We start from the raw sequence: 144179 nt of genomic DNA, 5'->3' as shown, positions 1-144179 counted from the left end.
TTTGAGGAAGATTCCTGACATTAGCTTTGGACTTTCATGTGTACATACACACACATATCTGTGCCCACATACATGCAAACACATAATCAAATGCACATAAAGCACACACACATACACAGAAGAAAAAGAAAAGAATGCCCAAATTGCTGACGTTTTCAGTATTTCTATCAACACTTTAAACTAAGAACAGATACAGTTCACACATAAATAGGTATAATTTGTAATACATACGGTGCAATGTATAATATATGTATATGTGTACTGGAGGTTGAATGACCCTTATATATGCATACGTGCTAGGCAAGTGTCAGATTATCCTTGAAGAACAACTGAATTGTTCAAGACACTCAAGAGCACAAGATCACTGTTGTGTCTCCAGGAAGCACAAGGTCCTCAGCAGGCTGTCCAGAGAAATGTTAGAGGTTGGTAGCACCTGCCTCTGATATCAAGAGGATGACTGGATGACTCCCAGAGGAGTACAAGGCATCCGCTTTGCAGCGAGAAATCTCTGCTCACACTAGGATCCTCCACCCTAGACGGCTCTGGCCACCCCTTGTGATGGAAACACATGGCCACGCCCCTGGGCTTCAAGCCTCCAGGTTGCACAGGACTCATCTAGGCACAGAAGCAGCAAATGTCATGTGGAACTTTGCCTGAGGCCCCAATTCTCCTGGGTCTCATTTGCTGTCTTGACACAGGCACTGAAGAACTGAGTGCAAACTTTCCGATGTTTTCAAAGAGGATGCCCCGATAACTGAACTCCTGAGTGTGTTAGAAGACTGTGATTTGTCCCACTAAGGTTAAAGACGGGGGCATATGGAGGGGGGAAAGAATGCGCTGGAGAGGCCTAATTTTACTCTCAAGTCAGACTTCTGTGCAGTCACCATCGTAAGAGTGCAGAAGGATGCCACGCTCCATCACCACCTGCTTCCACATTAGTGTGTGAGTGTGTGACACGAGGTCTCAGCTGCAGCCCAGGTAGGGGTGGAACTCCCTATGTTGCCTGACTTTGCCACCTGAGAGCTGGGATTACAGGTGTTCCTCCACTGTCTTAGTTAGGGTTTCCATTGCTGTGAAGAGACACCATGACCACAGCAACTCTTATAAAGAAAACATTTAATTGGGATGGCTTGCTTACAGTTTCAGAGGTTCAGTTCATTATCATCACAATGGGGAGCATGGTGGTGTGCAAGCAGACATGGTGTTGGAGCTGAGAGTGCTGCACCTTGATATGCAAGGCCACAAGAAGTCGACAGACACACTGGGTGGTATCCTGAGTATAGGAAACCTCAAAGCCCGCCCCCACAGTGACACACTTCCTCCAACAAGGCCATACCCACTCGAACAAAGCCACACCTCCTAATAGTGCCACTCCCTATGAGATCATGGGGGGGCAATTACATTCAAGTTACCACACCCACTGTGCAAGTTACTCTTCCTTTCTTCTGGAAGGATACATTGTGACGGCAAAGGTATGGGTGAGAAGGGAGAATAGAGAATTAGGACCATTGCTGAGTAGGGTGATTTATGACTGACTGAGCACTCCAGAGGCAGAGGCAGGAGGATCTCAGCAAATCTGGGGACAACCTAGTCTACAAAGCAAGTTGCAGTCCAGCAAGGGCTACATAGTGAGATTCCCTCTCCCACAAAAAAGACTAGAATTAGGATCCTCAATACAATCAAATTCTCATACCCTTGTCCCCGGACATGCCATGGATATATCAACACACTGCTTTAAAAATTCTCCTGTTAAACATTCTCCAAAGGGGTAAACCAGACCCAGGAAGACACACATCACATGTTCTCACTCATATGTAGATCTTAGCATTGGATCTTTAGAATTGTTTGTTTAGATTGGAGTACCCTTAGAATCCAGGAAACTAGAAAGGGACCAGTGGTGGGAAGACAGAAGAGCAACCTTAGGGGATGGAGAGAGTAGAGCACAGGTTGTATGAAGGGGAATAATTGTGAGGGAGGTTTAGGCTAGGGGAGGGAGTGATGGGAGGATAGGGTTGAGGAGAGGTTTAGGGGAGGAATGGCAAACTAAGGATGCTGGAAAAAAAGTCATATGGAAATCTGCTATTTTAGAAACTCCATATATGTTCATATATGTATATTAATATGAAAGTTTAATTGGAGTTACCCTACACAGAGCACTCACCCTAGAAGCCATAGGCTGCCACATAAAAAGCCCAGTGCCAAGTGTGGGATACCTCCTATTGAATTGTGGTCAAAGATAACCCAGAGACACCCAAAACAATACAGGCTATTGCCATTGCTCTTGGTGCGAGCTGGATTTAAGGTACTATTGTTGAAGACTCCACACACCTTGGTCACAGGACATGGAGAAGTCAAGTTGGTAGCAACCAGGAAGTTTCCTCCCTGCTGGCTAACTCTCATAGTACTTGGAGGTGCCATGCATCAGGCTCCTGGGCTGGGTGGAGTGGAGCATCAAAAGTCATCAACAATCTTACCCAACTGTGAATCCTGTGAATTGAAATAATTACTAGTATAGCAAGATATGCACATGGTGAAATGGTGGCATGAATGTTTTGGGAATAACCAACCACTTTTTGGTTAAATTTAAGTTCTACTCCACAGGAGGAAACACATGCCTGGTACTGCAAATTTAACCAAGAACCCATGGTTAGGCTAACTAGCCTCAGAAGAGAACATACTACTGTTATTTGCTAAATGAACATTGTATTCAACTGCCATTTAAATTCACATTTCTCTACCCATAGATTAGTGCAGCTCTCAGACCTCATCAGAGGTCACCAGGTGTGATGGTTTGAATAAACATAGCCCCATAGGCCCATAGGGAATGGCACTATTAGGAGATATGGCCTTGCAGGAGGAGTTGCGGCCTTGCTGGAAGAGGTGTGTCTCAGTCACTGTCTGCAGATCCAGATGTAGAACTCTCAGCTACCTCTCCAGCACCATGTCTGCCTGCACACCACCATGCTTCCCGCCATGACAGTGATGAACTAAACCTCAGAACTATAAGCTAACCCCAATTAAGTGTTTTCTTTTATAAGAGTTGCCATGGTCATAGTGTATCTTCACAGCAATAAAACCCTTACTAAGACACTAGCCTTGGTGGCAAGTGCTTTTACCCACTCAGCCATCTTGCCAACACAAATGTGCAAGCATATTAATGAAATTTCCCATTTAATGTTTTCAGATTGTCTGTGTACTGGTAACTGAAGCTGTGGTTGGGGACTCCTATATCAATGTGTAGCTTTTCCTCTACTAATGTGACCATAACGTTAATGATCTTAATGATCAGTCGAGGTCACAAGGTCAGTGGGTTAAAAACCTTTGAAATATCTAGTTTCTCCTAGCTCCAGATTGTCTGGAAGGACAGTGACTTCCAGTCTGAATGTGCCATCCTGAATGCTTTACCCGAGCTCTTGCGACAGTCTTTTGAAGGCTGTGGTGTTGTCGCAGGTGGGTCTGGGTGAAGGAAGTGTGTCACGAAGGGTGGGCATTCAAGGGCCATCTCCATTTCTGATTCCTGCTTGCTTTCTCAGCCCGCTGGCTGGACACATTCGGGAGCTGCTATCCCAAGGTTCCACTCACCATGCTTTCCCCACCACGATGGGCTGAGGTCCTGAACCTCTGAGCCCAGATGGTTCTGTCCTCCTTCTGCTGTTTGGTCAGATATTCTGGTCACAGAGACTTATGGGAAACTAATACGGGGCTGGAGAGATGGCTGGGGGAGGCGCGGTGGGGGAGGCGCGGTGGGGGAGGCGCGGTGGGGGAGGCGCGGTGGGGGAGGCGCGGTGGGGGAGGCGCGGTGGGGGAGGCGCGGTGGGGGAGGCGCGGTGGGGGAGGCGCGGTGGGGGAGGCGCGGTGGGGGCACCTGCTGCCAAGTCTGACAACAGGAGTTCGGTCCCTGGGATCCACATGATAAAGGTAGAGCACCAACTCCTTCATGCTGTTCTCTGACTTCCACATGCACACACACACACACACACACACACACACACACACACACACACACAAATAAATGAATGAATGAATGAATGAATGAATGAATGAATGAATGAATAAATAAATAAATAAATAAATAAATAAATAAATAAATAAATAAAACTAAAAAATCAATACAGCCTGCTAGGATAGTCATAACAAAGTATCATGAAGTAATGAACAAAGGATTCTAGAAGGCAGAAGTCTGAGATCAGGGTGCTACATGACCTGACTTATAGATGGCCACATTCCTACTGTGTGCTTCCACGGCTTTTCCTCAATGTGTTCATATGAATAGAGAGCCCTAGCTCCCTCCTTAAGGTTAGTAACACTACCAGACGAAGACTCCTCTTTGGTGACCTCCTACTTTACCAGCTAAAAGCCCTGTCTCCAAATAGAATCACCAGCAATGCGGCTTTATTCAGCCTTAGAGTTTGAGGCCTCTGCAGTCCACAGCAAAGAGTAGGCAGGTCCTCTCTGGTCTCAGCATGGAGCTCCCTAGTCACCCACTGTAGAAGCTGTCATTCCTGAGGCAATGGCAAATGTAAGCTTTCTACACCACTGCTCCAGCTGTGTGGCTCCCTCGGTCACCAATTTCCTGTTGCTCTTGGGAGAATGCCCAGACTGTCACCGCAGAATCACCGCCTGCTCCACTCTTAAGCCTCTCACCTTGCCACCTGCTGAAGCAATCCTACTGTACTTTTTCTTTGGGGCCAAGGAATTCCCTTTCACCTTTAGGCTTGTGCCCCGTAACTTCCCAGAACGCTGATCCAGGCCCCAGCTCCCATCTCATGCCCTCTCCTCAGTGGGTGCTGGGTAGTGCCCTTTCTCATCTTGGAGGTCTCAGCTTAGAGGAAGTCTGGAATCTATAGCGTGACATGTTTGTGCACGTGCAAACTGTATCCCTAAGAGACACTGTGAACCGAAAACAGAAGCTAAGTTTAGGTGGAATCCCAAGCTCTTCCCTCTCCCAAGATCCTCCAAAAATAGCCTGGTGCTTAGGAAATCTGTCTTGCTCCTAACACAAACAAGCACAGACCCGAATCCAACAGAAAAAGGCTTTACTGCCTGGGAGAAAACCCATGGCTCATAGTGGATGACACGGGCGGATAAGGAAGTGTCTGAAATGATTGGCCTTCCTTTTAGAGTGTGTCTCCTTCCACACTCCTGAGCTCTGCGCCGAAAACAAGGAAGGAGACGAGGAGATTCCCTTTGAAATCAGGTGATCACCAAATCACCAAGGAAAAAAATGCAAAATGTTGCACCCTGTGTACCTCGTGATCAAGAAGGAGATTCGGATGAGCCAAGAACAGAGAAAAAATTATATTTCACACCGGCAGCCGATCATACTCAGTCTGATCCAGCAAAGTTGTGTATGTTGGGGGGGGGGGGGCTGTTGCTATGGGAGCCAGATGTGATTTAATAGTTTATTAAATTCAGCTTCCATGAACTGACCTTCTAAAGTTGAGTTGGAGTCATTCTTTGACTTTCAGGTGTTTAAAAGCTGCAGGAGGATTGCTTCTTTTAATTTTTTTTATTCACTTATTTACTTGTGTGTGTGTGTGCGCGTGTGCGCGCGCCAAAGTGGAAATCCAAAGACAACCAGTGGGAGTCATTTCTCACCTTCTACCTACCATATGGGTCCCAGGGGTCAAATTCCAGGAGTCTGGCTTGGTGGCAAGTACTTTACCTTCAGCGTCATCTTGCCAATGTGAGGATATTTTCTTCTGCTGCTTATGTTTATTTTTATTTAAAAGTCTTTTGTTTCTTTGAGGCAGTCTCACATAACCCAGGATGGTCCTGAAATAACCATATAGATGAGGATGGCCTTGAACGTCTTATCCTCCTGTCTCCCTCTGGGATTGTAGGTGGGCACCACTATGCTCAGTTTACCCAACGCTGTGGATTGAACCCAGGGCCTCATGCATACTAAGCACGCATTGTGCCAAGTGTGCTGCATCCTCAACTCCTAATGCTTCTATTCTCAAGAGAAAGAAATGAGCCTGGAATTTGGAGGATTTTGTTTTGTCCATAGTGTTGGCACACTGGCTAGAAGGAGGCTAGGACCACCAATGGCTTGCACGTGCCCTCTGAGTTCTGCATCAGTGTACGAAAGGGAGATCTTGCAAGCTGCAGCTACTGCCATGCTGCCTCCTGCTCTGCAGGGCCTCCTGGCTGTCCAGGACCTTGCAAGATAAACCAACGTGGCCTCAAACTCACAGAGCTCCTCTTTGCCTCTGGAACGCTGGGGTTCAACATGAGCACCACCACACCTGGCCTCACAACCTTCTGGTTCCCAGCCTGTTCTCCTTGCTGCCTGTTCTGTTTACAAAAACATTCATCACGGAGACGACTTCTCTGTAACCTTTCCAAGTTCTTCATATTCTCATTTGTTCAAGGTGGACAGTTCCCTGGTGAGACTCTGAGCAGACCTCTTGTCTCCTTAGCTGCCCAATGAGGTGTGTCACTGCTTCCTCCCTGCCTTCAGCCATCTCACATGGATGGGCAGATGCTACTTAGAGATTGTGTCTGTTTTTCTTTCCAGAAATGCCCTCCAGCAACAAGTGTGTGGAAACAGGAATAGTCAGCCACAATGCAGAAGCCAGAGCAATGGCCTCTAAAAGATCTGAGCTCAGATTTAGGATTTGTTTGGTCTGTTTACTGTTGCTAGGGACTCAGTAAGTGATGAAGAAAAAAGAGTTACTTTTGCCCATGGTTCTATGGTGACTTTCTTACTAGAAGAGGTCACAGGGTTTGATGTGGCGAGGGAGGGCATGCTGGGAACCTAGCCTCACTAGCGCCTCCCCAGGAAATCCTGCCAGCTCTAGCACTGGTAGGAAGGGTTGGTAATTCAAGGCTAACCTGGACTAGTGTGAGGAAAAAAACGAGGAAGAAGGAAGGGAGGGAGGGAGGGATGGAGGGAACCCATTGGCAATCATCTACTACTCACAGAATGAGTTGTACTCATGAGAAACAGACTTCTCTTTCTTCCTTCCTTTCTTTTTTCTTTTCTTTCTTTCCTCTATTTTTTTGAGAAAGGGTCTTACATAACCTATACTGTCCTTAAACTCACTATTTAGCCCAGGCTGGCCTTAAATTTGAGATCTTTCTTCCTCTGCCTCCCAGGTGCTGGGATCACAGGTGTGCACCACCATACTTAGCTTGAGGGCAGACACTTGATCACATCTTAAGGTCTCACCTGGTCCCATGTCTTAGTATTTAATCATACAGATGGAGTTTCAACTTAAGTATAGGAAGGGAAAAACCTGGGTGAGGTTTTTTTTTCTTTCTTTCTTTTCTTTTTTCTTTCTTTCTTTTTTTTTTTTTTTTTTTTTTTTTTTTTCCTGTAGCTGCTTTCTGGTTCCTAATACACTACCCAGATTCCTCTTCTTCTCCCAGTTACTGGAAATGTTATCAGTGGACAGTAGAATGCTTATCTGAAAAGCAGTCATCCCTCAGGGCTTTCCTTCCCTTTCTCCCTCTCTCCCTCCTTCCTTCCTTCCTTCCTTCCTTCCTTCCTTCCTCCCTCCCTCTCTCCTTCCCTCCTTCCTTCCTTCTTTCTCCCTTTCTCCTTCCTTCCTTCCTTCCTTCCTTCCTCCCTTCCTCCCTCTCTCCTTCCTTCTTTCCCACCACACAGACTACACCCAAGCCACCAGGCTGTGGGGACATCGGGATAGAGATCCAGTCCCTGATCTCTCGTTCATACTCCCTGATATTCCACTCACATCAAGACACCTCTGGAAGGCCACCCAGGCGGCTGGAGCCCCTGGAGGGACGACCTCAGTCCAGCTTCTGCTCAACCCCGTTCCTTCCTTCCTTCCTTCCTTCTCCAGCACTGGTCCCCAGGGCTCTCTCCAATAAGTCTGTACTTCAAAGACTATCTCAGAACCAGCTTCCCAGGATACAAATCTGCATCTCCCAGGGGAGGTACCTTCTCTATTTTTACAATTCATTTTCAGGATGAATTTTTTTTTCCATATTTAACCTTCTGCTTAAGACATTAGGAAAAAATCTCCCCCTCCAGTACCAACCATGCTGGTTCTGAGTTAGGGCCAGGAAACAATGAGAAAAGCTTTCCTACTACCCTGAAAGGTTACGCAGAAGACGTTTTCTGTCACTGGGTATGAACAAAGAACACGCTGTGGCCTCTGAGTTACTCACATACTGTGAGAAGACCATGGGAAAAGCTTACTAGACAGCAAAGCAGAGCAGAGGCAAGAAACAGTCAGGAAACTTGACCAACTGGCTCAAATTATCCTTGCCCAGCCCCCTCAGAAGCCAGCCTTGCTCGGCATTTCTGGACTTGTAAACCAATGGCTTCACTTCAGTCTCTCAGGCAAATTCAAATGTCCTAGTGAACTACACTGTCTGTGCCTCTCTCTAACAGACAGAAAATGCTGCGTGAAGCTGGCTGTGGTAGCACAGGACCGCAGTCCTAGCACTCCAGAGCTAAAGTCAGGGGGACTCTGAGTTCAAGACCAGCCTGAGCTGCATTGCAAGAACTGTTGTCATTAGCCAGGACGGGTGGAACGTGCCTTTTATTCCAGCAATGAGGAGACAGAGGCAGGAGGATCATGAATTTAAGGCCAGCTAGGGCTTCATAGAGAATTTGAGGCTAGCCTGGACTACATGAGACCCTGACTCAAAGAAAGAAAGCATGTTCTCAAATGTTACTTATTACTATGTTTCTCACATTTTTGTGGCTAATTTACACAAGTGAAGACTTTATTTCCTTTAACCATGGCCTCCTTAAAGGTACAAGAGTTCTTGTGCACCATAACTAGACCTTTGAAGTTTGGTCTAGAGCTGAAAACATCAAATAATTTCAAAGCTGCAGTTTTTTGTTTTGTTTTGTTTTGTTTTGTTTTTGTTTTTCGGGACAGGATTTCTCTGTGTAGCTTTATGCCTTTCCTGGATCTCGCTCTGTAGACCAGGCTGGCTTCGAACTCAAAGAGATCCACCTGCCTCTGCCTCCTGAGTGCTGGGATTAAAGGTGTGCACCACCACTGCTCAGCTTGTCTTGATTGTTAATTGATGCAGGTGAGCCCACTGTGAGCAGTAACAATCCCTGGGCAAGTGGTCCTGGACTACATCAGAAATCTAGTTAAGTCTGAGCCTGTGTGTAAGGTCAACAAGCAATGTTCCTCCATGGTTTCTGCTTCAAGGTCCTTCTTGAGTCCCTGCCTGATTTCCCTCAGTAGTGGACTGTGACCTGCAAGTATTGGCCAAATAAATCCTTTACCACCAGCTCCCCCACACCCTAAGTTGCTTTTGGTCAGAATTTTTTTTTTTTTTTTTTTTTGGTTTTTCGAGACAGGGTTTCTCTGTGTAGCTTTGTGCCTTTCCTGGAACTCACTTGGTAGCCCAGGCTGGCCTCGAACTCACAGAGATCCGCCTGGCTCTGCCTCCCGAGTGCTGGGATTAAAGGCGTGCGCCACCACCGCCCGGCTTTTTTTTTTTCCCCAGAATGTTTTATCACAGCAACAGAAAGGAAAACAACACCCTGCAGACAGTTACATACTAATAATCAAAGGTTCCTGTGTGCTGGGTACCATGGTAATGCTTTACTTACAGGGTGTGTGTGTGTGTATGTGTGTGTGTTTGTGTCAAGTGTGAACTCACTGGAGACCCCTAAGAAGTCTGTGTAGTTAGCACCATCATTATCACTATCGAATTACTGGAGAACCTGTCTGGTGAATTTCAAGAGTGCTGTGTAGCTCACGCAGAATTTGATAGCTCTTCATTTACTCTGAACTACCAGACACGTTGAATGCAGCTTTGAGTCACAAGATTCTTTGTTTCCAGAGAGCAGGAAACAGAATGTATACAGGATATGTGGTCTACACAGACACACAGACAGACAGACACACACACACACACACACACACACACTCACACACTGCATGGATTTGGGTTTCTCGAGGTCATCTAGAACAATCTGTGTCACGCCACTGGACGAGCCGCTTCAGCTGGGTCTCTTTTGTGCTGCTGAGGGCAGCTGTGGAGAAACAGCAGTTTGGTCACAGACCTCTCTCAAACTCCTGAGGGCTGAGAGTTACAAGCCGATCCAGGAAGGGCGAGGCGGATCACGGAAAGGAGACAATGCTGCTTATGTAAAAAGGTGAAATTTTATATTCTTCGGAAAAAGGCAACTTCGAAAATTACAGGGTGTGTTTGGAAAACATTTTACTTCCTCCTTTTATATTTAGATTCAGACTGTGCTGAAAGTTGTCTGGTGTTTTTGTGTAGGGGGAAGGGGATTTAGGACAGGGTCTCATGGAGCCAAGGCTGGACCAGATCCTTCTGTCATTTCCCCAGATCACAGGCAGCCACCACACCCAGTGTCTATGTGTATTTGCAGTTTGAAGGTTTTTGCTGAGCACACAGAGTCACAGGTGTAGCTATGGCTGGTCATGCCTGCCCACTTTGGGTTGCTGCTCCTAGGTCTCTCCAGCCTCTGGGCCCCTCCCCCACCGTGCCCTTCGCTCCTAGTACTCTCCTTTCCAGACGTGTTCCCTCCCCATAACCTTTCGTTACAGCCTCGTCGTCCCCTCTCGTGGCTCCCTTTTTTGGGGGGTGGGGGTCATATACTGTACCCACATTCACTCCCACATAAATACACATACACAAAAATTAGATGCTAGGATCCACATAGAATTTGAAGTGTTTGTCTTTCCGAGTCTAAATTACCGAGCTTAATATATCCAGACCCATACGTTTTCTTGCAAAATTCATTTTTTTTTCTTATGGCTGACTAAAGTTCTATTGTGTGTGTGCAGTCATGCTTAGATTAACTCTTTATGTACATCTAGGCTGATTGCATTTTCTGACCTCAAGTTAGCCCAGAGGGCTCTAATGACGTTAGCATGCTACTGGACAGAAACAGACACATAGACTAACAGGACATAATAGAGGGCCCCGAAAGAAACACAGTCAGCTCCAGACACCCAGTTTTTGAGGAAGGTCTTAAAGACATATACTAAAAATAAACCCCACTCTATCCAGCAAAGGAACTGGTAAAGCTGGACCCCTGCCTGCAGAAGACACGAACATGGTGTGGGAAGTACAGCCCTCGGAGATTTCTCCCCCCTCCGTTTGCAGGCTGTGTCCCCTCTGACGAGGGACAGAAATTTCTGTTTGTACAGAATCTTTGTTGTATAGAATCTCTTTAACTTCGTGTACCCCATCTGTCAATCTCTGGGGTTATTTCCCGAGCCATATCTTTTACCCTGCATGAAAGTAAATTCAGCTGGCTAAAGAGCTGTTCAGTGGTTAAGAGCATCCACTGCTTTTGCAGACGCAACACGCTTTTCTGGTTTAACAGTCACACACACACACACACACACACACACACACACACACACACACACCAAAAAAAAAAAAATCTTTCTTTAACAAGAAAAAAACATGGAGCAAAGACTTTAATCTGAAATCTGAGATGCTGAAACTATTACAGGAAAATGGGGGAAATTCTTCAAGATATAGGCAAGAACTTTCTGGAAAGAACTGTAAAATGCTGCTCCAGGTCAGGCAGCAGGACGTGCTGCTTAGGGAGAAATGGACCAGAACTCAAGACCAAGCTCTTTGGACAAGGGCTGGGGTTCAATCTATAACTTTGGAAAAGAGTTTAAAATTGTTACTCACACCCGTGTCTGTTTGTGGCTATGTACATGTGAGTGCCGGTGGAAGCCAAAGGTTTTGCACCCCCTGTAACTGAGCTGATGTTACGGGCAATTGTGATCGGTCTGACATGGATGCTGGGAACTGAACTTGGGTCCTCTGCAAGAGCAGTTCAGCTCCTAACTGCTGAGCCATCTCTCCAGCACCAGGCAGGGGTTTTGAGTTCACTCGGGAACAAACTCTGATGAAGAGCAATGAATTGGCAGGGTCTGGGTGCAGGACCACAAGACGGAAAACAAACCAACCTGAAAGAGGAGACCAGGAATAGCACTGTAAAACACAATTTTAAGACAGGGTCTCTCTGTGTAGGCTAGGCTAGCCTTAACCTGCCGTGTAGCTCAGACGGGCCTCAAACTCATCATCTTATGCCTCAGCTTCCACGTGCTGGGATTACAGATGTGGACCACTCCCACACCTGTGAGGGGAGTGGGGGAGGATCATAGGGTCTCATGTAGCCAAGCGTAGCTTGCTGTATAGCCAAGGATCACTTCTGATCCTCCTCTATCTCTTAAGTGTGGTGTCACAGATATTCACTGTTGTGCCCATCTCCTCCATGACTGTCTCCTCCTCTGTGTTGGTTTCTACTGAAGCTAATGAGCCAAGTGAAGCAAGAGGGAAGTGTTTTGACACTGTGGCCTTGTGAAGAGAATAGGGAAGTAGAACCTGTCCAAGTGTCACCACAGTAAAAGTTGAGAAGGACTAATGTCTGTCCTACTGATAAACAGTTGCTACTGACAACATCCCCATGGTTTCCTTCTGGTTTGGGATGATGTAACTGTCAGGTGTGCTGTAGAGGGGAAGCTCATTTCTTTCAGATTTGCTGCCTAAAACAGACACATGGAAGACTAGGGATGTAACTCAGTGGGTAGAGTGCTTGCCTAGCAAGCCTCGCCCTGGGTTTGATCGACGTCAACACATAAACCAGCCATGGTGATCCACACAAGTAAGCCCAGCACTCTGGAAGTGGAATCAAGGAGACCAGGTCATCCCTGGCTACACAGCCACTTTGAGGTCAGCCTGGGCTACATGAGACCCAATCTTAAAAAATAAAAAAAAAAAAGTGGTGATTGTTTTCTAAGTAAGTCATTTTAAAATGTAGGAAAATTCTTTTAAAGTAAAATCTTTTCTTTAAAAAAATTATTTTTTATGTGCATAAGTGTTTTACATATATATATATATATATATATATATATATATATATATATATATATATATATACCATATATGTGCTTGGTGCCCCTGGAGACCAGAACTAGAGTTAGAGACGCTTGTGAGCAGCCATGCAGGTGCTGGGAATCAAATCTGGATCCTCTGGAAGAACAGCCTGTGCTCTAACCACTGAGCCATCTCTCCAGCTCTGAAAGTAGGAAAATTCAAGTCTGTTCATCAACTCCAAAATAAAAGACTAGTCAATGATTTTTTTTTTTTTTTAAGAAAAATATACTAGCCGGGTGGTGGTGGCTCACGCCTTTAATCCCAGCACTCAGGAGGCAGAGGCAGGCGGATCTCTGTGAGTTCGAGGCCAGCCTGGTCTACAGAGCGAGATCCAGGACAGGCACCAAAACGACACAGAGAAACCCTGTCTCAAAAGACCAAAAAAAAAAAAAAAAAAAAGAAAAGAAAGAAAAAAGAAAATGTACCAGAGAAGCCTTTTAAGGAGCCCACACCCACACTCTCGGGTGTGTCTTGCTTTCTTCCTGAATGTCTTTCTCTTAACTCTCAGGCTTAAAATCTGTATTAATATCTTTTTAAATAATTCTAATTCTGTCAGAAAGGTGGGAAGAGGAAGTGGAGGAAGACAAAGGGAAGAATGTGTGAACAACAGCAGGGTCCTCTCCAGGTCCTTCTGGAACATGTACATTGTGTGTCTTGCTTTATTTTCCGAACAGTGGAAGAGCTTGGAGCAGGCCCATTCCCACAGGACACGGTTAAAGAAGGCTGGATTTTGGGATTGGCCAATCTGGCTGACTCACGGAGTGTGGCAAGCGTCCTGTCTCCACTGTTGAGTAACAAAAGGAGAGCTGTGTTTGTGTCTCATGGCTTTTTGTAACTTCCAGTTTACCAGATGCTTCGAGTTAGAGATGGGACTGATGTGATGTCTCACAGGGAAGTTCAGTGGGACAAAAGCCAGCAGGGTACCTCATGACTGTAACCCCGGCACTCAGGAGACAGAGGCAAGAGGGTGTCGTGAGCTTGTGGGCAGCCTGGGCTGCAGATGAAGATGAAGAGGAGGAACTGGGCAGGTAGAGGGTTAATGGGAAGCTCCTATCTCCTATAAAAATAATTCCTCTCACAAAGTAGAAAACAAAAAACAAAAACAGTCTTGAGGTGCAGTCTGCTGTATCTCTTAGTTCTTAGTCCTAAGTCTAAAAATCTCTTAGTTCAATAACCTGGCCTTTATGCTAAAATTAAAGTTTCTGACTAGGTGTAGGGGCACACACCTTTAATCCTAGCACTGGGCAGAAAGAAGCAGACAGATCTCTCTAAGTTTGAGCCTAGCCTGCTCTACATATTGAGTTCCAGGCCAGTCACGGCTACATAGTGAGACCCTGTCAAAAAAAAAAAAAAAAAAAAAAAAAAAGAAAAAAAGAAACAAGAAAGAAAGGAAGGAAGAAAAGAAAACTAATTAGTTAAGGTTTCTGGATTGGGGTTGGAGCTTGATGGAAGAGAATTTGCTGAGGCCCAGGGTTAGGTCTCAGTACCACAAGCTAATAACGGCAATAGTCCTAATGTTTCTTTTGCATTTTCCATTGAGTCCTGAATCAAAACTTCACAAAGATGGCAGGAAAAAAACATAAAAAGGATTTCAGCTCTACACTAAAGTCTCTTCCTTAGAGAAGTTAATGTAAACAGGGTTCATTTCCTCAAGGACGTGGGAGCCTGGGAACTTTGACCTTGTGGTATCTGGCGACTCATTTTTTTTCTTGATGCAAAAGTCAGTTTATTTATGTGAAAATGCTTTGCTGACACAGCTCCGTTCCTCAAAACATACAGTTCTTCCTAAGGAACTTTATATGACCACTCACCACTTTATGACTTTCTCATTTCCTAATTCTTTCCAGAACTACGGACCAAACCTGAGTCCTTGCACACAATAGGCACGCATTCTACCACTGAGTCATACCCCAAGCTCTTAAGATTATACTGACATATGTGAAATTGGGTGTTTCCTTGGAGGACAGTTCTCTGGGGGCTCCCCTGTGAAGTAGAGGTTTAGGATCAACAAAGTCAACAAAGGTGATTTGTGCTTTTCTGAATGCTGGAAGCAGGTGAGGCATACCCATGCAATTCAATTCTGCTGAAAACTTGGCTGTTGATCAACATTTATGCCAAGTGACTTCAAAAGCGTAATTATGCCAAGTGTGATGATGCATGCCTGTGATCCCAGCACTTGGGAGACTGAGGCAAGAGGATTTCAACTTTCAGGCCAGCCTGGAATGCAAGGAATATACACAAAACACAAAAACAAATAAACAGCATTATCATTGGACCTGTTTTTAGCTCAGTATATATTACAAAGGGTCTTGTCTTGAGAACTTGTACTCTGAATGGACTCTAAATGACTTCCCAGGCCCTAAATGAGATGCGGCACTGGTGTGGCTCTAGAACGCTGGATTTCCCGGAACTGTAATCATTTCTAAGTGCCTGAACCTAATCTGGAGTTTCATTCATGCACTCACATAGCATTTAAGTTGTGCTCAAGTCTTCCTCTCTTGTTCCTGTGTCCATCTCCTGGGACCCTGGTCTTAGAGAAGGACAAAAGGAGACTAATAACAGACTCTAGTGAGAAACACAGGAAACGAGCCTTACCGTGAGAACATTCTTCCAGGGTCTACATGCTCAGTGGAGTACAGCTGTGTCACCGAGGGCCCAGCCCACAGCAAAACAGGAACTGGGTTTCACTGAAAGGGTCTCAAGAGCATCCTCATTTTTATCGTCATGTGCCAATGTATCTTATCATCAGCATTTAGATTTGAGTATTGTGGATAGGCAGATACATGCAGCAGGATTTCCAGGTAGGAAAGAGGCTTGCCATTTTCCACTTTTTTTTTTTTTTTTTCCAGATCTAACATATTCCTTAAGACACACAATTTGCTCAGCTGTGGGAAAACTGAGCTAGCCTTAGGACTATGAGGTTTACTGTGGTGATGGAAAGAGAAGAGTCAAGTCACAAAGGAACAGAATGACTTATTTCAGATAGGATGGGCAGGGGAGGCCACTCCGAGGGAGTAATAAGCTAAGACCCAAAGGAAGAGAAAAAATTAGGGGAAGAATTTCTAGGAAGATGGAACAGCATATGCAAAGACCCTTTGGCTGGGCAGAATTAGTGTTGTGAGCCAAAGACAGGGACATGAAATGGGTTTGGGAAGGTGGCTAGAACTCCTGAAGCTGGAGAGATCGCTCTGTAGCTGAAAGCTCTTGCAGAAGACCCAAGATGATTTCCCAGCACCCACGTCAGGTGGCTTACAGTGCCTGCAGCTCCAGCTCCAGGGTTCCAATGCCTCTGGTCTCTGTGGGCACCAGCACTCATATACACAGACATATATGCATATACATAATTCTTAGAAATTAATTTTTTTTTAAATTTTCACTATGTAGCCCTGGCAGCCTGGAACTTTCTATGTTGATAAGGCTGGACTTGAACTCGGAGATCTGCCTGCCTTTGTTTCCTGAGTGCTGAGGACAAAACAAAGCTTTTTAAAAAAGAATCCCTTTTTGCAGCAACTTAAAGGGTTCTGCAAGTTTCTATCATCTATCTGTCTGACTATCTATCTATCTATCTACCTACCTACCTACCTACCTACCTACCTACCTATCTAATGTTTTTGGAGACAGTATCTTGAGGACTTCAGTCTCCCAAATGCTGGTATTATCGATATGTTCCATCATGTACATGTGTCAGTTTATTTTTAATTCTTTGTGCAGTAGGAATCCATTGAAATGTTTTGTGTAGACTCTAGTGTAAAATGGTTTTTATTTTCTCCTATAATCTAATTTTCTGTGATAAGAATAGGTTGACCAGAGCAGGAGATGGGCAGTGATAGAGGTGGCCATGTTTATGGTGGGCTTTGGAGAGAGGATAGACAGCATCTTGGATGTCTTGGATGCAGAGAGTGAGGGGGAAGACAATCCTAGGTAGGGCATCTAAATGACAGATGGTGCTGTTTCAACACAGGCAAAGCTTAGGGTGGAGAAACAGGTTTGGACGGCAAGGAACAAGGGCAGCAGGTAGCACGTCTGGATGGCTGTGGATTCCCTAAAGAAAACATCAGCAACACAGTTTGGATCTGGTTATCTCAAGCCGCAGGGAAAGATCAGGGCTAGAGACATAAATCTCAGCGTGTGGCAACTGATGCCCTCAAAGCTATTGAACCAGATAAGATCACACCGAAGAACGCAGATAGGACCCAAAGTGCTCGACACTCGGAGGCTGAATAGTGACGGTACACACATAGCCAAAGATGTGGCAAACAGTGAGAAAGGGACATTCCTGGTACCAGGAGAACATTTCCAGAAATAGTGGGTGGTCATCGACTGACTGGCATTGCCTAGATAAGAAAACTCGAAAACAGAAACATGCGTGGGGTTGGGCAACATAGACATCCTGGCTGCCTATGATGAAAGCAGATTAGGTGAGGTGACGGGGAAGAGCCAGCCAGAGGGAAGTGGAGACTGAATGGAGAGGGCACCCTTCCAAAAGCTCGGGCCCAGATGAAAGCAGTTTTAAGGCCTTTTGCTTCTCTGCACGTTGTGAAAGAACAAAGCTCTAAGGTTGTTGTCAGACGGCAACCTAGTGTGTTCCCTCCCTGTTTTGATCACAGAGTCCACTTGGCTTCAGTTTCCAATTAGGCCTCACTAGAAAATCATCTCCTTTCATCCCAGCACGAAGCCTGGCACGATTGTTCCACAAAGTTACCTCTTAATGACATTGGCACGCGTGAGCTTCCTGGCTGCGTCCTTATTGAGTGAGGAGAGCATTCTGGTGACCCCTGATTTCTTGCTAGAAGTTGAAAACACCTTTCTGTCATCAGAAAACCAATTAATATTTCAAGAGAAATATTCTTCTCCTTGTAGTTCAGCCAAGAAATAGAGAATGACTGAGCATGGACAGTCTGCTTCTGTTGTTCGTGCGGGAATAACAGAAAAAGGAGGAATCGTCCCCTCTGTTTTTACTTCTCTTCTGCAGCCATGCCAAGGACTGCTCACGGTTGAATTGTTTCACCCTGTTCCCAGATCCAGAAACTAAATCACACTTTTCTGACTGCTCTGGATCTAAGGCTGCATCCTTGCATCAGTCTCTCCCCTAAATGCTGTGTCTCCTTTGGACTAGTCACTCAACTGTCTCGTCCCTGTCATAACGGCAGCTGACCTAGGCGACTAATAGGAAATGGCGGAAATGGTAGAGAACGGCTCCCAAGACTAGGCCACAAAATCCACAGTGGCCTTGCATTTGCTTTTTGTGGATTTTGTGCTCTCGGGAAAGGCAACCACCACGTCAAAAGAACACTGGAACAATCTGTGGAGAGGTGACCAGAAAGAAGATAAAGCTTCCTCCCAGGGACCAAGATCCATCATGGAGATGAATCTTCCAACCCTAGCTGGGCTACAGATAGCTAGATGCCTGGTAGCCATCTTGAGTGCAGTCTCCTGAGAGATCTTAAGCCAGAGCCTAAACTGAGTAGCTCTTAAACTTGGTAGATACAGAGCGCTTCACTGAGACTGAATTGCTGGGAACAGTGTTACAGCCTCCCAGACAAGTTTGTATATGTTAATGAGGATTTTTTTTTTCAAACTCAGGTATGAAACAGGTACATTTTAGAAAATAGAAAAATAGATGTGAGGACTCCAAGGCATAGGCAATGAGCGTGCTTTGTTTGTTTGTTTGTTTTTGAGACAGATGTGATGTCAGATGTCCTTCTGTACACTGTATATATGTGCTGCTCTCATTGGTTGATAAATTCTGCTTTAGCCTATGGCAAGGCAGCAGGAAATCCAAACTGAATAGAGGGAGAAAGAAGGGAGGAGTCCATGTTAGAATTCCTAGCTACTCCCCCAGCTACATGACCGCATATGTGCTGTCCAGTAGCCAGGCAGGATGCTTAGTCATCCTAGGGCCTTAAGTCCTACATAATCTGTGTGCTTTGTGATCATGTAATCTTCAAGCATCGTGGTGACGTAATCTATGCACATGCATGGTGTAGCTACATAAGCCCATATGCGCATGTGCAGGGGGAACTTATAAAAGCGGGTTCCACTTATCCCTCCTCCTCTCTTCCTGTATAATCATTCCACAGGTCTATGCACACGCCTTCTGTTCCCTTCATTCAATAAACTCTTATAGTGGGTTTCATTGTACCTCATAGCTTTTCTCACACGTAAACAGAGCCGCTTAATGAATAATATTGCACTTCTGTGTAATAAATAACAGTCAAGGCAGAAGCCAGCAGCCACCCAATAAGCAAGATGCCAGCAGACCAGTAACACCACAGCAACATGGCAAAATATAGATTAATTGAAATGAGTGAATTTAAGTTGTAAGAGCTAGTTAGTAATAAGCCTGAGCCATTGGCCAAACATTTGTAATTAATATTAAGCCTCTGAGTGATTATTTTAACAGTGGCAGAGGGACCAGGGCAGGCAGAGAAAAGCTTATGGAACCCAAGCTGGCCTTGAACTCCTGATCTTTCTACCTCCATCTCCTAAATGCTAGGATTACATGTACTGGGTTTGAAGGGAAATCACTATTATGTACACACATGTGTTTTGAGATATAGGAAAGGCAGAAGATGCTGACATGTCCTTGAGTAAGTCCCAATGTTGCTTTAGAATCAAAACATCCCTTAGTTTGTATTTGTCAGAGCCTCTTTCCTCCCTAGATGTAAACAAACAAACAAACAAACAAACAAACAAACAAAAAACCCACTCTTTTATTGAACTAGATTACTGTGGCAAATTTAGAATAGCCACTCCAGCAGAAGCTAGTCCCCAAGTGAGATGTCTTTCTTTAGTGCGCCATGCTGTGAGGAAGCCCATGTAGAAAGAAAGGTGAAAATAGATTCCTGTTCTAGCCATTCCAGCTAAGAGGCCACGCATGAGCAAAGAAGCCATCATGAGCATGTAGTCCAGTCAGAATCAGCTCGGTGAGAAATCCTGAGTTCCCAGCTGAGCCTGGCCAGCCACAGCACTGGGGGGAGATAATGAAATGGTTGTTTGAAGCCACTACATTTCAGAGTTTGTTCTGCAGCAAAATTAATCCAAGAAATGAAAGAGGGAATTGATCAGAGGAACAGTAGGAATCCTTGTGAAGGCTACTGGGCTTCTGTGTGTGATGGAGCTGTTTGTCTGGCTGTGTGACTTTCTGTAGCTTTGTTTCCCAAGGCCAGGAACAGAGTAAGAGAACAGTAGAGCTTATGCATGATTTGTATTTTACCACAGGGCATGAAGAGACATCAAGCACCCAAGGAGTGATGAATAGGCATTTAATAAAGTTGGATTTATTTGTTTGCCTTTTAACTCATTTACTTGTAGTGTAGGAGTAGAATTCAGTGGTTCCTCCCTCCTCCCACATAAGGCAAGCATTCCACCACCATTAAGCTACATTAGACTGGATTTGATCTTAAAGGCAAACAAGAGTCCAGAATGGAGGCGGGGTTCCTAAAGACTTGCTTAAAACAACGTTACCTAACTAAATTCACTTGTCAAAGAACAGTAACCACAACTGGGACCAGCAGGGGCACGACCAACAAAAGCTAATGACTGGTCACCAGTGTTTCCTCCTCTTAACTCCCAACCACCTTGTTTTATCCATAGTTGTGTCCCTTCAATGTAATCACTGCTGCACTGAGTCCCAGTTTTGAGATGGTGGCATCCAACAGCACAGGGGCAACTGTGTTCTTGTGAACATCTTGTAGTTCTTTGCTTAGTGCTCCATGTGCACAACATTGTTCATTAAGTAGCGCTGTTTACCATGCTAGAAAAGCCAAGAGGCACAACAAAACCCACTATAAGAGTTTATTAGGGGAAGGATACAGAAGAGAATGTGCTTAGGCCTATGGAGATTGCACAGGGAGAAAGAGGAAGAGGGGGGAGGAGTCTGTGACCTGCTTTTTATGGATCCCCCCCATGCACATATGGGCTTACATAGCTACACCACGAATGTGCATAGATTACATGATCATGCAACATGCAGATTACGTAGGACATAAGGCCCTGGGATGACAAAGCCTCTTGACTACTGGACGGCACAGCAGTCATGTAGCTGCGGGAGTGGCCAGGAATTCCAACACTCCAGAAAAGCTTTTTATCAAAAATGTGTAGATGACTGACATTTAAGAAGAAATATTGGGAGCTGGAGAGATGGCTCAGCAGTTAGGAGCACTGGCTGTTCTTCCAGAGGTCATGAGTTCAATTCCCAGCAACCACATGGTGGCTCACAACCATCTATAATGAGATCTGGTTCCCTCTTCAGGCCTGCAGACATACATGCAGACAGAACACTGTATACATAATAAATAAATCTTAAAAAAAGAAGAAGAAGAAGAAGAAGAAGAAGAAGAAGAAGAAGAAGAAGAAGAAGAAGAAGAAGAAATTTCACCGGGCAGTGGTAGCGTACGTCTTTAATCCCAGCACTTGGGAGGCAGAGGGAGGAGGACCTCAGTGAGTTTGAGGCCAGCCTGGACTACAAAGTGACAGCCAGGGCTGTTACACAGAGAAATTCTGTCAAGAAATATCAATTGGTTTTATCATTAACTTTTTTTCTTGAGCACGAAACAATATTGTGTGTGATATTTTGTTTGTGCTGTAGCAAATAAAGCTTGCCTGGAGATCAGAGTGTGGACCTAGCCACTAGAGGCCAGGCAGTGGTGGCACACACCTTTAATCCCAGCACTTGGAATCTCATGCCTTTGATCTCAGCCCTTGGAAGGAGGAAACAGGAAGTAATATGATTGCGCAGAGAGAGGAACTGATAAGGCAGGGTGGAGATAGGAACTCAGCCCTTACAGTCTGAGGATTCCTAGAGGTTAAGAAGTCTTTCCAGTGGCTGGCTGCTCTGCTTCTCTGATCTTTCAGCTTTCATCCTGATATCTGACTCTAGGTTTTTATTATTAAGACCAATTAGAATTCACACTACAGTACTGGGCACTTTCAAAACAACCCACTATGACTTTTGTAGTTGTTTATTTTGTTTTGTGGTGTGTGTATGTGGTGGGGGAGTAGAACATAGAGCCTGACATGTGCTGGGCAGTGTTTTACCACTGAGCTACACCTCCAGGCCTGGTATTCTGTCACTTTGATGTGCCCTCTTGGTCAGATCAAACCCCCATCCTTGGGCTAGTTCTTGACTTGGTAAAGAGTTCCAATGTCATATAGCTTAATCTACGATCTCAAGTCATGATGAGAAAGTTTACTCTTCAGGTAAGTGGAGAAGCACAGGATGCTTTTCTTCAATGTAAGCTTCCAGCAAGGACCTGATGTTAGTTTTTTGGCTGCGTTGTGTTCTTACCCTGCAAGGAAATGCCACGAAACACGACAGAATCCGCTAACAAAGAGTTTTATTAAAGGTAAAGGGACAGAGAGTGAACAGGCCTGCGGGAAACACGTGTGTGGAGAAGAAGGAACCGGGAGCATGGCGCCTGATTTTAAAGGCTGGGCGTGGACAGATCAGCGTCACTACTACACGCAAGCGCGTAGATCACATGGCCACGTTGCGCGCTTACGTGGCTAGTGAAACGTCACGCATCTCGGTCACGCGAGATGCCCTGACCCGGAAATGGCTATCCTGACCTGGGCCTGGCTAGGCGGAAGTGTCCGCCAGGCATATGCGAACACGCCTGACCGTGGGGGCGTGTTGTAAATCTTTCACCTGAGGCTAACAAGGAGATGCACTTGTGAATGCATCTGAGTAACCCTGGGCTGGGCAGGTGGAGGGTCCTAACTAACAGCTAAGACTTAAGACATTTATTTTCAGAAAACAAGATGACACCAGGGGTGTCAGTATGGTCCCTTTAATTGCAGTCTCCATCCACTCACTATTTTGAAGCTGCTCTAATTGGAGAAATAAGCATGCGGTCCATGTCTCACATTAAGTAAAAGTCTCAATGTTTGCTGAAAATGGCAGACAGCAGAGTCACCACTCCCAAGCCACAGCAGCTGAGGCCATCCAGCTTCAAAGCAGCTGTGACTTCAGAGAGTGTGAAGAGTAAGTTTAACAGAATCTAAGATCTGCTTCTAGAATGTGTTGACTGGAGCAGGCAGATGCCCGCACAAGGGGTCCAGTAATCTTACCAAGTGTTTCCAGAACCCTCTGGACAGATATGGAACAGAGACAAAGAAAGGTAAACACCCAATTCTTTCTGCAGAAAGCCTGGAGCCACTGGGCTGGAACCGGTGGTGATTTTATTCTTGGAGAAGGAGAGAAACAAGGCCATTTTCACATTCTTTTAAAAGTACCAATTTCGAGCCCAGCATAATGGTGCATTCCTGCAATGTCAACACCCAGGAGGCTGACACAAGAGGATCACAGAAAATTTGAGCCCTGTGGCTTCTATGACCTGCCTGGGGAAGAATTCAGACTTTTGTGGCTTGTTTTCCTGGAGGTGGAAAGGAGAGACAAGAGGAGAGGGGAGGGCAGAAACCACCTTAAGCTTCTGAGGCTGCTTCTGAGACCTTCACCTCGGGGTATTGCTGTCTGAACTCCAACCCACAATAGCTGATTCATCCAAGGTCTCCACAGATGTAATGTGGGGAAAGGACAGTGAAATTGCAACCAAAGGCCAGACTCTGGTGTACATGCCTTCAATCCTAGCACTCAGGTGGCTGAGGCAGGGGGATTGAAAGTCAAAGACCAGCTTGGGCAAGACTCTCAACAGCTGACGTGTCTAAAGCAAGGAAACTCGAACCAAAGGTGCTGAATACAGTCTTGATGTTTGATGGTCACCTTTTGTGTAAATATTGTCCCAGAGATTGAAAATGACTTCATAACTGTAGAGGGTTCGAAGTAAGACAAGGTAAAGCTGTAGCGAACAAATTTAAAATCCTGGATTGCAGCCCAGTGAATCTGTGCAAGAGGCAAACCAGAGATCTTCTTTGTTGCCCAGGCTAACCTATAACTTGCTGTGTAGACCAGGGTGGTCTAGAACTCACTGAGATCTCCTTGCCCTTGCCTCCCAAATGCTGGATTAGAGGCGTTCACCACCACACCTGGCTCTGCTGAGAACATTCTCCAGCCAAAGAACTCCGTGGAATGGACGGTACCACAGATGCCGAAGATATCACTTGGAACTCATCAACGCTGTAGAATCACAAGTCCTTGGGACTATCAAGTCACAATCACATCAAACAGGACTTCCCAGCTGATGGCCCTGCAAACTACAATTTGAAGAGTATTTGGGTTGAAATGCCAACCCAAAAGGTGATGATAGTAGGGGATGGGACTTTGGGAAAGTTATTAGGTTACGAGGGAGGGGCCCTTGCACTGGGATTAGTGCCCTTATAATAGGAGACTCTTGACAACTATCTAGGAACAAGGAAGCAGCCCTCATCAGCCAGCAGTGCCTTGATCTTGAACTTTTTGCCTGCAGAACTATGAGGAGTAACTCTGTTGTTTGTGAGCCACCTGATCCATTGTATCTTATTATAGTCACCCCAATAGATAAGTATTAGAGTCTCCAAGGAACTAGAACTAGCTATAGAGAAACAGCTGTACTCAGAATTCTGAGGAATGCTCAGAACTGTAGAACCTGGGAGTTGAAGAAACAGCCCAGTCAGAGCTCCCCATTAGGAGGACTTAGTACAAACGTTCTTTGACTCTGGTCTCCAGGTTTTGGAGCTGGAAGCATAGCTCAATGGTACATTGCCTGCCTAATGTGTGAAAAGCCCCGGGTTCTGTTCCCAGTACCATTTTGGGGAGGGGAACCATGTTTTTCAGGAAGTATATTCCTGCCTTCAGCCTGCCCTGGAAGTCACCTGCACACAATTCTTTTATATGTTTATGGTTTCCTGTTTCTTCTGTCTGTCTGCAAGAATTTTTGGGTCACCGCCTTGACTGAGGCAAGCCAGCAGGTAGAATTTCTATGCCCCTGGAATCAGCCCTCTATCAATAAGAGCTGGAGTTGAAATAAATGCCCCAGCTTCTTTGCCTCCCAGCTTACTCTACATGGCTCCAGCTTGTATGCTCACGAGAGCCAGTTGCTTTTTCAGAAAATCTGATACTCTGTTGTGCAGCTTGTTCTGTCTCAGCATTCAGTGATGCCATGTTGGTGGCTGTGGGGACTATTTATACCAGGATGATTGGCACATGCAACACTTCAGATGCTTTAATGTTCTGGAGCCCATTCTTAAACATGTACCATCACACCACTGACTTACACACTTTCTTTTATTTATTATTATTTTTTGAAACAGGCTCTCACTGTGTAGTCCTGGCTATCCTGGAACTCACTCTGTGCATCAGGCTGTCCTCAAACTCAAAGAGATCTGTCTGTCTCTATCTCCCTAGTGCTGGGATTAAAAGTGTGCACACCACCATGCCCAGCTTCTTCCCAACCCCACCTCTACCCCTCCCCACACATGGTCTTTAGCCTAGGCTGGCCTAGAACTCATGTAGTTGAGGATGACTTTGAATGCTGGATCCTCCTGCTTCCATTCCCAAATGCAGACAGTGCAGGTGTGTATCACCACACTGGGTTTAAAAGCAACCTCTCCTGTAGCTGGAGTTTTCTCCAGTCCCACTCAGGCCCACAGCTGCTCAGCCTGACTCAGCCTGACTCAGCCTTCCTTCCTTTTCCCAGAATTCTCCTCTCTCTTTATCCCACCTATACTATACTTCCTGCCTGGCTACTGGCCAATCAGCATTTTATTTATCAATCAATCAGAGCAACACATTCACAGCATACAGAAAGACATCCCCAGCACTCTCCTCCACCACCACCCTTCTTCTCTTAAGACAGGGTCTTCCTTTATAGCCAGAATGACAGAAAATGCTGAGATGACAGGTGTGTGTTACCAAGTCTAGCTTTATTTTAAGTGTGAGCTCTCTCTTCCCTGGTGTGTGTGTGTGTGTGTGTGTGTGTGTGTGTGTGTGTGTGTGTACGTGTGCGCAAGGGAGGGGGACTGGGAATTGAACCTACAGCCTTGCACACACTAAGCTGGTGCTTAGTAGCTCTGTCACTGAGCTACATCCTCAACCCTGGTTTACTTTTTGTTTGTTTTTAGACAAGTTCTTACTAAGTTTTCTAAACTGGATTTAAATTTATTCTGTGGCCCAGGCTAGCCTTGAACTTACAGTTTTCCTGCCTCAGCTTCCTGAGTAGATAAAATTATAGGCCTACATTATCATCATGGGATTTCATCACAATTTTAATGGGCATTTTACACTTTTAAAAGTAGAGATAGCAAAATAAATAAAATATAAATAAATTGTGGAGACCCACAGAGGCTTCCTAGTGAGAACTTATTCAGGGTCAGAGAATCTGAGCCTGCTTTACCAAGCAGGGGTGTATAATGGGATGATTTGAACACAGGTGTGTTTACCAGGTGTTTGGAAGGGTCTACACATGGCTGTACAGTGTAATTTGATCTTGTAAGGGGGAGGTCTTTTGCATCTTCCCTGAGCATTTGTATAAAAAGCCCTTTTGAATAAATGCCTGAGGCTGCTGGGTATTGACCTAGGTCCTCCCGAAGCTATTCTGTGTCTTTGTCTTTTTTATAGTCTCCTTCTATCTTTCTACCTAATGTTTCCTAATTCCTCTCTCCTCCTTCAATAGGTGGGGGCAGGTCAGAGCTGAACTCCCACAGACTCCCACAATAAATAAAATAGAAAATAAAAGTGGAGATAGCAGAACATGGTAGCTGCTGTCAGTAATCCCAGCATTTAAAAGGCATGGAGAGGAGGATTGCTGTGAGTTGGAGGCTAGCCTGGGATATATAGTGAGTTCCAGACCAGACTAGGCTACAGAGTGAGACCTTGCCAAAAAAGCCGAGATAAATCAAGCATTGTGGCATAGTTCTGTAATTTCCCCATCTTTCAGGAGTCTAAAGCAGGAGGATCATGAGTCCAAGGGTAGCCTAGGTTACATAGTGGAACCCTGTCTCTCAAAGCAAATAAGGACCCCCTCAGAAATACAGAGATAAATGACATCTATCAAAGGATAGTTTCAATGCTGTATATTTGTCTTTATGATAGCAGTGGGATGACTCAGTGGTTAAAGGTGCTTGCCACAAACTCTGACAACCTGAGTTCAGATCCCCAAACCCACTCCTGAGAGTTGTCCTCTGACTTTTATATGTCCAGTATGGCATATGAATGTCCCTCCATCCCAACACACACACATAAATGACTCATTATACTTCTTCTGTATCCTAATTTTTCTCCTTGGCTGGTGAACTTGTCTATTGGTCTCACCACCTGTTTGAACACTGACTTCGGGGAGGTTATTTTTTTAGTCAAAGTCTATTAAGGTTTGACTCTGAAATGTCCCCTACAGGCCCATGTTGTGAAGGTTCAGGTCTCCAACAGAAGTTTTGAATACTGTAGCTTCTTAGGATGGAGACTGGGTGGTGACTGAGACTGAGACTTGGAAGGTTATGCCTACTTCTGGCCCTACTCTAGCTTCTTGTGCTTCCTGGACAGAGGACCAATCCTCTGCATCAGTCCACTGACAGATCCTCTGCTTCCGCTCTGCCATCCCCATCATAACAGACTGTATTCTCTGAAACCAGGAGTCAAGACAAAGCTCTCCTCCCTCCAGCTGTTTTTAGTCAGGTATTTTGATCATGGTGACTCATTAAGAAACCAATGCAAGGTTTATTTATTTATTGTAGGTTGTTGTTTGGCTCTTTTTTTCTCTTTTGGGTGGGGGAGGGGGGCCTGCCACACAGCTTCCAAATAAATCACACATGTAGGCTTATTCTTAATTATCAAGGCCTGGCCTTAGCTTGGCTTAGTTTCTTGCCAGCTTTCCTTAACTTATTCCGACTACCTTTTGCCTCTGGGCTTTTCCTGTTCTCTTACTTCTGTAAATCTTACTCTTACTCTGTGGCTCGCTGTGTAGCTAGATGGCTGACCCCTGGAGTCTTCCTTTTTCTCTGGCTCCTAGCTCTCCAATCCCTCTTTCCCGATTTCTCCTTCTATTTATTCTCTCTGCCTGCCAGCCCTGCCTATCCTTTCTCCTGCCTTGCTATTGGCCGTTCAGTTCTTTATTAGACCATCAGGTGTTTTAGACAGGCACAGTAACACAGCTTCACGGAGTTAAACAAATGCAACATAAACAAAAGTAACATACCTTAAAATAATATTCTACTACAAGGCCCAGTGGTTTTATAATATGGAAAGAGAATGTCACTCAGGTGAGCAGTAAAAGGAGAGGGAGGGAGTCACTGGCAGCAATGAAATGCAGACCACACTCTCCAGCTTTCAGGGGCTGCTCACTGTCTGCTCTCCACAACATGAATGTTCTCACTGTGTCTCCTTTTGACTCGTGATGGACTTGGCCTAGTTATTTACAACCTCCTCCCCGACTATTCAGCTTTTAGTGTGTAGTCTCTTATATACACTCTTAGTATCTCTTACAGGTTGAGTGATGTCCTGTTCAAGTCCCAACTCCCATACCTGTAAATGTGCCTTGACCTGGAAACAGGATCTTTGCAGATGTAATCAAGTTAAGGTTAGACCATTAAGAGTGGATCACAATTTAATATGGCTGCTATCTTTATAAAAAGGGAAAAAAGATAGACACACATTGGGGGATGACACCACAAAGACAGATACATAAGGAGAATGCTGCCAAATGACAGAGATCGAAGTGACACTTCTACAAATCAAAGAATGCCCCCAAATTGTTGACCTACACTGTCCGAAGCTACACCACAGGCCTAGAGAAGTTGTGTGCTTAGAGCGCTCGGAGGGAGTACCTGCGGCTTATACTGTGACTTGAACTTCTCAGCCTCTAGAATGCTGACAGAACTCATTTCTTTAATTTTAAACCACTGAGCAGTCAGTACTTGTGGAGATAAGCTGATTGGGGCCCTGTTGATCACATGGCTAATTATGTGATCAACCAGAAGCCAGAGCTTTTTTTTTTTTTTTTTTTTGCTTCAGATCTACAATGTCAGATGCTGTAGGCTGCAACCACTGGAGAATGCCAGTGGTGTGGTCAGAAGATGTGTGTGTTAGGGGAGTGGGTTGAAACATCACAAACACACACACAACAAAAAGAGGAAGTGGAGAGTTTTCAGGGGTTGAATGTCAACCACGGAAATAATGTTGGCTAATAATGCATTATTCTAATAAAATATCTTAATTTCTCTAAGTCAACCATTCTTACAAAACATGGTCCTGTAGAAGAAAGACTAGTACCTGGTTAATAAACAGCTACTACAAGGCATAAGCATGACAAACAAAATCGTGTTAAAAATCATCAGTCTGGGTCCTTTTGGGCAGCAATTGGCAGCATAGAGGTTTTGTTTTGTTGTTGTTTCAAAACTCACATCCACACCCACATATATTGTGTAAAGTATATTATGTTTCCCTAATCAGATTGAAACAGCTGTAAAATGAAAATCCTTTTCAGGGGCTGCTTTCCCATGCTTGGAATTACTGTGTATGAAAGCCGGGGAGAACAGGTCTCATGGCATGCAGAGCCAAGTTATGAATCAGTGCATCTCATAAAAGAAAAGAAAAATCTGAATTTTAGCCAGCGTAGCAAATCCATGGTCCCTCAGTCTAGGAAGTGTGGTGGCTGCGAAATATTGAACAACAGGCTCTTCAGGAAGAAGGGCCCTGATTGGTAGTATTTCCTGGTTCCCACCCCCCCATGGAGGCCAACTCTAAGATCCCAATCCAAGAAGGCTGAATTTGGGTCAGAGGAGAGGTATTCAGCCAGCCCCTAAGCTACCTCCAGCACACTATTGCTAAGGCGTCTTTTATAGTTGTATTTAACACCTGTAAAGAAATGTTAATTTCTGTTTTCCCTAGACCAGGTGCTTTATACAAGAACTCCTTCACACTCGACATTCTTTTTTTTTGATTCTACATTTGATAAGGCAGATTCTATCTTGATTTTCTAGATCAAAAAGAAACCTGAAAAGAACAAGGAATTTGTGTAAGGCCAGTCAGTCAGACAGAAGCCGCAAAGTATTTACCTCACTGGCCTTCATTCCTTTCAGAAACGCTAATGCCATCTCAAGGATGTTTGGGAGGACTAATAAGACCATGCCTGCAAGATGTCTCCTATGCATCTGTTCTCTATTTGAAAGACAAAAGAGCCACACATGAAATCCTAGCACTTGGGAGGAAGAGGCAAGAGGACAGCAAGTTCAGGCCAACCTGGGCTACAGAATGATCTTATTTCAAAAAGCCAGAAATTGAAAATTTAAAACATAAAGTAACATAAATGTTCTTAGAAAATACTAATCTACCAAGAAAAAAAAAATGGTTCTTAACTACTAATGATTTTGGTGCAGAATTCTTTTTTTTTTTTTTTTTTTTTTTTGGTTTTTCGAGACAGGATTTCCCTGTGTAGCTTTGCACCTTTCCTGGAACTTGCTTTGTAGACCAGGCTGGCCTTGAACTCACAGAGATCCACCTGGCTCTGCCTGCCGAGTGCTGGGATTAAAGGCATGCGCCACCCCCACCCGGCCAGAATTCTTTTGTTAAGTACTACAACTGGGGGACTATCTCAGTAAGTGAGGCGGGGAGGGGGGCAAAACAGCTTGACCACACAGCTGCCATGACAGGCTTAGAGGCCCAGACACAGCTTCTAGCAGGCAACACCTGGACCCAGGAAAAGCCATAAGCTGATCCCACCCAGTGGGGCCTGCATCTAAGAGGAAACACATGACATTCCAAACATTCCCCAGAATGACCCCTCCACCCCAGACAAATGTCAGCCAATCAGGGTCATAAACCCTGGAAATCCCCTCACCCCAACCTCTGATTAAAAAAACAAAAAACAAAAAAACACCCTGCCTGGGCTCCAGGCTCTCTGGTCTCACTGCTGAGAGTCTAAGATCTGAGCTTCAAAAGAAAGGGTCGGGGCTGGAGAGGTGGCTCAGCGGTTAAGAGCTCCCCTTGCTCTTACAGAAGGACCCAGATTCAATTCCCAGCACCCACATAGCAGCTCACAACTGTCTGTAACTCCAGTTCCAGGGGAACTGACACCCTCGCACAGACATACATACATGCAGGGAAAACACCAATGCACATAAAACAAAAATAAATAAATTATTTAGCCGGGCAGTGGTGATGGACATCTTTAATCCCAGCACTCGGGAGGCAGGAGGCAGAGGCAGGCGGATCTCTGTGAGTTCGAGGCCAGCCTGGGCTACAGAGTGAGTTCCAGGAAAGGCACAGAGTTACACAGAGAAACCTTGTCTCAAAAAAACAAAACCAAAATCACCTACCATTTTTGAACAATCAGACTGCAACCCACAGAACCAGGGAGGCTACATAGCAGGGGGGACCCTAGGATGACTGTGGCTTATAATAAGTTTTGGTTTTACTCAATCACTGGGCAAACTTCAGTGAAACATTTAACTATTAGGATAAGAATTTGTACTGTATCAAGCTGATAATAGAGAAAAAATAAAATAATTAAAAATAAAAAAAGAAATAAAAAAAAAGAGTTGCCATGATCATGGTGTCTCTTCATGGTAATAAGAAAAAAAAAGGGGAGGGGCTTTTTATAACAATGTCAAGGGGCTCGAGGCAAAACGACCTCCCCCTGCTAGATACAACCAAATGTAGACCCTTCCAAATACCTGGTACACAGGCTGATGGCCCACTCATCCTCTTATGCAGTCCTGCTGGGTAAAGCTACTAGGAAACCTCGGCAAGCTCCAACAGGGATCAGAGGACAGAGCCAGTCACTAAATTAGACAGAGAGGTCAGGCAGTGGTGGCACACACCCTTAATCCTATCACTCAGGAGGCAGAGATCCATCTGGATCTCTGAGTTCAAGGGCCACCCTGGGCTACATGAGAGAAACAGAACCAGGCAGTGGTGACACACGCCTTTAATCCCAGGAAGTAATATGGCAGGACACAGAAAGGCATGTAAGGCGTGAGGAAACAGGAACTCAGTTCTTTAGGCTGAGGATTTCATAGAGGTAAGAACTAAGGGCTGGCTGTTCTGCTTCTCTGATCTTTCAGCTTTCACCCTGATATCTCACTCTGGATTTTTTTTTTTATTATAAGAACTTTTAAGATTCATGTTAGCCGGGCGGTGGTGGCGCACACCTTTAATGCCAGCACTCGGGAGGCAGAGCCAGGCGGATCTCTGTGAGTTCGAGGCCAGCCTGGGCTACCAAGTGAGTTCCAGGAAAGGCGCAAAGCTACACAGAGAAACCCTGTCTCGAAAAACCAAAAAAAAAAAAAAAAAAAAAGAAAAAAAAGATTCATGTTAGAGGTGCAGGTCAAGGTCAGGGGACAACTTTTGGGTGTCAGCGCTCTCCTTCTACCAGGTGGGTTCTGGAAGTTCAGCCCAGGTCTTCAGACTTGGTGACAAGCCAGGCTTTACTGGCCAAACCATCTCATCTGCCCTGAAATACTTTCTCTATGATTAAGCACTGCAGCAATTGTTGACCACAAGTCTGTTTGCACCATAACAGGAGCTTAGGCCCGATACATGCAGATTGCGTTTAAAAATAAATTAAAGCAGGAATAATAAAGTCAGTGTCACTCACATGTGCTAGAGTGGATCGTGTTCTCTCTGGAGAGAGTTACAAGGAAAAGTGATGCAGTTAAGGCCCTGAGCATTTAATAACCATGTGGGTGGACACACACACACACACACACACACACACACACACACACACACGGACACACACACACGGACACACACACACGGACACACACACGGACACCAGGATGTCTGAATACTTCTCATGAGTAGGAGACGGGGAGAGAAATGAGATGAACAAATTCATAACTAAATAGGAAGTGCAGATGTACTTCTAAGTCTAGTCTGTTGTAGGGTGCTCCCTGGAGCACTATGCAGAAAGGACTGCGGGGCTCCTCTTGCAGGGTGCTTCCTGCTCTCCCTCTCCAGCATCATATTACGTTAGGGACCTAACAATGGGAAATTACTGGAAGCAAGCAATGGGTTAGCCTTCTGAAACCACAGAGCCCCTGACAGCATAGTTTGGAGTAGACGTCCTTTCTTTGCATACAGAGAACAAAGGATATGCTCCGGGAAGATTTTTAAATGAGAGGTGGAAGGCACAGCCCTGAAGGAGTCTGGATTTGTCTGAGTCTTGGTGTGCTGAGAGTCTGAGCTGCTTGCTTTTTTTTTTTTTTTTTTAAATAGGATAAGTGCTCTCCCACCAGCTCTTTCACTTTGTGTCTTGACACAGTTTTGTCAAGTTAACTAGGCTGGCCTTAAACTCACTCTTAGCACAGTTAGGCCTTGAACTTCCAATCTTCTTCCCTTAGCCTCCAATAGCTATACCCCTAGGCCTGGCTCTTTTTCTTTAGGACAATATTTGAATTTTTTTGATGTCGCATTTTTATTATATAGCCACATGAATAAATTGTGTGGGAGCACTGATGAATCTAAGAGGTCTGGGTGATTCTACCCTCTGTGGTCCTTGGACCCGGACTTAATTTGCTGTGTAGCAGGAAAACGCAGTATGGAACATGGCAGCGGTGCTCACATAGTCCAGAGATGAGGTTCCCTGTGACGCATCAGTACAAGGACAACCAGGAACTTGTTTCATTAGCTTAGAATCCAAACTTAAAGGTCTAGCAGGGACAAGCAGGAAGTATGAAATATTTGATTAGGAGAGTCAGTGAGTTCACATAGCATAGTGGAGGCCTGTATTAAGTGGAGCCATGTATTTATTTACACACACACACACACACACACACACACACACATACACGAAATAAAATTAAGTGTAAAAATCATAACAGCCCCAGTGTGATGGTATATGTCTATAATTCTCAGCACTGAGGAGGCTGAAGCAGGTGGATCTCTGTGAATTCAAGGCCAGCCTGGTCTACACAGTGTAAGTTCCAGGAGAGGCAGGGCTATGTAGAGAGAACCTCCCTCCCCCCTCTCTCTTTATACACACACACACACACACACACACACACACACACACACACACACATATATATATACATATATATATTTTTAAACAAGATCTCCTATAACCTGGCCTTAAACACCTATGTAGCCAAGAATGGCCTTGAATTTCTGATCCTGTTACTACCACCTCTCAGGTGCTGGGCTTATAGAAGTGTACCACCATATCTGACCAAATCCAGGGAATGAACTGAGTATAGCGGAGCCAGCCTTTAATCCCAGGACTCAGAAGGTAGAGGAAAGTGAATCATCTTGAGTTCCAGTCCAGTCTGCTCTACATAGCAAGTCCCTGGCTAATTAAAGCTTCGTAGTGAGATACAGTCTCAAAGAAAGGAAGGAGAGAGGAAGGAAAGGAGTGAGTGAAGGGAGAAAGGGAGGAAGGAGGGAGTGAAGGTAGGAAGGGAGGGAGGAAGGAAGGAAGGAAAAAAACCCAGTAGATCCAGTCACCATTATTTTATTATTGATAATAAAATAATGACAGTTAGAACTAGCACACTTCCTTAGCAGTCTCCTGAACTTTTCTCTGTTCTCTGTACATGCATTTACAACTGCTATGTGTCAGGCCTGATGCTGGGGTGTGATGATCCGTGTCCCAGCTCTTTCCCTGGCAGCCTGACTCTAGGAGGGCCCAGCTGCAGATACAGCAGATAGGCACCGAGCAGTGTCAGTTCTCACTCTCATTTTTGTTTTATAGGTAAAATGATAAAGGAGGGGTGGGAATCTGTATGTCGGGAACAGATAGAGAGTAGAAACATGGCCTCTAATCTTCTCATCAAAAACATGCACATAATTAATGCACCACGTTTGCCAAGAAACCCTGCCTCCCTGGGTCCAGTCCCAGCTCACTTTGGCTGGCTGCCAAGCTACAGTTGGCAACTGGGTATTTAAACCCAGTGCATGGTAACAACACTCTTAAGAGTTCTTTTGTTCACAGGCAGGATACATTCTGAAAACAGTAGCTCACTTTGAGGACAGTTATCAGTATTTCCCATAAAATAAAATGAGAACTAGTCAATTGCTGAATCATTTACAAAGTGTCTCCTGGCTGGGTGGTGGTGGTGCACGCCTGTAACCCCAGCACTCGGGAGGCAGAGTAGGTGGATCTCTGTGAGTTCGAGACCAGCCTGGGCTACAGAGTGAGTTCCAGGACAGCCAGAGCTGTCACACAGAGAAATCCTGTCTGGAAAAACAAAAATAATAAATAAATAAATAAATAAATAAATAACAGATAAACAAATAAGTAAATAATAATAATAAAGTAAATAAAAAGTGTTTTCCCCCAAAGTGCTAGGGATTGAAGCCAGGGCTTTGTGCATGCAAAGCACACACTTTACTTACTATTGAACTGTCACGTTTTTTTTTTTTTCCTCTGAGATAAGATCTCCTATAACCTGGATTGGCCTTGAATACCTAAGTAGTCAAGAATGGCCTTGAATTTCTGATCCTATTGCCCCAGCCTCTCAGGTGCTAGGCTTACACGAGTGTACCACCATATCTGACCAAATCCAGGGAATGACTCCATGGCCTTGCACAAGCCTGGTAACCTCAGTTTGATCTCCGATACTCTTTTTTTTTTTCTTTATTAAAGAAAGCCAGATGGGTAGTTGGCATCTGTGATCCTAGTACTTCTAGGGAGAGATGGAAGAGAAAGAAAAATGGCGGAGAAGCTTATGGTCAACTAGCCTGGAGTACACAGCTTAGCAGCAGAGTAAACTGCACACGTATGCTATGATATATGCATACTTATGCACACATATCACATATATCACACATGTATACACACTAAGAAAAGTGTTCTGAGCTGGGCAATAATAAAATTAAAATATCCATAAATTCTGAGAAATGTTAAGCTATTCTATATCCAAGTTTTGTTGGGGTTATCTATTTGTGGTACTTAGAGTTGAACCTAAGGCCATGCATGTGCTAGGAAGGCACTCTACCACTGAGCTGTGTCTCCTGAAGTCTTTGGAGACAAGGTCTCACTATGTTGCTCAAGCTGGCCCTGAACTTACTTTATAGGCCCCTCAGGCCTTGATCTTGGGATTTTCCTGCCTCAGCTGACTCTCCAAAGTAGCAAGATTGTGCTATCAGGCCTAGGCAAAATTTAATTCTTTCGGTTTTGTTTGTTTTTTGTTGTGTTTTGTTTTGAGCTAGGGTTTCTCTACCTGGTTCTGGCTATCCTGGAATTCTCTACGTAGGCCAGGTTGGCCCCAAACTCACAGAGATCCACCTGTCTCTGGAGTGTGTGCTACTATGTTCAGCTCAAGAGTAAATCTTTATGTAAAAATAAACAAATTTTCACCTGTCTTTAATAAATAGTAAAAATATATGTGTACCAAAGAGTTATTTTAAAATAAATTATTTCATGCTTTATTGCCAATAAATGTTTGATTTTTATACCTACTTTACTTTTTATTTTATTTTATTTTTTGTTTGTTTTTTTTTTGAGACAAGGTTTCTCTGTATCCCTGGCTGTCCTGGAACTCGCTCTGTAGACTAGGCTGGCCTCAAACTCAGAATGCTGGAATTAAAGGTGTGCACCACGACTGTCCAGTTTTTATTTTATTTTTTTTTTAGGAAGGAAGGATTTGTTTTGACTTGCAATGTGAGGGGATACAGCCCCTTATAGAGGAAAGCCATAGGCAGGTGGCTCTGGGGTGGTGGGAGTATGTGGCTGGACTCCTCACCTCCCTACACAATGGCAGAACCTGTTCACCAATTTTATACTCCAGGTCTTGTAAAACTCTTAAGTAAGCACAGGTCATGAGCATTAGAAGTTCAAAAGGCCTTGACCTACAAGACGCATTCCACAGTGAAGGCTATGATTTAGGACTCCCTTGGAGTAGCAGGGCCACCACGAGGTACACAAACCACTTAACTGATAACGTGGAGAATGATAAATATGCTGATAGTAGAACTATAGTGGAATGTGGGACAAAAGATAAGTATCAGTCTTATATCTAAGCCACAATACTTCTAGGGAAAAAAAATGCACACAAAACAAAGATGATAGTAACCATAACTGCCGAGGAAGAAAAACACACACACACAATACATACTCACTCATACACACACACACACACACACACACACACACACACACAGAGGCACACACACAATACATGCTCACTTATACACACACACACACACAGAGGCACACACACAATACATACTCACTTATACACACACACACACACACATACACAGAGGCACACACACAATACATACTCACACACATATATATATACATACACACACACACAGGTACACACAGTACATACACACACACAGGCACACACATAATACATACTTATACACACATCTGAAAAATCAGTATTTGTAACAAAAATACAGTCTTGCAATATTAAACTCAGTAAGATAGTAGCCACAAAAGGCCACTAACAACAGTAGGAGCAATAATTGGTGGTTTGTTTAAAGCTAGTGTCAACATTAAGTTATTTTCATGTTAAAACGCATATGAAAAATTGAACCAAATAAAACTGATTTGAGTAACTGAAACTGGAGCAGTGTAGCACCAAACAGCCTGACCCCACCTCTAGGAAATTAAGAGAGTAAACAGGCTTCCTGGAATTCTCAGCCAAAATTCATTAGTAGCAATAAATCTTTTACTGAAGATTTGTATTTGTAATGTCACAGACAGAGATGGGCAGAACACAAATCCAGGCCTAGTTCCTAAATTGAGAACTTTTCCCATGAACACATTTAAAAATGAACATACAAAATGAGATTGTGTGCGGATTCCAGACGATCCAGAATACATTTCATTATTTAATCAAGTAAAATGGGAAATGTTAAGTATTTTTTGTGAAATGTAACGTGCTCAGTGCCCTTTTGGTAATAATAAAGTTAATCCTCAAATTAATCTCATGAAAAATGTGTTCGTGGGATTATAATGTCCCTCACATGGAGAGGGAGCACGCTGCCAGGTCTTGTTTTAGGGTTGATGGTGGCAGACTAGCATTGTGATTGGAATAAATGATGCTATCAGAAAGTTTCAAGGCAGGTGTTAGAATTCTGCCCTCACTCCAGCTGCATGACTGCACATGCGCAGTTCAGGAGTAAAGCAAAAGGTCTTGTGTCTAATGTCATCAGTGTGTACTGGTGACTACATGCTTGAGGCGTGGTCACGCAATCAGCGCATGCGTGGTGTAGCTCTGTAGGTCCACCTGTGCCTTAAAGAGCCGCGACTCAGACCCCACCCTCTCTCTGTGTTCTGTTCTCTCCCTCAGGCCTGGTTCTTCTCCCCCCACCCCTCTTCTTCCTAATTAAGCTCTCTGCTAATAAGTAGTCATGGCCGGGCCTCATAACCTTTTCTCATGGTAACTAGCGCCATTTATCACTCATTTTAGCAGGACTATAAAACGTTCCCAGGAACCCCTTCCTCACCTGTGCGGATTCAGGTTCCTTTGTAAATCATCTCTTGTTACTGGCTAGTTATCTTGCAGAATCCCTCTGTTTCTGGCTCTAGGCCATCCTTCAAATGTGTATGCAGCGGTGGTGGCCCACGCCTTTAATCCCAGCACTCGGGAGGCAGAGCCAGGCGGATCTCTGTGAGTTCGAGGCCAGCCTGGGCTACCAAGTGAGTTCCAGGAAAGGCGCAAAGCTACACAGAGAAACCCTGTCTCGAAAAACCAAAAAAAAAAAAAAAAAAAAAAAAAAATGTGTATGCAGTTATTCCTCAGAGTCTGTAGGGGTTGGTTGCAGGACTCAACAAGGATGCCAAAATGCCCAGGTTCCTTATATGATTAATGTAATATCTTCATCTAACTAAAGCATATGCCCTGTTTTTAAAAAGTTACTTTAGGTTTATTTTATATGTGTGTATGTGTTGTATGCATGTATGTGTATGTGTGCATCACATGGATATCTGGTGCCCTTGGAAGACAGAAGAGGGCATTGGAGCCCCTTAACTGGAGTTACGGAAGGTTGTGAGCTGCCACGTGGGTGCTGGTAACTAAAGAACAAGCACTCTTAACTACTGAACCGTGTCTCAAGCCCAGCATACTCCTATATTCTGAAATCATCTATTAGTTTCTTATTATACCTAATACAATGGAAATGCTTAAGTATTTCCTATACTGTATTAGCTAGAAAAAAAGGCTGTGTTTAGTACAAATGCATGTTTTCCTATTTCTTGTCTGTGATTGCTTGAATCTGCCAGTGTGGAACTCATGGATGTGTTGGGCCAACCATTTTTGTTACTGTTTTGAGACAAGGTCTTGTTCTGTAGTTCTAGTTGATTTGGAATCCACTATGCAGCCAAGGCTAGCCTCCAACTTGCAGCAATCCTGACTTAACTTCCAGAATTCTGGAATTACAGAACTGCATCAGACCCAGACGTTTTGTTGTTATTCATTCAAGAGGATTTGGGGAGGGGCATGGGTTAGGTCTGCCCTCATTAGCCATAAATATTCCACAATAGTAGCTTGACTAAATGGTGATTACAGAAGAATAGAGATCTACTATATAAACATTTAAAGGAAGTAGACTCTTGAAAAACTTCATCACTGAAGTATGACTAACAGAGAAATGAAGTACAGCCCTTCAAAGGAAAAGGTGCTTGTTTGATGTTTACTGTCTCAGTTGAAGTGAAACCGGGTTACATTTTACATTACAAGTTACCTAAGTGGTTGATTAGGGGCTGGAGGAAAACGAGAAGAGAGGGGTGGGGGGAAGGAAGTATAGTTTTAGAAAACAAAGAACAACTCTGGAGAGGGAAGGTCTCTCTGGTTTATTTATTTGATTTATTTGATGTTTGTGGCAGCAGGGCTTATAGAAGTCAAAGGGTGTTGGGTCTCTCCCACCCTATTGGTTCCAGGGGTTGAACTCAGGTCTTTAAGTTTGGTGGTTAACCTTTATCCACTGAGCTATCTCAAGGCCCTTGTTTCAGCTTTAATGACTTTTGTTTTGTTTTTTTTTAAGAAAGGGTTTCTTTGTGTAACAGCCCTGGATGCTCTGGAACTCACTTTGTAGACCAGGCTGGCCTTGAACTCAGAGATCTGCGTGCCTCTGCCTCCTGAGTGCAGGGATCAAGGGCGTGTGCCACCACCGCCCGGCAGCTTTAGGGTTTTGATCTAAGTGTGATTGTTTTGTAAAGAAAGCAAGTTTCAGCAGGGCGGTGGTGGCGCACGCCTTTAATCCCAGCACTCGGGAGGCAGAGGCAGGCGGATCTCTGTGAGTTCAAGGTTCAAGTCCAGCCTGGTCTACAGAGCGAGATCCAGGAAAAGGCGCAAAGCTATACAGAGAAACCCTGTCTCGAAAAACCAAAAAGAAAAAAGAAAGCAAGCAAGCAAGTTTCCAGAACACACCAAGCTCCCTCATCTTTCTTTTTGAGACAAGGGGCTCCCTTCGTAGCCCAGGTTGGCCTTGAACTCGCTATCTTCCTGCCCTGGTCAACCTCCCGGAGGCTGGGATTTCAGCCGCACCCTCATGACTTCCTGTCCTTAGATGAGCCAGACCAGGCGGGCAAGGGACCCTGGTCAACCTCAGGTCTCTGGGCCCGCCTTCCAGGAACCCGGCCTCCCCCCCCCCCCCCGCCCCGGCGCGCGAACGCCGATTGGCCAGGACGAGACCGGGCGTGACGTCAGGCCCCGCCCCTCCGCCCTTCGACCCCGCCCCGTGGGGGGTGGGCTGGCAGTTTAGTCTAGGGCAGCTGGAACCGGTTTGAGAGGCGGCTGTAGCTGGGCTCCGCGCTGCCCCGGGCCACCTAAGGGAGCGCTGGCGAGGCGCTGACGCTGGGCTCAGTCGGCCGCGGCCCAGGTCTCGGCGCGGCTCGGCTCGGCAGGTGAGGGGGGCCGGCGGACGGCGGTGCGGGCGGGCGCTCGTGCGGAGGTGCGGGCGGGCGCTCGTGCGGAGGTGCGGGCGGGCGGGCGGGCCTGGCGTCCCGGAGCCGCGCTGCGGCTGGAGCCCCGGCTGCCCCGCGCTGCCGCGTCCCTCCGAGCGGCGTGACCCAGGACCGCCACGGAAACACCGGGCGGAAAATTGGGGAACAAAGGAACGGCAGAGCTGGAGGCGAAGCCCTCCGTGCCTCCCTCCTTCTTCCCTCCCTCCCTCGCGCCGGCACTGGTGACTCGCGCCGTTTTGACAGCTGCTTATTTTCCCAAATTGCCGAAAATGAGTGCCCACAAAAGAAACTCCGGGTAGCAGTACGGGAGGGTGGGTAGAGCCCAGGGCTGCTGGGGAACTCAGTCGTCGGTGACGTTTTTAGGGTTGCGGTCCTCTTTTTCTCGGTGTCGCCGGCTTCATCAGCCGGGTCCGGCCAGAAGCGGAGGGAAGGCCGGGAGTTTGCCGGGATCCAGGGGTTCTCTGGCGAGGCGAGCCGGGTGGTTGGGGCTAGTGGACCCCTCCGTTCCCCTGTCCCCTGTCGCCCTGCTTGTGCCCACTTACTCCGCCCTTCTAGCTGCTGCTTGTTACACTTTTAACACTTACATAACGAAATAGATACAAGCTATTAGTCTTTCCCCCCCCCCATTGCCCAATGTTCTAGAAACAAACAGCCCACAAGAAAACAGGTAAACTGCATGCATTGGCTTAAGTAGTAGGGGAAATCAGTGCTTTAAACACAATTGAAACCTGCCAAGAAAGATGCAGGAAACTTGGACCCAGAATTAATGAACACAAAAGAGAACTGAGTAATATTTGGTGTGTACAAAAAGTTGGTGGGTGAATCAACTATTTGTATATAACAAAACTGTACGATAAATACATATGAAAATAATATCAACACAAAATGAAATGGATAAATGTCTAAAGTCTAAAGCTGATGAAAATCTTAATTTGGCTTAATGAAATCTCCATAATTGCTTGCTTAATGTAAAATCCATTCTTGTTTAAAATATTGGCTTAAAGTATATGGAGGTCTAAGAAGTGGGGCCATAATGAACCCCTGTCAACATGAGCAGAAATCAATATGGTCACTTAACCTGTTTCTTGATTATAGGATATTCTGAGGATCAAAGCTGTTAGAATCAAGAGAAGAGCGAGGAGAATTAGAAACAGCTTTTTAGTTTTAAAGGAAAACAGAGACGTTCCTTTGGCCAGAAATACACGCTTTAGCTAAAAATACCCACTTTTACTTCATCTGTAAACGAAATGTTCCTGTACCTTGGTTAGCTTAAATCTCCAGTTTGTTTCTCAAGCTGGTAAACTGGTTAGGTCCACTTTTGAACGTTTAACAAAAAGTAAACTTTATTTTGCCAGGTAGGGCGAACTGAAAAGTTTTCATGTAAACAAGTTACAGTGGCATTTAAGAAATCTCCCAGTCTTATAACAACGTTAAAATGGGCCAGGCCTGGTGGTGCACACCTCTAATCCAGGCACTTAAGAGAGGGAGTTAGGCAGATCTCTGAATTCAAGGCCAGCCAGGGCTTCGAGTGAGATCCTGCCTCAAAAATAAGTAAGCAAATTAAGTTAAATAACTGCTCAAATTCAGCTGAAAGTGCTGTGTAGTATTTATCTCTAGACAGTACAAATTGGAGGTTGTATTGGGAAAAAAAATTACCAAAGCCTAAACAACAAAAACCTCTCCAGAAGTGTAGTGTGTAGTAAGGTGATACGTAAGCTGGTTATCTGTCTGATCAGCGAAGTATGCAAGGTGACTAGCATTTTTTACTACTTTATATCTGAAAGACCTCCATCCAAGTTGGGATATTTTTGTTTGTTTAGCAGAAGAAATAAAGGTAGATGTGTCAATTTTGGGATTCTCAGTAGAAAGGTACTTTTTAAAACTGTCACTGTTTTGGAGGCGGTTGGGTGCCAAGCTATATGCTTCAGTCCTGCACCAAAATTTTGGCCTCTGTCCATCGTCAAATAAGCTGCCATTGAAGCGGCTTCCCAGGTGGCAATTGAACTAGATTGCTGACTTTTGACAATTCAAGTGGACAATGGCACTTGTCTCCTGGGGTGGATCTGTGCTTCCTTCCGTGTGTGTGTGTGTGTGTGTGTGTGTGTGTGTGTGTGTGTGTGTGTGTGTCTTTGTCTTTGTGTGATGCACGCACTGCAGCTGGTCACTGCCGACTTGCTATAGCTATTTCATTCACGACTGAAAGCTTGTTGATTTCTCTTCTATTAAATATACAGACTGTTCTTGGTTGTCCTAATGTAGTAGGCGTCTAGAGCTTAAGTTTGTACCGCTGTTGGTTTGAATACGTGAGAATAATTACGTGTGACTTACTTTACATAGACTGAATTGGTTATTGCCAATTGATGAATAGTTGGCTGAATACCAACACTGCAGTCTTCTATATAAGATTGTCCTTAAGTTTAGAATTGTAAACACCTGGTAAAAGTTCAAGTTACTGTTAAAAATTGACAAGCTGGTTAGACTCAGCAGAAAGGGATGATTGCTGAAAAGCCCCATTTCCGAAGGCCTAAAGTTGATCTCCAGGACGTTCATGGTAGGAGAGAACTGACTCTTGCAAATTGCCTTTTTGACCCTCACGCGTATACCTTGGTCCTCCCTCCCTGCCTTCCTCTTTTTCTCGCATACATGCAAATAAATTGAGCATGATTATTCAACCATATTGCTGAGTTATGGGTTTAAGCTGTTCCTTAAAATTAATTCAGTATTCCAGGCGGTGGTAGCAAACCTTTAATCCCAGCACTGGATTGGCAGAAGCAAGCAGGCAGGCGGATCTGAGAGTTGGAGGCTAGCCTGATCTACAGAGTGAGTTCTGGGATAGCCAGGGATACAAAGAGAAACCCTGTCTTGAGAAACAGCTCCCCCTCCCCCAAATCAGTAACTTTAAATCTTTTTTTTGTTAGGTTTAGGGCTTTCTTGATATAATTCGGATCTGTTAAATGGAGGGTTGCAGTGGTTCAGTGAACATTTTACTTACCAGAAAACGCTTGTGTGGTCAGGATCATACTCAGGTTTTTGTCAGTTTTTGTCAGTTTTTGTCAGAACTATTGAAATGTGCAGTTAGCAGGCTGATCTAGAACTGTTTTTATATGAACATGTTGTTTAACAGTTCTAGCACAGGCTATATTCACATGAGTAGATCTTGTTTACTTTTAGACACAGAAAATCACATAAGGTTTTTATAAATTATTTTGCTCACGGAGAAGTTTTCTCCTGTGTAGTCTTGGACTTTTTAACCAAAAACAGTATTGCCAAATATGGGACTCTTTGTCCAAGTACAGCATGATACCACACTATTAATTTTGTTTTACCTATGTATGTAAAAATATATATGATATTGTACATTTATAAAATAACTTTCAACATTAGCATAAATGTGACGATGCATCCATAGTGTGTAGCTAATATTAATTATGGACTCTTGATTACTTACCAGTCCTCTCTAGGTATTACATATAGATAAGGTTTTTGGTCCTCAGACCTATTGCTATTTTGAACTGTGGAGGACTGCTCAGTCACTGTGTGATGCTAGCAACACTATTGGCCTCTGCCCACTAGAATCTAGAAGCATCCCTATTCATAAATAAAATAAAATTTAGATGGTAGATTAAGGGATATGATGCCAAGTAAAGATATTACTCAAATTCTTTTAGAGACCTGGATTATTTCTGCACAAAAGTCTAGTTTTTGGATAGTTGAATAATTATTTGAATTGTTATGTAAACCATATGAAGAATGTGTTCTTTGTTTAAACTTAGTAACTATTTTGAGATGTATGTGTCTATGCATATGTATATATTTAAAAAGTAATTTCCTGCCTTCCCTTAGTTATTTAAGGTAGGCTGTGGTGAACAAATGTACTTAGCTAAGTCTGGAGGCGGGAAGGAAAAATTAGAGAGAAAATATGAATAAAAAGGCAAAGTATCTTAGTCTTAGAAGTATAGATTTCTAGGGGCTGGAGAGATGGCTCAGAGGTTAAGAGCACTGGCTGCTCCTCCAGAGGTCCTGAGTTCAATTCCCAGCAACCACATGGTAGCTCACAACCATCTAAAATTAGGTCTGGTGCCCTCTTCTGGCATGTAGGCAGAACATTGTGTGCATAATAAATAAATAAATCTTAAAAAAAAAAAGTATAGATTTCTGTAAATAAAATCTGTGCAGTGAGGAAGAATGTTCTCCTTGGTTAAGACATAGTACTGAGAAGAGATTTAGAAGCCAGAGTCCTGGGAGATGCGATTTTGAATGATGCTGACTGGAAAGAATGCTGTAGCCACATGAACATCAGATCGAGTTTTTTCGATAATAGATTACAGTTAAACTAAATTTAAAGAATCAGAGTATGCTGTCCTATGAAGAAAAAATCTGAAAAGACTTAATTTTGAGGAAGGATGTGTGTGGGTAGCAAGTTAACATTATATATTAGAAACAGATTCATAAGCTTTTTACCAAACAGCTAGTTTCTGTAAGATGTGCTGAAGGACTTCAGCTGCTTTTTTGTGACTAAAATAGAAGTCTCTAGTTGAGCTTTTTCTGTTTATAGGTTTTCTTTCCTTCCACCCTAACCTGGGCCTGGTTAGGAAAGATAGGTTGACTTAGCACAGCTGCTTATCTAAAGAGAAAGTATGTGGCAAGAGAATCTTGACTCCCTGAAAATAAAATGTTTGGACACATTTGTTTTGCAATATTTCTGGTCCACACCTTCTTGGATTTTTGGAAAGTAAGAGTGTAACAAAACTGTAAGTCTAGCTGGATACTTCCTACTAAATGCAATCAATTTGTATATAAGGACTTTGAAATGACTACTTGAATATTTTGTTTGTATCCTTTCTTTTTAACTTTTCTCTTATCAAAGTTTTTATTTTTTATTTTTTTTAATGATGAAGGCATAAAATAAAGTTGGGATAGAGGGCACTAGGGGGAGCTGGAGTGAGGTAGTGGGGTGTGGATATGATCAAATTGTATAAACTTTTTTTTTTTTTTTTTTGGTGTTTCGAGACAGGGTTTCTCTGTAGCTTTGTGCCTTTTCTGGATCTCACTCTGTAGACCAGGCTGGCCTCTGCCTCCCAAGTGCAGGGATTAAAGGCGTGCGCCACCACCGCCCGGCCTTGTATAAACATTTTAAAAGAAAAAGTTATTTTAAAAGTTTTAAAAAATTGTCATAGAATTGCAAAGTCATTAACTATCTTTTGTTTGTTTAAAACAAGATCTCTTTATAGTCCTGGCTGTCCTGTAACTCAGAGATTCCCCCCACCTCTGCTTCCCGAGAGCTGGGATTATAGGTGTGAACCAATTAAATATTTTTGTTTGTTTATTTATTTTTTTTTTTTAGACAGGGTTTCTCTTCATAGCCCTGGCTGTCCTGGAACTCCTCATAGACCAGGCTGGCCTTGAATTCTATAGATCAAGACTACCTCTGCTTTCTGAATGCTGAGCTTAAAGGCATGTACCACCACCACCACCCCAGCCAAATAAATCTTTTTCTAAATAACACTTATTTAAATGTATGTATGTATAGAGCACAGGTCAAGGACAGCTTTCAACAATCAATTTTCTTCCACTTATACTTGGGTCCTGGAGATCAAACTCAGGTCATCAGGCTTGGGGCTTTTACCCTCTGAGCCATCTCATTGACCCCTTTCTTCGTTAAGACAGGGACTCATATATTGTAGGTTGGCTTCCAACTGACTGTGTAGCATGGATAACTTTGAACTTCTGATCTCTCACAGCCACCATGCTAGGTTTATGTGATATTGGCGATTGAATCCAGGGTATTGTGCTCTTGATCAACTGAACAACACCCCTAACCCCATTGTGTACTGATGGTAAAATACTATTATTTTTGTATACAATTAGTGACTATTTTTCTTTTCTTTCCTAGCAGAAATTCTAAAAAAAATCCATCAGAATGACACCTTCTCAGGTCACCTTTGAAATAAGAGGAACTCTTTTACCAGGTAAAGTTTTACTCTAGAATATCTTTTAAAAATTAATCATTTAAAAAATTTCCCCCTTTATGTGTATGGGTTGCATGTATGTCTGTGCACCATGTGCATATAATTGCTGTAGAGACCAGAAGAGGGTGTCAGATTCCCTGGATCCTCTGGGACTGTTGTGAGCCAACATTTGAGTGCCTGGAGTTTAACTGTGACCTCTGAAGAACTGCCAGTGCTCTTAACCTGAGCCATCTCTGCAGACCCTCTTTCTGCTCTATTGAAGCAGAGATCATATCTGCCCCAGGAATGTCCTTCTTGGTATTCTCAGCATTGTCCATCACTGTACCTTCTCAGGTGATACCTGTGCTCCTCTTGGCACGTACATAGAAGAATACAGCAGCATGCCAGTCTGGTGCCATCCTGTGCTTCCCTCCTCTTTTAAAAATTGCCACAAAGACCCTGCCTTTTTTTTCTTTTCTTTCTTTTTTTTTTTGTTATTTCCTCCCACCCCATTCCGGAGCTGAGGACTGAACCTAGGGTCTTGTGTAGTTTGGTGCCTGTCCTAGATCTTACTCTGTCTACCAGGCTGGCCTGGAACTCACAGAGGTCCTCCTGAGTGCTGGGATTAAAGGCATGCACAACCACCGCCCAGTTTGGCTGCCTCTTTTTAAAGACAGGGTCTTTGTATCTCTGGCTGGCCTGGAATTCAGTGATCTTCTTACCTCTGCCTCCCAAGTACTGGATTAAAAGTGTGCCACCCCACCTGGTCAATGGTCAATGTCACTCTTTTTTTTTTTTTTTTTTTTTTTTATTTGCAAGTGGACACACAGATGTCTTTTTTTTTAATTTTATTTATTTACATTTTATGTATGAGTGCTCTGCATACCTGCAAGCCAGAAAAGGGCATCAGATCCTATTACAGATGGTTGTGAGCCACCATGTGGTTGCTGGGAATTGAACTCAGGAAAAGCAGCCAGTGCTCTTAACTGCTGAGCCATCTCTCCAGCCCCTCAGTGTCTCTCATTTTAAATTCTGCTACTTGTGAATTTTCTTTATATCATTTTCTAATGTCTGTTAAAGTACTGTGAAGTAATTTTGTTGTAAGGTATCATACCAAAACACTGCCACACTTGGGTTTGAATCTTGCAATTTGCTGTTCTGCTTATATCAGCTGCCTTTCAGTTCTCCAAATCTGCTGCTCCCCCTCCCCCATTCCTCTTTTGTGAGTTTTTGTTTTTTTCAAATTCTGTTTTCCTCTGCCTTGATACGTGACCCTTAACTCTCACCTTTTTCGAGGTGAGAGTCTCTGAGACATTTCCTTAGGTTCTGGCACTATTTTTGCAGCATTTTCTAGAGATTTTTAGAATTACTTGAGTAATTTGCCCTATAGACAAATGGTAAGCTTTATGACAACATGATCTTGTCTTGATGCTAAATTTCTGAACCTAGCACAGAGCTTGGTACAGATGAGGAGCATAGTAAATGTCTTCAAAGAATAAATGAGTCATTCTATAGCTAACATGCTTGTTCTAGCAACCACCACAGCAATTGATTGTGTGTGCCTGCATGTGTTCTCCTGTGTGCATGTGCATTTCAGGTTATGTTTTCAGCCAGAAAACCTAGTACAGCTTTACTCCTTTACTCTGGGTGGTATTCTTCAGACTGCAGATTGCCAACGGTTAGCTGATGGTGTGGCTCTCACTGGCCGTTCCTCACCTCTGGACCTATGTGCAGCCTCCTTAGAGAGACTGCAGACTAAATTGTACTCTGTTTGAGACAGGGTCTCATGTATTTCAGGCTTGCCTTGAATTTTCTAGGTAGCCAAGGATCCTCGTGCTTCCATTTCCCAAGTGGTGGGATTACAGGTTTTAGGGATCAAGGCTAGAGCTCTTATACTTCCACAGCCCCCATACTATACTCTTGAAGGGAATTGTAAGTAGGCAGGTTAAGTTAAAAGAAACCGACCACATCACACAGATGAACTGATCAGAGTAAGCCACAAAGGAACTAACTTTGCGAATGGGCAGGCACTCAGTTTTAGGGAGTGAAGCAGAGATGGTTGATACTCATGACTAGATGAGAAGGGAGGTAGAGGAGCAGAGGCGAGTGTCGGAGGAGACTCCCCAACAGCTATTAATTAATATTTCTCTAGAATTCTTAGTATGTTTTTGGGAGCACAATGTTAGCACTCTGGAGGCAGAGATGGGTGGCTCCCTGTAAGTTCAGGGACAGCCAGAGTTACATAGTAAGACCCTGTCTCCAAAAAACAAAATAAGAAAACAAAAAACAAACAAAAACCCTTTTTGGTGTTTTTCTTGAAATTGGAAGCGTCAATAGGGACTGTCTTGATCATTTTGCTACTTGCATGCTTGTTATTTGCTAACTAAGTAGTTGAACAAAACGAAGAAAATCTTGTTCCTGTGCCTACTTCTTTTTGCTGCCTCTGGTTCTAGAGAGATGAGTCAAATTAACTTACAAGATGATAGAATGGCCAGTGGGTCAGAAGCACTGCCTGAGGCTCCCCTTTCTTGACTCAAGGAGACTCTAAAGACAGTTATAGCTGACTGTTCTCTTCTTGCTTCCTAAAATTGGAAAATTTCCTGTTTGGAAAAGCCTGACGGCTCTGATTTCTTTAGGAGAGGTTTTTGCAATATGTGGAAGCTGTGATGCCCTGGGAAACTGGAATCCTCAAAATGCTGTGGCTCTTCTTCCAGAGAACGAGACAGGAGAAAGGTGAGTGCAGAAACGCCAGGCTATAGAATAATGGTGACATTTGTATTATAAACAAACTAGGGTAGTATAGTATATAATGTTTCTTTTAGTTTAATTTTTATGAAAGTTGTCATGTACACAATTTCAAAGAGTAAAATCACTGTACAAAAGTTTGTGGAAAAAGAGATTCCTTAACTTCCATTCAAAACTCTTAACATCCTTTGACTCTTATCATTCTCACCCCCTTTTATTAATTACATTTTTTATTGTACATGTATATATGTATACATGTATGTTTGCTTGCCACTGTGTGTGTGTGAGTCAGGACAAGTTGCAGGAGTCAGCTCTCCTACCATCCGGGTGCTGGGGATAGAACTCAGATGAGCAGGCTTGGCAGCAAGCACCTTTACTCACCGGTCCATCCCAAAGAACCCATCTCTCCTGAGAGAGCCCCCCTCCGTTTTAGATGAACTGGGAATTTAACCTAAGACTTTGCACACGCTAAGCAAGTACTAAACCACTGAGTTACACACACAGCCATTTCCTTTCGTTTTTATTTTGAGATGGTATCTTGCTGAGTTACCCAGGGCTGGTCTTGAAGCCGTGAACTTGAGACCTGTCTCAGCTTCCTCAATTGTTCAGGCAGGCCTGGGCCACTAGACTATCTTTACCAACCACTATGTTTCTAAATGGGCTTTTCTCATTTAAAACAAAATCTAGGTATTATCTCTAGATTTCTCAGGCCATTGCTGCTTTTTTCTTTGTGTGCGTGCGTCTTTGTGGGATCAAATATTGGCCCTCATACATGCTAAACATGCATCCTGCCATTGAACTGTTATTATTATAGTATTGTTTTGAGACTTCTCTTGAACTTGAGACCCCCCTGCTTCAGCTTTCTGAGTGCTGAGATTGCAGGCACATACATCCACACCTGGTATATGAAGTTATTTTTGTTTTGGGGGGAAGTATGGGGGATTGAACATAGAGCCTTTGTACATGCAAGAGGAATGTTTTCCTACTGAGCTCTTTACTTGTCCTTTTTTTCACTCTCTTGTTTTTTTTTTTTTAAAAGATTTATTTATTTATTATGTATATAGCATGGATGACTGAAGGCCAGAAGAGGGCACCAGATCTCATTACAGATGGTTGTGAGCCACCATGTAGTTGCTGGGAATTGAACTCAGGACCTCTGGAAGAGCAGTCAGTGCTCTTAACCTCTGAGCCATCTCTCCAGCCCCTTGTTTTTTTAAAAATTGTATTTGTTTATGTATATATTATTTATTTATGTGTATATATGTGTCTGAATTAACCCATGCCATGGCATGTGTAGACAACTTTCGGAAATAGGTTCTCTTCTACCATGTGGGTCTTGGGGATCAAACTCAGGTTATCTGGCTTGGTGGCAAGTGTCTTTACTCTATTTGATTTTTTGAGGGTTTCTCTGTATAGCCCTGGCTGTCCTGGAACTCACAGAGATCAGCCTGCCCCTGCCTCCTATATGCTGGGTTTCCTTAATTCTTTTAACCACTGCCTGGCTAAGTGTCTTTACTCATTGAGCCACCTTGCGGCCTCTTAAAAAAAAAAATAAGAAAAAAATTGTTTTTGAGACAAGATCTCACCATGTATCTCTCGCTGGCCTAGAGCTTACTATGTATATCCAGCTGGCCTTGAACTCAAAGAGATCTGCTCTTTTGGGTGCTGGGATTAAAGGTGTACACCACCATGCCTGGCTTAGCTTCTGTTTTTACTTTGTATTTTGAGACTGGATCTTAACTTAAGTTACTCAGAATATACTTGAACTCATACTATAGTCTAAGCCAAACTTGATCTTGAGCTTGCAAATTTCCTGTGTTAGTCTCCAAAGCAGTTGGTATCACAAGTGTGTGTCACTATGCTTGGCTCAAACTGCTTTCTGGGATGTCTGTGATATTAATGAGTAGATTAATTTGATTCCTTAGCTACAAAGAATAATGTAGCCATTAACAGCATTAAGTTCAGTATAAGCCTGTTGCTAGTGCAGTGGACTAGGAAAGGGCAGATCTAGGTGTATGCAGTTAACTGTAATCTTGGGCAGAGTTCATGGATCCAGGCTTTAATTTTCTAATCTTCATGGCAGAGTGGTTAGGATAGAATCGATAGATGTCAACAAAGGTGGCACTTATTTCAATTGTGGACATTTGTGTTACTGTTGTCCTAAATATTGTATGTGAACATCCACTGTCCCTATGAGAAATACCAGCGGGGTGATTTTAAGTGTTAGGCTTGGGACTGTAACTTGCCAGTATTCATGGCTCACTTATGGCCAAAACCTTTTAGTGGTCAGTTGGAAGACAAGAGAAGATTGACAGTATATATTGCTTTGATTTGATTGTCTGGAGTTCTTGTGGTTCTGTGTGTAGCTGATTCCTTCTCATTCTTTAGCTCTCAGTCAGATATTTTCTCACTGAGGATTCTGCTCCAAAGCTTCCTCCCAAATTTGGAGTGTTTTTGTTCTTTTCTTTTCTTTCTTTCTTTCTTTCTTTCTTTCTTTCTTTCTTTCTTTCTTTCTTTCTTTCTTTCTTTCTTTCTTTCTTTCTTTCTTTTTTTTTTAAACACAGGGTCTTACCATGTAGCCGAGGCTTGCCTTGAACTTGCTATGCAGTCCACTCAGACCTAGAACTCTGAACTTTTCTGCCTCAACCTTCCAAGTACTGGTATTACAGACCTATACCTCCCTACCTGGCCTTGTTAGTTTAGTGTTTGTTTTTTGTTTTTTGTTTTTTTTTTCCCCGAGACAGGGTTTCTCTGTGTAGTTTTGGTGCCTGTCCTAGATCTCACCCTGTAGACCAGGCTAGCCTGGAACTCTCAAGATCTGCCTGGTTCTGCCTCCCGAGTGCTGGGATTAAAGGCGTGTGCCACCACCATCCCCCGGCTAGTTTCATGTTTGTAGTTTGCTTATATATTTGTTTACCCACACAGGAAAGCAAACTCCTTGAGGATGGGGTTAACACTGCATTTTCACTGCCTGCTGGACAAGCCTAGAGTAAAATCATGGGTAGGGCGTAGTTGGATTTTTCTTTGAGCCGCCAGCTCACATATGACACGGAGACTTATTAATTATGAAAGTTTGGCCTCAGCTTAGGATTGTTCTCAACTAGCTCTTATAACGTAAATTAACCCATTTCTATTAGTCTATGTTCTGCCATGTGGCGTTACCTTTCTTTTTTTTTTTTTTTTGGTTTTTCGAGACAGGGTTTCTCTGTGTAGCTTTGCGCCTTTCCTGGAACTCACTTGGTAGTCCAGGCTGGCCTCGAACTCACAGAGATCCGCCTGGCTCTGCCTCCCAAGTGCTGGGATTAAAGGCGTGCGCCACCACCGCCCGGCCGGCGTTACCTTTCTTTCATCCTGCACCTCCTGTTTCGTCTCCGTGTCTCACTGGTGAATCTTACATGCATACATTCAGCCCTATGACTTCCTCTCTCTGCCTGGAAGTCTCACCTATTCTCTTCTGTCTAGCTATTGGCCATTTAACTTTCTATTATACCAATCACAGGAGCACGTCTTCACATAGTGTACAAGTATCTCACAACAGTAGAGTCCTTATTTGAGAAGTTTTGTGAATTATGAGTTCTTTATACATTTTACTTTGATATTGATGTTTGTTTGTTTTTTTTGTCCCCAATCCATCAGTATGTTATGGAAAGCAACGATTGCTCTCAGTAGAGGAATATCAATTCAGTACCGCTACTTCAGAGGGTGCTTTTTAGAACCAAAGGTATGTTTTTCTTTATTTTCCAATTTCTTTAGGACTTTCAAAAGCAACTACTTTAAGTTGAAAACATTAGAAGTTAAATGAGTATGTTTTGGTCAAAAAGGAATAGAACTCTCAATAACATTTTTGTACCAAAAAACAAAAACAGAAAAACAAGTAAGTACCTACTTCACAGACAAACATTGTCTGTCATGGGATTTTTGAAAGACTAATAAATAGTAAGTATGTTCTACAGTGTTAATCTAATGCATGGATTTTCTGTAACTTTGTAAACTAGTATCAATTACAATTTTTTCATTTGTTTTTAATATTATGTCGTATAAATACATTTAGAGAAGTACATTAGCCAACTTTAAGCAAGTTACTGTTTTTAAAAATTATTTCATGGCAGTCATCTGTCTCTTAGTGGCTGCATTGTTTAACACCTACCAAAAGCAGAGTGATTCCTCTTAGAGCTTTACATAGATGCTGCTGATCAGTCAGGGTCTTCTCCAAAAGTTTTGAGCATCTGTTGGTTCTAAATCTACCTGTTCACAGCTTATTTCAGGATTGTTTAACTTTCAGAAAAGAAAATGTTAACTTGTTTCCTTAGTTTACAGACATTGATTTATTTAGTGAAAGGATTCTTTCTTTCCCTTTGGATTTTTACCTTTGCCACACTTGTGCATGTGAACAAGGGTTTAGCAGGGGTGTAGGAAACAAAACATGGACCAGGCCTCTGGAAAAAAATGTATTTCCCCTGGGAATTGTAGAATACTTTTATATATGAACATATTAGCAACCACTGTTACCTCACTCTCAGCTCTCATAAAAACGGACAAATCCACCCTAGCTGTCTTTTGCACCTATTACGTTTTTTATTCCAAGAATATTTTGTAAACACTCAGTAACTGAACTGAAATTACATTGTGAGTAATCATGGTGTTGGCTTATCTTGACAATAGTCTAACAACAGAGAGCATCTGCTTATTTGGTTGGTCTAGGGGTTGTACCTCATGGTCCAGTCCTCCAGTACAAATTGAACAATATGTATGAGTAAACAAACCATGGCACTCAGGTTTAGATGTATGAGAGTCCTGGTATAAAGAAACTTTGTGTAATGGGAAATTAAATTTTATTTGGAAAAGAGGATCTGGACAGTGAAAGTGAGTCCTTTGGGCAGTTATATAAAACTATTGTCAACACAGGCCACAATAAGCCAACTTGTAGTGTGGTTATTTTCATGGAAAAATGTAACCAAAAGCAGCAGATTATTCCACTGATACCTCTTGGAAAATTGGCAGGAAATCTGCCTAACAGTAACCAACTGAGTTGTCCCTTGTAATACTTGCAAAAGTTTACAGTATATGTTGGTGAGTGTGTTTCTTTAAGTAGGTGCTTGCTCTGTATCGTGTACACATGTACCGTGTGATGCAGGGGCTGCCCTGGTAAGTATGTTTTTCATGGACTAGAGTAAATAGCTACATAAAATCCCATGCATATGGCTACAGTCTTTTCCCCTCATGCCAGCATAAAATGACACTTCTAAAAGTTGGTAGCCTTTTTAAAATGAAACATTTTTTATTATAATTATTACAAAACTTTGTCTTAACAGTGTATTGCCAAATGATAGACCTATGCAAGGAATCTTGAATAATGAAAATACATGAATGAGTTGAATCCATATTTTATAAATATTATGGTTGATAGGAAAGCTGAAGTGGAAGATAAGCAGGTCACTGGACAGGAGTTTTAGGAGGTCTAGTTAGGCAGCTATAGAAGGTGAGGCAGATGAGCTTGTGAATGCTCTTCTCCTTTAGGTGGATGCCAGCCCTATCTGTAAGATGAAAGGCTTCAATACAGGCTTCCTGGGTCCCATTCATTACTAAATTTTATTGTAAGCAAATACAATGTCACAATTCATGTTTTTCCATACTTTTCTTCTCCTTGACATGTTCTTTTTAGTTTGCTAGAATTGTAAAGTCCTTTTTAATCTCAGCTTTTCTATTTTCCTTTTTTCTTCCTTGGGGTGTGTATGTGCGCGCGCGCGTGCATGCACACATCCATGAGTATGTGCTCGAGTACCAGTGAGTTTGGTTACAATTGCTTACAGGTGCATGGGTGAAGGGTTATTTATAGGAGAATAAACAACTTGCCATTCTCTAGACCACTGCAGAAAACGTCTATCCCTAGCAAACTGACGATCTATGGAGCACAGGAAAGGGAGGGTATTGTGAGCTCCTCCTCCCTTTTCTCATTTTCTCAAAGCTGTGTTTATTCTTATAGGCTTTGTAAAGTGAAAGTAAGGTGTTAATTTGATAAATTTTAGTAAGTTTACAGGAAGCAATTGTTCTTTTATTTAAATATAGCAAACAAAGGTGATGGACATTCCTGGAATGGAAACTCTGTGGGTCCACATAGAGTCTTGATTTCATATCTTCACTAAATAATGAATTTTAAAAAGATTTATTTAATTTATGAGTATTTTGCCTGTGCATCTGCATACCTGTGCAGCATGTGTGCCTGGTATCCCCAGAGGCCAGAAGAGGGCATCACAGTTAGGACTGGAATTATGGATGGCTGTGAGCCACTGTGTGGATACTGGAAACTGAACCCTGGGTCCTCTGGGAGGACAGGCAGTGTCTTAACAATTAACCTGTTAACCTATCAGTTCAGGCCCTAAACTACTTTTTTAAGGAATTAAAATTTAAATTTAAGGAGTTGATGAATTTTTTTTTTTTTTAGAGTGAAATGTACCCAATTTTTATTATACTTTTTGAAAAACTATTTTTTTTGTGAAAACAAGCCATTATGTTTTAAAAGTATCATAATTTTTATAATGCTAACACTCATAATTTAATTCATTGTTAACTTTTATTTTGACTTTCATTTCTCTTAATTTTTTTTTTTTTTGAGACAGGGTTTCTCTATGTAGCTTTGTGCCTTTCCTGGATCTCGCTCTGTAGACCATGCTAGCCTCAAACTCACAAAGATCCGCCTGCCTCTGCCTCCTGAGTGCTGGGATTAAAGGCGTGCGCCACCACCGCCCGGCCGATTATGTATTTTTTAATCATTACTGAGATTTTAAATTTCCTAATCTTTCAGTGTTATTTTTTAAGCCCATCAGTGAAATTTAAATTTAAGATTATATTCTCTAATGTAAAAGTCATAGTCAACAGCTTAGAAATAAATGTACTTATTTTAAAACTAGGGTTTTTGTTTTGTTTTGTTTTTTGAGATGAGGATCTTACTATGTAGCCTTGACTGGTCTGGAACTTGGCTATGTAGACCAAGCTGGCCTCAACTCAGAGATCTAGCTGCCTCTGGTTCCTGAGTACTGGGATTAAAGGTGTGTTGTTTTTGTTTCTTTACTCTCTAATGCTGCATCAGCCAACATGTATCTATAGTGGGAATGCTTGTAGACAGAAAGTCACCTATTAAACTGTTCCTCATTATTCAAGTCTAGGCAGTTGTCTATGTGAGTAATAGATCTGTCACTAATTGATGAAAGTCAAGGTATTAAAATAATTACTAAAATAGGTTTCCTATGAAATATAATTCACAAGACTGTTCATAGGTGGTAGGTACTGTAGTCATCATTCCGTGGAATTATCCTGACACTGGAACTACACCAAAGCAAAACAAACTCTTTTCTTCCTGTTTTATCCCTGTTGATAGTTCTATTCATGGCACTCTTTAGTTCACATTTGATTACTGATAAATCCACACCATCTTTGAAAGATAGTTTGGCTGCCAGGAGGTAGAAGGATGTAAGAGAGATGGAGTGAATGAGAAAAAGCTTAGATTAGGTAATTCTTTGCTTTCATTACTAAGAAACATACCTGTTTTTAATGTATACATTTGCTTCTTTTGAAGATTAAAAGACAGATGAAAATATGCCTGCATGTGTGAGCATAGGAACACGCACACACACGCACTCACACTCTCAATTAATGTAAAAACAAACAGTTTTAAGCATATAGCACGTATTGCAGGATTAAATGTACTTTTATTAGTGTATTGGAAATTATAATAATCACCATATTTTAGATGACCAATGTAATGGCAAAGAAGTATTGTGAAAGAACATGTCATTTAGTATCTCAGAGTTAGTGATTTGAGTAACCTCCAGTGCTGTTGTAGTTTTTAACTGTTTATAAATTTTAGAAAAGAATTTACCTGTTTGTTTTAAGTTCTGGAATTATGTTGTTTAATATTATGCCTGTTTTGTTGGATACTGATTAATTGGCACATTTACCAAATTAAATCAACAATTAAATCCAATAAGATTGTGGGATATTTTTATGGAAGAGCCATCTAAAGTGTATAATTTACACAGAGACGCTTATATATTCCAGGTTCAAAGATTTATGTTGGTAGTAATTATTCATAAATAGTGTAATAGTGGGTAATTTTTGTATTTCGTTTTTGCTTCTCTATATTTTGTTTAAATCATCAGAGTATACCAAAAAATTCTATCTTATAGGGTTACAGTTTCAAAGTCTGCTTTTAAAATGTATAAGTACTTTTTTTGGCATATGATTTTAAATATGTAAGTTTCTTTAGTCTGCCTTGTGTTTGTTCAGAGGGCCTTTGCTGTTGGTTCATTCCTGTTCTAAAATTGTGTGGTAGCAACAGCACATAATTTTCTTTACTAGTAAGGAAACATGATATCAATATTAGAAATTATTATACTATGGCTTTTAAATTTGAAAGCGTAAATCTCAAATTTGGTGTTAATTTAGTTTTCCTTTACCACAGTTATTCTTCAGACTTGGCTGTTCACTTATGTATTCTTCCAGGATTTCTTGTGCTCTTTGCAAACATGAGTTACTATAATAGGAGAAATGTAATAAGCAGTATTCTTAAGTAGAAGACTTTGCTATACCTCTAGTGATTACCTGCAGTAATGTGTGCTAAGTGATCTTGTCCTTGCTCTTGTCCTGCTCTCATAGGTTCTTTAGGCTGTCTCCTAAACATGTAGGGGAATATTTAGAAACACCCCTTTGACATACCAAAGGAAGTATAATTGATGTTAACTTTAACTTACAATAGAATTAATATTGGTGCAAAGTTAATTTTTCTTTAAAAAAAAATCCAAAGTATTGTAGATAAATTTGCAAATGGGTTAAAGAGTTTTGTGTGCCAGTTCATCTCAGTTCTTTTTATTTATTGCTTTAACTCATTTTTTTTTTTTTTTGTAGTATTTCATCATGTTTTGTGACCTGGGTACATGTCTGATTTGGGACATAATAGTATTGATAATTAGCAAGATGAATTTCTTGTTTCTTGGTCTCGTATTTAGTGTAAGACTTAGGCCACAAACATCTAATGAAACCATGGGTAGAAATAAGATATAAGAAATTATTGCAGACGTTTAACTTTTAAATTGCAGACTATCGGTGGTCCATGTCAAGTCATAGTTCACAAGTGGGAGACTCATCTACAACCACGATCAATAACCCCTTTAGGTATGGGCATTAACTGCATCTGTTTGAGGCGTATGCATAAAGTTACTAATGTGCTGCACAGTGGCTTAGGGACTTAGTGCATTTTTATTCTGAAGTTTAAAATCAATGCATTGTCAGTACTACAGATAATCACTTAACATTTCATGGATCTTATTTCAAAACTAAACAGTTTTTATAGCCTCTCTTTATAAACTATTAGAAATGCTTGTCTACTTATTTTTATTTGGGGGTTTTAGATTATTATGAGACATTGAAATTTGGAGTTGTTAGAAAGTTAATATTCTTTACTGAGGATTCATTTTATTAGCTTTCTTGCTCAAATTTAGAGAACATTTTAAAAAAGAATTGATCTAAAACAAAAACTCTCAAAAGTTTTGTTTTGAATGCTAATAGTTATCATATTTGTTTTTTAAATACTAGTAAATACTTAAACAAATGAATTTACATTTCTTTGTTATAGTTGACATATTCTTCTAATTCATTTAAACTCCCTCTTGGCTGTCCTATTATTTATATTCAGAGGTTTTTTGTTTTTTAATTGAATTTTCTGTGCCAAAAAAAAAAAAGGCAATTCTCTTCATACAAGTGTTCACTTGTCTGTGCTGAAAATAGATCTTGACACTCATTTTACATACATGAAACTACTCACTTGTAATTGTGAAGTGAATCAGTCTGAGAAGTACATGTTTTAGTTCCTCCAGAAAAACAAAATTGAGGAATAACAACTGGTTGTGGGGTTTGTAGCTTAGATTAGGAAATGGTAGGAGTTTCTGCTTTGCCCTCTTTAAAGGACATATGTTGTTTAAATAGATGCCTCATTCCATCTTCCTTATTGGATTTTCTTCTTACATATAATGTATGTAATACATTTGATATATTTTTGATAGATTTTATAGCAGCATCTTTAGAATTACAGTAGTTCCTATTGAAGTTGGAGCTTATTGAGAATAAAGTATTTTAAAACAGTTTGCATTTGGATGCATCTTGAAATTAAATATATTTTTGCATTGTGAGAAGTGGGATGACTTTATTTCTGTTCTCATAGAAATTAATGTTCTGCTTTGTGGGGGAAGGTGATGTAAACTTAAAGGTGATGTGCAGTCTGCTGGACAGTGTTTAGGAAACACACCATTTATTCTAACAGATGGCTTCAGGCTTGCTTAAAAGTAAGCCGAGAAGAGTACCAAGAAGGAAACGTCTTTCATGTTTTACTAGATACAGCTTTGCAGCTTTTTTCATGATCTTGAACTGTTAGTGAAGGGCTGTGCTAGTACTTACTCTTGGTAGCTCTCCACAGCTCTGTATGTACAGGTAAGTTGATGCTGTTTATAAAGCTTTTGGCTGGCTGCAAGAATGTTGGGGTTTGAGGACATTAATACTTAGCCAAGTTCTGGATATGAACCACATAAGAATAAGCATTTTAATTGTGCCAAGACTGTTGGTTTGAGACATAAGCAAGGAGCTTGGTAGGCTCATGCATGGTGGGTGCTGAGCTTCATCCCATCCCACAGAGCACCTTCCCAGGACCTTGTCTCTCCTTGTGAACAATCACTCAACTCTGTAGGACCAACATTGCTTGCTGGCCTCCTGAAAGGGAATACTTTATCCAGGGCCACAATAAACATGCTTATTCATGTAGGCTGCTTTACGTTATATATACAATTACCATTTTAAACAGTACTTAAAGTAAATTTTCAGTTGTTCAATTCATTCTGTAGACATCATGAGTTTTTAACTAGGCTTTTTATTTTCCTTGAATTCCAGAAAGCGAAATCATTATTGATGATGGACAATTTGGAATCCACAGTAAGTGAGACTGAATTTTGAAAACATTTAATGGTATGATTAACCTCTTGCCTTAACATCTCATTGGAAATACGTAACATACTGAGACAACACAATGCGACATGTGAAAATAGAGAAAAGTTAAAAAAAAAAGAAAGAAAGAAAATAGAGACAATTATATTCTGTTAAATCATAAATAGCTTCAAGGTTTGCATTTAGTGTTTGGTCATTTCAGATTTAGGAGTTTATATAATTATAAAGAAGTATACCTGGTAGAGGAGGTAGATAATGCTAATTTCTCTGATTTGATTACACATGGAATATATGTTTTAAATTAATGATACCATACCCATAAATAGGTACAATGTTTTTAAAATTATATATTTTAGTATTAAAATGTTAGCCTACCATTTCTTTTTAACACTTATATTGAAAATATAGTGGTTCTAAACATTTAAAGAGCTAAGTGTTGCTTGTGGGCTAAATTTGTAGATTTTATATGTTTAAATAATGTGTTTAGAATAAATCCAGACAGCTGGAATGTTCTAGTAATTCTGGCTAACTCTTCAAAAACTAATTTATAGTAAAGAAACATATCTTCAAAATATGCTTAAAATGTTAATTGTTTTTATGCCTTTCTGCTCCAGTAAGTACTTTATCCTCAGAATTCAAACTTCCTGCCGGCGGTGGTGGCGAACACCTTTAATCCTAGCACTCGGGAGGCAGAGGCAGGCGGATCTCTTGAGTTCAAGGCCAGCCAGGGCTACAGAGTGAGTTCCAGGAAAGGTACAAAGCTACACAGAGAAACCCTGTCTTGAAAAACGGAAAAAAAAAAAAAAAAATTTAAACTTTCTCTGGTGGTTGAAAGCCTCCTAGTCCATTAGAAGACTGCCTTGCTGCCTTGTCTTATCCTGAGTGCTATACCTAAGGGTCAGAAGTGGTCTGACTCTGAACCAGAGATGAGTTGCTGGTGACCACTGTGCTTTCCTGGCAAGAATGCTCTTTAGAGGATTTACTATATACATTAAACACAGAGGCAGTAAATATGCTATGGCAGTATTTGAAAAGGAATTGAACCTTTCCCCATTATTTCATTAGGAAGTATTATAATATAGTCTAAAATGTTTGAATAGCTTTAATGCTTATTTTTAAAGTCTTGTCCTATTATTTACAATATATATATATATATATATATATATATATATTTAAACTTTATAGAGAATGGTTTGTTGTTGTTGTTTGTTTGGTTTTTTGTTTTGTTTTGTTTTTTTGAGACAAGGTTTCACTATGTAGCCTTGGCTGGCCTGGAACTCATAGAGCTCTATCTGCCTCTGTGCCACTTCTCCCAGTTAAGATCATTTTATTTTTAATTGTGTATGTTTCTGTGCACCTGAGTGCTGGTGTCCACAGAGGCCAGAAGAGAGTGACAGATTCCCTTAGAGTTGGAGTTACAGGTGGTTGTGACCTGTGTACTGTGGGTGCCCTTAGAGTTGGAGTTACAGGTGGTTGTGACCTGTGTACTGTGGGTGCTGGGATCTGAACTCAGGTCCTTTGTGAGAGCAGATATACTCTCTCCAGCCCCCAGAGAATAGATTTTTCTTCAGCTATAATGTATGTCATAATATCTGTCATGTTAATTACTTTTTATGGTTATAAATTATAGCATTTCTGTATTTGTTGCTATCTTTTTCATTTTCCAGTGCATTTTAAATTTAGCTTTAGTTAGTTTTCAGGGTGGAAAAGCATTTCTTTGACTTTATCCATTTTACAAATAATGTTTGAAATTTGAAGATTTTAAGATATTCATAAGTTATACCTTTTGATTTTTTTAAGTCCTGTTGATTTAAAAGGTTAGGTTTAAAACAGTACCACTGGTATTTGAAAATTTTATTATCTTCATTAGTGGGCAACTTCAAGTTAAGTAGTATTAACAGAATGTTATTCCGATATTTGTTATGGTGGCTGGCACATCTTAGTGTGAGAATCAGAGCTGACACAGTTGAGTTCTTCTCATTTCTCCAGTCTTTCATACTAGTCCCATAGTCAGATGTAGTTGGATATGAAGACTTTCAAGTTTTGTTTTTTGTTTGTTTTTAGACCAGGCTGGCCTCAACTCAGAGATCTTCCTGCCTCTGCCTCCTGAGTGCTGGGATGGAAGGGTGCCATGCCCAGCAACAATCCTTATATATGTATGTATGTATCTATCTATCTATCTCCCTTCCTCCCTCCTTCCTTCCCTTCCCTTCTTCCCTCCCTCCCTCCCTCCCTCCCTCCCTCCATCCATCCATTCATCTATCTGTGAGACAAGTCTCTTACTATGTAGCTTTGGCTGGCCTGGAACTAACAGGGTACCATGCCCAGCTGAGATGGAAGGGTGCCATGCCCAGCAACAATCCTTGTTTGTTTGTTTGTTTGTTTGTTTGTTTGTTTGTTTGAGACAGATCTCTTATTATGTAGCTTTGGCTGGCCTGGAACTAACAGAGACCTACCTGCCTCTGCCTCCTGAGTCTTGGGATTAAAAGTGTACAGACATGCCCAGCCTATAATGGCAATTCTTACAGATTTACTCAAAGTTCCAAGTAGCTGACTGTTAGTAGTCAGTTCGCTTTGTTTCTCTAACTTAAAATGAAAGTTCTTTTTCAGCGACACATTTAAGGTTTTTAAAATTATAGTTAATGTATTAATTACATTTAATGTTGGAAAAAGACCAGTATTATATAATCTCAGTGTATTGAAATATGAATGTAAACTAGAATTGTTAATATGTATTAAACTTAACTGGATTGCTTACAACTGTGTAATTATATTATCCTTTCTTTTTATCCCACCAGATGGTGTTGAAACACTGGATTCTGGATGGCTCACATGTCAAACTGAAATAAGATTACGTCTGCATTATTCTGAGAAACCTCCTGTCTCAATTACCAAGAAAAAATTCAAAAAGTCTAGATTTAGGTATGACCATGTGATTTTATTACTTAGGCCATTTATTTTTGCTATTATTGTAGATTTCTGACCTTTAAAATGATAGGATTCTAGGATGAACTGTTTACCTCCCTCAAATGCTACTGTTACACATATTTATATTAGTCTTAACCTCTAAATTTGCAACCAGAAAAATTCTCTTTTATAAAAACAAGTAGTTTATGTAATTTAACCTTTCATACTGTAGAGACTGCTTTAAAGTTGATAAAATAAGTAATTTTATGGAGAGAGGAAAATGGCATGAACAGAAAATGATTGTCAGAAATGGCTTTTAGAGTCCCAACTTTGTTATGACTTAAAGTTTTTGACAGTGAAAGGTAAAAGTTATCCTGGCAACTCCAGAGTCTGCTGCTTTCCTTCCTCTTCCTCTTCTTCCCTTCCTCTCTCCCCACTCCCTGTTTTAGGGATAGATGGAAAAGCTTTGCAAAGATAGTTAAATTAGTTTTGAACATAAATCTGAGTAAGCTGGCTTCCTTAAGATGTAGCCTACCTTGACTCTTGGCTTCTAACCATGTGATTTTGGAATCAAGAATTCTAAGTTTTGATATATATAACAAGCAAGCTTTTCTGGTATATCAAGGCTGGGTAGAAATGTCCATTTGTAGTTACTGGAGACCTTGATATTATCTTTTTAATATAATGATATTATACCCTATAAATCTTTAGTTGTTTTACTGTACTTACCTAAATATGTTATAAAACATAACTCAATCACAATAAAAAGTGGCTGCCAGAGACCTGCTTCAGCAGGGGTGGGTGGTGGGTGGGTGTTCAGGTAACAAAAAGATGATGTGTGGATTTGAGGGGAGGGGCTGACATGATCTCAGGGTGAATCTGGATGATTGCCAGCAGCATTTATGGAAAAATGATTAAACCTTTTTTAGTCTAGAGTTGCATAGGATTAAAGTGGAGACAAGGGGCGTGTGAGCTGGGCTGTGGCTTGGGATCTGCAGCTGAGGAATCTAGCACTGATCTTGACAGTGGGCAGCAGTCATGTTAATGAAGGGCCATAAGTTCCTCTTTCCAGAGACAAGAGTTAACTTTCTTTGTAGCAAGCAGGAACTTTTATCAAGCCCCTGAGGAAATGGGGACCCTTATCCAAATGCCTGACCTTGGGAAAAGGACTTCTGGGACTAGACACTCCTAGAATTTAAGAGCTATTTTCATCCCTCCAGGGGATAAGCGCTGAGCTGTTCTTAAATGTGTCCCTTTGTGTCTTAGTCTTTTATTATATGGGCCTGTTTCCCGTCATGCACTCCCGAAAGGGAAGGTCCTGATGTCTTCCTGTTTTCCCCTTATACCATACCATTCTGATTTCTCTATACTGAATTCTTGCTCCTGATGGCCTCAGGCTGTGGATCTGACTTGTAGACATTTCATCCTTGGGATCAGTTGTGTCTAGTAAATATCTAATTTTCCTGTTCTTTGTGTAATTAAGAGGACACAATGTGATTCCTGGTTCTAAAGTGTCAGATATTTTTTTCCAGAGAATTAACTTTGTTTAGAGAGGCTACCATTGTACACATTTTTGTTTTTTACCAAGGCCCACACAAAATTTCCCAAAGGGAAAGGCATTAATAGCGAGAATCATTAAAAATAAAAAGTAAAGCCGGGCAGTGGTGGTGCATGCCTTTAATCCCAGCACCCCGGAGGCAGAGCCAGCGGGATATCTGTGAGTTCGAGGCCAACCTGGTCTACAGAGTGAGATCCAGGACAGGCTCCAAAACTACATAGAGAAACCCTGTCTCGGAAAAACGAAACAAAACAAAAAAAGTAAAAACATGCTGGAGAAGTGTGGGTCTGCAATGTCAAAATTTAGTGCACAGGTTATAGACATGCACTACTCTGCGCAGTTTATTGAATTGTCTCATTAGAGTAAGACTTTAGGATGTTTTTCCTTTGCTGCATTGAAGAAATAATAGTTGGGGGTCTGATTTGAATGAAAATTAGTACTGTATCTTATGCCATTCTTGTTTATATAGAAATCATTTTGAGGGTTTTGATTGCTACTTAGTTCATTAGACTTGAACCAAAATATTTTCTTATAACTCTATGTAGTTGGACTCTACAAGAAAAAGATTTGATTCTTGTTGAAATAAATGTGCATAGCTAGAAATAGGTGTCTGTTCTGGTCATCTTTTTCACTGAAATTTATATTAATGATAGACTTAGCCATTATGGTTTAGAAAACAAATGTGTCTATAATGGCCTCAGTAATTTTAAAACTTGGCATAGCATTTGCATTTTAAGTATAGCAGTGAACATGTATCTCAGTAGCACCAAGTTCTTTTTTTTTTTTTTTTTTTTTTTTTTTTTGAGCTGAGGATCAAACCCAGGGCCTTGCTCTTGCTAGGCAAGCGCTCTACCACTGAGCTAAATCCCCAACCTGCTAGTACCAAGTTCTAAAGAAACCTTTCTTTTTTATTCTACTCATTCATAGATGGAAAATGCATCTTTGTATCGGACTACAGCATCATATAGCTATTTGAAGATTTTTTTTTTTATCTATTGTTCCATTACAGATCCCTTCCCTTTAGACTTGCCCCCTCTTTTAAATGGTTCTCTTGTCTGCTCATTTTGGTATATTTCTTGCCTCTCCTGATATATCCCTCTGGCTGATTAATAGTTGTCCAGAACTATTCCTAGAGTTTTCTTTCTGAGAGGAGATGATGGTTTTTGACAGGCCAGACATGCAGATTACTCCATTGATAATACTGTTCTGGTATTGCACCCCAAAAAACTTTAGTAACTCAAAACAAAAACCATCAATCCATCTGTCAAATTTTCTACCTAAAATGAGATCTCCCAAATGGAGTTCTTGGTTTTTTTGATTTTTTTTTTTTTGATTTTTTTTTCGAGACAGGGTTTCTCTGTGTAGGTTTGCACCTTTTCTGGAACTTACTCTGTAGCCCAGGCTGGCCTCAAACTCACAGAGATCCGCCTGTCTCTGCCTCCCGAGTGCTGGGATTAAAGGCGTGCTCATCACCGCCGGCCGGAGTTCTTGTTCTTTGAAGGCTAAGAAATTGAAAGCTAGCTATAATTGGTTTTACATTAAATAGTCCTGACCTCAGTATACTTCTTGACGTTAAAAGTTTCTACAAGCTGGGTAGTGGTGGCCTGGTCTACAGAGTGAGATCCAGGAAATGCGCAAAGCTACACAGAGAAACCCTGTCTCGAAAAACCAAAAAAAAAAAAAAAAAAAAAAAAAAGTTTCTACAACTAATTGCCTCTCTTTAGGAGTAGACTAGTCCTTGTGCCCTATGGTTTGGGTAACTGATCTTTGTGTTCGTGTTCATTGCTATGAGGCTTATTACAGATTCTTGGGTCGATTAAAAAAGTGGGTACATATATGTACAAATAATATCTATGCATAGAGCCTCAAGTTGTGGCTCATTCCTATAATCCTAGCACTAGGGAGGCTGAGATAGCAGGATTACTGTGAGTTTGAGGCCAGCCTGGGCTACATAGCTAGTACCAGGCCACCTGAGGTACATAGTGTGAGACCCTGTTTTAAAACAAATGAGCCAAATAAAAAACAAAGACAATATTTATACATATACAAAGTGATGTTTGCTGTAATACTTTTTTTAGTAGTTATTTTTTATAAGGTTCCTGGACTATTACTGTGGTAGAGAGGAATGTGGCAAGTGTTGTAGGTGGATATTTTTGTCCTGCCTGCCAGTCTCCAAATAACCACACAGAGACTTCTTATTAATCATGAAAGCTTGACCAATAGCTTAGGCTTGTTTTTAGCTAGCTCTTATAAACTTAAATTAAACCATTTCTATTTATCTGTGTGCTGCCTTGAGGCTTGTTTACGTCATCCACATACCTTCTGTCCTGTTCACATCTGCATCTCTCTGCCTTCTCAGTGTTCTCTCTGCCCTGAAACTCTTGCCTAGCTATTGGCCATTTAGCTTTATATGAAACTAATCACAGTGACATATCTTCAGACAGTATAAAGTAATATTCCACAAGTGTTCAGTTTAAACCTCCAATTCTAATGTACATTTAAAAATGGTCTAGTAGATTTTGATTTAGTTTGTGCTTAGGAGATCAATCCATCTATCAAATTGTCTACCTAAAATGAGATCTCCCAAAAGGAGTTCTTGTTCTTTCAAGGCTAAGAAATTGAGAGCTAGCTATAATTAGTGTTACAGTAAATAAACCTGCAGTGTGGATAGTCTGTCTAATATGTTATTTTTGTTCTTTGAAAAACACTTTGTTTGTATTTATGTATATTCTATGATTTTTTTTTTCCTCCCTTACTGGGTTTCATTATTTTCTCCTGTCAATACAGGGTAAAGCTTACACTAGAGGGTCTGGAGGAAGATGATGACGATAAGGTATCTCCCACTATTCTTCACAAAATGTCCAACAGCCTGGAGATATCCTTAATAAGTGACAATGAGTTCAAGTGCAGGCACTCACAGCCAGAATGCGGGTATGGCTTACAGCCTGATCGCTGGACTGAGTACAGCATACAGACAATGGAGCCAGATAACCTGGAACTAATCTTTGACTTTTTTGAGGTGAGTAGTTATTTCAGTGAGGGACTAGACAGAGAATTCAGGCACGAACTTATTTTTGTAAACGGTTAGATTTTGCTCCTTAGAAAAACTTGGTGGAGCAGAATAAGCAACTTCAGTAGAATTCTATTTTAAACCAGGGCAAGATGTCTATGCCTATTAAGTAATATTAATATAAAACATTCAAAGAACTTTCCATGGATTGAGTAGAGAGGGTGGGAGTTGGGTTTTTTGTTCTTTGTTTTTTTTTTCTCCTAATGAGGCCTTTTTTAGCCCATTCATAGGGGCCGGGGTGGGAGACAGGAGGCCTTGCAGGCAGCTCAGAGGCAGGAGCTGCGGGCACTGCAGAGTGGGCAGGGTTGTGCCTAAGTAGCACCTGGGATGGCAACAGTCTGCTGCAGGCTCCACCTCTGGTGGGTCCAGTGGCTCCAGGTCAGGAGCAGAGGGGATTTTAAAAACCTGGGTTTGGTGGTGTGCTCCTGGAGCTGGCAGGAACTGCTTGCTGGACCAAAGCCTGTATGCTGGCGGGACTCTCCAGGCTGCAGAACTTGGACACCAGGCTGTGGAACAAAGGTGGGTGGAGGGGGGATGGCCACACAGCCCGGGTGTATGTCTGACAGAGTGGGGATTTTAAAAGATGGAGTTTGAGCATGCAGCTAGCCGTGCAGGTAGCCGTGTACAAGCACCCAGGCAGGCCATGCGGGGTTCAGGTGGACGTCGGGTTAGCCCCACATTGGATGCCAGATGATGAGGGACATTGAGGTAAGGTGCCTGGTAAGAGTTATTAAGGAATGAGATTTATAAGGTACGTTCACAACATAGAACAAGGTAGACACTGCTGTTGATCCAGTTGTCCTGCTGTTCTGCTCAAAGGCGATGAGAACCAAACTTGAAGCCACACTTCTTAGCAGCTGGCTCCTGCTCTGTCCACCCAAGAGAGCCTGCGACCCCTGCCCCACAGTTTTTAAGGTGTCACATAGCCTCAGAGCAGTCCACACCCATAATGCCAAAAAACATTCCATCCAATTGGTTATTGGGCTGAAGGGCGGAATTCCCTCAGCAGGCCTCTAACTCAGTGTATTGTCAAGGATGATCTTAATTATAGGCATGGACCTCTATGCCCAGTTTTTGTGGGACTGCAAATGGGACCAGGGCTTTATGCATGCTAGACAAACATTCTCAATTGAGTTACACCCTCAGCTTCAAATGTACCTTTAATTATGATAATTCACTGTGATGGTAGATTTATTTTATAACTTAATATGTTTAGCAACAAGTTAATAAAAAATTTTATTGTGTATATGTTTGTACATGATGTTTGTGTGTATTGGTGGGATGTTCATGCCACATTCTTGTGTGAAGGTCAGAGGACACTTAGCAATTTGGTCCCATCTGTATGTAGGTCTGGGGTTTGAACCCAGTTTTCCAGATGTACTGGTTGTTTTTTTTTTTTTTTTGTTAACTTGACACAAACTTAGACTTATCTGGGAAGAGGCCATTCTAATAGAGAAAATGCGTCCATAAAATTGGTCTGTAGGTGAATCTGTGGGTATTTTTTTGATTAATGATAGATGTGGGGAACCCAGCTCCTTGTGCCACTGTTGGGCAGGTGGTCCTAGATGGTATAAGAAATCAAACTGAGGTCTCGAAAAACCAAAAAAAAAAAAAAAAAAAAAAAAAAGAAAAAAGAAAGAAATCAAACTGAGAGAGGCATGCAAGCAGTGCTTCTGTATGGCCTCTTCTTTAGTTTCTGCCTTGACTTTCCTGGATGATGAACTATAAGTTGTAAGCTAAAATAAACCCTTTCCCTCCCTAAGTTGCTTTATTTTAGGTCATGGTGTATTATCGCAACAGTGGAAAAGTAACTAAGACATCAGGTTTGCATAGCAGGACTTTCACCTGCTCAGCCATCTTGCTGGTCTAAAAAGCTAGTAAAATTTATGTCAGGTTTTAAAGAATCTATGCTAAGGTCCCAACCTAATGACACTTGCAATAGAAATTGTTAGCTCTTTTGCTTCCTGCAAGTAATACTTGCTTGATCCTTCCCTAATGCCCTTATACAGTGTGCCTGTCCTGTTAATTATATGTACTGGTTCCTTAACCTCTAGCTTCTTTGCCGCCTCTGCTGATTTCTGTTTTTTGAGGGAAGAGAACATGCTTTGACAGTAGTATTATCTAGCTACATTTTCTTGATAGCAACAGAATCAAGGTAGACTTAAACATATTGAGTGAAACTTGTTACGTATTAAAAGTTTTTTAATCTTTAAATTACTTAATTTGATGGTATTTTTAGATTTTTTGTGTCTTTTTGACTGCCTCTTATTACATAAGATCTAATGTGAAAATTATAAATCTAAACTTAAGATGATGGAATTTATAAAAATAGAGTATGAAGTTTTTTTTTAATTACTTAAGTGCCTACCTTAAGATCTCTCTATAAATATACTCCCGCCTTGGCCTTCTGAGTGCTGATTACAGATATGTGTCACCATGCTTAATTACATCATGTGTACATTTATCTTTGAGGTGGGGTATCATGTAGCTCAGGTTAGCTTGAACTGTTCTGTAGTTAAAAATGACCTTGAACTGAGCCCAAACCTCTTGCTTCCTCTTCCCAAGTGCTGAGATTATAGACATGTACCCCCATATCTCGTTTTATCTGTGTTGGAGATCAAACTTAGGGCTTCTTAAATACTTGGGCAAGTATCATACCAATTGAGCATGTATTCCTAGATTTCTTTCTCACTAGTTGTCTTCCATAGACTCCAAATTCACTTCAAAGTTCTTTTGGGGATGAAAATTGACAGTGTTTAAATATTAAGGGCAGTCAAGAAAGGTGGCTCAGTGTAACAGGTTTTCTTGTGGGACTGTGTTTGGACAGCTAGCCTGCAAATAATGACCCAAAGATTTAGTCTCAATTATGAAAGCTTGGCCTTAGCTTAGGCTTTTTTCCAACTAGCTCTTATAACTTAATTAACCCATACTTTTTAAATCTATGTTATGCCACGTGACTCAGTTACCTCTTAGTACGGCACATCTGCCTTGCTGCCAAGATCCCCACCTCTCTTCCCAGAGTTCTCTCTCTCCAGAAATCCCAGCTATTCTCTCCTGCCTAGCTATTGGCTGTTCAGCTCATTATTAAATCAATCAGTAGGCACCTTAGGCAGAGACACATCTTTACAGTGTACACAAATATTCCCCAACAGCTCAGTGGTTAAGAGCCCTCTTCTGTTCTTGTGGATGGCCTGAGCTCAGTTCCTAGTATCTAGGCGGGTCAACTCATTTCCTCCTGTAACTCTAGCTCCTGGGGTTCTGATCTCCTTTCCTGGCCTCCACAAGCAACTGTACTTATAGGTATATATCTCCCAACCCCCACACAATTTAAGAACTAAATCTATTTAAAAATTTTTTTCACTGGAGCCAGTGAGAGCATGGCTCAGTGGGTAAGGGTGCTTGCTGCTAAGCCTGATGGCCTGAGTTCAATCCTGGCATTCACATGATGGAAGAAGAGACCCATGGCAAGTAGTCCTTTGACCTCTACATGTATGCAGTGGCATTTGCATGCCAAATCTCATTCACACACAAAACTTTTTTAAAATGTAAAAAATATAAATAAAAATTCAGGACATTCTGAACTTTTTTTTTTTTTTTTAGGAAGATCTCAGTGAGCATGTAGTTCAGGGTGATGCTCTTCCTGGACATGTGGGCACAGCATGCCTCCTGTCATCTACCATTGCTGAGGGTGAGAGGAGCGCTGGAGTCCTTACTCTGCCCATCATGAGCAGAAATTCCAGAAAAACTATAGGCAAAGTCAGAGGTAAGTTGAGGAGAAGCAGATAGACCCTTAAAACTAACCTAAGGTTATGCTAGAATTTTTATAGTTTTTTTGTAAAGATTTATTTATTTATTATATATACGATGTTCTACCTGCATGTATGCCTGCACACCAGAAGAGAGCACCAGATCTCATTATAGGTGGTTGTGAGCCATCATGTGGTTGCTGGGAAATGAACTCAGGACCTCTGGAAGAGCAGACTGTGCTCTTAACCTCTGAGCCATCTCTCCAGCCCAATAATTTTTATTAGTTTAAATAGAGTATTTGCAAATGAAGATCAAATAAATAATTTACTTTCATTATTAATAGGACAATAACACTATAAGGGGCATACTTACTGAATTTTCTGGGTTTACTGTGAATCAATTTTCCCTTGATCTTTTCTTGTTTGATAGAGATTAACAAAGCTGATTCTATTCAGATGCCACTTAGCTCATAGTGGTCTTTTTAATCATGCCCCCCTCCCTTCTTTTCCCCTATGGAAGTTGATTTTATCATCATCAAGCCATTACCAGGATACAGTTGTTCTATGCAGTCTTCATTTTCTAAGTATTGGAAGCCAAGAATACCACTGGATGTTGGACATCGTGGTGCAGGGAATTCAACAACAACTGCCCAGTAAGTTGCATATTTGGGTGGGATTACCATTCAGTAGCCCATTTTTGGTAAGGTTAATAGATTTACCTGCTCAATATCAGAAGATGCCTTTTTATTACCTTTAGAATTAAATAAAAGTGGTGATAAGGACAAGGGTTTACTATTTTCAATAGAAACCAAGTCTCTCCTGAGATAATGTTCAATCTTTTTGATGTACTGAATGCATAATGAAAAGGACATTAAAAATTGAAAGCCAGGAGGGAAATTTTGATGCAGAAAGCTTTTTTGGGTCTCTTTGTTCTCACTCTTATGGTTGTTGCTCTTGCAAGCTGCTCTCAATTTCCTCACCTGTGGAAGGGTTTGGTCAAGGTTATCCTTAGTGCTTCTTTCTTTCTTATCTGCATAGTCATGGTTCTAAGTATAAAATTGAATCCTACCTTTAAAAAAAAAGGAAGTTTTGGTTTTTTTGTGTTGGTGGTGTGTGTGTGTTCATGTGTGTGCAATGCTCATGGAATTTAGAGGATGTCAGATCACCTAGAGCTGTAGTTACAGATTCTTAGCTATCCAGTGTATACTGGTAGCCAAACTCAGGTCCTCTAGGATAGCAGCAAATGCTCTCAACCACTGAACCAACTCTCCAGTCCCCACATATATTTTTAAAGAGTGGTTCTGAGGTTGCTTTGGGTTTTGTGGTTATCATTATGATCTTACAGATCTTCAAACCAAATCATCTTACATTTAAGTAAGAAGCACTTTCAAGTTCCATGTTAATAAGTTCTCTCTTTACTGCTGTGTGTGTGTGTGTGTGTGTGTGTGTGTGTGTGTGTGTGTGTGTGTGTGTGTTGTATGCCCATGTTCTCCACCTTTGACACCAGGTCACTGAATATGGAGCTGGTCTGGCAGCCAGCAAGCCCTAGCAATCTTCTAGTGCCTGCCTACCACAACACCAGGGTTTAGGCATATACAGCCATGCCTGGGTTTTTTTATTGTTGTTGTTTGTTTTGTTTGTTTGTTTTGGTTTTTTGAGACAGGATTTTTCTGTGTAGCTTTGGAGCCTGTCCTGGAACTCACTCTGTATCCCAGGCTGGCCTCGAACTCAAAGAGATCCACCTGCCTCTGCCTCCCGAGTGCTGGGATTAAAGGCGTGCGCCACCACCGCCCGGCTGTTTGTTTTTTAATGTGGTTGCTGACTTTGTGGGTGCTGCAATCTGGACTCAAGTCCTTATGCTTGATCTGCAAGTACTCTTTCCCATTAAGCTTTCCCGGTAGTGCCTTTCTTTCCTTCTTTTTCTTAATGAAATCTACCTTGGTGTGTCAGTCATTCCCAGTTCCCCATGGTTTGCCAATATGAAGACATTGGAGGCTTTATTACAAGTAGTAAATTGTCTTCTGTCTCAGTTTCTCCATGCCCTTGAAAAGGATTGCTTTTCTTAATCAGCCACCTTACTTGTCTCTAAGGGGAAAAAAAAAAAACCCAAGTACAGGGAAGGTATATGTTGTGATGTGGAATACCTCTATCATTATTAGTAGTAGTTAGGGCTTGTATTTATGAAGTGCACATACCAGCTAAATTTGTTCACTATCACACTTTGAGTATAGGAAAATTAGCCTCAGCATAGAACTGTTTTCACTGTTGAAGATGTGAGGCAGTTTTACTACCATGGTTCTTTTCTTTAGTCCTGATGACTGCATTTCTTCTCTTTCAGGCTGGCTAAAGTACAGGAAAATACTATTGCTTCTTTAAGAAATGCCGCCAGTCATGTAAGTACCATTTCTTTAAACAATTTTAGATTGTTGAGATGGAGACAAGGAGCTCTTCCAGTTTGTACTAACAAAGAAAACTGTTCCTCATTCTGAAAATGTTTCTAAGTGAAAATAAAATACCTTTTGGTGTTTCGTTTAGGTTTGTGGTGAAGATTCACATGTAAATAACAGACTAATAACCAGCCTTTGTGTATGAGTGTTTTGCCTACATGTGTGTAAGTGCACTGCATGTGTTTCTGGTTTCCTTGGAGGCCAGGAGTTGTCAGATCCCCTACAGCTGGAGTTACAAACCTTTGGGAGCCATCCTGTGGGTGCTGGGAACTCAGCCCAGGTCTTCTGAAAGAACAAGTGAATAAGAGTTTTTAACCACTTTCTCCAACTCCTCTACACATATTTTCTTTCTTTCTTTTTCTTTCTGTCTCAAAAATAGGAGAAGTTGACCTAAATTATGTGATTTAGCCCATTACAAGTATGAGCCACTATGCTCCCTATTTTTGAGGTTAAAAAGTTCCTAATGACTGGTTTTACTTTAGAAATAATGCTTAACACTTCATTGCATGTTATTATTTATTGGGGGTGGGACGCTGGCATACATCTACATGACATGGTATACATGTGGAGGTCAGAGTACAACTTGTAGGAATTCTGTCTCAACACCTTCCTCCCACCATATGAGTCCTGGAGATTTAACTTAGGTCATCAGGCTTGTTGCCAAGTGTCCTTACTCACACTATCATCTGGCTGGCTGTCTCTAACACTTTTAAAAAAATGTATCAATACATGTGTGAAATACCATGTTGAAATACATTATTCTGTATTCTTAAAAGAAAATAAACTTGATATTGTTAAATTTCTTCTTTTATCCAATCATAAAGTATTAGAGTTTATTTTGCTTCCTCCACCTGACCATAGAGACTCAGACTCTAAACTTAGGTGGGGGATAAGAAGACATCTCATTCTTTTCTTGGCCTTTACTTGGGTTAGTTTGTAAGACATGGGTAGCTTTTAAAATTAATACTGTTTTTTCTTCTTTCTCTTGAACCAGAGTCTTACTATGTAGCCCTGGCTGGCCTGTAACTCAATGTGTCGGCCAGGCTATCTTCAAACTCACAGAGCTCTGCCTGCCTCTGCCTCCTGACTTCTGGGATTAAAGGCATGTGTCACTATGCCTAGTTAAAATTAACTTTTTAAACTACAATTCTTGTCCAGTTTTTAATCAGTTAAGGCCTCTGTCTAGAATTCTACATGTGTATCATTCTTGTCATTCATTCTCTGACTATTGTACAACAGTTGTAGCTTCTTCAATTGTCATCTTTTTCTTTTTTAAAGAATTTTAATTTGCATGTATGTGTGTGGGTCCGAGTGTGTGTATGTGCACCATATGCATGCCTATGTCTGCAAAGGCCAGAAAAGATCATCAGCTCCCCTGGAACTATAGTTACAGATAGTTCTAAGTGATTTGATAGGTGAGCTGGGAACTGAAACCTTGATAGCTTCTATTTAACTGCTGGGCTACATCTCTAACAGATGTCCATTTTCTAAGAAAAGCTTTTGAATTATACTTCTCAGGTGAACCCAGGAGCAGAGTGAAGAGGTTCTGTAGTGTACTCTTCCTTACTTCTCCCTGAGGCTCAGCTGTTTAGCTGAAATATACACAGGGCTCCTGTTCAATTCCATTTCCGTTCATAGCAGTGGCAGAGGCAATATCCTGAAGGTTGTCTCACTGCTTCTGAATTGCTGTGTTTGCAAATGGATCAGGACACCCCAGCATTCATTCATTCTCATTCTCTCTCTCTCTCTCTCTCTCTCTCTCTCTCTCTCTCTCTCTCTCTCTCTCTCACACACACACACACACACACACACACACTTTTTTTTTTTGGCCAGGAAAAATTGTGCTCTTTGCAAAAGAGAAAATTGTAGGAGACTAATTAACCATTTTGGAGAAGTTTGAAGTGAGATATTCTTGAAGAGATTTTATGGTTTTGTGTACAAAATTATAATTATACTCTAAACAAAAAATGTTTATTTTGTGTTGAGAAATGTGTTGTCTATCAGAAATTTGTTTCAAACACTTGATTCCTTTTCTTTGGTCAGGGTGCAGCGTTTGTAGAATTTGATGTTCACCTTTCAAAGGACTTTGTGCCTGTGGTATATCATGATCTCACCTGCTGTTTGACTATGAAAAAGGTATGTTGAAATTCTTGTATTTTATACTTAATGTCATAAAATGTTTAAAAACAAATTTTATTACATGTTTAGTTACTTGTTAGAGTTATTAGTAAATTCATTCTTAGTGAATTACTTCCAATTCTTTTCTTAAGCCCTTATAATATTAAGACATAGGTTTGATGGGAACAATGATTTCCCTGAGTCAGGCATCAGGGTTGGTAATTTTGCTTTTTGATATTACTGATGAAAGGACATGCCAAGTATTTTCTGCATCGCTGTCTCCTGTATAATATTGAGGCAGATGAGGAGAATTTTTTTTTCCAGGATTCTGTTTTTCTGCTTCATGTCTCAAATTAATCAGTTGGCACAGTTTAGGCAAAGTTACAAGATACCACAGTGGAGTGGTGTGGAGTGAGTATGTAGAAGGTCTCAGTCAAGGCTGGTTAGATGGGAGAGCTAGGGGGAAAGGAAAGTCTGGCTGAGAAAAGAAATGTTCAGAGCTAAACTTCATACCAATTCATGTCTAGTGAGTGATACAGGAATTTCACGGCTACAGAGCAGTGAGACATAGGTGCAGTAGAGGTAGAAAGAATGGAGACGAAGGTATGACATAGGGAAGAGTCCATAGTGAGGTTTGAAAATGCACGTAGAATCTTAAAATTTATCATAATTGTTGCAAAAACATAATTGTCAGTGTTATATACTCTGGCCTGGAGCATACAGATGAACCAAGTGTTTTCTCAGGGAATTAAATTAGGAAGGTTCTTCATGCATTTTTAAAGAACTGTTGAGTACATTTTCGTGGGAGCTGCTTTAAAGTCGAGGCCCGTTTGCTGCTGTGTAGAGCACTGTAGCTGACATGGCTGTCAGACCACAGTCTGACAGGATAGCTGCCTCCCCCTGCTCACCACAGACCTAGATAAGGACTTTCTGTCTTTGTGAAATGTTTCAGGAGGGTGAAAAAAGGATTCATCTATGCAAATGATGACGAAGCAGAATAACTAAGGACCAAGAGTGAATGTTGTTTTTACTACAAGAGAATATTATTTCTAAAATAGCTTATTGAAGAGTATTACTGATCCCTTGTTTTCAACTTCTTGTGAAGTTGAATCTGAATTGAGTTAATGGGTGTATGAAAGTAATGAATTGTATATAGTTTTACCTTGAGTTTTATTTTTTTTTGAGTTTTATTTTTTAAAGTTGGCATTTTCATGTAAAAACAGTTCATCCATATCCATTAAAAAATGCAAGTAGTTCAGAAGATGAAATGAATGACAAATCTCCCTCCCCTCCCTTGATCTCATTCCCTTACTCTTAATAGTTTCTTGTGTGTCCTTCCAGAAAAAATTTGTGCATACACAGGTTTGTACCAGTGTTCATGAATGAATATATTTGTGCAATGCCTTTTAATGTTTAGTTAATTTATTGGTGGTACCTTAACTAATTCCCTTAAGAGAGTGGTGTACTTCTACAGCATAACATTTGATATGGCTTTAAAATCTAGATTTGCCTGTGGAGGATACATGCTCAATCATGGTTCTTAAATATTGCTTATAGATAATCAGACATATTTTCATGGAATTTTCTTTGTGTGGCTGCTACTTTTAGTCAAGTTAGATATTTTAAAAGCTTAGAAAAATTAGAAACTTATTTGCAGCATTAATTTGCTTATAGTACTTGCATGTTGATTTCCTAGGCATGTAGCATGGATAAGTGTCAAATGACATGAATACCGCATGGAGGCAGTAAAAATAATGCCTGACATCATGCTCTGTTACCAATGCTTCCACCCCTTCTTCCAGACACTGAATGCCTGCAGTAAAAACAAAAGCCAGGGGCTAGGGATGTAGCTCAGAGAGAAAAGCTTTTGCCTAGCATGTGCGAAGGTGTGGGCTCTTCTAAGTCTACAGGGTGGGGAGCCAGAACAAGAGCTCTTGTAGTGTGAAAAGGTCTTTTCTGCATGGGGTCACAATGGGGCCACGATGGCTACCTAAAAGCTATCTTGTCTTCAGTAAATTGGGGTTGTAGGTCTGTGTAGTACAAACATTCAGAAATAGTAAAACAGATTCATTTCTGTCCCTTCTCTTTTCTAATAGAAATTTGAAGCTGATCCCGTTGAATTGTTTGAAATTCCAGTAAAAGAGTTAACATTTGACCAGCTCCAGTTGTTGAAGGTATTAACAGTGACACAAAATATGAATTTTTCTTCAGCTTTAGTATAATTTACATTTGTCTGATTTAGTAATACTCTCTGCACATAAGAATGACTACATTCAACATACATGGAGTATGTTTTAGCTTCTGGTCTAATTAAGGGATAGGTTTATGCTCATCTCCAATTTTCTTTGCTGTTATGTTGTTATAGGTCCCATTGATTTTTGCATTCTTACAAGAATTAGCTATAGAGTGCATGTTCACAGTTTTAGGTTGCTTCTGTCTGCAGAAGCTCTTTATAGAACTGTCTTTGTTTTGTAATAGGCCTTTTATGTGATTGTTTATACATACTCAGATCTTGGTATATTTTGTTTTACTATGTTATTTTGTGTGATTCCTTATCTCATCTCTATTAGATACAAGTAAATGGCTAAGTACAAACAGTTTCCCAACTTAGGAGTTTTTGTTTTGATTTGGTTTTTGGTTTTTTGTGACTGTTCTCTGTGTACATCCCTGGATGTCCTGGAACTCACTCTTTAGCCCAGGCTGGCCTTGAACTCACAGAGATTCTCCTGCCTCTACCTCACAAGTGCTGGGATCAAAGTCCTGAAGGCCTGTGGCACTGCCTGGCAACTCAGGAGTATTTTTATTCTTTTCCCTCTTGAGCATTTGGTAATGATTTTATGTGCACATATACATAGAGAAAATGCCCATAATAGTGAGTGCTTATTAATAAACTTGTAATTAATTCCTCATTTTGTCTGTTCTAGCTTGCTAGCTTTTCAAGTTACTTTTAATTAATTGCTTTCATAAACTATGGATTTTTTTCTAATTGCATTTTGTATGTATGTTTTCTAGCTTTCTCACGTGACTGCACTAAAAGCCAAAGATCGGAAACGTATGTGCCAGTTTGGAAACACTGTTTTTGTTTTATTATTGGCATTGATAGGATATTCCCCATCCATTTTAATGTATCCTTGATCATCTTAATGACTACAGTATTGGCCCATCTGAATGTAATTTTATAAATGTGTAGCTCTTACATTGATTTTCCAACTGGAATGTTACATGCATAGTAAGCATTTCACTATTTCCCTTAGTTTTATATCAGTTCTTTCCAGACATTCTTAACTATTACAAAGTAGAGTGCATCTCAGGTACAGAGTCCAATGCAAGGAGTTTGAATCAGCCCTATCATCTCTAGAAGTGACTGTGAGCAGGTCACTTACTTAACTACTTTGTGTCTCAATGTCCTCACACATTGTCCTGCCTGCCACATTGCTGTGTAGTTCCACTTTACATTCCTCTCTTACAGATCTCAGTCATTTATTGAAACCTTGAAATGCATTGCTTTTGTCCTCCTTTTCTTTAGCTAGAATATGTTATCTCTCAAAGGCAGGACAGTGGTTTCATAGTCGCAGAGACTGACTTTCACCGTGTTCTGCAAAGGGCAGGTGCTTTGTGTAAACCACATGACTGCCTTTGTGAAGGCTTATGAGGTGCTTTAGACACCAAGATTATCTCAAAATAGGATTTCATAGGCTTATAGATACGTTATGACTATAAACAAAAATTGAATTTTACCTTTAATCATTCATTTGCAGATTTTTACCTAATTTTAATTTTAAAATAAATTTATAATGTACATGAATTGGTATTTTATTTTTCCTTTTAGTAAAATATTCTATGCTTCTTAAAATGTAATCTATTTTGCATTAGAAGTTTCTGATAACAAAAGTAGCCATAGATTTTCCTGTTTGTTTTTAAGGCAGTTTTACGTAGTTCAAGCTAACCTTGAGTTCACCATATACCCAAGGATAACTTTGAACTTACTAACTATCCTGCCTTTATCTCTCAAGTGCTGAGATTACAGGTGTATGCCATGCCTACTTTTATTTGGTCCTGAGGCTGGAGCCCAGGGCTTCATCCATGCTAGGCAAGTGCTTTCCCAGCTGAGCTGTGCTCCAACTGTTAGATTTTTCTTAATCTGTAATTTCTGAGCTGGTTTTGATACAACTCCAAATTCTACTGAGAGCTGAATTACTGCTTCTGACTACTATTCAGAGAATCATCTTAACAGTTTTTCATTTTTTTTAAAAAGTCACTTCTAGGGGCCACATAGGATGATTTTTACATGAAGTATTATGGACTAGTCTTGTTGCTAGATGCTTATTTAGAAAATCTGGTTCTTTATAGTTAAAGACAGTAAGTGCAAGGACCTTCAGAAATACTAAGCCTAGAAGATGTGGTCATTACTTTAGTGCAGGGGCTCTCTTAGGGTTTAGAAGGTCTGTTTTACTTACCAAGCTTTTCAATTTGAAATTTCAGAATGTCTGGCTGAGGAAGAAAATTTCTTTTCTGAAAACCAACCATTTCCTTCTCTTAAGATGGTAAGTTCCTTGAGGTACACCTGGATAGCGCTATCTCATTGATATCTGATTGCATGAATGATTTGTTTTACTCATTTAAACGGGCACTAAAAGGGCTGTGTCAGCCACCATCAATGTAAGTTTATTGTCATGCATGCTTTAGGGAGGTTTTGAGACATGATGTCACATAGCTCAGGCTGGCCTAGGCTTCTTGAACTCCTGGTTTTCCTGCCTGCCCCTGGTGCTGGGATTGCAGGTGCTGGCTATCACCCCCGAGGCTGTGCAGGTTTTTAAGAAGAGCTTGCCTGTTGAGTTGAGTAAGACTTCCCCCTCATTGGGCTAATTTGGTGACAATAACAAGTTTCTGTATAAAGAGAAGGAGAGGGCACAAAGGATAATAGAAGAGGTGAAAGGAAGATGTGATGGTGGAAGAGGCCTTTTTGAAGTATTTTGAACGTAAGAGGCTTCATTATTTAAAAGAAGAGATTTCAGAAATTAACTATGAAAAGGTTTAAGCAAAACTAGTATAAAGATTTTAAAAATTGGCTGGGCGTGGTGGTGCATACCTTTCATCACAGTACTCTTTGAGGCCAGCCTGATCTACAGTTAGTTCCAGGACAGGTAGGGCTACATATTTGAGACCCTGTCTTAAAAATAATAATAGACCAGGCAGTGTTGGTGCATGCCTTTAATCCCAGCACTCGGGAGGCAGAGCCAGGCGGTTCTCTGTGAGTTTGAGGCTACCCTGGTCTACAGCCTGAGATCCAGGACAGGCACCAAAACTACCCGGAAAAAACCCTGTCTCAAAAAACAAACAACAAAAAAAATAATAATAATTAAAAAACTGGAGACAATTTGTACAGCCTCAAGAAAGTTCATATAGATGCTAGAGAGATTCTAGTATACTTTCATAATGTTCTCCTCTTTCAAGTCAGTTGTTTGTAGTTCTGTCTAGTAACTAAGCTTCTTTTCATGTTTTGTTTCTGTTTTTGCTTTGGGTGGTATTGGTAGGAATTTACTTAGGACCTCAGGCAAGCAAGTACTCTATATCATATTTTTAATTTTGATTTTCCAGTTACAACTGCCAAAATATCTGATTGCCATGTGTCCAGATAATTTTCTTTAGAAAGAATGAACAACTTGTTTATTCGTGTGTGTGTGTGTGTGTGTGTGTGTGTGTGTGTGTGTTAGCCTTTTTGATTTATGGACCTCAGAATAGCATTGTGTATTTTCTGGAGGTTATCAATCAGCATGGCATTTGTTAAACAAAAACATCATTTAAAAAAGCTAAAAATGATGGCTTTCATTTAATCTTATCCTAGTATATTCCCATATCTAAATATAATTCAAAAAGCGTGACTTAGGTAAGGGTTAGGGTCTTCCTCAATTTTTGTTTCCTATAACTCACTTTAGATATTTTTTAAAGGAATGATGAAAAGTATTTTAGGTTCAGGGTCTATTTTTATGGTGATAATTGAGTTATCAAAGATACTACTTGAACCTGCTGCTTTTTGAAAATCCTTTTGACTTTCTTATTTAACAACAACAAGCTACCATGTTTTCAGTTCAGTATTAGAAAAGTTAATGGATTATAATGACAAAAAACATATTGGTAATATATTCTTACTGATTTTTGTAATTGTTTTTCCTTTTTTTTTTTTTTCCATCTTTTGCATCCATCTTACCCAAACTAACACAATTCATCATCAACAAACAACACTGTAGGTTTTAGAATCATTGCCGGAAGATGTAGGATTTAATATAGAAATAAAATGGATTTGCCAACACAGGGTAAGTAATTGTTTTGTTACTCTCTTTTGCTTTAATGGCTTTGAGTAAAACTGAAGTCTTATAGTTTCTTTCTTTGAAGTGCAGTTTTTGCAACACAGGAGAAGAAATTTTTGGAAATATGTTTTAAATCATTCCTAGGTTTAATTATTCATTATCTACAACTATTTACTGAAAAGTTAGTAAAGGCCAAACATTTTCTGAGTACTGAGACCATGTGCAGAATAAGAACAAATAAGTTCCTGTTTCCCTAAAGTTTTATGCTAGTTGAGGAAAACAAGGACTAATTAATTATTGGGACTAGAAAGCACTTAACTGTTTTTGCAGAACATACAAGTTCAGTTAAGCATCAGGTCCTCAGAATTCCAAGTTCAGGAGGACCCAGTGTTTCTAGCCTCCAGGCACCTGCTCTGATGTGCACACATCAACCCAAAACTTACAAAATTAATCTTTTAAAGAAAGAGCTAACTATTGAATGCATCTGGGGCTGGAGGAAGGTATATATGGTAAAAGGTTGCCTGGAATGTGGAGTCCTGAAGTATTGAGTCATAATTGGCCATTTGGACCAACAGCCTAGATTTGTTTCATTTAGGAAATCTGTAATTGCCTTCAAATCAGGCTAAGGTAATCCTGGTTCAGATGGCAGATTTTTTACCAAGAGTTTCCTAATATGTAATTTTTCTTTGTTTGCTGAGGATTTGAGAATTATTTTGACTAATATTTAAGACATTTAATATTTTGTAATAAAATTAATACTTGATAATGACTGATATGGTTTGTGAAGGTTATATCAAAATAGTTAAGTCATAGTAAATTGCAGGTTTCTAGAAATGTATCTTTTGTTAAGTTTAAAGTCAAAGCCTATTGGTTGTTTAATTAATCCTTGTTGTCTCAGTACCTGAATTATTATTGCTGTGCTATCACTAGATAACCATGTGGTCTTTAGCTTCTCATCTGTGAAATAAGTGTTAGTTCCACCAGCAGGTATCATGCCTTATGTCTTTAACACGGTTGTCAAAAAAGTTAGAAGAAACCAAATACTGGACACCATGTGATTAAAATGGATCTCCTGAGCACAGTTGGGCAGGAATATAGATGGTACAGCTATTGTGGCAAGCAGATTTCTAAAGAAATTAAAAATAGAAATCTACCATAGGACCTAGCTGTCTCTAGCCCTCTTCCTGGGTGTCCTCGAGTTTCTGTTGCTGTGAAGAGTCACCATAACCATGGCAACTCTTATAAAGGAAACATTTAATTGAGACCGGCTTATAGTTCAGAGATTTAGTTCATTATCATCATGGCAGGTGGCATGGTGGCATGCGGGCAGACATGGTGCTGGAGAAGGAGCTGAGAGTTAATACTTCTTGATCTGCAGGTAGCAGAAGCAACTGTGGTGCCACACTGAGCATACATAGTTTGAGCAAAGGAGACCTCAAAGCCCACTCCCATAGTGAGACACTTCCTCCAACAAGGCCACACCTACTCCAACAAAGCCACACCTCCTCATAGTGCCATTCCCTATGGGAGCCATATTCTTTCAAACCACCACACTGGGTATCTACCCAAAAGGAATGAAATCACTACCTTGTAATGGTAATTATTGCCTAGTTGTTCACAATAAGCAAAATATAGAGACAACCTAAGTGTCTATTACTGGACAAACAGGCAAAGAAATAGCTGTATATAAATGAGAAAAAATGAGATCTTGCGGTTTGCCACACATTAAATGGGCCTTGTGGAAATTATTTGCTAAGTAAAAGTAAGACAGCCACAGGAAAATACTGCATGATTTTACTTATATAGTGAATCTAAATTTTTTTATTACAAATAAAGAGAACAGAACTAGTTACTGATTGGCAGTGAAGGAATAAAGGAATCAGAGGTCAAAGAATATAAAATAACAGATGTATAAGATAAGTATAGAGATTCATATACAGGTGAAGACTATGGGTCATTTGCTGTGCATGAGATGTGTGTTAAATAAGTTAGTTGATCTGCTCCTCTCACCAAAGGGGGGCAACCATGTAAGCAGATGGACACAAATATTTGCTTTGATTTAATAGTCTGTTTATTCTCTGTATCCTGTAATATCCTATATGCCTTTGGTAAACACATCAGTACATTTTTAAACTTTGGGCTAGTTGTTCTTGGCACTAGTCTACCACTGCAGCTCCAGCATGTATCACGGCCTCTCGTTTCCTTCCTTCCATATAGGATGGTGTATGGGATGGCAATTTATCAACATATTTTGACATGAATCTGTTCTTGGATATAATTTTAAAAACTGTTTTAGAAAATTCTGGGAAAAGGAGAATAGTATTTTCTTCGTTTGATGCAGATATTTGTACAATGTGAGTACTGTTCAGGTTTTTGTTTGTTTCTGTACCCTGCTGTTATAGCTAGGATTTTGGAGGCAGTATGGGGAGGTTGTCCAGATGGTACCCTGGTTTGTCCTCTTAGTCAGTTGCCATGTTTTCTTTCCTCCTGAAGAAGGGCACTTCTCTCTCAAGTGCCCCCACCACTCCTTTGATGTCTGTACTGTACTGGGTCATGTAGCACCACGTCTGGCATTTTGTCCCCCATAGCAGATGGAAGGCCCTCAGGGTTTCCCATTTTCAATTTCTGAGATTATTTTAACTTTTGAATATAAAAACTTTAAAATTCTATGTTTGACTTGGATGTATCTTAGTAATGGGATTGGTCTTTCTTGTTTGTTCGGCTTTTGAGTTTCTCAATCTGTAGACCATGAACTCACTGTGTAGCCCATGCTGGCCTTGAGCTTACAGTGATCCTCCAGCCTCAACCTCCTGGAGCTGGGATTGTGGGCAAGAGCCATTATACCTACCTCTGTTTCTCTCTGTTTTGTTTTCTTTTTAGTAATTTCTAAAGTTTCAAAGTAATTCTCTTCCTACCATTTTTTTTCCCTCTTTATCCCATCTCTTTAGGGTTCGGCAAAAGCAAAACAAATATCCCATATTATTTTTGACCCAAGGGAAATCTGATATTTACCCTGAACTCATGGACCTCAGATCTAGGACAACACCAATTGCTATGAGCTTTGCACAGTTTGAAAATATTTTGGTAAGTTATGTTTCAATTTTCTTTTTTTTTTTTAGTGTATGCACTATACATCTATCATTTCCCTCTCTTTCCTCCAAGCCCTCACATACCATCCCCACTCCCTCTCAAATCTCCCAAATTCATGGCCTCTTTTTCTTTGTTATTGTTACACACACACACATACACACAGAATAAATATATAAGCACAGCTTGCTAAGACTATTAAATGTTGCTCATATGTAAGTTTTCACTTTGTTTTGTTTTATACAATATTAAATGTTTCCTAGCCTTAACAACTGGTTAAAGGTTTAACTAATGTCAAGTAGAGAAATCATAGTGACTACACATTCAATGTGCTTATCAATTACATATAGATATTAATAATATGTTGTGTATATACACACATGTATATAATCCATTAAATAAGGGAAATTATAAGAAAAAAAATCTGCCTATTTTTCCCTGTTACATCTCCTAGAGAGCACTAACCTAGAGTCTGATCATTTAGCATTTGTAATGACTCATTTCTTTTTTGTAAATAATGAATTTTTCTTCTTCAGGGGATAAATGCTCATACTGAAGACCTGCTTAGAAACCCATCCTATGTCCAAGAGGCAAAAGCTAAGGGATTGGTTGTTTTCTGCTGGGGTGATGATACCAATGACCCTGAAAACAGAAGGAAACTGAAAGAATTTGGAGTAAATGGTCTAATATATGATAGGTATTTGTTTTTTGTAAAAAATCTCCATGGAATGTTATAAAAAGTGTAGCTTTTATCCTCTAAACTATTAAATGTAGTTAGGTTAAAGTTATGTAGTTGATACTTTGTGAGCTTTTCCCAGATGTTGAAGTATGTCAAAGCTACTTGAAAAGCCTTAACCCAAGTATATAAGTTGTCTTGGTTTGAAGACAGCTGCCTGTCCCACACCTGTTTTCTGTCTGTCAGAACTTTCTCAGTGATTGTCTTAGTTACTTTCTATGCTGTGAAAAGACACCATGACAAAGGTGACTTATAAAAAGAAGCATTTAGTACGAGGCTTGTTTGCAGTTCCAGAGGGTGAGCCCATAACTATCCTGGTGGGGAGTATGGCAGCAATCAGGCAGGCAGTCATGTGCTGGAGCAGTACCTGAGAGCTTACTTTTGATCCAGAAGCAGGAGGCAGAAAGAGAGACAGACAAACAGAAACAGACTGGGCTTGGTATGGGCTTTTGTAACCTCAAAGTCTACCCCTGTGACACACCTCCTCCAACAAGGACATGCTTCCTAATCCTTCTTAAATAGTCTACCTACTGGGAATTGAACATTCTCATTCAAACCACTACAGTGATCTCATTTGAATTCTATAGTTTTTTTATATCGTTATACATTCCCAGTGAGGTATGTATCCAACTCAGGACATTTCCTTGACCTTTTAAAACTTTGGTCCCTTCTTATCATCTTGATTTCACTGTAAATGGCCACTCTGCTTATTCCACTTTGTTAGTCTAAATCCTTGAAGTCTTCCATGACAGTGTTCTTTAACCTCTCAATCCTATTTTTCTCTGAGATCTTTCCTCTCACAACTTCCTTCTATGTGCTATTTCTTTTTGCTTCAGAGAAAAACTCCTGTATGCTGATATGTCACTTGCATGGGGGCTCTTTGACTACACTAGTTAGTAGCTTCTGTTCACAGGGCACTTCTTTTACTTTGCTCAATATCATTTATCAATGACTGACACACAACATGTATGTAATGTATTATATCATGTGTCTACTTTCCTTCCTGGCCTCTTTAAACTCGTACCTACCTGTTCCCTAATGCATACACACAGAGTGTTGGCTGCACAGGACAAGGCATTTTGCTTGTTTTGTTTACTGTCTTCAGAGGCTAGGGCAATCAAAGCTGTGGGATCAAATATTGACTAGATGTAAGAAACAGTTCCCTAGGAATTAGTGTTTAAAACGCAAGTTTAATAGCTGCTGATACTCAAGGTTGCTTTAGTAGAAAGATGTTTGGGGGTTGAAAAGAACATTGACTTGTCGGAGGAAATGATAAAGTTTTCACCAGACCTGCTTAAAAAAACAAAAATATACTTTCCTTGGATTTAATACATAGTACTCTTTGTCCTGCTAAGTTCTATCATTCTTTAATAAAGATTTTACTCCCACTGTTTTGTCTGAACTGGTCTAGTTTATTCACTTACTTGTTTAATTTATTTATTTTGGTTTTGGAAACAGGGAGTGTTTCAGTGTGTAGCTCAGTCTGGCTTAGTCTTGTGCAACCTTCCTGTCTCAGCTTTCCAAAGACTGGAATTAAAATTGAATGCCACCATGCCTAGCTGGTCTGCTGCCTTAAATTGTAGCCTACATGCTACCTACCTGTCTGCCTGCCTCTTAAACTAGTTGGTTAATTTTACTTAAAACAGAATGACTGGCCATTTTTTAAAATAGATGTTTCCAACTAACAAAATAAAAATTTTAATTTTATATTAACAATTTTATAAAAATACTGGCTTTAGCAAATGTTGGAGAATTTTATGTGTATCCATGAGTATGCAGAAGAAATGACTGCATATATATATATATATATATATATATATATATATATATATATATATATATATATATATTTGGGGGCAAAGAAAAAGATGGTGTGAGGTAATTCCATGGATGACTTTGCTAAGGAATATAATTTAGACAGCTCCTTCCTGTCAAGGGCTTAAATGGCTGGAGCTGAATGTTGACATGTAATAGCAGGTCGATATTATAACAAGTGCTGAGGAAGATTCTTCCTGGCTTAGCATCTTTGAAGAGGAAGAGCAGAGTTGGAAGTTTGGGATGGGCAGATTTTCTTTGATAGGACTTACATTTCAGGCGCAGGTCCAGTATGAATGAGGCAGGGCAGGACTGTTGGCATTTGGAGGGCTAGCCTGGCTGTAATTAGGGTCCGAGAGACAAGGTGTGAAAGTATGTGCATATAATATAACGATTCTAATAGTTGTCTAAGGTTTACAATAAAAAAAAAAAGAACCCACCAGTTTTTTTTTATTTCTTCATTTGCCCCTGGTCAAGTCCTTGTCTTCTTTTTTTTTTTTCTTCTTTTTTTTTATCTTTTATGTTTACTTGTATGGTTTTTTTTGGTGGGGGGAGAGTTTCTCTGTTACAGCCTGGCTATTCTGGAACTCTGTAGACCAGGCTGCCTTCAAACTCACAGAGATCTGTCTGCCTCTGCCTTCCTGAGTGCTGGGATTATAGGCGTGCACCACCAACGCCTGTTACCTGTATGTTTCTAAATGGACAAATTTAGAAGGTTTTGAGTGGTTAGTGATTTGGAGCCTTTGGGGCATTTATGAGAGAGGGGTGATAGGAGTGTATAGGTTTTGTTTTGTTTTGTTGTAGTCCCAGCTGGTCTCCAAACTTCCTGTGCAGCTGAAGTTGACCTTAAACTTACAATCCTATCTCTACCTGATGCTGGGATTATAGTCATGGGCCACCATACCCAATATACATGATGCTGGTGATGCATCCAGCCTTTTGTGCGTGCTAAGTAAACACTAGAGTACCTGACCTGCAGCCCAGCCTTAAGTATGCAATTTCAATGATGAAAAACTGTTTTTCTACAAAAGCATTCAAGCACAGTTTGACAGGTAACCCCGATATGTGATGTAAAACTGTTGCATTTTATTTTCTATCATTTCATTGGGAGTGATTAATTTAGGATGGCCTTTATAGCTTTGTCAAATGATCATCTGGCTTTGGTACAGCAGACAGTACAGGGTCTAGTATAGCAAAGCTGGCCTTGAAGTGCAACTCCTCCTGCCGCTATGCAAGCTCTGAGATTGTAGGCATGCCTCCCAGTGCCCGGCTTGACCCGTTCTAGAGGCTGGGAGTACATAGACCAGTGACAGCACTTAAGTGGCCTTGTGAATGGCCTAAGTTCAGCCTCAAGCACCACCACCACCAACTTCAAAGAAGAGAGGGAGCAAGAGAGAAGAGGGAAAAAATACAACAGACACTTGTAGTGAATTTAAAGGCAAGTGATTTTAAGTCCTCATGTGCTGTGTGATCCCAGTTTCTCCCTCACCTTTCATCAACCACTTAATTTTCCTCTGAAAAAACTTTAATCTTATTTCAATCCTTAAATAATAGGACATTTGGTATTGGTATGAATTTAATCCTTATACTTTATTATGGTCTTAAATTAATCCATTTTTGCATAAAGCTATAAATCTCTTTGTTTCTGGCTATATAATGTTCTATTGTTTATTCTACTACTTAAGAACATTTAGGCTGTTAGTGTTAATATGAATGTTATTTACCAGGTCTCCTGGAAGATAAATTTCTCCAGGGCAGTGACTCAAAACTTTACTTACTCACAATACACATACCAATGCATGTCTGTAATATTAAAAACAAGGTTCCTGAGAGTCTCTCCATTATGTGTTATGTACTGTTCAATTCAAATCTTGATTTTTGTTGGCTTTGTGACCCACTCAGCTACTAGCTTAGCAAAATCAGGCATCCACATCTGGATCAGACGTTTTCAGAAAGTATCACAGGACAAGTAAGTTGGAGTGTCATAGCCTACTACCGGTTCTCAGGGTTAAGTCCTGCCAGTGAGATCGAAACTACACGAGCCTGTGGTCCAGACATAATGTATTTAAGCGAGGTTTTGGTTGAGACTAGGGGATACTTCTTAGATTACAGGACCACTGAAGTGGCAGTGGATTTCCGGTTTTCACTAGGACTGTGCTGGTACAGACCAGCTGGCCTCTGTGAGCACGGGCACCGTCCTGAGAGCAGCCGCTTGCTGACAGTTGGTGTCTTTCCGTAGCCACAGCTCTTCTTTCTCTTGTTTTACTAACATGGATATGGAGCACATCCTTTACATCATCCTGAGAGGAGGATATGGAATTGTACATATTTGTATGTTTTCTTTGAAAGTGTTGTCCAGGCTCATGTTACTGTATCAGAAGTCATTTCTAACTAGGATTTTCTAACATTTCACCATCATTGCTCTATTTTCAATGTTATCATTGAAAACTGTGAAGTCACATTGGTTACCGTTTCCTCAAGTATAATTTGTCTTCCCCGTGAGGCTTCAGAGAATCTACTCTTTGTTACCAGTGTTCTGAAATCCCAGAGATGGACTTTCTAAGTCTGGTTTCACCCTTGTCCTGAGCACTTGGTACACCTTCTAGCCTGTTGGTGTGTGTCATTAAAGACATGGCTGGGCATGTAGCATAGTTGGTACAGTGTTTGCCTAGCATGCACAAAAGCCCAGTGTGTTTCCAGCACAGCACAGACTTGGTGTGGTGGTGCATGGCTGTAACCCAAAACACTCACAAGACCAGAAATTCAGTTCCAAAGCCAGACATGAGACCCTGTTTTGGGGATTGTAGAGATGTGAAACTTAGGGGTGGAATGTAGCTCAGTGATAGAGTGGGTGCTGGAGAAAATCAGGGGTGTTGTACAGCATTTCTGAGGTTCCTGTACTTAACATGTTTCTGGATTTATTTTCTTTATGTAAGTCTTCTTTCTATATTGTTAGCTCTTGGACCACACTTGTGATCCTTTCTTTGCTTTTCTCTTTTCATCCTATTTTGGAAGACTGAACCTTTCCATCTGTTCCTGTAGAGTTTTTCATATATGCTATTGTGTTTTGAATTTCTAAAGACATTGTTTTGTGCTGAAAATGCACAAAATAGCCTCTTCTCATTGATGAAAGTACTGATTCTCCCAAGTCATGATGGTTGTTTTGTTTTTGTCTTTTTTTTTAAGTTTTTTTTTTTTCATATTCCATGTTTAAAAGTATTCTTGGCCTCCCAGATGAGCTTGAAATCTAGGAAATTATTAGAAGCTCTGGGTGAGTGAGTGAGATTGTTGACTGGGGCATCATTATAGGATGGTCTTGGTGGCCTGCTTGTTCAGACTGCTGAGGTTGGTGTTTAGGGCTTTCCTGTTTGGCTGATCGGATCCTTCCTAAGAGAATGTCTGCATCTTACCTGGGGACTGACTGGCTGCCACTGTGGTCATCTGAAAGGACAACGGAGGACGGAAGGGTTGCCTCTGTGTTTGACTAGTTTACATGTTCTTTTGCTGCTGGTAGAAGCGGTGGTGGTCTTCTAAAATACCAAGCCCTCCCCGGGACCTCATCTTCCATTCTAAGAGACATCTATTCACTTCAAAAGTCAGTGTCAGGGAGGGGCAGCTGTGGCCAGAGAGAGAGATACTTAACTGCTGCTCAGACTCCACCTCATCCTTCCCCCCTCCCCTTCACTTTCAGATCAAGGGGAACTTGTGCTACTTTTAAAAGCTATATTCCTGTGAATGGCTGGTGATTGATCTTTTCATATTTTTGCTAACTGAAATTTTTGAGGTTTTTTGGTAACTAAATAAATATTTTAACTAATACTACAGCCGTTTGCTTCCTCACCCCCAACCCCCCACCCCCCACCCAGTTTCCACAATTTCACTGCTTTGTTATTTGGCATATTCCTTACATTTTAATGGGATGTGAGAAGGGTGTGAAATTAGAAGCTGCTTGTCATCCTTTTCATATTTTGTCTTTTTGTTTGGTTGGTTGAATGGATGGATGGTTTTCAGTGCTGGGAACCAAACCTAGAGTGTCATTCATGCTAAAGAAGTGCTAGATCTCAGATCTTTGTCTTACTGTGCACACGTATTTCATAGAGTTAGAATGTGTGTATATTCTGTTTAAGACTGTCTTCCGTCCTGTGACACATAAGATTCTCTTATGGCCCTGTGTTGTTCCTGGGCTTTCACAGGGCAGCATGTGAAGCTGGTCTCTGCCGTGGACATGCCTCACTCACCAGAGGCTCTTTCTGCTCTTTCTACACTAGATATTGATCGTTTGTGACTTAAGTCACTGGGGACAAGTCCCAGCTCTCAGAAACTTTTCCTCCTGTAAAATAAGGCATCACCAATAAATCGACTTGGAGGCATACACTAGAAAACTACAGATTCCATTTTCTGATTTAAAGAATTACTTTATAACCAGGGCTATAAAAGAACAGTTTTATAAACACTGTGGTCTTTATCATACAGCAGAGTAAAAATCTCTGTAATGAGGATATTCCAGGCACTTAAAAATGGATTTTCTTGAAAAGAGTAAGTCATGCAGCCTTTAATAAACCTGAAATTACATTATTTTTTTTGTGTATGTTTTTTTCACCATAGGATATACGATTGGATGCCTGAACAGCCAAATATATTCCAAGTGGAGCAGTTGGAGCGCCTGAAGCAAGAACTGCCGGAGCTTAAGAGCTGTTTGTGTCCCCCCGTTAGCCACTTTGTCCCTTCTTCTTTCTGCGGGGAGCCTGATATCCATGTAGACGCCAACGGCATTGATAATGTGGAGACCGCTTAGTTTGTAGTGCGCAGAGGACGTTTGGGGGCATACACCACTGCTCTGATGTTTCATCGTTGAGCACTGCTTCTCTGCCTTTTAGGTTTCTCAGTCCAATGAAGCAATAATGAAGTATTTTACTATTTCATTACAGTTCCTGCAAGAATATCAAGTATGCTATTTATCACTTGGCCAGGTATAATTACCAATCAGTCTGTACAATGAGAAAATGTACTGTTAGTATTTTCAATGGGATATCTAAGCCTATAATGTTGAATCTTCATTAAAAGCATAATACTTGGAAATTAATTATATAAATATCGGATATTTAAAGTTCAGGCTTTTCATTTAATTAGGTCTTAAATCTTCAGTGCTTGAGAAAAATGATTGCATAATTATACCTGACCATGAAAAAATAAGTACCTCAAATGCATGCGTTTGCACTGGTGGCTCCAGCTGTACAGATCTCTGTCATCTGTATACATAGGTATCTTTACATGAGTTCATATGGACATGCACCATTTTCATTCAGTATAAACCTCAGACAGCTGCCATTTCCCCACTGACCCAAACCAGCCTGCAGATGAACCATGACATTGGTTTCACAAACCTTTCAAAACTGTTTTGCATAAATGTTAAAATTCAAGAATGCTGCAGGGTAACTTAATGTATAAAATGTTAGTAAGAAGTATATATTGCATAAATAGTAGTATAGATCACAATATATAAATTTGACTCAATGCATGCTTTAGGTTTTAAGCATGAGATTGTACATGTTTACTGGTAAGTCCTTGCATCTGGTGCTAGGTGAGTGAGAAGATGTCAAGGACTAAAATATTTTGTCACCTAAAAAACAAAGTCTGTTTGTAGACACTTTAAATATGCTTATTTAGTGTCTCACTACCTAGTAAACGTAATTGCTGTGTGTGTGTTACACAGTAGTTAAATTCCCATGCAGAAAAATAAATGTCCTGAATTCTCAAATTGGTATTCTTTATTGTTTAATATATATATCATGTATGTAATTTATTTAGTAATGTAGAATGTCTTACTGTGTATAAATGCATGTTTTTAGGATTATACTAAGATTTCTTCATTAGAAAGCAGATTGTATTGATAAAACTGTAACTTCAGAATGAATGTTAAATAAAATGACAGATTTATTTTTTTTCTTTATCTTAAAAATGAAATTTCAAGAATGTGTTACTTTTGTAGAGTGGTTTATAATGGTATTTTGACATAGGAATATCCTTCTGATCATACAGACTGGCTCACTCCTCTTTCTCAGTGTGTTCCTACTGAGGCAAGTTGTTCATGTATTGACAGATTTTGACAGGAGCCAAGAACCTAAGACTTGAAATGACAAAGTGTACCTTGGTTTTGTTTTTTTTGAGACGACCTGTGGAGTCCTGGCTGTCCTTGAACTCACTGTGTAAACCAGGCTGGCTTTGAACTCTCAGAGCCATCTGCCTGCCTCTGCCTCCTGAGTGCTATTAAAGTCGTGCGCCACCACCTTTGGTTTCCTGGTTTGTTTTTAACGGTGCAGCAATGGGGTTGGTCAGCTCTTCACTGTGGGAAGATCGGTTCTGCAGTCCTGTGGCATTGTATTTATAGTGTATGTTTAATGGAACATAGTTTAGATAATGGCCTTCTGCAAGGGTGCTTCTATAGCCTTTCCCACGTCAAATGGATATTTAACGCTTTCACGTAATTGGTACTCTCAGAAACAGAACTGTTTTTCTTATGTAGATCTGCACACCATGTGGTGAGTACTCCCTTTGCTTTTCTAGTTTTGTTCTGTGGTCCTTCCCATGGCTTTCCACTTCTGGTCCATGATGGTTTCCGGGGCAGAAGGGAAGCGAAGGGGTGCAGCAGAGAGTTGAAGGAAAAGAGTTGATATGGAGTGTGGGTTTAGTTTGTAGAGAAGAGCTGGGGGTGACAATACCACAGAACCTGGCTTCTCTTCCTGTTAACGGATAATTAGACTGTTTACCTGAGCTAACCCAGGCCTCCATATCACTAGCTCTTACCTTTCCACTCTACTCAACCACGCTGTACCTGTGTCCAGCCCTGCACCAGCCCTGCACCCTGGTGTCCTTTGGAAGTCTCCCAATCACTTTGCCCATCATACTCTGTCTGTGCCATCTAACCTTCTCCACTGCCAGCACTGTTGAAAGGGAGGGACCCATAGTTTATTGTGTTTGCCAGTGATCTTACTGAGAGCCTTGGGACATTCCGGAGAGACACAGTGGTTAGGGCAGGGTTAGCCACTAGTTAACCTTAGAGGCCAGGCAGTGGTGGCTCACACCTTTAATCCCAGCACTTGGGAGGAGGAAGCAGGAAGATCAGGAGTTCAAGGCCACCCTGGGCTACACAATATTGATCCAGTCTAAAAAAAGAAACAACCAAGCAGTGGTGGCACACAGCTTTGATGCCAGCACTTGGGATATTATGCCTTTAATCCCAGGACTAGGGAGGTAGAGACAGGAAGTGATGTGGCTGGGCAGAGAGAGGAATATAAGGCAGGAGGAGACAGGAACTTGGCTCCCTTTCAGTCTGAGGATTCCTGGAGCTAAGAAATCTTTCTAGTGGCTGGCTGTTCTGCTTCTCTGATCTTTAGGCAAGCTTTATTTGTTAGAGCATACATAAAAATATCCCCCCACACAGTTGACATTCATCTTACCTTATTTTTATTTCCACATGCATGAAATGTTCTTGCTATGAATGTACATTTTGAAGTGGCTTATGTATAGCTTATGGGATAGCTTATTGATGTCAGGTTTTTTGTTGTTGTTGTTGTTGGTTTGGGTTTTTTGTTTGTTTGTTTTGTTGTTGGTTTTTCTGAGACAGTGTTTCTCTGCATAGCCCTGGCTGTCCTGGAACTTGCTCTGTAGACCAGGCTGGCCTTGAACTCAGAGATCTGACTGCCTCTGCTTCCTGAGTGCTGGGATCAAAGGCATGCATCACTATGCCCATCTGATGTCAGTTTTTACATGGAAAGGTTTAATGTTAAATTTTTTTATACTTTCTGGAAAGTTTTATAAGATGATTCTCTGGCATTGCTCCCTGGAACTATGTACAAGCACTGCTGAGTGCAGACCGAGGCACACAGTTCCCTCCTGAAGGCGGTATTGTCTGGGGAAGTAGAGTTTGTTGTGCCTGTGTGGTGCAGTCCAGCTTGCTAGGCGTGATGAACAATCATTGTCTCTTCTGCCTGCCTTTCCCCCATAGCTGTCACTGTATCATCTCTCCTTATTACATCAGATGGAAAGCAGGGTGAGATGTGAACTAATGCGGAAATGCTTAGGCAAGCTCAATGGCATCCCAGGTTATCCTTGCAGCCCAGACTTCCCCAGAGTAACCCGTCCAGTCTCTGTTTAGCTATGTGAAGGGCACCTCAACAGAGGTTTTCTAAGCTACCTTCTAACCCCGATCCCCTGCCATGGCTTTTCTCTTGCTGAACCCATGTGATTATGTGATAAGGCAGCTGCCCAGTTGTTTCCAGTTAACTTTCTCCCATATATTTTTAATAACATGAGAATAACCTTATCACATGCCACTCAGCATTTGAAACAGTGTTGTGTTGATTTGCTATATTTAAATATTGAGGCGGGATGTATGTGACACTAATGTTTTAAAAGTAGTCATTCTAACTATAACACTTTACTCAAAATGTTTGTTTGCATTTATTGTTTGCTTTTTGCATTTGTGCACTTAAAAGTTCATTCCTAGATAGATCTTAACTCTGAGGTTTTTTTTAATACAGTGCTTTTTTATTACATTTTATTTTGTGTTTGCATGTGGGTGTGCATTCAGGCATGTTCATACGCCACAGTGCTCATGTGGGTTCTGTGAACTGAACTCAGGCCATCAGGCTGATGGGTGTCTTATTATCTGAGTAATCTCACTGGCCCATAAATGGGCTTTTCAACAAATTCCCTCTGTTCATCAACTGTTTCAGTGGTGAGCAGTTAATTTTTGTTCATTGATCATAGCTGTAGCTGACTCATGGATTCATTTAGTCAAAAAAGTTTGAGTACTCTGACATGAGTGGGTGGAAAGGAAAGGAATACTATTTAGTCTTGGATTTCCTAAGTACCTGGTCATAACTTAAGTGAGTTCTCCTTTCTAGTTTTAAGAACTATCCTGTACATTTTATTAGCTAGTGCACTCACAGGCAGCCTGGATTTTTGTTCTGACTGTCAGTGGGGATGTCAGTTTGCGTGCTGAACTCTACCAACAGATGACTGTCAGAATTAAACAAAACAAAACTCAGTTTCTTATCCTTTTTTGGGAGAACCAGCCCCCAATAAGAGGTGTTGAATTAATTTGATGAGTTTTTGGAGGTTTATCAAATAGTCCTGGTTTTTCATTCATCTTAATTGTAATGTGATGAAGGAGTAAGTTTCATTTGTTATGTAATGCTGACTACAGTTGAATGTGTGCAGCCTACTCACCCTTGACCTGTGAACCTGTCTCCCGCCTGTCCCCACACTTAGAGTTTTCAGAAAAGGCTACTTTACAGGGCCAGGTTTAACCTCAGCGCTCTGGAGGGACAGCCCACCGCTGACACTGCAGTTGTTACTTAATAACCTGGGGCTTCTGGGCGTTTATCACCCACACAGCTTACCACTGTGAAAGGGTTTGCTTTGGTCTGGTTTTTGATTCTTGAGACAGGGTTTCTCTGTGTAGCCCTGGCTGTCCTGGAACTCAAGAGATCTGCCTGCCTCTGCCTCCTGAGTAATAGGACTAAAGGTGTGGGCTACCACCATGCTGGACTTTTTTTTTTTTAATTAGCTTACAAAGTAACAGGTTTCCTTGAGGCCTTATCAGATAGCCTTGATTTCATGCATCCCCCTACTTTTCACCCCATCTCCCTGACCTGCCCCCTCCTTGCTGAAACCTGGTAAAGACTCTTGTCACAAGAGTTCAGAACAGGTGGAAATCAGTGAGGAGTGCACATCTGTGCTGCATTTGGGGGTGTTCTTTTCAGTGTTGTCTTCCAATTTCCTTACTGATGGTTACTATGTGTAGATTAATATGTTTATTACATCTTAAGTATTAAACCATATTTTTCTTTTCTAATTTTCCAACTGATTCTCACTCATGTACACCTGATTTTACTTCACTCTTTTCCCTTTTTAGATTATGCTTTAGTTGTTAAATAGAAGTATAACTTCCATTTTTCTATGAATACTCTCAATTTAAAATTATTTTACTTGTTTAGAGACAGAATTTTGCTTTTGGTTCAGGACAGCCTACAACTCACTAATTAGCCTAGGTTGGCCTCTTTTTTTCCTGATTTTTTTTTTTCCTGTCTCAACCCACCAAATATGGTGATGTTTTATTTGTACTGAAATGTGATTTTATTTGTATGTTAATAAATAAAGTTGCCTGGGGGTCAGAGCTAATAGCAAGCCATAGCAGAGCTGGGTGTTCGTGGTGCACGCCTTTAATCCCAGCACTTGGTAGGCAGAGCTAGGTAGATCTCTGTGTGGTCAAGGATACAGCCAGCATTGGAGACACATGCCTTTAATCTCAATACCAACCATAGAAGACCTGGAGGTCTGTACAGATAGGCAGTGACGAGGCAGTCATGTGGTTGGGTTTACAACCAATGAGAAGGCAGAACAGAAAGTCTATATAAAGACAAACACACAGGAAGTAGGTCTCTCTTGGCTGAAGAGGATCGCTGAAGCAGGAAGGGTAAGGCTCTTAGCTCTGACCTCTTGGGCTTTTATCTTTACATTGGCTCTGTGTTTCTTATTCAATAAGATGGTTGGTTACTTTTACAACCAAGTGCTGGGATTACCAGCTTGACCGTCTCAACCATAATGGTCTCAATCTATTTGACTTCAAAATACTTTCCAAGGTGTTCTTTCATGAACACCTGTTCTGTTTGTTTGGCGGCTTGCTTTTTCTTAGCATTTAGTTATGTGAGGGAGAAGGGTTGTGTGTATGAGTGTGTGTGTCTGTGGGCATGTGTGCATGTGTATGTTTTTGGAATTAAGTGAGCATATTTTTCTCATTTCTTCTTTCTTTCAACATCTAGTGGTCTTGTAGTTTTATCCCTTGAGAGCTCCAAACCTTAGTGTGAACCCAAGTACACCATTTATATTTGGTAGTTAATGGCCAGAAGAGGAAGGGGACCAGAGTTAAGAGTGTGGTTTGTGTAGTGGAGGTCTCTGTTTCTGCACTTCCCAGCATCTACTCTTGAGAGCCAGCTGAATGCAGTCTTTGGGCTGTAAGACAAGGTGCCCTTTCCCCCAACCCTCTCCCAGGTAGGGGAGGGCGTGGAAGCAGAGCTGAGCCAGCCAGACTCCTGGATTGTCTTATCTTATTTAGAGCGACAGAGCTTGGGACAGGTGTGCAGGGCTCCTTAAGTCTAGCTCTTAGTCCTTCGGACCTGGTGTTCGTGGACATTCCTTTCTTTCATTCGGTGAGATTTCTTACTTCTTAAACACTTTCTTCTAGTGTCAGTTTAAGCTGTTCTGAGGCCTTTCATCATATTTGCGAATGAAAATACAGGTTTGTAAAATGCTCCAACATAATTTTGTGTAGGTTTTCATTTTAGCAGCTTGTATTTTATTCTCACAGTAAGATGAATTATGTACTTAGCACTAATAAACATTTTAAAAGTTGTTTTAGGTTGATTTATGAGTGTTTGGCCTGCATGTATGTATGTGTGCCATGTGCATGCCTGGTGTTTGTAGAGGTCAGAAGCCACCATTGGATGCCCTGGATCCAGACTTAGGGGTTGTTATGAGCCACTGTAGGTGCTGGGAACTGAACTGGGTTTTCTGCAAGAACAGCAGTGCCCTAACTGCTGAGTGATCTCCAGTCCCAATAAGCATATGTTAATTCAAGTATATAATTAAAATGTTTATTGTTTGAGAATTTCATATATGCATATGATGCATTTTGATCAAATCCACCTCATATTCCCCTCAATGTTCTCTCTCTCAATTTTGAGTGCTCTTTCTTAAACTGTTTAAGGATTTATTTATTACAATGTTGTTTATTATATGAGCGTTTTGCTTACATGTATGTGTGTATACTATGTGCCTGCCTAGTACTGTCAGAAGCCAGAAGAAGGTGTTGAATCCCTTGGAACTGGAATTCCAAACAGTTGTGAGCTACCAGGTAGACACTCCATAGACACTGAGCCCAGATCCTCTAAAAAAGCAGAAAGTGCTCTTAAACTGTAACCATGTGTTAATTAAAAAAAAAAAAAATCCCACTGAGTGCACTTAGTGCTGGCAGTGTGTGCATGAGTGTGGGGACACCCAGAGTGTGGCCGCCTCTCAGAGGACTCTCCCTCTCCTGGAAACCACTATTGACAATAGCTAGGAGTGGGGTTTCATGATTCCCCCATCCCATCCATGCTGGAGTTTGGGGTGGCTTGATCTTGCACATGTCTTATGCATGCTGTCAAAGTCATGAATTCATGCGTGCAAGTGTGGTGTCCTGTGGTGCCTGGAAAATACTGTTTCTCTAGTCACCCACTACTTCTGGCTTCAATCTTTCTGATCCCTTGTCCTGCTTAGATTTTTGTGAACTTGACACAGCTGAAGTTATCTTGGGAGGAGGAACCTGAATTGAGAAAATACCTTAATCAGATGGACTGTAGGCAAGTCTTTAGGACATTTTCTATTGATTGATTATGGAAGGGCCAAGTTTACTGTGGCTGAGGCCACCCTTGGGCAGATGGTCCTGGGTGGGGTATAAATAGAGGCTGAGAAGGCCTTGAATAGCAAGCTGGTAAGCAGCATACCTCCATGGCTTCCACTCCTGGTTCCTGCCTGAGCTTCCCTCAATGGACTGTGACCCACTATACACAGGTCAAATAAACCCTTTCCTCCCCAAGTTGCTTTTGATCATGTGTTTTATCACAGCAATAGAAGGCAAACTAAGACAACCCTCTTTCTCTGTGACCTCTAAACCTGGGGTAAGGACTTCCTAAATAGGACTCTGATCACACAGGAAGTGTGGCAAATGGGCCTCATGAAATTCACGAGCTTCTGTACAGCAAAGGAAATTGATTTGAGTGAAAAGCAGCCTTTAGAATGAGAGAAAAAGCCTTGCCATCTGACATTGGATTAGTAGCGAGAATATGCAAAGAACTCAAGAAACTAAACATCAAGAAAACAAATGGCCCAATTAAAGATGTGCTGTGGAGCTGGACAAAGTGTTCTCAAAGAAGAAAGACAAATGACTAAAATATTTTTAAAGCGACCTCTAGCTGCATTAATCAGGGTTCTCTAGAGGAATAAAAGCAATGGGGTGAGTGTGTGTGTATTAAAGTTGGTTGTGGTGCCTCATCCCTTTGATTCCAGCACTCAGGAGGCAGAAGCAGGAGGATCTCAGGTAGTTTTAAGGCCAGCCTGGTCTACATAGCAAGTTCCAGGACAGCTAAAGCTACATAGTAGACCCTGTCTCAAAAACCACAGCAAAAGAAGTCAGCTTTAAAATAACAGCTAAATTCTGCCTGAGAAGCTGAAGACCTGGTACTCTGTGCTTTAAGCTGGGAACTTCAACAGGCGGAGGAGTCCCATATCAGCTGTCTGGCACTAGGGGACAACAGCTGGCACTTAAAATCAGTCCACAAGGCCTCAGTGGTCCCAATCTGGTGCCTAAAGCTTCCTCACGAGCCACTGGTCTCTAGTCAATGATGAAAGCTTAGAAACGCTGTCATCCGCTAAGGACTCAGCAGCAGCAGCAGCTGGGAGATGAACTCTGCAGGAAGAGAGAAGGCAGAGTGAGCGAAGGCCAGATGGCCTTTCTTCTGCCACACGATTCTTATCTAGGCTGTTACCAGAAGGTGCTGCCCACAATCGGGGTGGGTCTTCCCACACTGATCAAGACAACAATGGGGTTTATAGAGCTTGAGGGGGGGATAGTTGCTGCTCCTGTAGAGGACCTGGGTTCCATTCCCAGAAGTCATGGCGGCTCAAAACCACCTATGACTGCAGTTCTGGCAATCCTCAGGCACCAGGTATGCATGTGGTGTACACACATGCATGCAGGCATTCACACATACACATAAAAGGCAACAGGACAGTTTTTCAGGTGCCAGTTCCTACCCAGGGGATTCTAATTTGTGACAAGTTAACATTAAAACCAACCAGAATATTATCCATCAGGAAAATGCGAGCTAAATATAATTTGAAATTTTGTCTCACTCCAGTCAGAATGGCTGTTAGGAAGATACGATAACACACATGGATGACATGGCTGTGGGGAAAAGGGAGCACTCATTTATGCTGTTGGTAGAAGTGAAAAATGGTGTAAACTGGCAATAACTATGAAATCATTGTGGAAGTTTCTCACAAAAAAATTAAAAATAGGACTGCCATATGACCCAGCTACGTCACTCCTGGCTCCGTACCCTAAAGACACTATCCCAGCAGAGATATTTGCATCTCCATGTTCCTTGCCACTCTATTGACAAGAGCCAGGTAATGGTACCAGCCTAGACATCCACCAACTGAGGAATGGAAAATTAAATTGTACATTTGCACATTGAAATTTAATCAACTACGAAGAACAATGAAAGTATAAAACAGGAAAATGGATGGAACTGGAAAATATTAGACTGAGGTAACCAAGGCTCAGAAAAACAATGTGCTCTTTCACAAGTGGATTCTAACTTTGAATTGTTGGATTAATGTGTTTAACTTGGAGGGCTTGTAGCATGGCCAGGAAACTAGAAAATGGCCATTAGAGGAAAAGGAAGAAAAAGAGGAATTAAGGGAGAGGAGAGCGGAACACATGTGATACCAAGGTAGGGACAGAGGTGAATATTGGGGATGGGAAGACTGCAGAAAGGCAAGGGATAGCCAAAACTAAGGATGTAGGAACCATACGGAAATCTACTACTTTGTAATGTTAAAGAGAGACTGGATTAGAGATACCTGCGTGGGTGTATAATGCTCCCCTCAGAAGCTATCAGCTCCTGGAGTGGCATGCCTCCATACAAGCTGTTGGTCAAAGAGGCCCCACAGGCCATGAAAACAATACAGGCCACTGCCTTTGCTCTTGGTTGCCCAGAAGAGCTGGAGGGTTCTGAAGACACTTGCTAAAGACACCATACTTCAGTTGCAGGACATGGAGAAAGAAAGCTGGAACCAAGCTGGAACATTCCGCCCCGTGGGCTAGTTTTCATAGTGTTGGAAGGTGCTGTGCAGTCTGCTGGAAGAGAAAGTCAAATGTTTTATTACCCAGATGTGAACCCTATATAAGCCATGAAAATGACCTTCCAGGCCAGTGGGGCTACCGGAACAATACTAGCATGACTGTTAGAGTGGTGCCAACCATTTTCTTCCTGGATTTGAGGTTGGTACCATAGGAGGGAATTCATGCACAGTACTGTAAACCTGGACAAGAGCTCAGAGGTTGGGAGATAATAGGCCCTGGGGGGGGGGGGCCTACCACTGTTGTTTTGCTAAATAGACATGTTGTCAAGCTACCTTCTAAATATGTTTGTTCCTATAGGTTTGTACTGCTGTCAGCCTTGGTCAGAGAGGCTTCTTTTTCCTTTAATGTAGTGATTCATAACTGGCTAATGGGCTAGTGATGTAAGCAAATAGAAGAGATAGATTGGTAACTGAGATCCTGACTTGGTTGACCTAGTACTCATTATGTAGACCAGCTGGACCTCAAAATCATAGAGATCCTTCTGCCTTTCCAGGGATTAAAAGTGTGTGCCACTAGGCCCGGCCCATGTGCTAGTCTTTGTCAACTTCATACAAACTAGAGACACCAAAAAAGACAAAACATCAATAGAAGTTGCCTCCATCAGACAGGCCCATGGGCATGCCAGGTCGGGGGCATTTTCTTGATTAATGACTGGTGTGGGAGGGCCCAACCCACTTAGAGCAGTGCTACCCTTGGGAATATAATCCTGGTCTGTATAAGAAAGTAAGGTGAGACAGGCCATTAGCTCTGGCTTATTATTGACTAGCTCTTACACTTAAATTAACCCATAATTCTTATCTGTGTTTAGCCACGTGGATTGGTACCTTTTCTCAGTTCTGCCTTGTCATCTTGCTTCCTCTGTGCCTGGCTGATGACTCCTGACTCAGTCTTCCTCTTCCTAGAATTCTCCTTGTCTGCTTATCCTGCCTGGCTACTGGCCAATCAGTGTTTTATTAAGCCAGTGTACAAAAGCATTATTCCACAGCACCCATCCACATGCCAAGGAGTTGTTAGCAGAAATGGTTGCTGGGGAGAGGGGGTGTCTCTTCAGTAGTGCAGTCACGGATAAGTCGCCCATGCTACAGTGAGGAATTCCCTACCCATCCTCATGCAAGCAACCGTAATTAAACTCAGTGGGTCACGGGGGAGAGGGGAAGCAGGCATGGGATGGGGTGGGGGCTTGTTGGAAAGAAGAAAGGTTTCCGTGGGAGATGGAGGTCGATGAGCGTAAGGAGGTGAAAATGACCAAAATTCATTTTACACGTTTACAAAATCATCAAGTAAGTTTTTGTTTGTTTGTTTTTGTTGTTGTTGTTTGTTTTTGTTTCTTGGTTTTTCGAGACGAGGTTTCTCTGTGTAACGGTCCAGGCTGTCCTGGAACTCCCTCTGTAGACCAAGCTGGTCTGGAACTCACTGAGATCCACCTGCCTCTGCTTCCCAAGTGCTGGGATTAAAGGCGTGCGGCACCGCCGCCGCCACCACCACCACCCGGCCATCAAATAAGTTTTTAAAAGCCTGTTGCAATTCTATTGTTTGGAACTTGGCCCTCTGTGTTACAGAATGGAATATTAACAAGCTAGTTTTAACATGCTGTGTCCAAAACTATAACAAAGAACAGTATTCAGGACTATCTTTAAAACGTGAATAAACTCGACTGGGTAAGGTGGCACAAGGCTTTAATTCCAGCACTGGGGAGGCAGAGGCAGAGGGATCTCTGGGAATTCAAGCCTGTCTGATCTACAGAGCATGTTCTAGTCCAGCCAGGGCTACATGGAGAGACTCTGTTGCAAAAAGCAAAACAAAAAATATGAACAGTCCATTTTCATTTTAAAGAATAATTTTACTCTTCTGTTCTCTTGTTTTTAGGGGAGGATGGGGCATGTGGAAGGCAAACAGGGCTAGGTAGCTGAGGGAGTAAGTACCCTTGCCTAGAAAGCGTGGGACCTGCATCCATAGGCAGTATTGGAGAAAACCGGATAGGAACCACCCTCCTCCGCGCTACCTGCCCACTCCTCGCTTGACATTTGCTCATGGATGACTGGAAAAGCATCTGGTGAACTAGCATGTCAGGTCTGCAGGCCACTGTGGATCATGGCAGAGAGCACAGAGCTGTGCCTCTTGTCCCTGTGAGCTTAGAGGTTTCGGTCTCCTGACTTCCCTAGTGAGAATCACTAAAGCATGGCTACCAGGGTCTGCTCAGCCAGGGCAGACACTGAGGGCCAGGAGGGGAGGGAAGGCTGCAGTCTCTGCTCTGTGTTCTGCCTCAGGTTAGGGTCTTGCTTCATTCTCTTTCTTTGCCTGTAACATTGGAAGGGAAATCCCATTCCACCACCACCTAACGCAACCTTAGCTGCGACAGAATGGGCAAACACAGCGGGCCTGAGGAGACTGAGGTAGGAGGAGGGTGAGGGAAGGGTGGAGACTGGGAGAGAGCATGCAGCTCCCTCTAGAGCAGTGGTTCTCAACCTGTGGACCGCGACCCGTTGGCTCTATCGGCCTTTTCACAGGAGTCACATATCAGATATCCTGCATATCAGATATTTACATTACAATTCATAACAGGGGCAAAATTACAGTTAGGAAGTGGCAACGATGTAATTTTATGGTTGGGGTCACCACAACATGAGGAACTGTGTTAAAGGGTTGCAGCGTTAGGAAGGTTGAGAACTACTGCTGCAGGGGTCTGGCTGAGGCCTCAGCCAGAGTAGATCTGGATCTGTCTCCCACGGTTCTGAAGAGAGAAGACCGACCGATTGAGGTGAGGAGGACCGACAGTAACAGAGACTGAAGGTCCAGGCGTCTGAGACTTCCCTGGGAACCTGCAAGGCTCATGGTGCCAGCCATTACAGGATATCCAAGTAATTGGTTCTACAATTGAAAACAAAACAAAACAACAACAAAAAAAAAAAGAAAGAAAGAAAAGAAAAGAAAAGAAAGAAAAAAGAGAAAGAAAGAAAAGGGAAAGGGAAACCCGGTGCTCTTCTGAAGGACCCGAGGCGCTCACCTGCCCGCCTGCCCAGGCACATCCTTTTGTTCTGTTTTAGTCGATGTGGATGAGTTCTCCCGAGTGCCTGCAGTGTGCCTATGGACCACACTCATGTCTGGTGCCCGCAGAGGCCAGAGGGCGGCATTGGAACTGGAGTTACAGGGTGGTTGTTAGCCTGCCCTTGGGTGCTGGCACTTGAACCTAGATCTGGAACAGCACCCAGTGCTTTTAACCGTGGGTCCATCTGTCCAGCCTCCTGTCCTTGTTGAAAATGCTTCTTGCTAGGTCGCTTTGGCTGGCCTGGAACCTGTAATGACCCTCTTCCCTCTGCTTCCCAAATAATAGGACTACAGCCATGTTCTGCCATGGCCAGACTCTGTAGGGTTTTGTTTTGTTTCTCAGGCTCTCTTTTACATAGTCAGGGGGGCCTGGACCTTGCCACAGCCCTCTGTTCCTGGCCTCTGAATGTTGAGATTACGGTGTGTGCAACCGTGCCTGGCTTTGAATTTCTCTCTTCATGAATTGCTGATCACTAGTGTCACTGATTCCATTTTGAGGAATATTCTCATTAGATAGCTAAATAATTGTACTAGTTTTCAAAACATATTTCCACTGATGAGGTTTTACTTCATTTTAGAACGGTAGCTGTGGTGGTGGTGGTGGTGGGGGGGGGGGGTCTGTCAGGAATTGGAGCAATAAAATCTTAGACATGAGCGCCACCTTGCGGGCACCTCGTGCACCGGGCCACTGCGGCGCCTCAGGCAAAGGGCATAGAGTTCCGTTATCAAGGCTTCTAATAATTGGAATCCTTACTTACTCATCTGTAGAACTAGAGTGAGCACTACTATGCCAGGTGGCTGCAGCGGTGTGATGAGGTACGTCAACCACTGACTCTTGCCCGACAGCAGACGAAATTCTTCATAAATGAATGAAAGCAGTTAGGGTCAGCAGCTGGCTTCAGGGGCGAGGTGCACCCCCTTGACTGAAGAGGGAAGAATTTCAGCTACACGATCGCTTGTTGTCTTTTAAGTCATTGCATCCAGCTCAGAAACACTGCATGAGCTTGCAGTGAGTTACTGTAAAAAGTGTGCATCAGCTTTAAGTTAGGATTTCTCCAGCCTCGGTGAATCGGGACTTTGTGGAACCTGGACGCACTTGGCCTCCACGTGCTCTGAATGGTCTCCAGTTTGGCCTGGTGAGAAGGAAGTTGCTGTGGACATCCATGCACTAGTGTTGTGCACATGTGATCTGCATGAATCCCCTCGACTGCAGTTACCAGGTCCTATGATTACTGTATGTTCATTATTTGGTTTGTTTATCCTCATATTCACATTCTACCGAGTTGGGTTTTTTAATTGAAAATTTTTCTCTCACATATCCTGATTATGGCTTTCCCTCCCTCTACTCCTCCAGTTCCTCCCCGCCTCCCCTCCCATCTGGATCCATTCCCTGTTTGTATCAAATGGGTTTCCAAGGGTTAATAGTAAAATAAGATAAACAGGAAGAGCCCAAGAGAAGGCACAAGAATCAAAGAGCCACTTGTTTGCACACTCAGAATCCCATAAAAACACTAAACTGGAAGCCATTACACACACACACACACACACACACACACACACACACACACACACACAGGTCCTGGTGCACACCCACGCAGGCCCTGTACACATGGCTTCAGTCTCTGAGTTCATATGAGCATTGCTCATGTAGATTTAGAGGGCCCTGTTTTCTTAGTGTCCTCCACACTCTCTGGTTCTCTAAACACTCTTTCTGCCTCCTCTTCTTAGGGATTCCCTGAACCCTGAGGAGAAGGATTGAGGGAGACATCACATTCACTTCTGAGTGTTCCAAGGTCCCTCACTCTGCATAATGTCTGGCTGTGGGTCTCTGTATTTGTTCCCATCTGCTGCAGGAGGAAGCGTCTCTGATGATGGCTGAGAAGGTGTTGATCTGCTTCCCAGGCTGGAGTCACATGTTCAGTTTTTTTGTTTGTTTGGTTTTTGTTGTTTGTTCTTTGTTTTGAGACAGGATTTCTCTCTGTAGCCCTGGCTGTCCTGGAACTCACTCTGTAAACCAAGCTGACCTTGAACTCAGAGATCTGCCTCTGCCTCTCAAGTGTTGGGATTAAAGGCGTGTGCCACCACTGCCCGCTGCGTGTTTAGTTTTTTTTAAAGAGACTGCCAAACTTTTCCGTAGTGCTACTATGTTACTTTTCCAACAGCATCACATGAGAGATTGTTTGCCCCCTCCCCATTGCTAGCATTTTGTGTTCACTGTTTTTTCCTTCAGCAAGAGAGATATCAATGCAAGCCTTCTTCAGACTTCCACAGGCACCAGACACACATGTGGTGCACATACATACATGCGGACATTCACACGTATATGTAAAATAAAAAGAAATCTTTTAAAAGAGGAAGAGAAGACAGGAGAAGGAAAGGAGGGAGAGGGGAGGAGAGGGGAGGGAGGGGAGGAGAGGAAAGGGGAGGGGAGAGGAGAGGAGAGGGGAGGAGAGGGAAGGAGAGGAAAGGGGAGGGGAGAGGAGAGGAGAGCCTTCCAAGTGCAGCGGTACAAAGGGTAGATGTGCTGAGCAGAGACAGTAGGAACAGAGCCCCTGGCTTGGGAGGTTTTGACAAAGGAAGGTGAGTCACTGAAGCCTGGGGCTCTGGACCACGGAGTCACGGCAGCAGTGATTGGGAGCACAGGACACTAGGATCCAAATAGCCTCAGATGGTAACAAAAGGTGGAGACGAGGCTGAGGAAGTCCGGATATTCCCGTGTCCGAGGCAGCTAGCTTTAAGACCAGTTCTGGTCCCATCTTTGGAAGACCATGTGCTGAGAGGTTGCTCTAGAACAGAGCCCCACAGCGCGCACGCGCAGGCCCCAGCTTCCTGCAGATGGAGCTCAGGGAAGAAGCTTCTCGGTGTCAGTTATTTTTATTTCTTATCACACTTGCACATCTGCATGAGTTGAGCAGCCAAATAACTTCCAATTGGAGCAGCCACGTCTGCTCCTGTCCATCCGCATCACAGCCTCTCAGAAAGCTAAGTTCTCTCTCTGATATGAGCAGAGATCTCTCCTGCACCCCCTCACACCTGCCATGTCTCCGGCTCTGCCAACTTCTTGCCAAGGCATCCTGCTGTCTCCCTTCTGTTCTGTGAAGACACGGATCTCAGGATGGTCGGACTGTAGTTTATTGCAGCGATTTAGGTCACATTATCCTCCCCTCGGGGAGACTTTGCCGGTGGCTTCCCAGCATGCCTTGCTTGGCATATTTTCCTTCTCCAGAACATCTCTCTGTAAGTCCCCTGGGCTCATTCCTGCTGACTTATCTCTGAGGGAGGTTTTTGCTTCAGTCAATTTTTAACACGAAGTTCATCTGGAGGGAGAGGGAGAGCAGTGGGCCAGGCTAAAATCATCTAAAATCAAGGTTTAAATTTTTTTTCTTCTGTATCTGAAAGAACATATAAATCGTGCACACGATGCAGAGAATAGCTGGTCACAGAATCCACCCCAGCTCAGCTGTCTGCACCTCTGCACATAGACCCCATGACTATTTCTGCAAGCTCCTCTCTCCTACCCCCACCACCACCCTTGGCAAGCCTGTCTAGAACGCCCTCCTTCTCCATCGGTTCTCTTCTTTACAGCCTGCCTACAGTTCTTTGCATTGGCACAGGCTGCGTCGAATGGTTTTTTAGTATCTTTTAAATGGTGTGTCCCCTCTGGACCTCCAGCCCTTGTCAGGGACTTTCTGTTAGGTTGAAACATGGAGCCATGGTTTGCACATCTTTACTGCTACAAAGCGTCCCCTCAAACTGTTCCTACCATATTTCATCTCCCCTGTCAATGCATAGTTTACTGTTTATTTCTCCCGTTAACGTACAGTTGGCTTGCAGGCGGCTTTGCTGTTTTCAGCAGGATTCGCCCATCCTCTCGGGTGCACATGCCAAGTTGTCTGGCGGTGAAACTGCAGGTTCTACTTCATCAGTTACGACCAAAGTGATCCTACTAGCTAATGTCCCCCGCTCCCCACACCCACGCCTGAAGTGACAGCGGGTTACTACGCTTTAGATCTTTGCATGAATGACTTTCACCCACCGACAGGCAATGTAAGCCCATTCATAACAAGACTCCTTTCTTCTCCATCAGAACAGTGGAGGCAGTTCTCACAGCTGGATGTTATTTACTGCCTCTTCTCCAACCTTTTAAAATGTGAGTCCCAGGAGGGAGGGACTCTCACTTTGAAGCTCCCACTGAAAGGCCTCTGAGATGCTCCAGACTTGGAGGATTTGGAAGGTGCTTGCTGCATGAAGCACCTCCCCATCCTTCATAGTCAATCACAGGCAATGGGGCACAGGAACTGAGTCTCTGGAACTGCAGGAACTTGGTCTCTATACCAAAAGAGCTTCCTGAGGCAGCACTGACTCTGAATGCTATGCGGCTTTACACTGAAGAGCTGCCTTAGGCCCAGGAAGCAGCTCAGCCTGGTGTCCAAAGGTAAAGACATAAACAGGAAACCACAGGCCGACACATCTTACTGATACAGATGCAAAACTCTTGAACAAAGTGATAGCGAAGAAATCTGGCAGTTAGCTACTCAGGTTTTATCCTAGGAACTTAATGCATCAAGATGTGAAAAGCTGATGCAGTGAGACCCTGCCTCAAAAACAGAAAAGATGTGAAAAATTAACAAGGCATGCCTTATTAAAATAGAGGTTTTAAAAGCATGTGGTCATCCCAATAGACACAGAAAATGTGTGGGATATAAAAATCCAGTACCTCCTCATGATAAGGAGAACAGTTGTCATGTGGGGACCAAGAAGGGGATGTTTCTCCTGCTGATAAAGGGCATTCATGAAAACCCACAGTTAATATCACCTAACAGAAAGATGAGAATAACGTCTTCGATAAAATGCCCCCAAATTCAACATTGAGTTGTGTCTGAAAGACACTGTCTCCTTGGTGTCCTCCATCCCTTCTGACTCTTCATTTTCACCTTCTCTTCCACATAGATCCCTGAGCCCTGAGGGGGAGGGGTTTGGTGTAGACATTCCATTTAGGCCTGGATGCTCCAAAGTCTTTCATTCTCTGCACATGTAGTCAGAAGTTTTCTCAGGTCCCGCCCAGCCCCATGGTCTGTGTTCCTCCAGCTGTGCCTGGCCCCATGGGCCCTCAGCCGTTTATAAAATAATCACTCAGAGGCTTAATACTAATTGTAAATTATATGGCCTATGGCTCAGGCTTCTTACTAGCTAGTTCTTATAACTTAATCAATTTCTATGAATCTATAAGTTGCCACATGGCTGTGGCTTACCAATACTTGCACGTGTTGCTTCACCCAGTGGTGCTGGTGTCTCTCTTCCCTCCACCTTTCTTCTTCTTGTCTCTTTCTTTAATTTCCTTCCTAGCTATAACCTGACTTGCCATAGGCCAAACGGCTTTATCAACCAATCAGAGCAATACATATTCACAGCGTACAGAAAGACATCCCACAGCATGCATGTTGTCCCATTGTGGGTCTTTATGTTAGTTTCCATCTACTGCAAGAAGAAGCATCTCTGATGATGGCTGAGTGAGGAACTGATCTATGGGTATAGCAGTATGTCCTAACGAATTATTTTATTGCTATGTTCCTTTAACGGACCAATAGTATTTGGTTTTCTAAATACTAGAGCCGTGACCTATCCAGTCTCAGGTTCTTGGCTACTCTAATAGTGTCAAGCACAGGTTCCATCTCATTGAGTAGTCCTTAAATCCAATTAGAGAGTGGTTGGTTACTTTCATAATATTTGCACCAGACTGTCTTGCAGGCAGGTTACAGTTGTAGGTCTGAGGTTGTAGTTGGGTTGATTATTATCATCCTTCTCTGACAATGTGGAAAGTATCTTTGCCAGTACCATGAACACTAGTCAAGAGGGGTGACACCTCCACACAGGCACCAGCTTGACTTTTCAGTATTCTATATGTGTTGTCTTCAGCAATAGGCCTCACCATAAGTTTGTGGGGAACAGCCAATATCCTTGGCAACAGCCTGAGTTGTTTGGGAGTGTCTGTGAGGCCCCTTTGCCAATGACTCAATTAGATGTAACCCCATTCCTGACACTGGATATTTCACTCGGTGGCATAAGATGTCTAGTTGGGGCATTTCCTCCCCTGTTATTCATAAAAGCTACAGTCACCAAACACTATGGTAGGCTGAGTTTGTAGCTCAGTTGGTAAAGTGCTTGCTTAGCATATACGAAGCCCAGCAGCATCAAAACTGGATGTGGTGGCACATGTCTCTAGGTCAGCTGCATAACTAGGGCAGCTTCAGCAGAGAGGGGACATGCATTCCATGTCAGAGCTGCCCTGGGGATAAGCAGCCACAGGGGACCAGCAATGCTGCCTTTCAGAGAAGAGGATGGAGGTCGACTAGATTTGGGAGAGCAGGAAGCTCATAAAGAGCTTGGTATGGGCCATCATTGGTCATTGATCATTCCTCCCAAAGACTAGATTTCATGAGTAGCAAAGATGTTGTTCACAGAAGGGTTCGGAACCACATCTTATAAGAAGTCACAAGAAACCATCTTTCATTGGGAGTTGGCACATCTGTATGGCAGGCACACACTCCACACAAAACACCAATGGCCCGGTTGTCCACTGTGGAACAATTGTAGAGAAGGAGGAAAGGAAACTCAACGTGGACTCCGAGCCTTTCAAACCAATGCGCACATCATGGTGTGTGACAGATTCCATAGAGGCTTTTGGGGCACAGCTTTCAGTGACAGCAGTTTGGCTGTGTGTGATAGGTGGCAGTGGTGTCCTCTGCCACACTCCGAGGAAACACAAGGGAAGTCTTGTGTGGCTTCTCTGACAGTCTGGAGGTGGGGGAAGCAGGAAGTGACGTTAGAATTCACCCTCGCAACATTCAACTTGCAGAGATGGGAACAGCAGAGGAGGGCCAAGTGAAGTCAGTCTGATATGCTTGAGCAGAGGCAATCAAGACTTTAAAACAGTTGACAGAGTCTAAGGTGATGGAAATGGATCACAAGCTGCCCTCTACCTGGCTCCTCCCCACACCCATCACAGAAGAGAAGACATTAATGGGGTGATACTTGGATGAAATCAGCCAGACACAGGCAAGTGCTGCTCTGGCATTAAGGATGACTCACAGGCTTTGGAAATTATAGCTGTCAGGATTGTAACAGTCTATGAAATCTGTGAAGCTGTGTTACTGTTCCTGTCTAAAACACCTGATTGCTCTTATAAAGAGCTGAATAGCCAATAGCTAGGCAGGAGAGAGGGCTAGGTGGGGCTGCCAGCAGAGAGAATAAATAGGAGAAGAGGGGGGAGAGAGAAAAGAAGAGGAGGATACCAGGGACCAACCACCCAGCCACCCAGCCCCACAGCCAGCCCCCTAGTCAGCCATGGAGTAAGAAGGAAAGCAAGATATATATAAAAAGAAGATGTAAAAGGCCCGGAGGCGAACATAGTTAAAGGGTAGTGGGATAATTTAAGTTAACTTAGAAAAGCTGGCTAGAGACAAGTCAAGCTAAGGCCGGGCATTCATAAATAAGAATAAGTCTCTATGTAGTTATTTGGGAGTTGGGTGGCAGGACCCCAGAGTTAAAAACCAACTACACTCCCTATTTTCACCATTTCAGTTTGGACGTCGTATTTCTTTTTTAAAGATTTGTTTATTTATTGTATATACAGTGTTTATTATGTATACAGTGTTCTATCTGCAGGCCAGAAGAGGGCACCAGATCTCATTATAGATGGTTGTGAGCTGCCATGTAGTTGCTGGGAATTGAACTCAGGACCTCTTAACTCAGTGCTCTTAACCTCTGAGCCATCTCTCCAGCCCAAATTTTTGTATTTCTTTAATCTGTGTGTCTCCTTGGTGATATATGTTGCATTTATAAGTTGGTATGTCTCCAGTTTACTGATGTGTACTGCACCTACACACACAGACACTTAATAAGGGACGGTGAAAACTGTAGCCCTGCATTTTTTACATGTCTGCCAAGATCATCAGTCAGCAGTGCGATCTGTGGTTGATACATTGTACACCCCAATAAACCTCTCTGGGGGTCAGAGACAGAACAGCCACTATATTAAACACAGGTTTAGACAGTGGTAGCTTACGCCTTTAATCCTAGCATTCAGGAGGCAGAGATCTGTCTGGATCTCCATGAGTTCAAAGCCACACTGGAAACAGCTAGGCATGGTAACACACACCTTTAATTCCAGGAAGTGATGGCAGGAAGCAGAAAGGTATATAAGGCAGGAGGACCAGGAACTAGAGGCTTTTTAGATTTGTTAAGCTTTTAGGCTTTTAGCAGCAGTTCAGCTGAGATCCATTTGGATGAGGACACAGAGGCTTCCAGTTTGAGGAAACAGAATCAGCTGAGGAATTGGAGAGGTGTGGTTAGCTGTGGCTTGTTCTGTTTCTCTGATCATTTAGCGTTCATCCCAATACCTGGCTCTGGGTTTGTTTTTATTAATAAGACTGTTTAAGATTCATGCTACAGCGATCTACGTGTTGTGATGTGCAGAAATGGAGAAAAGCCTCAGGCCATGCTTAACGATGGGATACTGAAGTGTGCTCATCAGGGTGGCTGCAGAAATTGACAGTGTGACTGACTTTCAAGGGACAGTGGTGCTCATTTACTGCTGATGGAAATGTAAAATGGTGTATTTTATCTTTATTTCTTTGGGAGTCTTGCTGTGTAGCTCAGAATGGCTTTGAACTCATAGTCCTCCTCATTCTGCCTCCCGAGTGCTGGGATTACAGTAAGGAGCAGGCGGGCCCGTAATAAAACCTTGAGCAGTTCTCTGCAAATGAGTAAGTGCACGATTATACTTTGACCCCAGAATTACAATCCTAGATCTGTTCCAGAGAAATGAAAATATGTGTCAGCATGAGCCTTCATATCAATACTCAGAGCAGATCCATTCACAGGAAAACGTGCCCACTAACTGACAAATGGCTACGTTCTCAGATATGCAGACACTGGAACAGTTTGCACTGATAAAGGAATGATGTTCCAATCAATACATGATTCAACAAGGACAAAATACGAAAAAGTGAAAACTCTGTCACTAAAGACTATATGTGATTCCACTTATGAGTAATGTTAAAACTGGCAAACCTATAAACAAAGTGGATTAGTTGCCTAGCCCTGAGAGGGTTGTGGTCAATGGGCACTTCATGTCACATAGACATGGAACCTGTCCTCATCCCCCATCCCCACAGGAATAAGCCTTCCAGATAGCAAAGCCCTAAATGGAGAGGCTCCAGGCAGGACAAGTGGTCACTGTCATGGTGTGTATTAAGTAGGTCCATTGCTCTTCCAGATGTCCCTTACCTAGGAATGTAAATGTCCTAAAAATGTCCTTGTCATTTTTCAAACACCTAGCTCACACACACACACACACACACACACACACACACACACACGTACATATATGTGATTATATATGTAAGTATATCGTGTGTGTGTGTGTGTGTGTGTGTGTGTGTGTGTAAGTGTGTGTGTAAGTATCTCTTGGTCTAGTTAGGTGACGCTGGGGAACCTCAGATCTATTTCCTGTGATCTATTTCCTGTGGCACCACCGTCCCTCCATCCTCCTTCACAAGGGACCTTAAAAGAGCAGGTCTGCTCACCTCAGCAGGGTTGGGACTTTTACTTCAGACCACATTGATCCAGCTCTAATAGATCTTTCCAAGGTTTCACTGTGTAGCCCCAGCTGGCCTGGAACTTACGATACAGACCAGGCTGGCCTTGAACTCCCAGAAATCTGCTTGCCTCTATTTCTTGAATGCTGGGATTAAGTCACGTTCTACTGCAACCAGACACTCAAATTTTTTTTCCTGAAAGTTAATCCACCCAGTCTCTCTCTTGAACCCCATTTTTACCAAAAACCTTACAGTTTTTATTTGGAGTGATGAAAATATTCTAAAATTGATTAGCATTGATGATGGCACAATGATGTGCATATACTGGAAATCTTCATTACTCAGTGTGTGTGTGTGTGTGTGTGTGTGTGTGTGTGTGTGTGTGTGTGTGTGTGTGTGTGTGTGTTTCTGTGGCCATTCAAGGTCAAGGTCAGGTTTTGTTCCTCAATTGCTCTCTTTGTAAAAACTGCTGTTTTTTAGGTAGAGTCTCTCACTGGATCTGGAGCTCATCAATTTGGCTCCGTGGCCAATGACACCTAAAGGGATCCTCCTGTCTTCCCTGGTCCCTAACACTGCTGAGGCTGGAGTTGCAGGCATGCACTGCCGTATCTGGACTTTGTACCCAGCATGCACTACTGTGTCTGGCACTGCATCTGGACTCAGGTCGTCACGCTTGTGCAGTGGACACTTTACCGAGTCATCTCACAAGCCCAAGATTTTATGTGTCAATCAAGGAGGCAAATCATCTAAATGACACGAGAACTGGTGTTTATACAATCTGTGAAAAAGTACTGCAACATTTTAATTGCTACATCTAATACGAAATTGACTACTCTCTCCAGAGGGCAATAGCACTTGGCGTTATCTCCTTTGTTTATTTTGGCATTTTTATGTCTACTAGGTTTTGCTCAACTAGCTTTTTTTTTTTTCCCCCTGAGGCAGGGTTTCTCTGTGTAACTTTGGAGCCTGTCCTGGAACTCCCTCTGTAGCCCAGGCTGGCCTCAAACTCACAGAGATCCGCCTGCCTCTGCCTCCCGAGTGCTGAGATTAAAGGTGTGTGCCACGATGCCCAGTGTGCTTCATTTCTTAAGCCAGTGTATGATTATACTGTTCATTATTTTGCTAGCATTCACTCTAATTCGCATGCTGTCCTTGTTTGGATCTGTGGTATATTGCAAAGGCCTACATGTTAAAGGCTAGGGAATGGTAGGTCTGGTGGAATATGTACATGTATGTATTTTTTTTTCTCTTTTTTTAGTTGTTCTTTGAGAATTTTGAAGAATGTTTTTATTATATTCACCCCAACTCTTCCTAGCTCCACTCTTTCCCCTATTCACCCAGCTTTGTGTCTTTTTCCCCCCAAACCCTTCAACATCAATTTGTGCTAACCTGGATGTTCCTGGGTGTGTGGTCTCACGTTGGAGAATGGTTGTTTCTTTACTAGCTAACAATTGCCAATCACTCCTCAGCTAGGGGTAGGACTACATGCCCAGTTCACTGCTCCATACTGGAATTTGGGTTGGCTTGGGCTTACACAGGTCTTGTGCATGCGATCATAACTACTGTGGGTTCTTAGTGAAACTACGAACCTGGCCGAAGGTATTTCCTTGTAGCCGTCCACTGCCTCTGGGTGTTACATTGTCTCCACCTGTCTTCTACAGTGATCCCTGTCTTGAAAGGGATAATGGATGAGTACATTTCCTTTAGCACTGAGCACTCTCCAGTCTCTCATTCTCTGCATCTCGGCCCCTTGGGGGTTTCTGTGCTGATCACCACCTACTGCAAATACAAGCTTCTCAAATGAGGGTTGAGAGATGCAATGATCATCTGTCACACATATAACTGGTACAAAAAAAATCCCCCCATTTTTAGGCTGCCTTTTTACTTGAGCAATGATATCCTTTGCTGTTCAGAAGCTTTTTAGTTTCAAAGGTCCCATTTATTAATTGTTGGTCTTAATGCCCGGGTTACCAGGGTCTTGTTCAGGAAGTCTGTTCCTTTGCTGATGACTCCAAGTGTGGTCTCTCCTCTCCTCTACTGAGTCGGGGTATCAGGCCTGATATTAATACCTTGGAGTTGAATTTTGTGCAGGGTGAGAGGTAAGGATCAAGTTTCATTCTTCTATGTATATTTACCCGGTTGACCAGTACCATTTGTTAAAGGGGCTATCTTTACTCCAAAGCATATTGTTGGTTTTTTGTCAAAACTCAGGTGAGTGTAGGAGTGTGGGTTTATCTGTGGATCTTCAGTTTTATTCCATCGACCAACATGTCCATTGTTATGTGACTACCATGATGTTTTCATTACTATAGCTCTGCAGTATCACTTGAAATCTGGGATGGTGATACCTTTAGTGGTTCTGTTGTTGTTTGGGATCGCTTTGGCTATTCTGAGTCTTTTGTATTTCCACATGAATTTTACAATTTTTTTTCAACTTCTGTGAAAGAACTGAGTTGGAATTTTGATGGGATTGCACTGAATCTGCAGTTTGCTTTTGGTAGGATGGCCATTTTATGATATTGATCACGTCAGTCCATGAGTGTGGGAGACCTTCCCATCCTATGGTATCATTTCATTTCTTTTTTCAGCGTCTTAAAGTTTTCATTGTAAAAGTCTTTCATTTCTTTGGTTAGATCTATTTTTAAAATATAATTAAAAATATTTTTAATTATACATTTTCAGATTTATTTTATGTATATGAGTGTTTGCCTACATGTATGTATGTCCACCATGTGTGTGCCTGGTGCTCGTGGAGGTCAGAAGAGGACACAGGAGTCCCTGGAACTGGAGTTACAGATGGTTGTGAACCACCATGTGGGTGCTGGGAACCTAACCTAGGTCTTCTTCAAGAGCAACAAGTGTTCTCAACTGCTGAGCCATCTCTCCAGCCTGAGTCCCCACAAATATTTTTGAGGTGGCTCTGAATGTTATTGTTTCCCGATTTCTTTCCTGGTGGTTTGTTGTTTGTGTGTAGGAAGGCTACTGTTGTGTGATGATTTTGTATCCTGTTACTTTGTGGAATGTATCAGCTGTAGTTTTCTGGAGGAGACTTTACAGTATTTTGTGTCTAGAATTATAGCATCTTCAAATACAAACAGAGTGGCTTCCTTTCTGAGCTGTACCCTTCTTGTCTGATCGCTCAAGCTAAGACTTCAAGCCTATATTGAAAAAGAGGGGAAGGAGTGGACATCCTTGTTTTAGTGAAAATGCTTTGGGTTTTTCTCCATTTAGGATGAGATTGGCTGTGGGCTATGTATTGCCTTTATTATGTTAGGATAGATCCCCTGTATCCCTATTATCTTCAGGGTTTTTAAAATGAATAGATGTTGTATTTTTCAAGAACTTTGCTGCATCTAATGAGATGATCATGTGAGTTTTGTCTTTACTCTGTTGATGTGGTGAGAGTTGCATTTATTGATTTATGTATGTTGAGCCATACCTGCATGTGGTGGTTCGGATGAGAATGCCCCCCCCCCATAGGTTCATATATTTGAATGTATAGTCCCTAGTTGGTGAACTGTTTGGAAGGATTAAGTGGTGTGTTTCTGTTGGTGTGGTTTGTCCCTGGATGGGCTTTGGGGTTTCAAAAGTCCACACCAGGAACAGTCTCTCTCTCTCTCTCTCTCTCTCTCTCTCTCTCTCTCTCTCTCTCTCCTGCCTGTGGATCAGGATGTAAAGCCCTCAGCTACTTCTTCAGCACCATGCCTGCCTGTGTGCCACTGTACTCCCTGCCAATGAGGATAATGGACTAAACCTCTGAAATTGTAAGCAAGCCCCAGTTAGATGTCTTCCTTTTCTAAGAGTTCCCTTGGTCATGGTGTTTCTTTACAGTAAAACATTGCATCTCTGGGGTGAAACCAACCTGATTGTGACGGATAACTTTTTGATGTGTTCTTGAATTCAGTTTGCAAGTATTTCATTTAGAAGTTTTGCATACATGTTTGCCAGAGATATTTGCCTGTAATTTTCTCTTTCCTGCCTTCCTTCATTCCCTCCTTCCCTCCTTCCTTCCTTTCTTTCTTTCCTTGGTTGAATATTTGTCTGGTTTTGATATCAGGGTAATGTTGACTTCAGAAATTTGGGGTGTTCTTTTTCTATTTTGCAGAACAAAATAGTTTGAGAAGTATTGATATTCTTCTTTGAAAGTCTGGTAGAATTCTGCACTGAATCTGTCTGTACCTGAAGTTTTTTGGTTGGGAGATGTTTAATTACTGCTTCTAGTTAATTGGATGTTATGGGTATGTTTATAATATTTACTTCATCTTGATTTAATGTTGGTAAGTTGTATATATCCAGAAATTAGTCCAGTTTTTAACAATCCCTAGTTTTGTGAATGAGATTTTTGTATATATTATGATTCTCTGAATTTCCTCAGTATGTGTTGTAATGTCTCCCTTTTCATCTTTTTAAAAATTATAACATTTTTCCCACCCTCCCTCCCTCATCTCCTCCAAGTCCTTCCCCCTAACCTCTCCTCTCCATCACTACCCCCCTCCACTCCTCTTTCTTTCTCTTCAGGAAAGGGCAGGCCTCACATCTGTTGTATCTGGTGTGATTCTGATGGGCCTTCATCTTTTTCTCTTGCTTTGTTCTGTACATTTAGTGTTTTGACTATGACGTGGGGAGTTTTTTTTTCTGGTTTTGTCCATTTGGTGGTTTTTTGTTTTTGTTTTTAATGCCTCTTAGATATTGATAGGCGTCTCTTTCCTTAAGTTAGGGACGTTCTCTTCTATGATTTTTGTTGAAAATATTTTCTCTGCCTCTGACTTGGGTCTCTTTTCCTTTGACACCCATTATTCCCAGGCTTTGTCTTTTGTAGTTAGTGTCCCAGAACCTGCATGTTCTATGCTTGAGGTTTTTGGATTTGACATTTTCTTGGACTGCATAGTTCAATTTCTCCAACACCCTGTCTTTAAGACCCAGTGTTCTCTCTTCTGTTCCACCCAATCTATCGGTGAGAAGTTCCTCTGAGTATTTTATCTGAATTCCTGGATTTTTCAAGTTTTTCCCTTTATATGACACTTAATGAATTTGCATGTCATCTGTCTTTAGTTGGGGTTACTATTGCTGTGATGATACACCGTGACCAAAAAGCAAGTTGGGGAGGAAAGGGTTGATTTAGCTTACACTTGCACATTGTAGCCCATCACTGAAGGAAGCCAGGACAGAAACTCAAGCAGGGCAGGAACCTGGAGGCAGGAGCTGATACAGAGGCCATGGAGGGGTGCTGCTTAGCGGCTTGCTTGTCATGACTTGCTCAGCCTGCTTTCCTATAGAACCCAGGACTACCAGGCCATGGATGGCACCACCTGCATGGGCTGGGCCCTCCTCCGTTGCTCACTAATTGAGAAAATGCCTTACAGCTGGGTCTCATGGAGGCATTTCCTCAACTGAGTTTCCTCTGATGACTCCAGCTTGTGTCAAGTTGACATAAAACCAGCCAGCACATCATCCTTGGGCAGTCTGCTTTGCATTGTTCCAATTTTAGTATATGTACTGCCGAGGCAAGCATACATTTTGGCTTTTTTGAGAGATTTTCTTCATTAAATTTTATTTTTATACATTGTAGTTTTTTCATCCAACTGTGTTTTTACATCTGTATTTCAGCATCCATTAATATCCTCTTTGAGTTCTTTTTTTTTTTATCATGTTTATTGCTATTTTGAAATCGTCTCGTACATCATTTAAGCAGCTTTTCTCAGCAGGAGGTCGTTACTATGAGAGTACTAGTTTTTGGTGCAGACTTGCTTTAAGTTTGTGTATTTGGGATGGGACCTAAGCAATTGGAGCTAGGTCATTGGTGTTGTTTCTTGATATGGAATCATGTCTTACATTTGTTGAATAAGGCTGTTTCCTGCTATCCTAACTTGTCAGGTGGTTGACCAGATCTCTGGGGCTTAAGGTTCAGTCTTTCAGTGATTCAGTGTTGATGTTCAAATGGGGTTTCAGGAGTAGTCCCAGCTCAGGGGTTTCTAATCCCAGGCGCAGACCTTCCATAGAGTAATAGGATCATCACACTCAATCTTCAGGAGTCAGGAGAGGTGCTCAGGGCTTCCCCTCATGTTAACAAGCACTGGTGGAATTTTCCATAAGAATTTGGGATGGCCTACATAAAGAAGAGGGTGGGGCGGGGTGTAAGGCAGGTGTAGGACAGGACACATGGTCCTCAGGGCCAGTGGCAGAGAGGTAGGGGAGTTGCCAGGATGTGAACCAGCTAGGCATGGGGACAAGTGTGCTCTGGTGGGTGTATATGAGGTTAGGGGTTCAAAGCTAGGCCTCCCTACCTGCACGCAGAAAGGGCTGCAGAAAGGCAGGGAGGGCTCAGGGTCTTTGGCAGGTTAGGTTTGGTTTTCATGCATGGATAAATTGCATGTTCAGCATATTTTACTCTCATAACCCCTTACTCTCCTTTTTTTTCCCCCAGCTCTTTCCCTTCCATTAATTCCCTTAGTCCCCAGATGGTTCTACTTTTTAAACACATTTATTTTATTTCTATTTGTGTGAATGTCTGTGTGCATGTGTGCCTGCATGAGGTATTGTGCACCAAAGGTATGGGTGAATGTCTGTGGAGGCCAGAGGCATTAGATCCCCTGGGACTAAAGTTACGGATGGCTGTGAGCCACTGAGGAGGGGGTCAAGGACTGAACCCAGGTCTCTGCAGGAATAGTAAGTTCTCTTAACTGCTGAGATCTTTCACACTCTCCCCTACACTGTTTACTTCTACTTTCTTGTCAAATTCCATACATGATTATGTATCATATATTTTAGATAAAATCTAGAAACTGAGGGGAGAAAAACCACACCAACTTTCTGAATTGGTTTAATCCACTCACTCTTGTTATCTCCAGTTACATTCATTTCCCAGCAGATGGCATGACTTCATTCTTTATGGCTGAAAAACGTTCTATTGTGTGTACACTGTGTAATTGTCACACACTTTTCTATTTGTATTAGTCGGGGTTCTCTAGAGAAACAGAACTTATAGAATGAATCTCTCTCTCCTCTCTCTGTCTCTCCCTGTCTGTCTCTGTCTCTGTGTGTGTGTGTGTGTGTGTGTAAAGGGAATTTATTAGAATGGCTTACAGGCTGTGGTCAGCTAGTCCAACAATGGCTGCCTATCAACAGAAGGGCCAAGGATCCAGCAGTTGTTCAGCCCACAAGGCTGGATGTCTCAGCTTGTCTTCAGTCTACACTGAATCCAGAGGAAGTCGGCTCTAATGCCAGTGAAGGAATGGACTTGCTAGTGAGAATGAGAGCAAGCAGGCAAAGAGCAAGCAAGCTTCCTTCTTCCATGTCTCTTATATAGGCTGCCAGCAGAAGGTGTGGCCTAGATTAAAGTTGGGTCTTTCCACCTCAAAGATCTAGATTTTATAGAAGTAGTTCATCCCACTTCAAATGATTTAATTAAGAAAAAAATTCCCTCACAGGTGTGCCCAGCCCTTTGGGTTTTAGTTAATTACAGATGTAGTTAAGTTAACAACCAAGAATGGCCATTACAAGTGCATTCGTTGTCAACACGACACAAAATCATATCTCTTATGTCATGCTTAATTTCCAAATGAAAACAATAACCAGGTCATAATTATGTCTAACATGATATAACTATCCCTCATACAACCACAAATACATTATAAATTTAGACTGGTTAACAATGTCTCTTAAGGAACATTCCTTTAATATCTCAAAATTAAATATGTTAACCACTGATATTCTCTTAATTGAAGTTACATTACATGATAAAGAAATCAAGGAACGTGTCTTAGGGTTTTATTGCTGTGAAGAGACATCCTGACCACGGCAACTCTTATAAAGGAAAACATTTAATTGGAGCTAGCTTACACTTTCAGAGGTTTAGTCTATTACTTTCGTGACGGGACATGTATATGCAAGTAGATATGGTGCTGAAGAAGAAGCTGAGAGTTTTACATTTTGATCTGCAGTCAGTAGACGGAGTCTGTGTCCCACTGGCCAGACTTGAGCTTATAAGACCTTAAAGCCCACCTCCACAGACACACTTTCTTCAACAAGGCCACAAGGCCTCACCAGATCATAACATGACATGAATGACATGACTATACCATGTACGACCTCAAATGCATCGTGTGTGTGTGTGTGTGTGTGTGTGTGTGTGTGTGTGTGTGTGTGTATTAAAATAGGTAGCAATGTCCCTTGAGGGACATTCTTCTAGGGTATCATAACTTTATGATAACCACTAATATGATCTCAATTCATATTACTTGATAAAGAAATTGAGGAAGAAAATATAAATATCTACTTAAAATGTTTATATATGCCCAAACACATTCGTAACAAAAATGATAGAAATATTTTATGTCAATTATAATCCTTTTTCTGCAACTGGTAACATGGCCTTAGCTTGTATTTATAATTACCTTCCTCCACCACCCATTCTGCATTTCTCCACCCTCAGCAAGCACCTTAGGAGGTCTTGGGTTTTTTCCTGGAGGAGTGACCCATATCCTCATTCCTGAAGGGTTGTGCCCTTTGTCATGCTGCCCGGATCAAGATGTTGTAGTTTCCCACTGACTTTAATCCCGGGACATGGCAGCACCAAGAGATGCCCCAAAGCAGCAGTTCTCAACCTCCCTAATGCTGTGGCTCTTTGATACAGTTCCTCATGTTGTGTTGACCCCAGCCATGAAATTATTTTCGTTGCTACTTCATAGCTGTCATTTTGCTACTGTTATGAATCATAATGTAAATATCTATGATTTCTAATGATATAGGTGACCCGTGAATGGGTTACTGATCTCCTAAAGAGGTCGTGACCCACAGGTTGGGAACCACTGCCCTAAAGGATCTCCTGCACTCCAGACATAATCTTTCTTACTTACATTATGAAGAAGCAATCCAATGTCCCCCCTGGTAGTATGGATCAATCACCCCTTCGAACACTGTTATTCCTTTCTTAGCCTGTTGGCTTAAGGGCATTAGAAGCTCAAAGTGTCCAGGGGGAAGTCTGGGCTTCCAGTTCCATGGAATGTTTGCTGTGTCTCCTGGCAGAAGCGCTCCCTGCTCTGGAACCAAACCTTAACCAGAACTTAAGGTCGTGGGAGTAGGAAGCAAAAAAAATACCCCTAGTGGGTCACTAGGTGTGACAGTGAGTGGAACTGTTCCCCTTTCCACTCTTTGATTCCTGTGGTGTGTCACTCTTACCAGGCACAGTGGCTTCCCACCCAGGGAAGCCTCTCTGCCAACAGCCCATCTCATTCCCCAAAGGTGCTGGGCACACTCACATGGTGTGCCTGGATGGCTTGAGCCTGTTCATCACTGGTTATCTTCCTCAGCCTGGTGTCTAGACTGGCTCAGGAGATTCACTAGACAGTCTAATGGGGGCTCTGACAGTTTAACTGATTTCATTTCCAAGGAACCAACTGCCAGATGATTCTGATGGGCTCAGCAACTGGTCACCAGCTGCCTCTCTGGAAGGCCCGTGAAGACTGCAGGAGGAAGAGAGGGGTGGAAGCTGTCTGGTAGATGCCTGATAGACTTGTCTCTGGACCTAGAGAGCATGCAGCTCTTCTCTGCAAGGCCATACAGTGTCCAGAGTCAGAGCTATCTTTAAAAGCTTCCTGCAGAGTTCCACATAAACCACCAGGTTCCATCTTTGTGTGAGAAGAGATCACGTCAGCAATTACCCTGTCCTCAAAATTACCAACTGAAGAGTTTTTAAATATTGGGTATTACTCTTTGAGGACATGTACTAGCTCAGGAAGGTGCTGGAATCTCAGCAAACCCCATTCCATTCCTGCCTCCAAGAAGGCAAGGTGGCTTAAAGACACCTCAGGCAGAGAAGGCCCGGAAGTGTGACTGTCAGGCAGGAAGGGGAGGATCCGGGTGGCACTCTGAGCTTCAGTTGGAGCTTAGTCACCTTCACTAAGCGCTTCCCCTGCCAAAGCAGCTGCTGTGAGGAACAAGTCTCCTTCATGTGCGTAGAGACCTCCCAGGAGGGTGATGGCTTTGCATCTCAGCTCAGGCTAAGGCCCCTCAGTCTGGCATGCTATTAAGGAAGGAGAAGGCTGTATACCCATGTGCATGTGGAGAAGTGGAACCTTTGACTGCTTCCCTGCAGGACATGATTTATACCACAGAGTTTATAATGGGTTCCCGGGGCCTTGAGCTGGTGATCCTCCTGCCTCAGCCAATGCTATGACTACAAGCTGCGCCACCAGCCTTGGCCTCATTAGTTTTGATTTGCGGTTTCCTAAGGTTTACTGAGCTCTTTTTCATGTGATGCTTGGCCATTTTTATACTCTTTGGTGAAATACCCAGGTTCTTGCCTGGATTTGAATAGAGCTGTTGGGATTTTCTATTGTTGAGTTTGGAGAACTGGCTTTTTGTACATTTTAAAAAAAATTCTAGTTCTAGTTATATGAGTGGGTTAAGTTTGTGAAAATCCATCAAGATGTACCTTTATGATTGATATGGGCAATTATGTGTATAATACTATATATGTGAATCACATATATGGATAATATCTCAATAAAATTAAAACAACGCATTGTAAATACGGACTAGCATGAGGAGAAACAGACAACACACACATAATTTTCTGAAGGAATTGTGCTGTCAAATGTCAAATTGTGCAGAGCATTGAGGTGGATGGTCACTGGGAAAAGTACAGACATGGGCTTTCTTCTCTCCTTTATGAGTATGTGTGGTGTGCATGTGCGTGTGTGTGTATAGATGCCCGTGCATGGTTACCCTGTATGTGGAGGCCTGGGATTGATGTCAGGCCTCTTCATTGGTTCTCTGCCTTATTTTTTCTTGAGTGAACCCATAGATGACCAGTCTGGCTAGCCAGCTTGCTTTGGAATCCCTTCTTTCTACCTTCAGAGTGCTGGAATTTCAGGTGAGCTGCCATGCCCACCTGACATTTACCTGGGTTTTGGGGATCTGAACTCCAGACTTCATGCTTGTACATCAAATACTTCAATCGCTGAGCCACCTCCTCAGACCCTCGCATGGGCTTTTACTTCTTTTTTTGTCATGTGAGAAAGCTAATAATATGATTATATGTGGATGAGTAGAGAGGGATGGAGGGTAGAGGCCTACAGTCTAGAGAAAACGCTGGAGCAGAAGTCGAAGGCTGGCCTCAGAGCACAACCCATTTCTAGAGTGTAAGCCCCATAGGAAGGAGCTGTGCTTCCCCAGGGAGCAGATCTCTGCCACTTCCTGGGAGGCGTTGAAGTGGGTAGAAGGAAGGTTTATGCTTCTGCCTCTGGAATCTGAGAGACAAGAAGCAGGGTATCACCTGGCAGTGACACTGATTGAGAGGAAGAAGTGAAAAGGCTGTGTATGGGGAAGAGTGAACCGGAAGACACAGGTGGAGGGCAGAGCCACACAGTAGATCTTCCCAAGGTCTCTCGGATTATGCTATAGGTTGTTGCCAGCATTGATGAAGGGACTTTGCCAGGTTCTGAAGCTTCCAGGGGCAACATTAAAGAAAGAGGGAGCTGCTGGGAGCTGCTGGGAGCTGCCAGGTTCAGCTGAGGCCACGGCCAGGGGACTTGTTTCTGTACTGTGGCCCATAATGAGAGACAGGAACTAGGAAATTGCTCTTGGCTCTGTTTTAGAACCTTTTTTAAGGTGTCAGGTTTTATGTGGAAATTCTCGCCCCATGTTGGGCACCAAATGTAACCCAAAGCTTTTCTGTGTCCTGCCTGCCCCCCCCCCCAGCAGCTTATAAAATAATCATTCAGAGGCTTAATATTAATTACAAACTGTTTGGTCTATGGCTCAGGCTATTACATCTTAAATTAACCCATCTCTATTAACCTATGTATTGCCACATGTCTCATGGCTTTACCTGTGTTCTATTACATCTTGCTCCCTGGGTGGCTGACAGCATCTCCCTAACTCCACCTTTCTTCTCCCCGATTCTCTCTTGGATTTCTCACCTTGCTATATCCTGTGTTGCCATAGGCCAAAACAGCTTCTTTATTAACCAATAGTAGCAACACATTCACAGTGTACAGAAAGACCATCCCACAGCATTTGACCACAGAGCATTCACAGGTTAGGAGCCTTTTATGACCAGGCCAAGCTAAAGCTAGCATGGCTATGCAAATAGTGATGAGCAGCAAGGGAGAATTGTTACCAAAGAAATCCTCCAGTTTCATTTGCTCTTAAGTTAAAAAAAAAAAACAAACTGATTTGGGAGGTCATACAGCTGAACGACACGTCATAAACGCCCCACTGGCATTGATTCCACCGCTGATGTTTGGGTTATAAGGACTGCAGAAACTTAAAGGACAGTGTTCTTCAGCAGGGCTTACAGATCTCTGATGGATGAGGACAGTCGACAGAAGACTTGACATTCATTTGCACATCAGGTCTGCACGATTTCTGCCTCAGCATTTGAGTCAGACCCTGCTTAGCTCCACATGTAGACGTGATTTTTGTTCAAGACTATCCCACAGGATTAATTTGGCCTATTGACCACTGTGATGAACACATTTCTTCTACTCTATCTTGTGCTTTCTCATCAATACAAGCACCGATGGTTCCTCACAAGGTCCAGACCAAACTATGACACCTGGACGCTCACACAGATGATAGCAGCAACTGGAAGGATCTGGCAACTCCTGGATTAAGCTGCCATTCATTATGTCTACAAGCCTCAAGGTCATGATTGCTTACAAGAAAGAACCCTGTTTTTAAAGCACACAAATAGCACACAAATGCAAGTGTGTGTGTGTGCGTGTGTGTGTGTGTGTGTGTGTCTGTGTCTGTGTGTGTCTGTGTGTGTCTGTGTCTGTGTGTCTGTGTGTCTGTGTGTATACACATACGCATGTGCTGAGGCATCTCCTTCCACCATATGGGTTCCCAGGATCAAACTCATGACATTGGCAGTGAGTGCCTTTGCCCACAGAGCTATCAAAAAGGCCCAAGAAAACATCTTTTGAAGCCAGGCCCATTACCAGAATTTTAGCCTCTTTCCCCAAATTAAACAGAGCCCGCTGCTCCCTCTGTTGCGTAGAATAGCACAGTCACCTTTTTAGTTAGAACTAACTCCTTTAAGCTTGTGTTCATTTTATTTATTTATTTTGAGACTGTCTCACTGTGTAGCTGTGGCTGGCCTGGAACTCACAGGGATCCTCCTGCCTCTGCCTCCCAAGTGCTGGGACTAAAGTGGTGTGCAGCCATGCCTGTCCCTTAAGACTTTTTTTTAGTGGAAGCCCTTCCTTCACCAAACTAAAGGTTCACCTGTGTTGCACAACAGTGACTTGGTTTCCCCAACAAAAGGTCCAACTATCTGCTCTCAAGAGGGAGACATTTCAGACCAGAAGTTTTGAAGGATGTGAAGTCATGAGAATAAGTTCTCTGGTGTGACCAAGGGTGAGCATGGCTAAGTAAAGGCAAAAGTCAAAATCGGAGCTGGGCGGTGGTGGCGCACGCCTTTAATCCCAGCACTTGGGAGGCAGAGCCAGGCGGATCTCTCTGAGTTCGAGGCCAACCTGGTTTACAAAGTGAGTTCCAGGACAGGCTCCAAAGCTACACAGAGAAACTCTGTCTCGAAAAAACAAAACCAAAATAAACAAACAAAAAGTTCAAAATCAGAGGAAGGAATAAGAGGCTAAAATATTGGGAGGGTTATTTATACAAGTATCCAAACAGCCAAACAGGAACAGTGCCAAGGAAAATAGAGAGCTGAGAGGTCTACTCCACAAAGAATGACACCCCTCCAGGGGTAGGAGATGGCCAGGTGGGTTTGGTTTGATGTATTCTGTGGTGGATTTCACACAAAATGTTTTCTGTAGGCTCTTGTGTTGAATGGCTTATCTTCATTTAATGGTGCTGTTTGGGACGAGATTGGAAACTTAAATAGGTGGTTCCCGGCTGGAGGAAGCAGGTCACAGGAGGTGTGTGGAGGTTGTACCTGATTCCTTGTTTGCCATGAGATGAATAACCTCCTCCTTCACAAGCTCCCACTCCCATGATGTTCTCTCTAACAGGGAGTCCAGAAGCACACACTCCCTAGCACCTAGAGATGTGGCACAGTGGTAGAGTACTGGGCTAGCCTGTCCCTGGCTTTAATACCCTGAACTGAAAAAACCTTCAAGTGGATTTGCTGAAGTTTTTATCACAGCAATGAAAAGCCTGACTAATGCACAATGTGATCACACGATAGTCAAAGTTGGGGAGTTTAGGAACAAGGTGGAAAAATATTTCTGGGAGTTGGATGTACACACCTAATCCCAGTATTTTGGGAAGCAGAAGCAGGAGGATTGCTAAGAGTTCAAGGTCAGCCTGGGCTTTGTGGTGAGTTCCATGCCAGTCTGGGCTAAAAGTAAGACACTGTAACTTATTAGTATTACATAAAATTTACAGGAGTCCTTGGAACTTGGCGTAGGTTCCCACCCAAGCAGTGAAAGACCCAACTGATGTTCAGTTTAACCACAGCCATTGTGCAGTGGTTGGTGCAGGGGGTCTTGTAGCTGATTCATTGAGTAGTAACCAGCTGAGCGGCTGACTAAGCTGTACCCCCATTGAGCTACGTTCTGTTCCTTGCCTCCGGTTTTCTAAGATGCTATCTGGTCATGTTACTGTCTAGAGTTCTTTGAATTTGCCCTGATTCTAGGAACTGCTTAATTTGAGATTTGATTTCTGCTTTATTTTGTTTTTCTTTACTCAGATAAATATCACCATAGATAAATATCACTAAATTAATTGGTCTAAGGAACATCCAGAAGCAAAAAAGGGAATCAAAAAGATGCACCCCTGCAGTCTTAGTCCCTGGGATGCTCATGAGGGACAGGGAAGCCAAAGGAGTCACCACTAGAGGGCAGCAGAAGAGTCTGGTTTCTGTAGGATCCAGGGGATGAAGTTAACACAATGGTTCAGTAGATACCCTTTTTAAATTGTAGGTTGAAAGTAAAAAGCAACATGTATTCAGTAGAAGCCATACTTTGAGAGGGGATGGATTAGTGACTTCTCCCACAGCTGTAACAAATACCTAACAGGATGACTTAAGGGACAGAGGACTTATTTTGGCCCACGGCTTTGGGGCATCATCAGGAAGACTTGGTGACTGGAGTAGCTTACTCTACGGCAGTGGAAGCTTGTAGCCGGACCTCTCAACAGGCCAGGGAGCAGAGATCTAGACTGAACCGGAGGTAAGATAGCCTTAAGACCTGCCCCTGGATGTTTACATCAGCAAGACAGGTCTCACATCCCAGAGATTCCACAGCCTCTCAAAACCGTGTTATCAGCTAGAGACCAAGTGTTGAAACACACGAGCCTGTGCAGGACATTTTATCCCAGGGATCACACGAGGACGGCAGATTAGAAGCAGCCTCTGTGTGCTTGTGTGGACAGGGGTTGATAAAAATCAGAAAACAAAGGACACAGTCTATACCAAAACCAGAAAGAGGAAGAGATCCGACGAGATCACAGGACAGTGGAGTGTCCAAAGAAACAGAGAGCTAAGCAGCAAAAATGGAGGAGCCAGTCTACCCAGCAATGAGGCAGAGGGGGAGAACCAGAGACTCTTCCACGGAGTAAGCCAGGGCTGCTCTGATTCAAAGAGACCGGCAGTTGGTCCTAGCTCAGGACACACCCACAGTCCCAACAAGCTTTAAATCCAGTTGGGAGCTGTGCTGTAAGAATGGCATCTATGTGACATTGGAGAAGTCCATTTTGATACACTGCATTCCTCGGTTGTACCCAGGTGTGGTGGTTTGAAAGAAAATGGTCCCCAAAGGGAGTGGCACTATTAGGAGGTGTGGTCTTGCTGGAGGAAGTGTGTTATGGTGGAGGCAAGCTTTGAGGTCTCATATATGCTCAGGCCACTCCCAGTGAGTCAGAACACTTACTGTTGCCTTCGCGTCAAGATGAAGGACTCTCAGCTTCTTCTCCAACACCAAGTCTGCCTGCACTCTGTCATGTCCCACCATGATGATAATGGACTGAACCTCTGAAAATGTAATCCACTCAATTAATTTTTCCTTTATAAGAGTTGCTGTGGTCATGGTGTCTCTTCACAGTAATAGAAAACCTAACTAAGACAAAAGTTGGTACCAGGAGTGGGTGAGGTATTGCTGTGGATAGGTCTGACCATATTTTTGTTTGGAGGAATGTGGACCTCAGGACTGTGGATTAGAAAAGCAGTTGAATGCTTTAAGTGCTGCTTAATGGGCCATCCTAGTAGGAGCATAAAAAACAGTGGTGCTGAGTGTGATTTGAACTGTGGGGCCTGGGTCAACAGGTTTCAGAGAAGAATGTTATATGTGGCCTAGAGACCAGTCTTGTGATATTTTGGGAGAAGAATGTGGCTGCTTTTTGCCCTTATCTGAAGAGTCTGCCTGAGTCTAAAGTGAAGAATTTTAGATCAATTCCCTTGGCAGAGAAAATTTCAAAACAGCCTATTTTAGATTATCTTCTGTGGTTACTAGTGTTAACTCTAATGAAGATATATAATAAAAAGGAACAAGCTGAACAGGAAAAAAATATTTGAGGAGAAAAGGAACACCAGAAAGTGGAATGGAGCTAAGTCCTGTATTCAAGAAGATAAACAGATTAAGAAATGGCATAAAGGGAACACGGTGATCTCAGGGTTACTTGCCAAGGAGAGCTGCTAACAGGGAGTAGAACCAGGAAAGAAGTGTGTTGTAGTCAACAAAGGTGAAAGAAGTTGGAGATCTAAAGAGCATTTTGACATCAGACATGGAGATACAGAGTTTTAGAATTTGCCCAACTGGATTTTGGTCTTGCTTTGGTCCAGTATTTCCTCACTATGCTCCCTTCCCTATGTTTTAGAATGATAATGTATATCTTGTGCCATTATATGTTGGAAGTACGTGATCTGCTTTTTTATTTTGATTTACAGGTGATTACAGTTAAGAGATTGCAATGAATCTCAGAAGAGACTTTGAACTTTAGACTCTTAAATAAATTTGGGACTGTTATATAGACTATGGGGAATTTTGAAGTTGGACTGAATACATTTTTGCATCATAATATGGCTATAAGCCTTTGGGGAGGCAGGGAGTAGAATGTGGTGGTTTGAAAGAAAATGGCCCCCAAAGGGAGTGGCACCATTAGGAGGTGTGGCCTTCTTGGAGTAGGTGTGGTCTTGTTGGAGGAAGTGTGTCACTGTGGAGGTGGGCTTTGAAGCCTCATATATGCTCAAGCCACTCCCAGTGAGTCAGACCACCTCCTGTTGGCTGCAAGTCATGATGTAGGACTCTCAGCTTCTTCTCCAACACCATGTTGGCCTGCACATCGCCATGTTTCACCATGATGATAATGGCCTAATCCTCTGAAAATGTAAGCCACCCAATTAAATGTTTTCCCTTTACAAGAGTTGCTGTGACCATGGTATCTCTTCACAGCAATAGACACCCTAACTCAGATACCAGGTGACATCCTGAAACTGCAGAGTGCTTGAGGCTGAAATACTCAGGAAGGCTGAAAATGAAAAACAACCAGAAGTGTGGGTCCATGCAGCCATAGCTTCTGGGATGGGGATGGCTGCATGAGGGAGTCATGGAGTGTAGGAGTTGGGGGCCGGACAACAGACACACTGAGAAGCTTAGGTGGCGAGAGACTAGATAGTGAAGGGCTCAGCCGTAGTCCCACCGTCTTCAGCAAAGAGTGAGGCCACACAGCACGATTCTCATTCTCTCTGTTCTTGACAGCAGCTTCAAATTTCTGTTGCTGTTTTCCCCACAGTAATGGACCTAGAACTGTGGCCGAGTCCCCTCTCTCTGCTTTGATGATTCGTCAGGGTGTTGTTTCTTCTACGGCACTTCCCCAACTGCCTCCTGTTTCTGCCTCCCCTTCAGCACCATCATCACCCTGCTGTGGGATGTATGGCAAATGTGTTGCTGATTAATCAATAAAACACTGATTGGCCGTTGGCTAGGCAGGAAGTGTAGGCGGGGCAAGGAGGAGAATAAAGCTGGGAAGTGGAAGGCTGAGTCAGAGAGACACTGCCAGCTGCCACCATGATAAGCTGCATGTGAAGATCCTGGTAAGCCACGAGCCATGTGGCAAGGGATAGATTTATGGAAATGAATTAATTTAAACTGTAAGAACAGTTAGCAAGAAGCCTGCCATGGCCATACAGTTTGTAATCAATATAAGTCTCTGTGTTTACTTGGTCAGGTCTGAGTGGCTGTGGGACTGGCAGGTGAGAGAGATTTGCCCTGACTGTGGGCCAGGCAGGAAAACTCAAGCTACAAATGGCGTCCAACGTGGTGGCAAGAGTTTCCACCTAAAAACTGAGAAAAAAGATTCTAAAACGGAGCTAAAACCAGCTTCCTAATTGTCTCTCTCAAATGAGCGGCAGCTTCCTAATTGTCTCTCTCAAATGAGCGGCAGCTGCCAGTTTGAGCTTATGGCGGGAATGAGGACTCTGCAAGTGGCACATTAAGTTGCATGGTGGATTTAGCCTTTGCAGGTACAAAACAAAAAAAGAGGTTTTTGGGCTACATGCTGCTTGGATAAAAGCATAGACCCACGATAGCTCCCAGAGCTGGCGGTAAACGTAGCCATGTTGGGAAGCTGAGGTGGGCGGAGCCAGCAGCCACAGCTGCTGCAGTTTAAGGCAAGAGATTCATAATAAGACAGATTCAGATGTAATAGTTTACAATGTGTGTAAAAGATACGTAGGCTTGAAAGAGACAAAAAAGGTGATATATAGAGTTATAGAAACAAATACATAGTTTTAAAAAATAAAGTCATTAAAGAGACAGTAAAGGTAGTATAAAAAATAAGCCACGTAAAAATGGATATTACACAGAGAATCTGGATTGTGTTGTCTTTGGGATTTTTAACTGCAGAAAAACATTTGATTGTAAAAGCTGTTGAGTTATGCCAAAATGTATATTTTAAAGATATCTTGACTTCAAAATTTGGATATAAGGATATGTTACTTTGCAAAGGAGTCTCTGCTTTTGTTCCCACAGAAAGCCAAAGGCTATGGAATTGTTCCAGATTAAGATACATCAGGTTTGACCAGCCAAGACCCCCTGAAGGTCTCCAATGACACCATGGCCCAGATGATCCAACATCCAGAATGGTTTCAAGGCTACTGGCTCAGACGATACAGCCTCATGGACTATTCCATAATCCTAAAATTTTCTTTGTTTCCCCATAAGATACAGCGCCCCCCTCCAGCAGGAAGTAGTAAGAGAAGCTACGCCCAAATTCCCAAATTATATGTAATTTTACTTTGTTAAGATTAAAACCTTTCTTTTTTTAAAAAAAGGGGGAAGTGCTGTGGGATGTATGGCAAATGTGTTGCTAATTAATCAATAAAACACTGATTGGCCGTTGGCTAGGCAGGAAGTATAGGCAGGGCAAGGAGGAGAATAAAGCTGGGAAGTGGAAGGCTGAGTCAGAGAGACACTGCCAGCCGCCACGATGAGAAACAGCTTGTGAAGATGCCGGTAAGCCACGAGCCATGTGGCAAGGTATAGATTAAAGGAAATGGATTAATTTAAGCTATAAGAACAGTTAGCAAGAAGCCTGCCACGGTCATACAGTTTGAAAGCAACATAAGTCTCTGTGTTTACTTGGTCGGGTCTGAGAGGCTGTGGGACTGGCAGGTGAAAGAGATTTGCCCTGACTGTGGGCCAGGCAGGAAAACTCGAGCTACATCACCCACTGATTATATCGGGAGAGCATGCTTGCCCTCATCTGACCCAAGGATGTGCTGGAGCTCTTCTGACTTTATGTAGAAACTTTCCCTTACCATCCTAACTCCAGCCACCCCCCCACACACACACATATACACATTCACCCATAGACACACACACACTCAAATAAGCACATACTTGTATACATAGACACACATACACACTCACATGTAGACACACACACACCATTACAGCACTACTTTCCCTGATGTCAGTGGCCTGAACTTCTACCCAAACCCTAATCCGAGAAAGACAAGCTTCATGCTTCTCTTTAAATACGCCCCCCATACTCCTGCCTTTCCCCCAGCTCTTCCTTCCAGCTCCAGTTACTGGGATTCTATTGTCATTGCTAGGCACCTCTGGTCCCTCCTTTCTCCAGCTTCTGCCACTGAGGCCCCAGACTGACCTGTAGAAAGACTCACAGTCTTCCATGGAGCACTTTTCTCTCTGGCTCCCTTAAGGTTTTCCAACTCTGGGAAGCTCCTGTGGATGGGGTGGTTTCCCCTGCTGCTGCACCAGAGCTGGTCTGGACCACATGGCGACCATTGGTGCCTGACAAAGTGCCAGCATTTTGACTTTGTGGATCACAGTTCTCCAGGACCCTTTAACTTTTACTTTTAGTGATTCTCCCTTACACCTTTCCTCTGGGAAATTTTGTGCAGGCTTTGAAAGACAAAAATGTATAAAATGGGGGGCTGGAGAGATGGCTCAGAGGTTAAGAGCACTGGCTTCTTTCCCAGAGGTCCCGAGTTCAATTCCCAGCAACCACATGGTAGCTCACAACCATCTGTAATGAGATCTGGTGCCCTCTTCTGACCTGCAGGCATACGTGCAGGCAGAACGCTGTATACATAATAAATAAACCTTTTTTAAAAATGTATAAAATGGCAGCATCTTTAAACAAAATAATTCTTCGGAAAAAAATCCCCACCACCGTAGAACCATATAGTGTAATAACTCTGCCTACTCCCATACAAGTTAATATCAGGCTGCTAGAAATTTTAGATAAGTAACATATGCTTGATAAATAAAGTATATTTGATAAATAAGATAATAGGTTTTCTGCTCTCCTCCACCCCATAATAAGTTTCTCACTGATGCAGTAAGCCAGATCAAGCTGAATTGAAAAAGTATAACAACAGGTATATTGAGCAAAGCAACCCCCAGGCTGGTTCTCGTTTCTCAGAGAAGCTGCATGCCGAACTAAAGCAGGGAGATTATATAGCTTGTAGGCGAGGGGTGATGACATGTTCACAAGCTGGGTTTTTGCCCAAGTGTGGTCAAAAGCTGAATGCTTTAGGCAGGGACTTTGGGCTTCTGGCAGCATCATTGGAGGGAGTCACAATAGTCACCAAGAATGCAGAACTGGCTTTTTGGTGCCTTTCCTTTGTTCAGAGACTCTGAGTGGGCAGGGTCTGGAGAGAGAGAGAGAGAGAGAGAGAGAGAGAGAGAGAGAGAGAGAGAGAGAGAGAGAGCGAGCGAGCTTTCTGGACTGTGCAAGGGTGAGCTGGAGGCTCCAGCCCAACATAAGATTTGTTTAATAAATACAGCAGATTTGATCAAGATTTATAAATTCCTAAGGTCTACTCAGGTTCATGATAATATTTGTCTAGCTTTGTCTTTGCTTACTTAAAGCTTTAGATATTCGGATAAACCAAGCCATACACAAAACTGCAATATTCTATAGTGGAGTGTCTGATCCTCACAGAAAGTTCTTTTCCCAAGGTCAGGCATTTGAATAGGGGCCTCCATTCCTTCAGGGGTTTGAGGAAAGTTCCTGCTTGCTAAAGGGAGTCACTCTCTTTATCTTTGGCAGGAGGAACTTGTGATCCTTCCATTGATGTAAGAGGGAGCCTGGAGGAGTTACTGAACCTTAGAGAACAATAGGCATTTAGACACTTGCTGGACTTAAAGCTTTTGTCTCAGGAGAAACTCTGTGATAAAGTTAATGGCCACGTGCATAGACTGAACCAACAACCTGGGAGCCTGCAGAGGACTGACCTAGGCCCTCTGCATATATGTTACAGTTGTGTAGTTTGGTCTTCTTGTGGGACTCCTAACAGTGGGAAGAGGGGCCATCTCTGACTCCTTTCCCGGCTTTTGTGACCGACCCTACTCCCTGTTTGGTTGGAACCTCCAGCTCACCCCTGCATGATCTGGAAAGCCCCAATCCTGTCTCTCCAAACCCCACCAACTCAGAGAATCTCCAAACAAAGGGAAGGCACCAGAAAGCCTAGTTCTGCACACATTCCTGGCAGCAATGGCAGCTCCTCCCCTAAAGTTGCCAGCCACCCAAGTCCCCACCCAAAGCATTCAGCTTTTGACCATACTTGGGCACAAACCCAGCTTTTGACAGACACATCATCACCCCTCGCCTACAACCTATATAATCTCCCTGCTTTAGTTCAGGTGTGTGGCTTCTCCTGCCTCGATCTCTGGGACTAGAGAACCCACCAGGAGCTGCTTTGCCCAAATAAACCTGTTCTTATACTTTTTCAATTCAGCTTGATTGGGTTTACTGCATCGGCTGAGAAACCTATTATGGGGTACAGGGGGATGGGGTGCTAGAAAACCTATTACTCCCCATACTGGGTCACCTTGCCCAGCCTTAATACATGGGGAGGTGCTTAGTCTTACTACAATTTGATACGCCATATTTTGTTGATACTCATGGGAGACCTGTCCTTTTCGAAACAGAAACAGAAGAGGAGTGGACTGGGAGATGGGAATAGGGGGTGGGGTGGGGGAGGGACAAGGAAGAGAGGAAGGAGGGGAAACTGCAACTGGGATATAAATAAAGAAATAAATTTATATAAAAAAGTTAATGGCCACTTTCGTCCCTGAATCATTGAGTCTCCTAAACTATTCTGCAATTATAGGGTATAAAAGGTGTAGCCTTTTTTCAATAAAGTGACAGCCATCCTGATTCGCCCTTAAATTGTGTCAGTCTCCTCCACACCTGCTCTTTGGAACCCGAACCCCACTGGATCTGGATTCCAGCACAGAGCCCAGACTGTACACCAGCAGTCAGGAATCCAGCTGCTCAGCTCAAGGTGGAGGGCCAGCCCCAGCTGTGTCTGGAAGGTGGGTGTTTCTGGTAAACAGTGAGGAACAGTTGGACCGCAGAGAAAGAGGTGGGAAAGGGCAGAGGTCACAAGAGGAGAAACAGAGTGCAGACCTGCAGACCCGCGCTAGCCCTGTCCTCTGTCTGGCCAGGCCCCGCCCCGGAAGTCTCGTTTCTCCTGACAACTCAGACACGGGCTTCCCAGCAAGTTTGCTGGGGTCACAGCCCTTTCCCTCCTGTCTGGGCTTCCTAGTTCCTTGGTTGGGGAAGGTCAGGTTCCAGGAAACAGAGAGCAACTCAGTAAATAGAAACGTATTTTTAACAATACAGCATAATGGCTCCTGCCTTCAAAATGGAACCAGGCAGGTTCCTCATTGGCTGCTTCGTTCTTAACTTACTTTCTGTCATCTGTTTGACCCGTGTTTTAATCAAAAAGAAAAGCCAGGCTTTTTCAGCACCAGTTTGGTCTATGGTAACCCCTCTCTCCTTCCTTCCTTTCCTCCCTCCCTCTCTCCCTCCCTCCTTCCTTCCCCCTTTGGTGCTGAGGTTCAAACCCAGAAGCTCTTGCATGCTAGATGAGCTCTCTGCTACTGAGCCCCTGCCTCACAGCAGCTTAGTTAGCAGAGCTTTCCATAAATAAAGTGTTGCGTTCACAAAGCAGATTTAAATGTCCTCCATAAGTGTAGGGCAATTCTTAAGGGGAGAGAGGACTGTCCTGGTAGGGGGCTTTTGTTTTCTCCTCTGTGGGGAGAAGCTCGTCCTATCTGCTCCTTGGAGTTATAACTTGTGTCAAATTAGACAACATTTGTGAAAACAACCAAAGGATGCAAGCTGGTAGAGAGGGGTTATTGTTCTGAGCCGGGGCTTCATTTATTGACAATGTCAGAAGCATCAACAAGAAGAGGAATGAAAGGAGGGTGGAGGAAGAAGAGGAAGACAGAATGAAGGAAGGACTGCAGGCAGCCAGAAAAATAGCTGTGCTTCCCAGAGCCTCAGCTGTAATGGAAATTGAACTTTGTGAAAAACAGCCCCCGTGGTCATTGTCATGGGAATGTAAATCAATATTTATACGGTTTCCCACGGCGAGTCAAGGGATCTTTCTTCAGAAGGCACAGAGCTTTGATTTTTCCAAGTTCAAATAATGGACCCGGAGACACCACCAAAGGAGCACTTATTAAATAGCGGTACAGAATCAACCCTGAGAAAGAGCGGAGCGGCACACTGTTCCCTTGCCACAGAGCCTCCCACTGAGGCTCTGTTCTGCAAACCCTGGGGGATCGCGCAGGATTGGATGGTTCCTTGAGACTCAGGTTAAACTCAGTAGGTTGCAGCCTTTCTGGGACAGGAACAAGTCAATTTCCATTCTGCCAGCCTCACACCGCCTAGGAAAAACTTAGCCCCATCCTACGGAAGCTTTGTGGAGGATTGTTAGCAGCATAAAGGAGTACTCAGAAGTTCACCCACAGAGATTTTCTGGTTGCTGGTGCCAGCGGTAGCAAACTAAATGCACAATGTAGGCGGCGATTAACCTGGTCCCCCCACTCTTTCTCTCGGACCCACCCTTTGCTCACTGACCCAGATTCCTCACCTCATACCATGCTCAAAGGTCCCAGCCTGTGCTGATCAGTTCATCCACTTGACGCCATCAAACAGACTCAACAGAACCACCACCGAATTAAGAGTGGCTTGGCTCGGGTGTGGGGTTGGGGAGCTGGGTGAAGTACTGGTATAGAATTAATATGCTTTTGCAGTGAGAAATCAATCACTCCTCCACTTGGAGATGAATAAAGGAAAAACTCTTCAATACTAGTGTGCTACTGGTTCTGGCTGATGCACTAAAAGGAACTGGCCCTGAACAGAAATCCCATCCAGCTTATGTAGTTTCATGGCCCCAGGTTACACTTTGAAGAATTAAACATAGAGCCTGAAATCCCAGAGTTTGGTTGTTTGAACAGATGGGGGATTCACAATGTAAAATATTGTTATAGTTATCCTGAGACCAGGGCTGCTCGTCCCAGACAGCTGTTAAGCAGGGTGGTCTTGTCTGCCTGGCAGAATTCCACTCTTCCTAATCAGGGAACCAGAACTGCTCCTTCAACTAAATTCTGCTTTGTGTAGCTTACTATTTCCTAAGCAAGTGTAGTTGATTTTCTACAACATCAGTTTACTGTTGTCTGTTTCTCCTCCATCAGTACAAGAGTTTTGCCAACAGATGAACCTGGATTTGAGTCCTAATGTCTGCACATAACCCACAATGACCCATGCCCCTTTGAGCCAATCAGCTGGACTCCATCTGGACTTCCAACCTACTCAAACTATGAGGGAATGGTATTGTTTCAAAACCTAAATTTTGGGATAAAATGTTCTATATAGATATTAACAAGGGCATCTGAAGCATTCAGGGACGATACTCTTTGGAAACTGTCTATACAACTGTACCAGGTGTTAAATATTTCTGTGCTGTTTGTGGAAAAACCCTCTTAGATTAATTCAAACCTAGATTTTGTTCCCCAAAGCAAAGCAAATTTTCTTCCAAAGAAGGTAACAATCTTGGACACAAAGAGCTTCAATGGATAGTTTACAAATGTTATATTGAGCACATGATCAAAATGAAACACACATAGATAGGCAAAAGCTAATTTTTTTGCTAACTAGAAGGCATCCCTCACCCTGGGCTTATACCAGAGAAGCATTATGCAGATGGTAGCAGTGAGTTCAGTGTGTATGTGGGGTTGGGGGAGTCAAACCTTGGAAGATCCATAAACAGGACAAAGGAAAGGGGCATCTATTGTTTACCAAATCTGACCTGGCTCTAAGAATTGTGGAGATCAAACTCCCTCACCTTGCTGTTCTCCAGAGGAAGCTGGACCTCTATAAGGTAGTAAAGAACCAGCCTGCCCCCATTTTAGGCTTAAAAGCCATCTTATAGTAAAGACAACTAGGTTCATTCCTGTTTATAATTAAACCTGTTTTTCAAGGTTTGGGCTAGGCCCCACCTGTCACCTTAACTAGAGATAGTTCTGCACTGTCTATTTCAGGTGAAAATCATGTTTCTGTTTCAAAAGGTTGTTTATAACCATCTTGCAACTGTACCTTTGTTTCCGAAGGTTCTATGACCACCTGTGACCACCCTGTTATGAATATGACTACCTTGTTATGCCCACCTTGCAATCATATCTTTGTTTCAAGACCCTGTGTAGGACTAACTTGTTATGCTTATATTCTGCTCCTGTAACCCTGCCTATTTAATATGCCCACCAAGTTCCTTATTTGAAAACCCCCTACCCCTGAGCTAGAAAAGCCTTGTCTTCCTCTCATCCAATGCTGACCTGTCAAACCCCACCTTAGGGGGAGGCAGCCCGTGTACACAAATAAAAAAAGCTTGTTTAATTAATTTGGCTATGGTGATTTGGCTCAGTGGTCCTTCCCCTTCCATTCCTCAACGAGATCAAGACCCCAACCCAAATTCAGAAATTCAGAAGTTGGACCCTTCTCTCTAGCCCTCTGGGACTGAAGAGCTGCTCCGTAGGGGGTGTGCACCTAGGAGATATTCCAGTGCCCCAAGGCACACACCTTCAGTCCATCAGACTGCCTGAGTTAATGGCCACATCCAAAAAAAAAAAAAAAAAAATCAAGTACCTTTTCTCTTTTTACGGAGGCCTCTTCTGGTAAGTCAGAGAAGCTTACAATTTTTTCTGTGACCTTGGTTTCTGGTTCTGTGGGATCCTGATTTGGGATATAGGGGGTCTGACGGGCCCGACATTCCTCTGTCCAGGGCAAAGGGGGACGTCCCATAGCCCTCTGGTTATTTCTGGTTAATTGGGAGTTCGGCCAGAGCCCACCAATTCTTTTTCTGACCTGTTTTGGGACCCTGAGGATGCCCTGATGACACTGGGGGCTGAGAAATTCAGAGAGGCCTGGCACCTGAGTGCCCATTGGCAGGGTTCCAATGCCTAGGCTGCACAACAGAGCTGAGGAACCATAAGGACCTCCCACGACACTGGGGGCCAAGCCTAGGGTCTGGAAAGGCCCAGAGCAGGATGTCCGGCATGACTGAGTCAAGAGGAACTTGAAAAGGCCTGGCCTAACTGAACCAGGGAAATGTGGCACTTAAGAAGCCTCTGGTGGGTTCCCAGTATCTGGTTTGTGTGGGGAGGCAACTGAAAAAAGCCTCCTATTTGTTACAAAAGTTTCTTTAGTCAAACTGGTGAACCTCTGAATGACCCCAGTTGTCATTGTCTCTGGTATGTTGCTCTTTTCTTGTGTTTGGTTTGTCTTTATGCATTCCTCCTGGGGTGAGTTCTATGTATTGGTTTTGTTTTTACTCTCTGTTTCTTGTGTGTGTTTCTGTGCCAGTTACAAGTGGACTTGGGAGCTGGACCAAGCTCTAGCTGTTGCCACACCCATGCTGCCACAGTGGGGCAATGCAGGCACCCCACACACACACACACACCAGCATGCCACCCTGTATGTACCCTGTGTGCACCCCCACCCCCAGGCCCAAATCTACCACCACTTAACCATGGCTGCTTTGATAGCCAAGGCTCAGAATTCTTCATCTCTGAGCTCTGTGGTCACTGGATTCAATTTAGCAAGGACTCAAATATCTTTTGGGTATGGGTGGTGTTGAAATATTGTTTTATGCTGTTCTGTTATATTGAAAAGCTGTCTCTGGAGTTGGAAGGTTTCTGTCTTAGGTTTGGGGTACCACCTGACTTTGTGGCAGAAAAAAAAAGGAAGGGGACAAGGCAGAGCAGCTGGGAGGATTGAACTGTTGGTTCAGTTGCCTAAAAATTTTGCTGGGATGTAGGCCTTGTCTCTGTAAGACTATTATATAAACTTTCTGTACTTCAGGATTTATAAGTTTATTAGATATGGGTGAAAATCTGTAGAATCTGTAACACAAGTTGACTTAAAACTTATAACACAAAGTTAATAATTAGGCTACATATGTAATCATAAACCAAAGACCTAATTCATCAATGTCTATAGTTCTGGGCAAATATTCAAATGTGCCAACCTTGCTTTTTAAGCCCTGTAGTTTTGCTCCTGACTGTTTCTGTTAACTGAAATATGTCAACTCAAAACATGGTTTTACTCAAAGGCTCGCCCTGAGAAAGGCTCAAGACTACACTGGAATCCCAAACAACCAGTGTAGTCACCAGCCAACTAAAGTTAGGGCCACAACTACTAAACACCAGAAACTGGGATATTTCTATCTTATGATGAAGCAAGACAATGACCCACGCAGTCTGACAGAGAGCCTATAACATGTTTTGTCTTACCTCAGGTCTATTCAAGCTCACAGACTCATTTAAGAATGTATGTTTAGCCTCCTTGTCTTTGCTAATTAGGTTTGGCTTTAGCTATTTTGATAAACTAAGTCATACAAAAAAAATTAAAAAAAAAAAAAACCTGTGACATTCTGTAATGGTGCACTATAAAAGGACCAGGAGAGTAAAGCTGCTAGTCTTCCTATGGACTGTATTTATGATTTAAAGTTTTATTTTGATAATAAAAGGAGCTTCAATTCAAAAATTGTGATTTTTTTTAAGGCTAAGCTTAATGGGGATAAAACTGTAGATTTCTAATCTTATAAAAAGCTACTAACTTTTTATAAACTGGTAAAGATAATTAAGACATGCAGATTAATAGTTGTACCTTGAGTTTTCCTGCCTGGCCCAGAGTCAGGACAAATCTCTCTCACCTGCCAGTCCCACAGCCACTCAAACCCGACCAAGTAAACACAGAGACTTAT

The 144179-nt window shown here is 42.3% G+C and overlaps 1 protein-coding gene across 3 annotated transcripts; it reads left to right on the top strand.

Annotated features, from left to right (window-relative positions):
- Positions 1-40365: 40365 nt before the first annotated feature.
- On the top strand, positions 40366-93893 carry Gpcpd1 (glycerophosphocholine phosphodiesterase 1). Of its 3 annotated transcripts, none has more exons than XM_059261475.1 (20): positions 40366-40544; positions 46501-46573; positions 49189-49285; positions 52934-53018; positions 58390-58465; positions 60230-60271; positions 63082-63205; positions 67536-67767; positions 71419-71581; positions 72085-72217; positions 73903-73957; positions 76055-76147; positions 78226-78303; positions 79142-79181; positions 80612-80673; positions 82378-82443; positions 84655-84791; positions 85386-85521; positions 86061-86221; positions 92681-93893. In XM_059261475.1, exons 2-20 carry the CDS (start codon positions 46525-46527, stop codon positions 92868-92870), a joined length of 2019 nt encoding a protein of 672 aa, XP_059117458.1. In that variant the 5' UTR covers positions 40366-40544; positions 46501-46524; the 3' UTR covers positions 92871-93893. The 3 variants fall into 3 exon arrangements, with proteins under 3 accessions (XP_059117458.1, XP_059117459.1, XP_059117460.1); XM_059261476.1 differs by having other exon boundaries at positions 46498-46573; XM_059261477.1 differs by lacking the exons at positions 40366-40544; positions 46501-46573; positions 58390-58465 and having other exon boundaries at positions 49265-49285.
- Positions 93894-144179: the final 50286 nt, after the last annotated feature.

The sequence above is a fragment of the Peromyscus eremicus genome, chromosome 4, assembly GCF_949786415.1.
Source record: "Peromyscus eremicus chromosome 4, PerEre_H2_v1, whole genome shotgun sequence".
NCBI classification, from domain to species: domain Eukaryota; kingdom Metazoa; phylum Chordata; class Mammalia; order Rodentia; family Cricetidae; genus Peromyscus; species Peromyscus eremicus.
Note: the sequence above shows the minus strand (reverse complement) of the source record. Positions and strands in the feature narration are given on the sequence as shown.

Excerpts from the sequence above, each read along its gene's own strand:
- Gpcpd1 (XM_059261475.1), top strand. The coding sequence starts at position 46,525 with ATGACACCTTCTCAGGTCACCTTTGAAATAAGAGGAACTCTTTTACCA. Across the intron at positions 72,218-73,902 it reads AATTCAACAACAACTGCCCA|GCTGGCTAAAGTACAGGAAA; the intron begins GTAAGTTGCATA and ends CTTCTCTTTCAG. Across the intron at positions 73,958-76,054 it reads TAAGAAATGCCGCCAGTCAT|GGTGCAGCGTTTGTAGAATT; the intron begins GTAAGTACCATT and ends TTCTTTGGTCAG.